The following is a 144,179-nucleotide window of genomic DNA, read 5'->3' on the forward strand; positions in this document are numbered from 1 at the left end:
ATATAGTCTCACCAATACAAATGCTAAAGCTCCTCATTTGTGATCTTGTTAGGTGCACAAATGTTGAAGTACAATGAGAAGTGATGAACAAGACTCAATTACACACATGTTAGAAGAAGTGAGGAACAAGACCATGCTAGAAGAGGTAATGAGTAGACAATAAGAGAGAACATTAACACAAGAACTTGATATGAAATGGTGGTGTGGTGAACTGAGAGAAGTGTTCCAGCCGGTGGGGCTGGTGGTGCCCCCATTCGTGTGTTTTATCCAAGGTTTGGGAGGTGAAGGGCTATAGAGGCATGGTCTTTCTTTCTTTTTTTCACCTCACAGTAGCCAAGCTTAGCTTCTTGTGTGTAAATTCTAGCACGCTCTTCAGTATATTTGTCACATGCATGCCCGTGCCATGGCTAACCCTCTGTATCATGAACAGTCTTAATCCCTGATTAAGCTTTAGTTAGGATAACATTTAGGTCACCAACATCATTAGAATTAGAATCAGAATCAGAATTAACATCAGTAGCATCAGCATCAACATCATCATCATCAACCACATCATTAACATCATCATCATCACCATAAGGGGTTTGGATGACCTATCGGCCAGCCAGCAGGAAGTGTAGACATGTGGCTAGCATTGTGAAGGGAGGAAATATAGGCAAAGCATGGATGAAGCACAATATTTATTAGAAAGCCTTACTCACACACCATTACAAACACTCAGGCCTGGATTTACTGCTGAGGATACACCACATCCTCAATCACCGCGAACCTCTCGCCTGCGTGCTGTGCCAACCACACCAGAAAGAACTCGGCCACTCTCACCTCAGAAGGCGCCCCACCAGCTAACCCTCAACTCTCTCTGCAGCCCATCACTTCTGTGTGTGTCGCCAGCAAACAGCTACCCAAACACCCCTTTCTCTCTCTCTCTCTGTGCTGATCCTTTGCCAGCCTCACTTCCTCTGCCACACAGGCAGCTTCTCTACAATGCTACCGGCCCCACCAGCCAAGCAGCAACAACTCCGTCTCCTCTCTGCTTCACTCGGCACCCGCTCACGCTGTCCACTGTCAGCTTCACCTACGCGGCCCGCACCAGCCCACGCTTTGCCAGCCTGTCACCTTGATGCCACTCTGGTCTTCTTCGCCAGCCCGTCCCGTTGCTCCAGTCAGTGTCTCCAGTCGCCCGCAGCCTCCTTCTCAACCACGTCGGCCCTCTAAGCGGCTCTCCGTCGCTACACCAGCAGAGCAACCACGCCTTCTCTCCTTGCACTGTCAGCCACCTTATGCACTTCTCTGCGCCAAACACTGCCTCTGCTATTCGCCCAGCCTCTGTTCCTCTCTATTGCAAACCACCATCACCTCGAGAGCCACCAACAGCAGCTCGACCACACTCTGGGGCCTTCTCCTCTCGCCAGCAGAGCAGCTGTAGCACCTTCGCTTCGTCCGAGAAGCCCCCAGCTCTCTACCAGGCGGCCTTCAACTCCCAACGTCGGCTCTCTCTCCGCTCCAGCACTTCTGGCTGCACCTAGCCACACACCACGACCACTTCACCTCTCCTGCACCTATGGTTGCAACTCCCGAAAAAGCCCAAAAAAAACAAGGCGGCCTTCACTCTTTTTGTTTGCAGCTGCGCATCACCCGCACTCGCCAGCTTCTCGCGATCCTCCCTTCACGTGCTGGCCAACGTTAGCTGCAAGGCAAACATCCATGTGTATTTTCTCAAATTGGCCACGTTAATTATTATTTTCTTATTTTTCCTAAGGCCTAGAAGATGGCCTCCTCAATGCTTTCACACCATATTCAATGCGACCTTGGCCCTTTAATCTTTAATTGCTCCCCACGCTTTCCACACACTTGAATATAGCTTCGAGTGCCCATTCATCTAAAGGGAAGCGTACACAACGGAGCTGCCGAACGGCGGCTGATACCACCTCCAGCGGACCACGTTCCGGACAGACCTGCACAAGCCCAAAACCAAACCGTCCACCTTGTACACCTGGCAACGCATTCAAAGCCAAACTCTTCACACATGCCACGCATCCATATGTACACAAGCCGAAAACACCTCTCAAAAAAACACCTGACAGCTGCATATATGGAAACCACAACAAGTGACTTGGAAAATGCAAGGAAGTAACTCTACACTAAAAACTTAGAGTTGTGGGTGCAGTGAACAACCTCAAGGAGAAAAGCAAGCAGAATCTGAGTTGAAAGTTGCACAAGAGGGACTTGCCATCGATCCAAATAGGGTGTCGAAGCTAGAAAATGAAGTTTCAACATGTGTAATGGCAATGAAATGGCTTCAATTCTAGGAGGATATAACCAGCTTTGAACTGAATGTTTCAACATTACAGGTGGGGGTTTACACAATAGATCATCTATTGCTCGCTCATTGAAATGTGTTTACATGTTTTTTAAACTCTCTTTTGGCTTTTTGGTAGGATAAAGTAGTAGTTAAAACAGTAGTGGTTGAGGAGATCATGAGTCAAAGGACTCCAATTGAGCACATCATTGATAGAAACGAGGGAACCTTCATTGTGCCAAAGCCACTGAAGGTGTAGACCTCTGAAATGCCTTTCATTTTTGCGGTTGCATCTGCATAGGGTGTGGTGTATGCTCTAAAGATGAGGAGCTTAACATTTCTACGCTCCCATGTAATCATCTATATCACTTGTTTTGTTATGCACAACTATGCGAGAGATCGAATGCATGCATGCACCCTAGCTGTGCTCAGAGAGTTGGATGACATGCTATGCATCCCTACTGGCACTAATTTCCAAGAGTTATTATTGTCCTTCGCAATCATGAGCAGTAACCAACACTACTAGCATGTCAAAATTGCATGAATCTAGCTCACCAAATTTGTGTGATCTCACCAAATGATCCAATTTCATCTAAACCCAAATGAGCCAAAAAAAAAAATGTGTAATTTTAAAACTTGTGCAGTAATATGTCACTCACCCAGTTCTAAAGTTCTAAAAATCTGAAATCGACATGATTTTGTTAATTTGTCATGACTATTTTTGTTCAAACTTGGATGACTAGCCCAATCTCAAAAAGTCGTGATTCTATAACATGTTATTTTCTAATAATGTCTTTAGTCACCTACCAACCAAACTAAACCTTCCACTTTAGCCATATTTATTACCAACCCCTCAAGGAGCACTTAAGCCAATTTACTCAAGAAATAAAAACTTGATGGGAACAACCCACTCTCTTGGAGAAATTCGATCGATTATAGTGCATCAAACCATATATCGTCAAACCCACCCACCCTTTTGTCCCATCAAATGATCGGCACCTAATAGAATAGAGTGTTTCCTAGATAAGAAAAGATTTTGTTGAGTCTTGGGAAGAAATGAGCCAATGAGCATAGATTCAAGAGCAAGGAGTCTTGGGAAGAAATGAGCCAAATGAGCACATACTTAAGAGCCATGAGTTTTGGGAGGAAATGAGCATAGATTCAAGAGCAATGAATCTTAGGAAGAAATGAGCCAAATGAGCACATAATTAAGATCAAGGAGTCTTGGGAGGAAATGAGCCTAATAAGCATAGACTTGGGTGGAGGATCTAGGGAGCCATTGGAGACACCAAGGTCTACTAGCCCCAAATTACCCTATAGGCAATGAATAACTGTGCTGGGCGAGAAGTCTTGGTGGGAAGAAATGAGCCAAATGAGCACATTCTCAAGAGCAAGGAGCCTTGGGAAGAAGAGAGACAAATAAGCATAGACTTGGGTGGAGGATCTAGGCCACTAGGAAATAGGAGGCATCATGATCTACCTAGCCCTGAATTCACCTGTAGGCTGAATTCACTTGTAGGCCACTAGGAAATAGGAGGCATCATGATCTACCTAGCCTTGAATTCACCTATAGGCTGAATGATAAATAGCACTGTGAACTTTGTGAAAATGGCAACTAGCTAATGGGTCCTTAGGCATTGCATGAAACCACAAGGGTAACTAGCTAATGGGTCCTTAAACATTGCATGCAACCACAAAGCTAGGCATGCGTAGGACTACTACCATTGGTAACTAGCTAATGGGTCCTTAAACATTGCATGCAACCACAAAGCTAGGCATGCATAGGACTACTACCATTGGAAACCATACATCCCAAAAATAACTCCAAAACAAAAAATAGAAGGACATGGATAACTGTTTCATTGCATTTGACTGCCGCCATGCGCACATGTAGAGAACATGTCATGATGTCACAAGGAGTAGGGGCATTGCCATGCATATTGCAGCTAGATTAGAATTGCATATTACACCTAGCTTAGGACTAAGCTAATCCACATCTCTAATGACCAAATTAATAAGAATGGAGATCCTATTCAATACTTGGAAAAGTTCAATCAAGTTTACAAAGCCATGGGAAAGATTGATGATCTCACCAACATTCACTCATTTAGACTTTCGCTTAAAGAAAGCAGCAAGCCAGGTCCAGTGGCTTAGGTCACTATATACACTTAAAATGGCCACTTATGAGGTCTTGAGACACACTTTCATAGTTAACGGCATATTCTCACCAAGTGGAGCCAGATGGAGTCCCATTGCTCAAATCTATAACCTGAAGCAAGCAGGAGGAAGGAGAATACATTTGGGACTACATAGCAAAAGAGCCAAATATCTCCATGTATGAGATGTAATCCACAAGAAAGCAGATGACACGTCGCTCATGAATTGACTCATGGTTGGCCAAATATCTCCATATGAGATCCACTCTCGAGCGACTGAATGACCGATTCATGGTCAGTCTAAAGAGTAGGAGGATATACGATCAACTTTATAGGTCTAGGCACTACATCTTTGATGAGTGCTACCACGAGGTTATTGACTTGGTAGACAATCTCTGCAAGATGGAAATGTAGAAGTCAAGCTGCTAACCGACCTCCAACTTCTAGCCAAGTACCGACTGCCAAACTCCTGTGTGCCATCAGCCAAAGAAAGAGTGTGATCTTTCTAGGCTGAAAGCTATCCCAAAGCCTCTTCGAGAAGTCTGAAAGGAAGAGCCATGATAGGTCCTGTGATGACTGCCAATGTGTTACAATTGCTGATGTGCCATCTATCTCAAGCATTTGGATCCTGCAGCCAGCCTAGCTGTGCTGTATATGCAAAGAAGGGGGCATCTAGAGTCTCCTCCCGATCTATAGGATCATGCCAAGTCTAATCTCCTAGGTCCCACTGCAGCCGCGTGAGAGGGCAACACTCTCAAATCCAAAGCCGCCATAGTCTCTCCTTGGCCACCTTGGCTGGTGCTGGATCTATGTGCCATTCTCGTGCTCGAAAACTGATCACACTCACAAGAGTTGCTTGCGTGTTTTTATGGTTGGTTTTTCTTGTTTCTCTTGGTCTTCTAGACCAGTTTGGGGGCATGTAATGTTCCTACTTCTAATAAGGGGGTTTGTGCAAGTAATGAAATGCCTAATGGTCGTTTTTTGTTGAATTTTTTGTGCTTTTTTAAAACCAAACTTCCCACACTCTAATCCACAAGATTAGAGCTTCTTACAAAGGGTTTGGGAGTGGATCTCACTCCTAGAGCCACTTAGACTAAGAAACCCCTTAATATAATGCAATGAAATCCAAATCTTTTGGGCATAAAATCATGCAAATGCCAAGAAAACTAGGGTTTTCCCTTCCAAAACCTACAAGTGAAATGTCAAAACCTAAAGTAAACAACTTTGAAAATAACCAAACAAATATAGTGGAGGCTCCAATATTGTATACCTTTTTGAGTGTGACCTCCTAATCAACACTAGGTAATATTGAGTAATCCCAATAGCTTAGAATAGACTGGTTCAAATATAATCCCTTAGGCTCAAACATGTGTCTTTGGGACTTGCCCTAGAGCCACAAAATGTAACTTCCCCTAGTTGTCGGAGTGCTAGGTTGCCATCATCTAGATCCTCACTCCATTGGCACACTAGAAAGCTCTATATAGCCATGGGCTATGGAGGAAGAGGTTAAACCACCTTGATGTAAGCAAGAAGATGTTTCATACACTATGGAACAATCTCAGAGTGGAAAAGAGGGGAAGGTCATGAGAGAACCATTCCTACCTAAGCATGCATCTATCTAGCTATATAAAGATTCAAAAGAACACAAGTAAGAGAGTAGGGAGAAGAATCAAGAGAGCTCACAAGTGCTCTATTGTAAGGGGAATGATTGTGTATTCTTATTAATGTCAAAATTGCCTTATATACAAGTGGTGGGTGGCTAGTGGAAGGCCATGGCCATTACCTTGTATACAAGTGGTGGCTAGTGGAAGGCCATGGCCATTACCTTATATACAAGTCGTTCCTAGTGGAAGGCCATGGCCATTACCCTATATACAAGTGGTGGCTAGTGGAAGGCCATGGCCATTGCCTTATATACAAGTGGTGGCTAGTGGAAGGCCATGGCCATTGCCTTATATACAAGTGGTGGCTAGTGGAAGGCCATGGCCATTGCCTTATATACAAGTGGTGGTTAGTGGAAGGCCATGGCCATTACCTTATATACAAGTGGTTCCTAGTGGAAGGCCATGGCCATTACCCTATATACAAGTGGTGGCTAGTGGAAGGCCATGGCCATTGCCTTATATACAAGTGGTGGCTAGTGGAAGGCCATGGCCATTGCCTTATATACAAGTGGTGGTTAGTGGAAGGCCATGGGTTAAAAACAGTCCATGGCAACTACGTATAGCCCTAAGCCAAGTATATACACAAAGTCATAGACTTCCCCATTTAGCATTAAGCATAGAATAAGGCCGCTTCTTATATTCTAGAACCGTTAAGATAGACTTTTGCTATTATAAAAAAGAAACATAGTACAACACCTTTATAGGACATGTAAGGCCATGTTGGTTAACAACCTCTCTACTGACAAAACCATTGCAATGCATCAAGATGTCACCATATCCTTCCACATATTCAAAGATCAAGACTATGTCATTTGCATAAAGCAAGATAAACACAATTTCATGGGCCAATCATGAGCTTGTCCCCCCAAATATGTCCCCAAATAATGAGATATCATAATCTCAAATAATGTAGGGAAGGCATGTTTAACCCTAATAGTATATCCTAAATAATTTAATAGTACATCCAAAATAATATAGGGGCATCAATGTTTAGTACATCCCAAATAATGTAATTAATGTAGGGGCATCCATGTTTAACCCCAATAGTGCATCCCAAATAATGTAGGGGCAACCCCAATATGACATCCCAAGTAATGTAGGAGTAGCCATGTTCAACCCCAATAATACTATTGATGTCCCTTGAGAGTCCTCCTTGTGCTAGGTAAAGCTTCTTATATGGCCATCACCCCCCATATCATGTTGGATGGAAACTAGAGCTCTTCTAGGCAATCTAGAAGGCACGAGTGAGGGACAAATTCAAAGGCCTTCCTAAAATCCAAAATAGTGGTATACCTTTTGCTTACGTGCCCTCGCCTCCTTAATAACAACTCAAAGAGTGAAAAAATTTGATCTAAAGTAGATGAGTTTCTCTTGAAGCCTACTTGGCCTTGTGCCCCCTTGTCTCTTTACCAAAAAAAGTTGATCTAAAGTAGATTAGTTTCTCTTGAAGCCTACTTGGCCCCGTGGCCCCTTGTCTCTTTACCAAAAAAAGGATTTAAGGCTCTCATAAATCTTGGCCTTTGTTTGTGTGGTTTATCATGATAGTCCTATAATTGTTAAGGTTGGTTGGTGGCATCTCTTGATTTATGGATGGGGACAATGGTGTGAGTGGTCCAGGAAGTGGGGAAGCCTTCGTACAAGGCCCTGTTAGCAAGCATGGGGCCTAGGTTGCTATGCATATGTGCAAAGTGTTATGCACAAAGATCATTATAGTCCTTAGGTCGCCAACCATTGTGGTCCTTAGCCTGACCATTAAAAGGTCCCTTGTGACATTGGTAGTGTTACTCCAACTCTTGGTGGTGAGATAAGACTCATAGCTTATGATGGAAAAAGTGGATTTGGGGGGGGGGTGGGCAAGGATGTGCAGGAAATGGTGAAAGCATGATTAACCTCAATAGGAGGTGGTGGTATGGTGAAGTCGTGGATGTGTCACATATGAGTATGAGATCCCTTCAATTAATCCATGTTGCTAGACCCCCTTTAATATGGGGAAGCACATAAGGTTGTCTAATGTGGGGGGCTAATAAGACATCTCTTTTAAAATCAATAACTCATGCACGACACCCATATCTAGGAAGCATCTTTTGTATGTGGTAACAAACCTTGCATCCAGAGGTGTTCATTATAACTCATGCATGACACCCATATCTAGGAAGCATCTTTTGTATGTGGTAACAAACCTTGCATCCTGAGGTGTTCATTATAGCTCATGCATGACACCCATATCTAGGAAGCATCTACTATATGTGGTAACAAACCTTACATCATGAGGTGTTCATTATAACCCCACCTCTGTACGGTCTACCTCAAAAGGGTAGACCTTATAACCCCATCTCTATAGGATCCTGGATGTTTCGCATATGAGTAGGAGATCCCATCAAGTAATCCCATTAAAAGTTTTCACTAAAACCCCATCTCTATAAGGTCCTAGATGTGTTGGCATATGAGTAGGAGATCCCATCAAGTAATCCACGTTGTTGCTAGACTGTTGCCATATATATAGGCAGTGATGTGTGTGAACACACTTAGGACCGACGGGGCACTTTTTCCCTCTTTAGGAGGTTTTTTCCCCCGGCTTGTATATACGCCCATCATTCTAGGGCTAACTAATCTTTGTACATTGACACAATCTAATACACTTTGTGTTGTGTGCATTCTTGCTTCTTCTTCTCCAAGCTTTGTGTGCTTTCTTGCAACCCTAATTCCAACAATTGGTATCAGAGCAGGCATCGGCTCCCAGGGCTACGCCGCCAGCACCCTCCGACTCACGTTCTCCGATTGAGGTGAGTTTTCACGACAGCTTCCAGGTCCCTATACTCTCAGAATTCGCATCTGAGGTCGTTTCGGGCTCCGTTTTTGCATTTCAAGTTCTGCACAGGTGTTTTCGTCATTTTCTGCAGAAATTTCGACAGTGCAGTTTTCTGCAAAACAGGCATACGTATTCTATTGTGGACCGTGCTACATAGCACGAGTTGTTTTTTGTTCAGTCTTTGCTTCATTACAGGCAGCTTTTGCATCAGTTTCAGTCAGTGGCCATGGCTGATAACAGCAATGATGTATTTCGCATGTTGTCTGCTGAAGACAAACTGGATGGAGACAGCAACTACCCACTTTGGGCATACATGATGCAGCATGTTTTGGTTGCAAAAGGAGTGTGGAACATTGTGCAGGGTACGGATGTACGTCCAGGTTCTGTGGATGTAGGATCTGTTGAGGATGTTGCAGGTTCTAGCAGCTCTACTGTTGCTGCTGTTTTACCCACTGCTGAACAAGCTCGTTGGGATGGTAAAGATGCACAGACTCATGCCTTGATTGCACTTTCTGTCAAACGTAACATCACCCCACATATTTGTTCAGCTAAAACAGCAAAACAGGCTTGGGATATTCTAGCTGGTTTGTATGCAGGTCGTAACGAGGCAAAAATCGCTTACCTGCGTAAAGAGCTAGAATTGAAGATTATGCAAGAAGATGATGACAAGAATGTTTTTCTTGCTGAGATTAAAGATCTCAAAGAACAGTTGATTTCTGCAGGTGAGACTATTCCTGATCATTCTCTTGTGCAGACTGTTCTTGATGCTTTACCTGAGACATATCAGACTTTTGCTTCCATGTGGAGACTTCTTAATGAGGACAGACCTGATCCTGTCAAGTATGATACTTTAGTCAACAAGCTCTTGCAAGAAGCACAGTCCAGGCAAAACAGGGCCAGGCAGCGTGCAGTTGATCAAGCATTTATTGCTGCCCAGCAGCAGAGAAGAAGTGGCAAGGCAGTCCCTTCCACTGTTTCTTCTCCTATTAGTAGGTCTGCAACTTCTTCTCCTTCCACAGGTAGCAACAATAAGTCTGAGAAGGCTCTTGATAAAGGCAAGAAAAAGACCAGGTGCAACTATTGTAAGGCAAATGATCATGTCATTAAGAATTGCCCTAAGCTAAAGGCTAAAGAGGCAAAGAAGAAAGAGACAAATGCAGCCACAATAGCGGATGCTTCTACAAATGCAGATTCTGCAAATGTTGTGCAGGATACAGAATGGGCGTTTAGCGTGTATTGCTAGTATGACCCATCTGTACATGATGCATGTTTGGCAGTTTCTGTTGACTCTCATGTATGGTATTTTGACAATGGTGCTATAAAGCACATTACCTCGCATCGTGATATGTTCACTTCTCTTGAGGCTGTCCCTAATGGGAATACTGTCACATGTGCCAATAATGCTTCTTACCCAGTGAAGGGCGTTGGTAAAATTATGCTTACTGCTGCAAATGGCAGTGCTTTCACACTTTCAGATGCTTTGTATGTGCCAGGGATAAAGAAGAATCTATTATCTGTCTCTGCGCTTGTTGCTAGACTTGGACTTGTAGTCAAATTTGTGGATGACAGATGTACTGTTCATGATTTGACTTCTGGTGATACGATTATTGTATCTGGCACCTTGTTTCGTGGGCTGTATAGGCTCAATTCTTATGACAAGTGTGTGGAAGATTCAGCAAATGCAGTTTCTGATGAAAAGGCAGTTTCTGATGCAAAACTATGGCATGCTCGTTTTGGTCATCTAAACTTTGCTAGTTTGCTGCGTTTGCAGAAATTTGATATGGTTGCTTCATTGCCCCCTCTTGAGGCACCATTGAAACATGTTTGTGAAGGCTGTATTTTGGGCAAAATGCAGCGTTCTACGTTTCCAAAGGATGGTTCTGTGCGGGCCACTCACAAATTGCAGCTTGTACATAGTGATGTATGTGGGCCTATGCAAACTCCGTCATTTGGTAAACACTTGTACTTCGTGACTTTCATTGATGATTACTCAAGGCATGCATGGGTATATCCACTAAAGGCAAAGTCCGAAGTGTTTTTGTGCTTCAAACAGTTTTTTCTTATGGTTGAAAATGTATCCAATTGTACTGTGGGCACCCTCCGTACTGATCGAGGGGGGGAGTACATGTCTAAAGAGTTTGATGCATTTCTGGCTAGTCGTGGGATAAAACACCAATGTACAGTGCCGTATACCCCTTAGCAAAATGGTGTTGCTGAGAGGAAGAACAGGTCACTTATGGAGATGGCACGATGGGTACTTCGTGACTTTCATTGATGATTACTCAAGGCATGCATGGGTATATCCACTAAAGGCAAAGTCCGAAGTGTTTTTGTGCTTCAAACAGTTTTTTCTTATGGTTGAAAATGTATCCAATTGTACTGTGGGCACCCTCCGTACTGATCGAGGGGGGGAGTACATGTCTAAAGAGTTTGATGCATTTCTGGCTAGTCGTGGGATAAAACACCAATGTACAGTGCCGTATACCCCTCAGCAAAATGGTGTTGCTGAGAGGAAGAACAGGTCACTTATGGAGATGGCACGATGTATGGTCAAGAGCCAAGCTTTGCCACATGCGTTTTGGCTTGAGGCTGTCATGTGTGCTGCATATGTACTCAACAGGTGTCCCACTAAGGCCTTGCAGTCTATTACTCCATACGAAGCTTGGCATGGCAGGAAGCCTTCTATTGGTCACTTGCATGTCTTTGGTTGCTTGGCCTATGCTTTAGTGCCTGTGCAACAACGCAGAAAATTGGATGATAAGGCTGTCAAATGCATTTTTGTTGGTTACAGTGCTGAGAGCAAGGGTTACAGATTATATCATCCGCAGTCAAAGCGTATCTTGATTAGTCGAGATGTTGTTTTTGTGGAAGATGCTGTGCAGCCCTTGTTATCATGTACCAAAGAGACAGGTGTAAGCTCACGGGATGTATTTGATACGTTGTTGCCTCTCTTTACAGGTGGGAATTCAAATGTAAGTCCTAATGAGGCAAATATTCAGCTTATGCAGATTTCAAACGACATCATAGATCAGCCTATTTCTGATGCAGATTTACAGGATGTAATTCATGAGGATAGGGCTGAAAATGAGCAGGCTAGAGGTATGCCTAAATGGCTGGTGCAAACCTTGCATGATAGTAAGATTGATGCACCTATGACTAGTCGTACTCGTTCAGGTTTTCAGCATGCCTCTTATGCATCAGATTGTTATGCTTTGGCTGTGTCTAGTATGTGTGAAGAGGAAGAACCTCTTTCATTTGATGAGGCACAAAATTCAGAAAATTGGTTGGTTGCAATGCAAAGTGAATATGATGCTATAATGAAGAATGGTACATGGTCTTTGTGTGATTTGCCTATTGGTAAAAAGGCCATTGGAAGTAAGTGGGTTTTTAAATTGAAACGAAAGCCAGATGGCAGTGGTGATCGCTATAAGGCTAGACTTGTTGCAAAGGGTTATGCTCAAGAAAAGGGCATTGATTTTGATGAGACCTTTGCTCCCACTTGTCATATGACTACCATTCGTAGTATTTGTGCATTGGCAGCTCATAATGGTTGGAATGTACATCAGTTGGACATAAAGACTGCGTTCTTGAATGGAGATTTGCATGAGGAGGTGTATGTATCGCAGCCTCGTGGTTTTGTTCAAAAAGGGCAGGAAAACAAAGTGTGCAGGTTGAAAAAGGCTTTATATGGTTTAAAGCAAGCTCCACGAGCTTGGTATGAAAAGATACATGCATATTTGACTGCACATGGGTTTCAAAATAGTCCAACAGAAAGCACTTTGTATGTTAAACGTGTGGATGGTGTACATCTAATCATTGCTCTCTATGTCGATGACATGCTGCTCACAGGACCAAATGAAAGTCATATTGCTGATTTTAAGGCTGATTTGAATGCCTCTTTTGAAATGTCAGATTTGGGGCATTTGCATCATTATTTGGGGATACAATTTAAGCAGTGTGATGGAGGTATTGCTTTGTGCCAGACAAAGTATATTGAGACACTGTTGCGGAGATTTGGCCTTGAAGACTGCAAGCCTATTGCTACTCCAATGGAGACAGGTTTGAAGTTAAGTCTTCATGATGCTGGAGATCACTTTGATGTCACACTCTATCAGACAGCTGTTGGTTGCCTCATTTATGTATGCATTACGAGGCCGGACATTCAGTTTGCAGTCTCACAGGTGAGCAGGTTTATGCATAGCCCAGGGTCTCAGCATTGGAAGGCAGTTAAACGCATCTTTCGCTACTTGAGTGGCACCATACATCTTGGGTTGTTTTATCCCAAGGGGGGATCGTTGCCGCCAGATTTACATGCTTTTTCGGACTCAGATTGGGCTGGTTGCTATGACACAAGAGTGTTCACAAGTGGTTTTTGTTTCATGCTCGGGAGCTCATGCATATCTTGGTTGAGCAAGAAGCAACCTACTGTGGCCACTTCTAGTTGTGAAGCTGAGTACAGGGCAGCTTTCACAGCTACGGTTGAGTGTGTGTGGCTCAGACGGCTTATGGCTGACTTGGGTGTTGGACAGGAGTCTGCCACCTCTATCTTCACTGGCAGTCAAAGCGCATTGGCAGTTGCGAGAAACCCAGTTTTTCATGCTCGCACAAAGCACATTGAGGTGCATTATCACTATGTCAGGGAGAGACTCTCAGCAGGAGAGATCAGCTTGGCCTATGTGCCAACACAGGACAACCTCGCCGATCTTTTCACAAAGGCGCTTCCTCGTGAGAAGTTCGAAGCTTTCCGCAAAGCTTTGGGCTTGCTCCCCTTTGTGGATTGATCTACTTCGGGCATGGCACTCCCCTATACATGAGTGCCAGCTCTCGTTCACACCATCACTCCCAGGGGGGATTTGTTGCCATATATATAGGCAGTGATGTGTGTGAACACACTTAGGACCGCCGGGGCACTTTTTCCCTCTTTAGGAGGTTTTTTCTCCTGGCTTGTATATACGCCCATCATTCTAGGGCTAACTAATCTTTGTACATTGACACAATCTAATACACTTTGTGTTGTGTGCATTCTTGCTTCTTCTTCTCCAAGCTTTGTGTGCTTTCCTGCAACCCTAATTCCAACATAGACCCCCCTCAATAAAATGGGAAAGCACATAAGGTTGTCTAATGTGGGCGAACAAGACATTCTGTTTTTAAAATCAATAACTCATGCATGACACCCATATCTAGGAAGCATCTACTGTGTGTGGTAATAAGCCTTGCATCCCGAGGTGTTCACTATAACTCCATCTCTGTCGCATATGAGTAGGAGATCCCATCAAGTAATCCACATTGCTAGACCTCCCTCAATATGGGAAAGCACATAAGGTTGTCTAAATGTGGGCCAACAAGACATCCCATTTAAAATCAATAACTCATGTATGACAACCATATCTAGGAAGCATCGACTATATGTGGTTATAAACCTTGCAGCTTAAGGTGTTCACTATAACCTATCTCTGTAGGGTCTACCTCAAAAATCTAGATGGAAATCATGTATACGTACTCTTCTCATAGATTGCTACTATGTACACATTCTTTGGTACCACCATATGGTTACAAACCTTGCATCTCTGTAGGGTCTACCTCAAAAGGATTATTGCAACTGGATGGAAATCATGTATGCATACTCTTCTCATAGATTGCTATTATGTACACATTCTTTGGCACCACCCTTCTTTTGATATGTCAGTATGTGCACTCTTTCTTTGGCAGCCTATGTATCCTTCTTATGTATACATATGCATCAGCTTGGATGGAAATCATACATATGCATCAGCTTAGATGCATACTGTTCTCATAGATTGGTTCTATGTACACATTATCATACAACATCGTACTAATCTATGTGTCCTAGAAAAACTGGTACACGTATCCCATAAGAAAGACTGCATATACCAACCTATCAAAGAAAGCATATGTAGGGTCTCCCATAAGAAGGATATGCCTATCCCACAAGAAAGAGCATGAATACTTGTCTATAGAAGGAAGGGTGCATATGCTGCTAAAGAAAGAGTTCGCAAGTTAACATATCAGAAGAGGGCAAGTCTATCCTAAAAGAAAGAGTAAGCATACCAACCTACCAAAATATGTGAACACCCATAAGAAATAATATGTGTATTAACCTATTTAAAGATCTTGAAAGAAAGAGTACATGTGTTGACTTATAAAAGAAAGGGTATGTAACTTTCCAGAGAAAGACTATGCTCATTAAGCTATAAAGAAAGAACATGCCTCTCCCATAAGAAAGAGTAGGCATATACTGCAATAAAGATTATGCACCAAGTACACCTTCCTAATGAGAAAAAATACACATGTCCCAAAAGATTACATCTATTTAATGAGAAAGAGTATGGATATCCCCCATAAGAAGAGACATCCTAGAAGAAGAGACATCCCATAAGAAAGAATATGCCTATTCCACAAGAAAGAGTACACATGTCCCATAAGAGTACACTTGTCCTACAAGATTACACGTCCCACAAGAAAGAGCATGCTTGTAGGTGGCACAAGTGTCCCCTTAAAACTATAATCTTAACTTTATTCAGTAGAATGACTGATGAAATTTAAGACTAGTGAAATGTTTCATAGCCATATTGCATGTGGCAGAGTACTTACACACATTGTGCAATAACTTTATAGTGTCTCCCTTGCCATTTTAAATTAGTTGATAATGACAAATATAATGAAAAAGAGAGGGATGAATTTTAAACTAAGATAAAAACTACATATATAAACAGAAAATTATATTTATTTATATATAAATTAAACTATTATAAATGTGCACCAAGTTAAAAGAGTTTGAAACCTTCTTTTCTCAGAATGCAAAGTAAACACTATCGCCTCATCATCATGTAGGAAGATTGAAGCTTTGAAGGTGACCACAATAGCGTAAAAAGCATGTAATTCATTCTAAGAAGAAAACTAGCACAAAAGTTTCTTTATCAACAAATGGATTACAATTGCATTCAATGCACCAAGCTAGTTTTACACTTAATAAAAACTTATGTAAATTGTAAGTTTGTGGCATCTTCTACTCTAGATATGTACCCATTCTTTATGCTTTTTATTTTCTTGCTTTAGAAAAGTTTAATTGTAGATTTTAACTAGAGAGATTATTGCACATAGTTATTTAGATCAAGAGAGATAGAGGGCATTGCTCTTGATTGATCTTGCATATTATCCTTAGTGTCAACTACTCGAAGGAATTATAGGCTGCACGTTTTGGAGACTTGCGCAAAGGATTAGAGGTGAGTAGAGAGTAAGAAAAATCAAGCTTTTTTTCCCATCATGAAAATAGGGGGCTAATTAGCAATGTTTAGTTTTAAAAGTGAAAAAGATATCCTCTCCAATTATGTGATGCCATGTGGATGAATGTGTCTTGCAAACATTATAAAAAATAAAAATAAAATAAGAGAGGGGGTGCTAAATTACAATGCTAGGATTCGAAACCAGCACTCGCAAGCTGGTAGGCCTCCGAGTGCTAGCTCATGTGGTTAGAATGTAGGCATTGCATCATTGTTGTGTTGCCCATATATAAAGTCTTAATCTTAGGCCCTTTACACACGAGCTCCAGAATTCCCGACTTTAGTCCCGAAAAAAGCGCGAGCTTGAGAGATGGACGGGGGGCTCCCCATCCACGAGCTTGAGGGGGGGACACTCCCTATCCACGAGCTTGGGGAGGGGCACAAGTGTGCAAAACCCTTAATGGACCAAGAAATAATGAACCCTCCCCCCAAAAAAATAAAATCTTAATGGAATATTCTTCGCAAGTAAGTAAGACTCCTTTTCACACGTGAACGTGTTGGACGGGCGTGCATCACAAGGAAGAGTAGCGCATAGCTTGCACGTGCACAAGAAATGGCGATCTTTCAATAAGAAAGAGAGAGAACACGCTGCAAGCTTCGAAATGAGGTCAAACGTCGTCTCAGAGGTGAGAGAAACCCTAACAATCGGATCATTTTGAGAGAGAGAGAGAGAGTGAGAGAGAGAGATTTCTTGATCGCACAAAAAAGAGTTAGACCCTTACTGTGCTTCAAAGGGGATCATTGGCCCTTATTTACGTTCTAAAAGAAGTGTATCAGACCCTAACAAAGGGTAACCTTGATAGGGTAATTAAACCCTTATGACCCATTATAGCAGGGCAGTTATATATCACAGAAACGTAATCTCCTTAAGAGAAGGGCAATTAGATCCTTTTTATGTATTACAGAAGGTTAACTAGACCCTTATGAAATGATTCATAAGGGTAATCAGAGCTTGATGGTGCATCTATGACGGCCATAGGACCTTGATTAAGCAGTGCATAAAGCCCGGATTATGCATAAAAGATGGGGGTTTGGTTGTAGTCGTGTGTTAGAACTCATCACATTGAGGTTTACTTTTTTTTGAGCAGAATTTTAACTTTATAAGTGGCAGACACATACATGCATGGTTTTGAATCCTTGACAATTTACAGACTTCTGTACTAAAATGTTGTAAGAAGCTTTAGAACTTACAAAAAGAAGTTGAAGCAATGATATTAAACATCTCTATACATATATTAATGAGAGAAAGGTAGAGGGATCCTACTTTTTGTGAGATTTGGCATCTCGTTCACGTCTTCAAAATCATGGGAAGGGGTCATGAGTCTAAGGCCTTCTTTACAAGAGGCAGACGGTCAGATCCTGCTGATGACCAAGTGCAGTCTCTCGTCTTCTGTGATACCTTATCTGCCAATCAAATTTGATGCTGCAGCTTTTTTCCTTGATGCTAGCTGTGTGACCATCTGCAGGCATCTGAAGCAAAGGAGCTTGTCAGGCACAGAGCTTGCAGTTCTACTTGATTGGGGTGCAAGATGCTTTTCATCTGGAGTTGGCTGTCATCATTTCATGCATGTCAGGGGAACTGGCAAAATCATGTTTGCTGCGGTGGTTGGTCTATGATGTTGAGACAAGAAAGGTGTGCAAAGTTTGCCAAACTCACAACACAGACTGTCACCAGGTGGTGAACTTTTGCAGTTGCTTTCCTTGTATTTACCTAAGTAAATACATATATTTTCTTTTTCTTTTTGTTCTTTAGTTGCTATTGATTTCTACCCTCAGATATCTCTTGGATCAAGCTTCGACATTGCATGACCAGAGAAGGTGGACCATTGGGACTTCGTGCGACCGATGGTTTACTTGAGCCTTGGGACCCTGAAATCCCAGAAGATTGGGCACTGAAGACTTGACGAACAGTGGACCAGGACAGTGTACTTGGCCACTGAGAATGGTGCAGTACAGTGTGCCTGGCCATAAATGTAGATACACATTTGTGAATGTCCATGAACTGAAAAAGTCACTGTGTCATGACCACATTACGTTTTCTGATGTGGTCACGAAAGAGAATGTTGGTCAGATGACTTGAAGGAATGCTTTGGGCATATCTCCGAAAATTTAGGGAAACTGCTATTTTTGGACAGTCATCAGATTTGAAATCTCTTCGCGTCAATCTCTCCGGAATGTTGCAAGGATTAATAATCACCAAGGGACTGATGTCAAAATGTTAGCAGATTGGGAGATTTTTAGACCGGAAGGCTGGAACGGGAAATGAGCTGCATGATTGCCATGTGGCAGCTTTTAGGCCAGTTTCTAAGTACAGGAAACTGGGCGCTTGCTTATCTTCCCCCTGGGCTCATTTTTGTGGTAAGCAGGTGGATTGTGGCAGGTTAAGAGCTATTGGAGCTTCCCCTTCCCTGTTCTCTATGCACTGAGGGTTGAGCTTGCTACCCACAGCCTGTCTTAACCTATATTCAGCTATGGAAATGCCCCTCTAGTGGGCTACTCTCATGAATTATGTACAGCTGTGTGGAGAATATGCTTTTTGGCTGAGGAAAGAGCCTCCTTTGACACCACGCAGGTGTGCAATTCAGCACTAAATCAGTGCTGTTTTTGAACTGTTCAGGGGCTGTTCCAACTTCCAAGGCCTAGTTGATGCCAGATTGCAGAGGGACCTTGCTAGGGTCTACCAGGACAATGCGGTGGTTGTACAGAGCTGAAAACAGGTCTGTACAGAAAATACAGCAAGCTGAAATTCACTGTTTTGGGCTTATTTGAGCGGCAGAAGACCAAGGAAGAGGACTAGGGACTTGGGATTTTGTTCAGGGAAGGTTTATGTACCGAAATGCTATCGAAATTTCCTTAAAACAGGGGTTTCTTGGCTGTGAATTGCTCTTGTAACTACAGATACCATACCCTTGTAATTTCCCTTGAATTAATTGATAAATAAATACCGAAAGGGGCGTCGGACTTCGGGGCCAATCTGGTGTTGAGCGAGGGAGCGAGGATTCTGTTTGTGTGTGTGTCATAAAGTCCAGGTATTTAATTGAAAGAATTACTGCGTTATGTGTCCATAACCCGGTTTCATGGTTCCATTGTCGGGATAGGGTCCTCTTTTCTGCAAGAGCCCGGACACGGATTGGATTGGGTGAACAAGAGACACACACAGAGAGGTACAGCTGATTACAGGTGAGAAAGATTACGAGATCTTTCTTTGGATACAGGATTCCTTTGAGGGCTCAGTAGACAGCATGGCAGATAAGGGAGAAGGAAAGCTCTCGGCAGAAGAGAGTTCCTCTTCTACCCGCCGACACCGTAGAGAGATGACAAGTGCCAGAGTGTCAGCATCTGAGCGGACACAGCCATTGTCACAGCCAGCCATGTCAGTAGAAGAACAGGAACAAGAGGATTTATTTCATGCGCAGCTCCTGAGCATGGTTGGTACCTTTGAACAGCTGGTGAAGAATCCCAGGATGAAGAGATATTTGCAGTCAAGGACAGGGGATTCCTAGGCTGAATCATCTCAGCATGCAGTTGAGAGGGCACAGGAACAAGTGCCAAGGATGCCACAGCATGTAGAGCAGACACCAGCAGTGGCAGCTAATCCAGTATGCTGTACAACAGTTGCGGGTGCTGTTCAAGAGTTGGCTGGCGTCAGAAGAAGGCGGAGTTGATTCGTACTGGTGGTCCTACACGTGTCGTACAACAGGGAGCCTGAGCCATGGAACTGTGCAATAGGTGGGTGTAGAGCTGGCCATACAGAATGCACATGAAAGATGTTGGGATTCGGGGTTCAGTAGGTGTGAACACCCTCTTAGGTGTGCACACCCCCTATGTGTGTGGATATGAAGTGTGTCATGTGTCATCAATTCAATGTGTGTGTGTGTGTGTGTGAGAGAGAGAGAGAGAGAGAGAGAGAGAGAGAGAGAGAGAGAGAGATTTCTAAGTCAAACAATAAGGCTTTCAAACCTACAAAAGCATGTACTTGGTGAAGGTTTAACACATCAATCAAATCATCAATGAGTTGTGCAATCAAAGCATAAACTTGGCAACGGGTGGCAATGGGCTGAACAACCGCTGTTACATGCATTGAGCTTGATCGTGATAACGCACAACAGGGCCTTCTTTATACCTTTATGTGGTGAGAATCTTTAGCATCCAATTTAGAGAGTAGAGAGTAGTCAGGTAGATCAAGCTGCCCACCATCTGACGATACATGGTTACATTCTCTATTTCAGCCCCAACATCAATCTGTAGCTTGACATTTTGCTCTAGGGGTGTATCCATAGCCTTGCATTCAGCCATACCATACTTCTGTAACATGTCATGAGCATACTGCTTCTGTAGCAACCATATGCCTTGAGGTGTCGACACTACCTCAATTCCCAGAATATATTTCAACTCACAAAGATCTTTGACTTTGAATTCAGCTTGCAAACATGATTTAATTTCAGCAATCCCGCTTTCATCATCTCCAATAATGATTAAGTCATCGACATAGACAACCAGAAATACATAGCCATGATCTGTCTTCTTCACAAACAAACTGTGATCTGCATCACCCAACTTAAACCCATGTTGTAAATAGCTGCTAATTCGAGCATTCCATGCTCTGGGTGCCTGTTTCAGCCCATATAATGCCTTTTTCAGCTTGCATACATGTGCTGGAAAATCCGGATGCACATAGCCTTTAGGCTGCTCCATATAAACCTCTTCCTGCAACTCACCATTCAGAAAGGCATTTTTCACATCCATTTGCCATAACTTCCAGCCTTTAGCTGCTGCCAATGCAATGACAATTCTGACCGTAGCCATTTTAGCTACAGGGCTGAAAGTCTCCTCATAGTCAAGACCATACTGCTGCGCATACCCTTTTGCAACCAGCTTGGCATTGTAGCGCTCTAATGACCCATCTGATTTGCACTTAACCTTGTACACCCATTTGCAGCCAATGGGGACTTTGCCATCAGGCAACTGCACTAAATCCCATGTTCCATTTTCAGCCAAAGCTGAATACTCCTCATCCATGGCAGCACACCACTTCTCATCTGCAACTGCCTCATCAAACTTAGTGGGTTCTTTAAAACTTGTCACTTTTGTCATGTAAGCATAATGACGGGCTGAATATCCAGTGTAAGTGTACCTGTCAACGGGTCTCCTGACCCTCTCAGATCTCCTCAACTGTGGCTCACTCTGAGCTTGCCTCTCATGAGGCGGCACATAACGATTCTGCCTAGCTTCTGGCGTCATGACAGACGGAATCCCCAACTCACTGTCCAAGCTATCACTGTTGGACGACTCATAACCTGCAGTGAGTGGTCCTGTTACATCTTCAAACATTTTTTCTTTTCCCTTATCCAATCTCCCCCTCACTGACATGTCCGTGTCAGTGGACGTAGGAGTGCGATTCGGCAATCTGCCAGACCAAGGACTCACTGTAGATGATACATCACCTGTTTGACCACTCATGGTTGTGGGGTATTTTCAGCATTACTTGTGCTGGCTGATCCATCAGTAGGCACAGCAACTGGATTCCCATACCAGGAAGCTAATTCGTCAAAGACAACATCTCTGCTTATCAGTGTCTCATGTGTAGACGGCACATAGCATTTATAGGCTTTTCTTTCCTGTGCATAACCCAAAAACACGCTCTTTACTGCCTTAGGATCCAATTTCTTTCTCTTTTCATTTGGTATATGCACATACGTAAGTGCCTAATGTCAGGTTTATGACCATACAATCTCTCATAAGGTGTAACATCATGAATCCCTGCTGTAGGGGTTCGATTCAGCACATAGACAGCAGTCATCACTGCTTCAGCCCAGTAAGCATTAGGCAGACATTTTTCATTCAGCATAGCTCTAGCTGACTCCATCAGTACCCTGTTTTTCCTCTCTGCAACACCGTTCTGTTGCGGTGTACAGCTGCAAGTGAGCTGCCTTCTTATCCCATACTTTGCAAGATATCTGTCAAACTCCTTAGAGACATATTCTCCGCCTCCATCTGACCTAAGACAAGATACGTAGCAGCCCAACTCATTTTCAGCATGCTGTATGAAGTCTCTGAAGGCATCAAACACGTCATCTTTATGCTTCAGTATGTACAGCCAAGTGTACGTGCTGAAATCATCAATGAAAGATACATAGTAACGAGCTCCTCCAAACGAAGCATTATGCGACGGACCCCAAACATCAGAGTGCACCAACTGTAAGGGTCTCGAGCTATTCTTTACATGCTTCATGAAGGGAAATCTCGCCTGCTTTCCAAACTGACATGCAGGACATACATGACCAAAGTCATTATACTTGAATTTGGGCAATCCACGTACCACTTCCTTCTGCTGCATAGATTTCAGCTTTTGTACATTGACATGGCCAATCCTCTTGTGCCAAATCTCAACATCCCGAATAGCACCCTCATCATGTGCAAACATGGCTGCCTTAAGTTCAGGAATGGATGCATCCAAGGTGAACATCCTGCCATCCCTTCTGCTCTAGCAATTAATTTGCAGCCATTACCGTATTCTTCAATAAAGCATCCATCTTTATTGAAACTCACCTGCAGATTTTGTTCTGCCATCTGTCCCACAGACAAAGATTCTTGGTTATTGATGGTACATGCAGTACATCATGCAGGCTTTTCTTCTTGCCATTAGGCATCATCAACGGAACAACTCCTGTGTGCTGAATATCGTGCTGGGTGTCATCCCCAGTACACACATAACCATGTGAACCTGCAACCAACTCATCGAACCACTCTCCGTGGGGTGTCATGTGATTAGAAGCCCCAGAGTCAATGTACCATCTCTCATCTCTTTTCTGTCTAGGTGCATTCTTGGACACATGCTGCATGGCAAACAATTTGTCAACCTGCTCATCATGAGCACCGCTAGAAGATGCATAGTGCCCATGCTGTTTGCCCTTTGCCTTCATATCTCTCTGCTTCTTGTAACAATCCTTTTCAATGTGCCCATATTTGCCGCAGTAATGACAGTCCTTATCCTTGTTGGATTGATCATTCGACTGCCATGATCCACCACCTCTGCCACGGGGTGATCTCCCCCTGCCTCTAAAGCCGCCAAATCCACGCTGGCCCTGTGTATCTGTGCCATGCCAATTACTCTGTTGTTGCTGTCCATAGGTGTTTCGAGTATCACCACGACCTCGAAACGAACCACGGCCACTGCCGCCTCTGCCACGCTGGCTAGAGTACAAAACAGTGTCTCTACTCTGAGACGCACTAGAACCTGTATTCAATCCAAGCTTTACCTCCTCATGCAATAGCAAAGCAACTAGCTCATCCCAGTCAGGGGGTTCAGCTCTAACAGAAATAGATGTATCGAATGCTTTGTATTCCTTGCCAAGTCCATTCAGTGTGACAGCAATCATATCATCTTCAGATACCTGTGATCCAATGGTGGCAAGCTGGTCTGCTATGGTCTTAACCTCTGTCGTATAAACCTGGATGCTTCTGCCACTTCTAGACATGTTGTTGAAGTGCTGTTTCAACTGAATCTTCCTTGCATGTGTTACATTTCCATAGTTCTTCATGAGTATGTCCCAAGCATCCTTTGGGGACTCACATCCAGTGATCTGTATTGCCATAGCATCAGATATACATAAAGAAAACCAGTGTAGCACTTTGCATGCTCTCTCTGTCCACTGCTTATAAGCTCTTTTCTGATCATGTGTCGGTCGTTCAGGCAATTCAGGTTCAGCTTCATCACCTACTTAGGTCCCAATATCCTCTGCCAACCAAAAAGTTTTTCATTCTAAATTTCCACAAGGCAACATTCTTGTTATCCAACTTCTCTCCAACGATCTGGGTAATATTGTTGGTGCCCTGTGCATTAGCCATGGTTGAGTAGACTATGTCTGTCAAATGCCTGACTTCTTGCAAGCCAACAAGTATGACTGACCAAGTGCAGTCCTTAACTGTTTATGACAGTTTTTCTGCAACAAGTTCACTGTCAAAACCAGGGTATTTCAGCCCTTCAGCAGCTCAAAACAATCCATAAATAAGTAGTCCCACCTGTAGGTATAATGGTCAATACATATGCTATGTAGTTGCTTCAGCTTTATCTCCTGCAACCTTACTGTCAGAGTACACACATGCAGTCTGTAAACTGTAAACTGTCAGTGACCAGCAGCTTATTCAGTACCAAAACTGAGTCGTATACATGTCATACATGTCCCAAACCTTCATAGACATCTGCTAGTACATGTAGCAGTCCAAACATAACCATACGGGCACAAATCAGTGCATGGATAGCAAGTACAAGTGTCAAAACTCCTGCGCACAGGTTTTCAGCTAGATCTCAAGTCCGCTGAAGCAGCCATGACAGTCAAACGTCGCAATGGTGGTCGTAACAAGCATGGACGGGGCCACACAAACCCTATTAGGTGCTCCAATTGTGGGCGATGCGTACATCAAACACTTTCCGCAAGGTATAGCCAAGCATTTGCTCACCTAGTATGCAGCCAATGTGTTGTCCTTTCCGTCAATGGAGCTTCAGCAAGATCCAGGCGCAGTCCACGTAGGTAAACAGGGTGTCACAGCAGCACATGTTGCTCCAAATGATGACGACCAAGCACTCTAATGTGCTCAATGAAGCCTTAGTATCCTCCCAGACAAGCCACAAACAAGGCTTGAGCAATGGCAAGCTCTATGATTCAATACATACCTTCCAAGACACAATGACAGTTAGCCTGCACTTCAACGATGCTTTTGTTCTTCAGTCTTCAGAGTTGTCTTCAGTGCCTCGTGCTCCAAAGAGCCCACCTAACTGCGCTCTGATACCATATTGGAAGAGAGGGAGAGACAAACATAGAATGGAGCAAAACCAAGAGCCTACAGGCTCATCTTCTACTTCTCATTATTCATCACACTGACTAGTAGAAAAGAGACTTACACTTAGGCTTTACACTAACCAATATCTAACTGGTCAAGTCAAGTCTACCGACTTATTTAGTACAACACACATGTCGAGCTGTACCTAGCTGGTGTCGGTCATGATCACACAACATAAAGACGACACACGCGGGGTGGAGCTGGAGCTTGACTTCCAACACAATGAAGTAGTCCAGGGCTAAGCTTAGCCCTTGGATAGGCCAGATGAGCCCATGGACACTCCTACTGACTCCTACATGCCTGCTAATGCCTGACCTAATGCTAGGGCTGACGTCTACATGATCTAACTGATGAATTCTCCAAGTGGGTTAAGTCGACTGACACTTGACTGACCTCTAAGGCTCAGAGATTGACCTACGTAGCTCGTGCGTGACTGTCCCTGGACCGAGGGCTCACAATGGGGTCACGGCGTACGACAAATATTCCTAAAAAAGGTGCTACTTCTTCACAAAAGCTGCATTGATGATCATGCCAGTGTGTCACCATATACCCCAATGCAGGGTGCACGTGACATTCCCTCGTGCTTAACTTGGCAGTAGGTCAAGTAGTCCGCCAACAACTGGGGGTACTTGTCACGTGCATCCCGCATTTGGATGCTACGTAGACATTTCTGTACAGAAGGTGCAGGACCTGGGATGGTGAACTGGTCCCATGTGAGCCCAATCCGGGACGAGTCAGCCAGGGATCCATCTCAGTTGTCCGAGGTCAGGTGTGCATTGTCCTGCACAGGAGTCCAAGGTCAGGTGTGCACTGTCCTGCACATGAAATAGTGCCAGTCCGCGCTGTGAGTCTCCCTGTAGAATGATGTCAGTGATTCTGTGTATGTGGTATGGTACCGGATGCCATATCACTGAGTAGTTAGTGTTTAGGACAAGGGGCCAGCCCATAGGGCTACCCCGGATCTTAGCGTGGGCATGGGAATGGTGTGGAACCACCCCCATGAGGGCCAGGAAGGTCCAGGCTGAACCCACCAGCCATGGAGGGGCTGTGGGATAGCCCTAGGGCAAGAATAAGGCAAATTCCAAGAGTTTACAGCCTTTACATGGCTGTAGGGCAGGTATGGGGTACCCCTTACAGGCTGCCCAGCCCTTGGAATGTGGGCAAAGGCTCTGCCCAGCCCTCTGGAAGCAAGCGCATGATGCCCAGTCATCTAGGGAATAATGCGCAACATTTTAGGTGATTTTTCCAGCATTTAATGCTGTTATCTCAGTCGTGGGAGACATTTAGAACTGGCCGCTTGTTTATCTACCGGCCGATTGCTGTTGGGAAGTAGTATAAATAGTGGAGGCCACAATCCCATTCAATCATCTCATTATTCACCAAGAGCTCAAGCAAATCAAGGGCTAGACAAGCCAAGGGAGTTGCCAAGCAAAGGGGTGGAGAACTGAAGGTCAAGGGCAGGGATTTTCCAGCCAAGAAAGGTCAAGAATTTTGTATTTTCTTTTCAGATTCACATCATTCTAATAAAGCAAATATCCGTGGTGGGGGCCCTACAGAGGGTAATTGGGACCCAATACTGTGTCCTCTCCATCTCTCCCTCTCTCTCTCTCTATTTTGTGCACTTCTCCTTTCAGTTTGTGCGTTAATTTCCGTCGCGAAAAGAGTGCTGAATTCTGAGTATTGAAGTTACCGATTCTTCTCCGAAGCTTCCGCATATAACAGTGGTATCAAAGCCTACTTCAAGTACAAAGATTTAGCAAAGAAACCAGAATTTTTTTTTTCTCGCTCGTGTGGTTGGTTTTTAGACGCCGGTGGGCTACCCCTTTCGGAGTGACTCCTGTCCCTTGAAGGACGGTTGGTTTTTAGCCTCTGGACGTCTCCCGCACAGATAGTGGATGGTCAGACTGCATTCCGGAAAGGAAGCGCATTTTCCTGCTATGGCGAGCTTCGACGACGAGAGAGACCAAGAACCATGGGACCAGAGTGCACCAGGCAGCCCAGCTAGAGCACCAGGCTTGAGTGTCATAGACATGTTCCAGCAGATGATGCGAGCAATCGCAGAACAGACAGCCAAGTTGGATGAGCAGAAGGTGCAGATCTTGGTTCTAGAGGAGCGCATCCGCTCTCCAGCGTCGCGTTTTCCATCTCCTCCTCCCTCTCCTTCCGTATCCCAGATACAAGATCCTCGACTCAGGAACCCTCTCATAGGGTCACAGCCGTAGCCAAGCTCTTTGCTTGAGTTGCAGATGCGTGCATTGGAGATCCGACAACGAGAAGACGAAGCCATGCGACGCGTGGAACACGAGCGTTACCTCAAAGCATTGGATGCCAGATTGACATCCGCGGCACCCTCGAATCATTTTCTCGAGAAAATGAACTTCAGTAAGTATAATGGTAAACTCGATCCCACAACTCTCTATTCATGGTTACATCAATTTGAAGCTTACTTTGTCACAGTTAGGAAAACAGATACTGACAGAGTGATCTTAGCCGGTTGGTACTTGGAAGGTGAGGCCATTCCTTGGTGGACTCAGTGGGCTCATGCCCACACCAAATTAGGTATGGCAGCTTATGTGTGGGACGAGATTGTCCGCGACCTTAAGCAGCGGTTTCTACCGCCCCACTACCTTGAGCGACTCGAAGACGAGTTCAGAGGGGAGCGCGTCAGAACGCGCAACCAGTCCTTCAGTTTGCTAATAAAATTTCGACGTTATGTCTGCAATTAGGCTTATCTGATACGGACAAGAAAGGGCAGTTTTTGTATGGCTTGGACATGCAAATCCAATGGGAGGTGCGTATGTTTAGGCCAGCCACCTTTGAGGACGCACTCTCGCTTGCGCAGAGTGCAGAAATGAAACATAATGGTGGCAAGCCCAAGACTTCCCAGCCGGCTTCTCCCAGGGCTACCGCCTCTCGGGGGGCAAAAGCCAGAACCAGACGGGGTCTTCCCCAGGATAGAGCCTGGGAGCCTCTGGCTCCAAGAACTCGAACAATGCGTCAAAGCTTACTCCAAACCAGAAAGCGGAGGCAGGCAAGACAGGTGGCAAGTTGAGTGCTGAGGAGCTTTCTCAGTACAAGAAGGAGGGTCGATGTTTCTTTTGTCATACAAAAGGACATACTTCTCGGGATTGTCCGAAGAAGCCTCCAAAGCCCGCCGCCACCGCCGCCTCCACAGCTTCCGTTGGTGAGCCCAGCTCCCACACAGACCCTAGTGGCTACCCCTAGTTCTTCAAACCCCGGTGCTTTAGTTGGAGCAATTATTAGCCAGGAGCTTGAAGATAAGCAGAAGGGCGCCCATGACCAGGAGTATGAGCGCAACGAATTGCTCAAGTCCTTTGGCTACATAGAGAGTCGTGGTCTTGTTTGACAGCGGCAGGACGGAGGATGTGGTCACGGAATAGGCCGGTAGGCGTGCCCGTTTCGATCTGACTTCGGTGGACAAACAGGTTGAGGGTTTTAGCACAGGCATGACAACGAGCGTCAAGTATGAAGCTCTAGGTGTTGGGGTAAAGGCATTATGCCCACCCTTATAGTGTGTACAAGCCCATAAGTTATAGTACATAGTACACTTAGTACTTTTAATATACTAAGTGCACTATGTGTACTAGTGCAATATACATGTGTGATAGGGGAGTCACACACTCAACTTGGTGAGTTGACTTATCCCCACAAGTCTCTCTCTCTCCCTTCTTCTCTCTGTGTATGTCTCCCACATGAATCTCTAACCCTAATTCTCTCTCCCATTCAACTGGTATCAGAGCCTTAAGCTTAACTCAGCAGTGGAGCAGTCATACTGTTATGCTGAATTCTGATCTGAGCTGAATTCTGGTCATGCTGAATTCTGATCTGAGGGTCGCCTTGCCTTTTTTGGTCGCCTTTCTCTGCCCAGCCAACAGGCGTGGGTTGCTTAACTGCTGCCCAGTAGCTGGGCATAGGCAGCCCAGCCAGCCCCAGCCAGTAGTGTGGGCTGCCCAGCAGCCACGAGGACTGCCCAGCCACTCAGGCGCAGCCAATCAAGCACAGCAACGAGCGAAGAAGGAGTGCAGCGGCGTACCCATTCGCACAGTAAGAGGCGTTGGTCCACAAGGCGTAAGGCTGTATGAGCGCTGGGCGTTAGACGGCGTAAAACCACCGAGCGTAAGCGACGTCAACAAAACATGCCTCGTCGCGTGTTGCGCTGGCTACCGGTCGGAGGCGGCGTCAACAAACTCCTACGAGGTGACAAGTGGTGCGAGCGAAGGAGTACCTGCGACTGCTGCGAGCGCTGCTGTCTTGTAGACCTTGTTATCACTCGCCACCTTCACATCGGCGTCGAAGGTGCCAAGCATGGAGTCATACTTCAGAAGGTGAGAAGCCTCCTTCACACCTCCAGTGTCGTTGATGACAACGACGTCCAAAGGGGAGTCCTTCCTCCCGTGCCAGCAGCGAATGAAGTTCCGGCCAACCCTACCGAAACCGTTGATAGCCACTTTGATCTTCGCTTAAGCTATTGCTCACCTGCACAGCAACAGCATCAATAGCAGCACCAAATTCATCAACCCTTTTTTTTCTGCAACAAAAAAAATCAGAAATTACAAGGTATTTGCCTCAATTTTTTTTTTTGGGATTTGCAATTGAGCAGGTACAATCATTAATTGAGCAGGTACAGGTGCCGAATTGCTCAATTTTGAGCAAAATTGGCAAAATTGGGTGACATTGGTCACAATCACGATCAATTTGCAGGAAATTGGATGTCGAAATTTGGGGCTTTTGATGTAATTGTGCAATTAAGCATTCATACATGCTGTATGATGTGAGAAATCGCACATTCGGGCAAAATTGCAGCAAATTGCAGTGCAAATCAAGGGGCTTTTGTGCCGATTTGGTTGATTTGCATGCAAGCACTCGCATTTGATGCTTTGGGCAACGTGTTGATGCCTGTCAAGCACTCAATGTGCCTGTAAATCAAGGGGCTTTCATGTATTAGATGTATATGTGGCCAGAGGGAAGCATCGTGAAGACTCTGGATGCCTCCATGTGCGTCAATGTACCATGTATGATCAGAAATTGATCTTAAATCAAGGGGCTTTTCAAGATTTTATGCTTGTTGAGCTTGGCAAAGCATCAGGCAAGACTTTTATGCCTTGAATCCTCAGAAATCAGCTTGCAGTCATGGGGCTTTTGCCCAATTTCTGTTCGGGACTGTTGTATGCAGTGTTCGAGACTGTAAAAGTCTGATTTTCACTCTTTTGGACAGCTAGGAGAGCATTTATTGCTACTGTACCTGCTGGTACAGATTTGGTACAGCTTTGTACAAGTTTTGGCATGGCTGCACATTGATTTGAGTGAGCAAAAGGTTCAATTTCAGTTGCTGTACTTGCCGGTACAGGTTTGGTACATCATTGGTGAGCACTTAGTACTGCTGTACAGTACTTTGGAAGGGGAACAGAGCACATTTAAGGTGCTGTCCTAAATTTGCAGCAACCAGATTTTGGTGATTTCATCACATACAGTGGGAGTAGAGTTGCATTTGTGCTTCCGCAGTGGGAGATAAACTTTGGGAGAACAACTGTGAGCACTTTGTGTGCTTTTTGTGCAGTGTTTGCACATTTTGCAGGGAGTCAGGCATTGAGAGGTTGCATATTGCTATGGCAACCACAGGTGAGAGCTCTTCATTGCTTCACATCAAGAAGCTTGAAGGCTCACATAACTATGATATTTGGCAAACCCAGTGCCAGAAGAAGCAGCACAAGCCTATCAAAGAAAGGGGTGTAATGCCCGCTTCTCTTACTGCTGAAGAGTGGGAAGATATGGATGAGCTAGCAAGATCCACCATCATGTTGTCTGTGTCAAACACTTTACTTTTCAGCATTCGTGAAGAGAAGACAGCTTGGGGAATGTGGCAGAGATTGCAGGACTTGTATTCCCAGCAAAGTGCCTCAAGCAAAGTGTATTGGTTGAAGAAACTCATAGGTCTTCAGATGAAGGGGCGTCTATGACAGCCCATCTAAATGAGTTTAATGGTATTGTCAGCCAAGTTATAAATCAAAAGTTGGCAATGGACGATGAGTTTAAAGCCACCTTTCTCTTATGCACTTTGCCAGAGAGTTGGGACACATTCAGGACAGCCACTAGCAATTCAAATGCTATGCTGTCATATGCAGATGTTGAGGGTGCTCTTCTTCAAGAAGAGATGAACAGGAAAAACAACTCTGTTGGAAAGTCCAATGCAATGAATGCACGTGGGAGATCCCAGCAAAGGGGTAAAAGCCAAGAACGGGGAAGGAGCAAGTCCCGCTCCAAAAAGGACTTGGAATGCCATTATTGTGGCAAGAAGGGACACATCAAAAAGCAATGCTACAAATGGAAAAATGATCAAAAAGAAAAGGGAAAAGGCAAAGACAAAGACAAAGATGAAGCCAAAGATGTAAAGCCAAAGGGCAAAAGTGGAGTCAAGATTGAAGAAATCAATGTGTCACATGCAGGTGACAGTGAGGATGAGGTCCTATTCACGTCTTCACTTGATGCCCATTCACTTCTTACAAGAGATGGTCATGGTATGCACTCATGGATCATTGATTCAGGTGCCTCCTTTCATGTAACAGGTTGCAAACTTGTTTGTCAGGTATACTGCTGGCAATGAAGGAGTAGTTTATTTGGGTGATAACCATGCATGCAAGATTCTTGGCAGAGGTGATGTGAGGCTTGTGTTTTCAGATGGTTCACAGCTTATGCTCCATGATGTCAGGCATGTGCCTGAGATCAAGAAGAACCTGCTTTCTACTGGACAGCTTGATGATGCTGATTATGTTACCACATTTGGTCGTGGAAAGTGGAAGATTAGTAAGGGCTCACTGGTTATTGCCAGAGGCTCTAAGGTGGACACTCTTTACTTCATGCATGCAGGTGTTTGTCACCATGCTAATGTAAATGCAACCGAGCTGCCGGAAATCTCTATGTGGCATAGCCGGTTGGGACACATGAGTGTCAAGGGAATGGAGCAATTGTCTCGCTTTGGTTACTTGCCTTCTCTAAAGTTTCAAGTTTTCAGTTTTGTGAGCATTGTATATATGGCAGGCAACTCCAGTGCCCCCACAAGAAAGCTCTTGGACAGAAAGATGCTCAGTTAGAGCTTGTGCATACAGATGTATGTGAGATGCCTCAGCTTTCTTTGGGAGGGGCAAAATATTTTGTGTCTTTTATTGATGATGCCACACGCAAGGTGTGGGTTTATCCTCTTCGTTTGAAGAGTGATACATTCTCAGTGTTTGAGAAGTTTGTTGCTCTTGTTGAGAATCAAACTGGCAAAACACTGAAGGCTTTGCGTTCCGACAATGGTGGAGAGTATATGTCCAAACAGTTTCAGGACTTTTGTGATGCTAAAGGCATCAAGAGGGAGCTCTCTACTCCTTATGATCCTCCACAAAACGGGACAGCAGAGAGGATGAACAGGACCATTCAGGAGAAGGTCTGTTCTATGTTGTCACATGCTGCATTACCTCATGGTTTTTGGGCTGAAGCTGTTATGACAGCCGTTCATCTTATAAACAGGTCACCTAACACGGCTTGGTGGGAAAGTGCCAGAGGAAGTATGGACAGGGAAGCCTCCGTCATACAAGCACTTGAGAGTGTTTGGTTGCGTTGCGTACGTGCACATACGCAGGGAAATGCGCACCAAACTTGATCCTAAGTCTCACAAATGCATATTCCTAGGATATGGTGACAAAGGTGAAATGGGGTATAGACTTTGGGATCGCGTGAATAGAAAGATTATACGCAGCAATGATGTCATTTTTGATGAAACATGCATGTATAAGGAGCCTGCAAGGCAATAGGAGCCTAGCAGAGTCATCTTTGATGATGATGGACATCATGGACAACAACAAAGGGCTGTAAATCAGCCATTACAGCAGCAAAACCAGCCCTTAAATGGTGCTGAAAATGGTCCAAATGGACAGCCAGAGATGGCAGAAGATATCCCTATGGATATACCACAGTTAGAGGAGATACCGGGCATGATTTTTCAGCCTTATGGCATGGAACAGGAGCCACCAATAGGTGATATGCAGGCTGGACAGCAACCTGCAAATGATGGTCATTGGGTACGGAGGTCCACAAGACCCTCCAGAGCCCCTGACAGGTTTGTTCCAGGGGTTGACTACTTGATGCTTACTGACTGTGGGGAGCCCTCATGTTATAAGGAGGCTTTACAGAGGGCAGACAAGGCTCTTTGGGAGCGTGCCATGAAGTCAGAGATGGATTCTCTGCACAAAAATGGAACATGGAAGTTGGTGCATTTGCTTGCAGGCAAGAAGGTTTTGCCATGCAAGTGGGTTTACAGGCTCAAAGTTGCACCTGATGCAAAGCCAAGATACAAAGCCACGTTAGTGGCTAAGGGCTTCAAGCAGGAATATGGTGTGGACTTTGATGAGATCTTCTCTCCAGTGGTCAAAATGACCACACTTAGAGCTGTGTTAGCTTTGGTTGCACATGATGATCTGGACTTGATTCAGATGGATGTGAAGACTGCTTTTCTTCACGGTGATCTCCATGAGGAGATATATATGCAACAGCCAGAGGGTTATGCAGTAAATGGAAAGGAGAAGCTTGTATGCAAGCTGAAAAAGAGTCTTTATGGGCTCAAACAGGCACCAAGGAAATGGTATCATAAATTTGATACATTCATGAAATCACAGGATTTCAGGAGAAGTGACATAGATCACTGCTTATACACCAAGAAAGCTTTGGATGGCAGTCTATTGATCCTCATCTTGTATGTTGATGATATGTTGATTGCCGGGAAATCTCGTAAAGAGATGGATGCCTTGAAGAAGAGGCTGCATCAGACCTTTGATATGAAGGATTTGGGTGATGCAAATCACATTTTGGGTATGCGGATACTTCGGGACAGAAATCAGCCTGTGTTGTATTTGTCTCAGAAGGAATACATTGGCAAAGTTTTGCAGAGGTTCAATATGGACGGGGGGAAGAAGACTAGTACTCCTTTGCCTCCATATATCTAGATGAATCCAACAACATGCCCAAATTCACCTTTTAGGAACATGTATGTTATATACTCATGGAAGGAACCCACACAAGACTATATAACTATCAACTCCATTATGCATAGTATGGACTAGATACTACTATGTCTCCTTCTCTGCAAGAAGCACTTAGAATGCTCAACTTGGTTCTTTGTACAGCCCACAGTCAGATAGTGGCAGGGCTGATATGGCCAAGATTCCGTATGCTTCAGCTTGTGGCAGTCTCATGTATGCCATGGTTGCTACTAGGCCGGACATTGCATTTGCAGTGGGAGTGGTTTCTAGATACATGGCCAACCTTGGCAAGAAGCATTGGGAAGCAGTGAAAGGTGTCATGAGATACCTGAAGGGCACACAGGATATGTGCATTTGCTTTGGCAAACAGGATGCATTAGTGCATGGTTACACGGATTCGGATTATGCCGGTCATCCAGATAACCGGAAGTCTACTACTGGTTATGTGTTTACATTCACAGGAGGTGCTGTGTCATGGATATTCAGGATGTAGAAGTGCACAGCCTTATCTACTACAGAGGCCGAGTATATTGCAGCCACAGAGGCTTGCAAGGAGGCATTATGGCTATCTCGGTTAGTGGTTGATTTGGGTTATACAGGGGATATTCCATTGTTGCATTGTGACAGTCAGAGTGCCATCCAGTTGGCAAAGAACCCTTTCTTTCATGCAAAGACGAAGCATGTGGATGTGAAGTATCACTTCATCAGAGAGGTGATAGAGAACAAGCAAATTCAGCTTGTTAAGATTCATACGGATGACAACCCGGCTGATCTGTTGACAAAGAGTTTGCCTCCGGAGCGGTTTGCTCATTGCAGACACTTGATGGGCATTGGATGAGGCCAGTTTCAGCCTTGATATGGCCTTGTATATTATCATGTACATGCTGATTTTTTTTTCTTTTCCTTTGCTTAAGGGCACTTTGCCTTAAAGTGGGAGGTTGTTGGGGTAAAGGCATTATGCCCACCATTATAGTGTGTACAAGCCCATAAGTTATAGTACATAGTACACTTAGTACTTTTAATGTACTAAGTGCACTATGTGTACTAGTGCAATATACATGTGTGATAGGGGAGTCACACACTCAACTTGGTGAGTTGACTTATCCCCACAACTCTCTCTCTCTCCCTTCTTCTCTCTGTGTATGTCTCCCACATGAATCTCTAATCCTAATTCTCTCTCCCATTCACTAGGTGCTAAGTTAGTGATTCAGGGCATAGAGTTTGTGCGTGATTTTATGGTTGCTCCTTTTGTAGGAGCAGACATAATTTTGGGTATTCAGTGGTTTCACAAGTTTCTTCCTGATGTCAAGTGGGACAAGCACACGTTCCAGATCAATCGGAATGTGTCAAATGCCCAAGTTACGTGTGAGCTAGGAATTCCGAACTTTCCGCTCATAAGCCACTTGTAGGCTAAGCGAGCAGTCAGGAAAGACGCACAGTGTGCGATGATTTACATCGAGACAGCCCAGGCGGTGGCCAATGTTGGCTCCATGAAAAGTTCCAGAAGATTTTTCTTGGGGACAGCCCCCCTCCCCAGCTCCCCCCGTCCAAACCGGAGGACCACAGGGTTGACCTCTGTCAGAATATGCAGCGGAAATGATATCCAAACTTGGGTAGACAAGAGCAAGTAGACTGCAGAAAATAATCAGCACAAGAAACACTGAGAGATGTGTGTAAACTCTTCTCTATACACAAGATCCCGAAGAAAACTGAATGAGAAAGTGGAGGAGGATGGGGGGGAATATATACAAGCCCATGAGGGCAGTCGGCCAGCTCTGGAAGAGGCCCACGACTCATGAAATGTCCACGACTGCTGAAAAACAGCAGTCGGCCAGCATCTGGTCCCCACGTCTGCTCAGATCAGGTCGGCCAGCACACAAATAGCCCACGACTGCTCCAGATGCAGTCGGCCAGCCTCAGTGTGGTCCTGGCATCACCTGGCAGCCCTCCAGCCACTAGGAAAAAAAATGGGAAAAATAGGGAAAAAATACGGGGAGTGTGGAAAAATGATATACGGGCGGGCACACCCACAACAGAGGCCCTGGTGTATACAAATAGACAGGAGATGACTTCTAACACCCCCTCTCAGCTCCTGGCTGTGTAACCAACCCCAGGGAGCTGGAGTGCCGCCTGAGCGTAGCCTGAGGTAGAGACTTCGTGAAGAGGTCCGCCGCATTGTCCTCCGTCGAACAATAAAGTAGCAAGATGTCACCAGCCAAGATCTTCTCACGAACAAAGTGATACTGTATCTCTATATGCTTGGTCCGGGCATGGAAAACCGGGTTCCGAGCAATAGCTATACAACTCTGGTTATCACACTGGATGACTGTGGGCTCCCTCTGTGGAAACCCCATCTCGCCAAGCAGCCTCCGCAGCCATACAACCTCACAAGCAGCACCACAAGCAGCTCGATACTCTGCCTCTGTCGAAGAAAGGGCAATAGTCGGCTGCTTCTTGCTGCTCCAAGAAACCGCTCCTGAGCCGAGGGTAAAAGTGTATCCTGAAGTAGATCTCCTCGTGTCTGGATCTCCTCCCCAATCTGAGTCACTCCAACCTTGGAGCTTGACTCCATTCCCTCCTGTGTAAAAGAGTCCCAGATCCTTCGTACTCTGCAGATACCGCAAGATCCGCAATCCTGCGTCCCAATGAGTCTTCAATGGCGTCTGCATAAAAGAGCTCAACAGCCCCACGGAGAAGCTCAAGTCCAATCTGGTGTTCAGCAACCAGATCAATGAACCAACCAGCTTCCGGTACTGCGAGGCATCAACTGGCTCACAAGGATCTGTAACGGTTAACTTTGTGTTCGGGTCCATCGGCGAAGTAATAGGCTTGCAGTTCTCCATCCCAAAGGCCTCAAGCAACTCATGAACATACCGCTGCTGAGAGACGAAAAACCCCCTCTGGGTCTGCCAGATCTCCAATCCCAAGAAGAAGTGGAGTAAGCCTAAGTCGGTCATCTCAAACTCCTTTGACAAGGCAGCCTTCGTCACGCCGATGTGCTCCACATGACCGCCGGTGAGAATGAGATCATCCACATAAAGGATGATGAGTGTGACCATGCCGCGTTCCCGAAAGAGATACAGGTTCGGATCTGCAACCGATCTCTGGAATCCAGTCCGAATAAAGAAGGAATCAATCTTCTGATTCCAAGCCCGCGGAGCCTGCTTAAGACCATACAAGGCCTTACGTAGCCTGTAAACCATCCCTTCCGATCCTGGAACAATGAAGCCTGGAGGCTGCTCAACGTACACCTCCTCCTGCAGGTCACCATTAAGGAACGCCGATTTTACATCCATCTGGTACACGGGCCACCTCTGAGAAGAAGCAAGGGCAAGAACGGTCCGAATCGTGGTCATCCGCGCTGTCGGTGCAAAGGTATCCTCGTAGTCGATGCCTGGCCGCTGAGCATAACCCTTAGCCACGAGCCTGGCTTTGTGTTTGTCCACCGACCCATCAGCCGCGTACTTGGTCTTAAAGACCCATTTGACACCAATGACTGACCGCTTCGACGGCCTCGGTACCAACTCCCAAGTGTTGTTCTTCTCGATGGCGTCAAGTTCCACCTGCATGGCTTCCCTCCAAGTATCCTGTGAAAGGGCTTCCTTTACGGAAGTGGGCTCTTTATCCCGCATGATACGAGACATAAGAGCATAGTTCACCTGAAGAAGCTCCGCCGTGTTGCTTTTATCTCGAACTCGATGTGATCTTCGAGGGCCGTCCTCTGTGGTCCACTCGGAGGGTACCTCCGTGACACCCGACTCCCGAAGGGTGTCCATCAACCACCTAGGTACTCGAACAGATCGTGGAGCCTCCTGTGGTCGCGGGGGCTCAACTCCAGCTTCAGGCTCAACCTCCTGTGATGACTAAGGTGGATCAACTGGAGTGATAGACTGGGAATCATCATCAGACTCTGGATCTCCAAGAAGTGGCGGCTCCTCGACAGTGGATGCTGGAACATGCTCGTCAAAGACCACATCCCGGCTGACAACAATCTCGTTCCTGTCTGGATCATACAACCTGTATCCCTTGGAAAGAGAGTTATACCCCACAAATACCAGCTTGCGGGACTTGGAGTCAAGCTTCCCCCTCTGCTTCTTCGGAATATGTACATACGCGTCACTCCCAAAGACACGGAAGTGCGAGACATCGGGTTTCCTGCCAAAATATGCCTCAAATGGAGTCATATGGGGTACAGAAGTCGTCGGAGAGCGGTTAATGGTATGGACAGCTGTCCCCACAGCCTCACCCCACAGTGGACGAGGAAGATCTCGATGCTCCAGCATGGTCCTCGCCATCTCCACCACAGTCTTGTTCTTACGTTCAACAACTCCATTCTCCGAAGGCGATCCGGTATTGGCCAATTCCCTCTTGATGCCATGATCTGCACAAAACCGAAAGAATACAGTCGAGGAGAATTCCCCTCCTTTGTCAGCCCTGAGAGTCTTGACCTGAAATCCAGACTCTTTCTCCACCATCACGTGCCAATCCTTGAACCGAGCAAAAGCCTGGTCCTTCTGTGAAAGAAAGTAGACCCACGTGAATCTGGTACAATCATCAACAAGCAGCATGAAGTAGAGAGATCCTCCCAAGGATGGTATCTGCTGTGGTCCACACAAATCAGTGTGAATCAACTCCAAAGGTTTCGAAGCCCGCCTGGAAGCCTGCTTCGGAAAGGATTCCCTGTGCTGCTTACCACGTATGCAAGAACTGCAGCGTCCTTGCCTACTACCAACATCTGGCAAGCCAACCACCATCTGGTCCCGGAAGGCGCGCCGCAAAGCATCCACATTTAAGTGGCCAAAACGAAAGTGCCACAAGTCTCCGACCTGAGAGCCTGTCAGTGAGGAGTGTGCAGAGAGTTTGTAGATACCGTTCTCCACACCGCCTTCCCAAACAACTTTGCCTGTCTCACGGTCCCTTAGAGCAACTGAATGCTCCTCAAATTCCACCCGAAAGCCAGTCTTGCCTCATGCACTGACAAAAGATGAAAGCCCAGAGCAGGGACATAAAGAACACGGGAAGCATGCTTGCCCCCCTTGCCGTCGGGAATGATCTCCATCCGGCCCTCACTATGAATCGGAATAGTGGAGTTATCACCAATAAAGATACGACCTGACTGCCGCTTCAGATCCAGGAAGAAGTCACGGGATGGAGTCATGTGCCTGGAAGCACCACTGTCGAGAATCCATTCCCGAGTATCCTTTGCGGTGAAGCCAACTGCCTCCTCGCTCGAAGACGATGAATCATCGGAGTCCACCATCTCCAAGTGCACAAATGCCGGAGTCTTCGCAGCTGAGGCTGAGGACTCAGCACTCTTCCCTGTCCGCTTAGGGCACTTCCTCCAGTAGTGGCCTTTCTCGCCACAATCATTGCAAGATCTTTCGGCCTTCAGCTTCTCTCGTTCTGGATCAGGCTTCTTCTCGGAAGACTTATCTGATGAAGCCTTCCCTTTGCCCTTGTTGGTATTACGGCCTTTCGACCGTTGGCCAGTTAAGGCCTCCGAACCTCCGCCGTGAGGAGGGTTCGTAAAACGTTCCTCCTGGTCCAAGACCATTGGCACAAGCTCCTCCCAAGTAATGGTGCTGAGCCTGCCACTAGTGATCAACGAGGAATAGAAAGCGGAATACTGACCAGGCAAGTGAGAAAGTAACGTGATGGCCATATCTTCGGACGATATCTCTTTCCCAGCTTTAAGGACTTCCTACTGAAGGGCCTGCAGCTTGTTAATGTGTTCCCGCATCGTCGAAGACTTTGCAGGGTTCATAACCCGCATCTGCACTTCCAAGGATATCCGCTTCATGGGTGATACCCTGTTGTACAAAGAAGCCAAGTGCTCCCATATGCCTCTCGCCAGCGTCATGTGCTTCACATGGTTGATCACCTGTGGTGTGCAATTGAGGAATATAAATGACCGGACCCTGGCGTTGACACGGTCCCACATTTGTGCCTGTGCCTCTCGGTCCTTCCTCGCGGATAAAACCTCCCCTTCCTCAGCTTCCGGCCTTGGCACCCCTTTGATAATAAAATCAGCAAGATCATATGACTCCAGTACTGACTCCATCATGACCTTCCAGATGCCATAATTTGACCCGTCCAACTGCCGATCCACTGGGAACGTGGGAAGAGTCGGAATCTTCACGTGCTTCTCTGCCATCTCGAGTAAATCCGCCATCTCGGAGAGTAACTTGAAAGGGTGGGTGGGTGGGAAAAATCTGAAAATCAGAAAATATGCAAGTGGCTGTCCAGCCCCTCTGCCCGCCTTCCTCTTGCACCTTCACTTCCCGTTCAGCCCAAAACAGTCCACCGATCAGCAACCTGTTGCTCCCCCTCTTGCTCAGAAAAACGCCCAAGATCTGCTAGAGCCTATGGCTCTGATACCATGTCAGAATATGCAGCGGAAATGATATCCAAACTTGGGTAGACAAGAGCAAGTAGACTGCAGAAAATAATCAGCACAAGAAACACTGAGAGATGTGTGTAAACTCTTCTCTATACACAAGATCCCGAAGAAAACTGAATGAGAAAGTGGAGGAGGATGGGGGGGAATATATACAAGCCCATGAGGGCAGTCGGCCAGCTCTGGAAGAGGCCCACGACTCATGAAATGTCCACGACTGCTGAAAAACAGCAGTCGGCCAGCATCTGGTCCCCACGTCTGCTCAGATCAGGTCGGCCAGCACACAAATAGCCCACGACTGCTCCAGATGCAGTCGGCCAGCCTCAGTGTGGTCCTGGCATCACCTGGCAGCCCTCCAGCCACTAGGAAAAAAAATGGGAAAAATAGGGAAAAAATACGGGGAGTGTGGAAAAATGATATACGGGCGGGCACACCCACAACAGAGGCCCTGGTGTATACAAATAGACAGGAGATGACTTCTAACAACCTCCTCCCAGGCTCGGAACCCCCGAGCAAGTTTTCGTATCGCCTTTCCAAGGCAATGGAATCGGAGTTGGACCGCCAACTCCAAGAATTGTTGCAATTTGGCTTCATCCGCCCCAGCGTGTCGCCATTTGCAGCACCGATCTTATTTGTCAAGAAGAAAGATGGGTCTTCCCGTTTGTGTGTCGATTATCGTGCACTCAACAAGCTGACTATCAAGAGCAGATTCCCAATGCCTTGAATTGACTATATTCTCGAGAGGCTGAATGGAGCAAAGGTGTTCTCAAAACTGGATTTAAAGAGTGGACAGATTGTGGAGGGGGACATCCCCAAGACAGCCTTCTGTACGGAATGGGCCCACTATGAATTTGTGGTCATGCCATTTGGCTTGACGAGCGCCCCAGCTACATTTAACCGCATGATGATGCGTGTTTTCCGGGATTTGATTGGAAAGTGTGTGTTCATATTTTTGGACGACATACTTGTATTTTCAGCTACGGTTGAGCAGCATGACGTTGATGTGGAGAAAGTCCTTAAGTTGCTGGAAAGCAACGAGCTCTATGTCAATGAAAAGAAGTCAGAATTTTATCTGTTCCAGGTGCATTACTTGGGATATATAATTAGTGCTGAAGGCATTCGACTTGATCCGGCTAAAGTGGCCGAGATTGTCAACTGGGAAGTACCTCAGACAGCCTATGACATCAAATCATTTGTGGGTATATGCCAGGCATATTCCACTCACATCGACAAGTTTTCTGACCTCTCGGCAGATCTCACCAATCTGCTAAAGGGAGTGAAAACAAGAAGGCAAAAGATTCGAATGACTCCACGAGCGTTGGAGGCACACCTCAAGGTGGCTTTATCAGAAGCACCTTGTTTAGCTCTTGCCTTGTGGGACGACCCATTTCAGGTGATCACCGATGTGAGTAACATCGCAATTGGAGGTGTATTGCAACAGAATGGTCATCCAGTAGCTTACATGTCTCGTAAGTTACTGCCCGCCGAGAAGAACTACTCAGTCTATGATCGTGAACTCCTAGCAGTTATAGAGGCCTTGAAACATTGGAAACATTTTCTATATGGCCGTGACTTCGAGGTTCGCACTGACCATCAGGCATTACGCTGGATTCAGACGATGCCAAGTGCACAGTGGAGTGATCGACAACACTGCTGGAGTCAGATATTCCAGCAATTCGGTGGTATAATTGAGTACCTTTGAGGAAAGGCCACTCTAGTGGCCGATGCTTTGAGCAGGAAGGGACAAGTGTCTACGATTCAGACCACTAGACTTGATCTTGTTGGTACAGGACTAGAGGACATGAAGCACACGTACGCGGATTCCGAGGAATTCGGTACACAGTGGAAACATGCATTGGATGCCACAGGACCATGCCACTTTGTGATACGCGATGGTTGGCTTTTCTACAAAGGCCGACTATGTGTCATGAAGTCGTTCAGGGCAGCTCTTCTCCATGATGCCCATGACGCCATTATAGGTGGTCATAGGGCATGAATTCGACTATGGAGAAATTAGAACGGCAATACTATTGGCCAAAGATGAGGCGTGATGTGTTTACATATGTACAACGCTGTGACATTTGTCAAAAGGTGAAAGCGCCTCGTGGAAAGAAGATAGGGTTGTTACAGCCCTTGCCAATTCTTGAGGGTCCTTTCCAGGACATTTCGATAGACTTTGTCACAAATCTGCCTCCCAGTCCGAGTAAGCGTAATACGCAGTGCTTAACTATTGTTGATAGGTTTAGCAAATTTGTTATGCTTAGTCCTTGCAGGGCCAATGTGACCGCCGAGGATGTTGCCCAGTTGTTCATTCGGCATTGGTACCCGATTGGCGGGATTCCTAGGACCATAGTGTCAGACCGAGATGCCGAGTTTACCGGTCATTTTTGGAGGGCATTGTTTGATAATTTTGGTACTAAGTTGAATCTTTCCAGTGCATTCCACCCACAGACGGATGGCCAGACAGAGATATACAACCAGTTGGCCTTTGATGTGCCGAAGTGTTTTTTTTTTTTTCCGAGAAAAGATCCTTTCATTAGTTATATAAAAACGCTCGTAAGGCTACAAAAGATCCTCTCCTGCTCATAAGAAAACAAAGCAGAGATCCAAGCAAGGCAGCTAGGGAGACTCTCCCTAGGTGCAGAAAAATACAAATATCAGTACAAAGACTGAGGGTCGCCTCATCCGAGTCACCCCGGATGCGGTCATACTGTCCTCGCAGAGTGTGGATCAACTCCTGCCAAATCCTCCGAACAGTCTCTGCTGGTGGCTCCAGTCTCCCCTCAAAGGCCCTGAAACACCGGGCTCTCCAGGTGAACCATATGGTGAGGCTGCTGAGGAGCTCCCATCGTAGATCCCTCTCCTGTGTCCAGCCAGCGGACGAGAAATCCGGTGAAGGAACCAGGCGAGGCTGGCCCCTAATGAATCTGATGGCCTGGCTGTCCTGCTCCGTCTCATAGCCCATGGCAGGCCTTGACGAAGTCGACCAAGCAGCTGCACCCCACGTATACAAACCCTCTGGAGAGAGGGAGGCCGAATGCGCATCCGCAGCCAAATCTGCTGCGCATGAGGACAGTCCCATAGGCAATGTCTCTGTGTCTCCATAGGGTGGCCGCATCGGCCGGCAGGCCGCCGGAAGACCGCTGTAGACAAGCCAGGTGCCAACTGCAGAGCCCTTGTGGGCGACCAGCCACTGGAAAGTTGAGATCGTGCGGGCCTGTCCACTAGCCCAGAGCCTGGTCCAAAAATCCTCCAGGAACTCCTGTGAGAGTCCCTATAGCCGCCAATGCTCCGATGCAGCTGGAGAGACCAATCTCCTCGCCGTCAAAATATGTCGCCCCAACCGAACAGTATACTGGAAAAAGGTGATCTCTGTGGCCTCGGGGGATGCATAAGGATCATGCCACTCGTACTCGCCAGGGTCCCACTAGAGCCGGGCCAAGGGGCACGCTGCATAAGCCCATATGCGCCAATCAGAGTCCACATCTGCAGGGTCTGGGTCAATATGCCACTTCCGAGAAACGGCGGCCACTACCTGTATCCTCTGAAAAATGCACTCTGCAACCAAAGGCGACTCCACCTCCACTCTCTGAAGTCTGCCCTCATCCTGGATCTCATAGTAGAGGCATCTACCATCCTCAGTGCAAGCTCTGACAGCAATCAGTATCTCCAACTGTGTAAAGGCTCCCATCCACCATGGGGCCACTGGCTCGAGAGGCGTGAACCACTCCTCTGTGAGTGCCTCCTGAATGTCATCCCTCATAATCAGCCCCCCTCTGAAGTGACTCAGCCTCTCCACCTGGATCTCCTCTGGGAGATTGCAGAAGGCCTGCCAGTCTCCAAAACTACGTGCTGGGCCTGCCGCCAATGGTCCCCAGGCTAGACGAGGCCGAGAACCCAGCATATGACCCTGCTCTGTGCGAACCGCTGGGCTCCAGATGAGCGGCTGTCTGGCCTGCTCCTCATCACAAGAAGGAGGTCTCTAAGAGAGTCCCGGTCTCAGCAACTCCCAAGCTCGCAGGATGCTCAAGGCAAATCTGTCCTCCCATCCTCTACTGAGGCCTGTCCTCCTCATCTCTATGAAGATCCATCGTATCTCCGGTGCCCAAGTGCCCCCTGCTGGAGGAGCCCGAGCCTGCAGCCGCTGCAAAAGCAGCTCTTTCCAAGGCTCAGCGCTTGGAAGCAGCCCCCGAACGATAAGCTTCCCCAATAAGGCTCTACTCTGATCAACTGGATCTATAATGCCCAAGCCTCCCTGGGCCAGCGGAAGTGTAATAACTGCCCAAGCGACCTTAGCCCGGGCTGACTGACCGTCCCGCCCAGACCAAAGAAAGTTCCTAATCAGCCTCTGTACCTGGCTGATGCAAGAGCTCGAGAAGATCCAGCAAGACGTGATGTACCACATGGTCGCTAAAAGCACCTGATTCGCCACCACCACCCTCCCCGTCTGAAGGATAGCCGAGCTGTACTCCAATACAAAAGCTTCCTCCGAATGCTCAGAAGAAGCGGGGCAATCTGCTGCTCAGGTGACAAATCTAGTCCAATCTGGCATCCCAAATACCGCACTGCTGTGCCAGGAAGAATCCATCGAAAACCCGGGTCTGGGCTCCATGCCGGAGTGGAAGCGCTATTGATCCAAAAGGCCACTGTCTTGCGCCAATTGATCAATGCTCCCGAAGTTGCACTAAAAACCTGAAGCGACTGCTCTGCCCTCTGAAGATTGGCCTCCTGGCCATGCAAAAATAAACCCGTGTCATCAGCAAACTCAGCATCGAGTAGGTCCTCCCCCCGGACTGGGAGCTAGAGTCCTCTCAAACCAACCTCCTCTGCCGTCAGATACATGCTCATAGCCTCAGCAACGAAGAGAAAAATAAACGGGGCGAGAGGACACCCCTGACGGACTGATCTGGTCAACTCAAAACTCGGCCCCCGTCCTCTTGCCATCAGCACCTGGCTACGAGCTGTGGAATATAGAGCCGCCACTCCTCGAATCCAAACTGGCTCAAAGCCCATATGAAGCATCGTGCCCTCTAAGAAACTCCAATCGACTCGATCGTATGCCTTCTCAAAATCGAGAAGCATCACGACCAGGTCCTCACCGAGAAATCTAGCTCGGGCCGTCGCCTCCCAGAAGGTGAAAATGTTGTCAAGGATACTACGCTCCTTGACGAATCCTGTCTGGGTAGCGAATCAACTCCCCCAGGAAGGGCTGAATCCTCAAACTCAAGGCCTTTGCTAAGACCTTGTAGACAGTATTGAGGATCGTAATAGGTCTCCAATGCCGAATATCATCTGATACTCCCTCCTCCTTGGGGATAAGAAAGATCAAGCCCTCTGAAAAGCTCTGTGGCATCACCCCAGTGTCCAAAACATACTGAAAGCCCCTGCGGAGGCCTGGCCCCAGAAGGTCCCAATATCGCATAAAAAAGGCAGGCGTCAATCCGTCCTCCCCAGGGCAACTGTGGCGCGGAAGGACTCTCAAGGCCTCAGCAAGCTCAACCTCTGAAAGAGGCTCACCCAGAACTGTACGCATACGATCTGTGACCCTCCTCTGCACATGGGCCCACACAGTCTGTCTGCAAGCATCCTGAGCCTCAGTGGCTGGCTCCGCTGAAAGCAGGTCTCTATAGAACTTAGTGGCAATGGCTCTGATCTCCCCGGGCTCAGTGGCTACCGATCCGTCCTGCCTCCTAAGCTGGCGGACTCCTGCTCGAGCATGGCGAGGTCCAGTAATCTCAAAAAACTCCCCAGTCACTCTATCACCAAGCTGCGTCCACTGAGAGGCCTGGCGACGATAGTAAAACTCACGTCTCTGCTCCTCTGCTTCTCTAACCTCCTGGCGTGCGTGGCTCAGCTGGGACGCCACCCACTCACATGTAGGCTGCTGCTCCTGAAGGCGCTGAAGCAAAGCAAGGCTACGTCTCAACCGCCGCTCCCGCTCGCGTGTCTCTCCCAGCCGTGTCAAGGCTACAGCGTGCAAAAAAGAGCTGAGCTCGATGAGTCCCTGGGCACACTGGCCTGCTGCATCCTAGTCAGAGCTCTGGCTATCATGCCATATCCTCTCAATGTCCTCAGCGAGACTAGGATCTGTAAGTATCCTCTCTGGGATCCTCAATTGCAAGCTGGTCTCCCGTGTCCTCTCCTCAAGTGTCAAAATAACTGGCGCATGGTCTGAAAAAGATGTGCTAGCGAGAATGCCAACGGAGCCCCCCCGCTCCCCTAACCTGTCGCCCACATAGAAGCGATCAATCCATGATAGATTAGTCCCTCCTTGCCGGCGATCCGACCGAGAGAAACTAAGACTGTCCTGAGAGCGGGAGAAAGCCTCATGCTGCCATGCATGAGTGTTCCTCAGTGTCATGCAAAATCGCTCCCAAGTTGCAAGCTCCGTGCCGTGCACTGTGACATGACTGCCTCCCACCCTATCGGCCGGGTCCTCAAGCATGTTGAAGTCTCCCCAGACACACCAATGTGCGGCCTCTGGCAATGCATCCGTAACCTGGGTCCAGAACTCTGCTCTGGCACTAGCATGGTTGGGCGCATAGACATTGAGCACGCCAAAGAGCTCATCATGCATCCTCAGAATGACATACTGTGCTCTACCAGGCACAATGATCCCGCGATCCACAATGGCCTGCCGCCATACATCCGCAATGACCATACATACTCCTCCCTGCCCACCCAAGGGGCCAAACCCTGCAGACCAAAAGGTGTCCCATCTACCAGGCATCACCGAACCGTATCTCCGGATCCTGCTCTCACCCAAATGGTGCTCCTGCATCATCAAAATATCAATACTGCTCCCAACCAGGCATCTCTGAAGCTCCTGCCTCAAGCAACCACGGTAACGTATATAGTGTGCGCCGCCAAGGCCCTGTACATTTCATGAGATGATCCTCATGGATGACCTGCTGAGGTGGATGCTGTCTCAGCCGTACGGCGGGCCTTCGCGAGCGGCTTGGATGGAGAATAGTCCCCATCCGAGCGGCTACGAATCTGCCCACCCGGTGTGCTGCAAGAATCTCGGATCAAGCGCCAGTGGTGGCTGTGTCCCATGGCGACTGCCTCCCGCTCAGACAGAGCAACCTCGTGTATGCATACATATCCAGGGTCGCGTGCTAAGTCTGCCACTATGCGAACCACCAAATGTCGAATCCCGGAGGCATCCACACTCCCGGGATCAAGGAAAAAATGAGCCAACTCCCATAGTCGGCCATCACATCTGTCACCTCCAGATCGCTCACATGGTGAGAAAACTCAACTGCCTGAGTCTTCAAAGTGCTAAGAGCGAGATCCATCGTCCACTCCCGGTCGCTAGGGCCACAGAGAGGGAATGAGAAGGCCACCGCTGAATCAAGTGCCTCCTCCCCTCGGGCCGGAGGTATCACTACATGAACTCGGATGGGTGCTCGCTCATGGGGGCCCTCAGCTCCAAAAAGCCGTGTGAAGGAATAATCAAAAGCCTCCGAGCGTTGTCTAGTGTCGAGGCGACTCAGCCGACTACGGATAGAGGATATCCGTGAAGCCTGAATCGGCATGGTAAGTCTCCTCTACAGTGCTCGAGCAAGGTCGGTGCTCAGTGTCCGCCGGACTGCAGGTGAGCGCCAGGGAACGGCCAGGGCCTCCCGGGGAGCTGAGGCGAGGGGGGGGGGGGGGGGGAGAAGGGGGTGGAGAAGGAGCCGCTGCCAAAACCAGAGCGGGGATGGGAGGAGGCAAAGGTGGAAGCGAGGCGGGAGAGGGGGACAGGGGAGGGGGGGGTGGGGGCGAAGGAGGGGGTGCTGGCATCTCCTGGTCCTCAGTCGGCGCTGGGGTCTCCTCCTGTAGGGGAGCAAAGTTGTTCCTCACGGGAACCCAGTGATGCTGAGACTGTGGCTGCTACTGCATCGGTCTCTGGGCGTGCTGCTGGGGCTGTCTCCCTCGACGGCGCCCCTGTCCAGGCTGCCACTCCGAGGTCTCTGTGGGCTGAGCAGGTGTCCCGGAGGCTGCCTGCTGAGCCGCATCTGTGGGCGGGCCATCGGGGGCCTGCTATACTGCGGTGAAGGTCGGGGTCTCCTGGGAGGGCAGGCCTTGGCCAGGTGGCCGACCTGCCTGCAAATAAAGCACTGATTCGGGAGCCCCGAAAACTCCACTCTCTGATCAATCCATCCCCCCCCTATCCTAGGTAGCTGAATGACCTTCGGAAGGGAGGAGATGTCCGGAACCAAAACTCTGACCGAAGGTAGTCCAGCTGCTCTGGCCACCATTGAAGCTGCTGTGGGGCCAGCCTCAAGCACCGAACCCACCAATGCTCCTAGCCTAGAAAGGAGCGGAAGGTACTCACGGCGGAGCCCAGGGAAGCAAACTGTAACATGGAAAAGGCGCTCTCCCTGCTCGGCCGCTGCTGGGTCAAAGCCATGCTGCCAAGGTCTGAAGAATGCCCGAGTGCCCCTGATGTCAAGGGGACTCATGGCTAGGACCTTGGCCACGCTCTGGGCTGTCTCGAACTCGATCTGGTAGTGTCCACGGCCCAGTAGAGCTGAACGTCCAGGATCTTGCCCACATCTGGAAGAAGGCGGGCCTGGAGAAGATCCTGGATCTCCCCTCTGCTGGGGCGAGTGCTGACTATACGGCAGATGGTGGAATGTGCCTGGAGGCGTTCCACCTCTACGGCGAGGCTCGCTTCATTTGTTGGCGAAAGAGAAAGCTTGATGGGGGTATTCTCAGGGGCGGGGGAGGGGGCTGCAAGGAGTCCCTCTGAGGTGGGGCGGGAGGAGCCTCCATCAGAGTCTGAAGCTATGTCGAAGGCGGAGCGAATGCGGAAAGTCTTGCAAGAACCGAGCTGCACACAAGGGCGGAGGGGGAAGGCGGAAGGCAAAAAAACCTGAGGGGACGAAAAACAGAAAGAAGGGGAGGGGGGGATAAGGCGGCGAAGACAAAAAAAACCCCGGGGGGGGGGGGGGGGGGGGGGCAGCGTGAAAAAGGGGGGGGAGGGGGGGGGGAGAGAGGGCGACGGCTGGGGGGGCGGGGCGCTGATGAAGGGAGGGGAGGCGTGAAGGAGAGGAGCAGGGGGCGGGTGCGCTTGGGCGCGCAAGAAAGCCAGGCGGAGGAGGGGGGGGAAGCTTGCGTGAGGGCAAGCAGGAGGGGGAGCAGACGCGTGGGCGGGAAGAGGGGGAGGGCGCGCAGGCAGCAGCGCGAGCAGGGGGGGAGCGTGAGCTTCAGCAAGCAATCAATTTCTGTCCATTTTACTGCTTGGGCGCCAAATTGCGATGTGCTGAAGTGTTATGTCCACGATCAGCAAGGTAAGTGGGAATCGTATTTGCCTTTAGTTCAAGCTGTTTTGAATGATTTCTTTTTCTTCAGCTATTGGCAGGACTCCATATGAGGCAGCGTTTGGAAGACCTTTCCAGTTGTTGACTACCAGGACTTCGTCTACAGTACCGGAGGCGAACAGAGTGACGGAGTTTTACCAGGAGATTTTAGAGTCAGTAAAAGACAGATTGGCTAAAGCGCAAGAGGCCTACACTCGACAGGTCAATAAAGGACCAAAGGGATATGAAGTTTTCGGAAGGGGATTGGGTTTATCTTCAGATTATGAAGCAAAGATTGAAACAGCTGGGCAAGCGATGCCCAAAGTTGTCCTTCAAGAGCTTCGGACCTTTTCCCGTCAGGAAAAAGATTAATGAGGTGTCTATGCAGTTAAAGCTACCTCCGAGTTGGACTATGCACGATGTATTTCATGTCAGTTGGTTAAAGCCATATGGAGGTCCACCCCTTCAGAGGTCAAAGATGAAACGGAACCAGACATTGTTGATGAAGCAGAAGTTATGGTTCTAGAACAGATCCTTCTGCACCGTTTCAAGCATGGCTCAGGCCGAAGACTACGACAGTTCCTCACAAAGTTTCAAGACCGAGGAACCCATGAAGCGGTTGTAATATGCGGAAGCTTCGGAGAAGGATCGGTACTTCAAAACTCAGAAATCAGCACTCTTTTCGCGACGGAATTAACGCACAAACTGAAAGACGATGTGCAGAAAATAGAGAGAGAAGGGGGAGATGGAGAGGACACAGTATTGGGTCCCAATTACCCTCTGTAGGGCCCCCACCACGGATGGTGTATTTGCTTTATTAGAATGATGTAAATCTGAAACAAATACAAAGTACTTGACCTTTTCTTGGCTGGAAAACCTGCCCTTGACCTTCAGTCCTTCACCCCTTTGCTTTAGCAATGTTCTTGGCTGTCCTGGCCCTTGTTTGCTTGGAGCACTTGGTGAATTATGAGATGAGATCATTGAGATCTTGGCTGGGCTTTTATACCCCACATAGCATCCAGTCGGCCTGTTTCATGAAGCCCCACGACTAGATATTTTCCAATAAAATGCTTGCACACTAATAATAAATGCTTTCACACTATGCCACCCTGCTGTCCAGCCTGCGCATGCTTCTGGGGCAGCATCCTGGCTGCTGGGCAATCAACGCATGGGTGTGGGACTGCTCCCTACACCTGGCCGACTAGCTGGGTAGGGTATTAGACCCAGTCGGCTGCCTGTCCAGCAGCAGTACAGCTGGCCGACAGCCCCTCCAGCCTATGCCCTGGCTGGTGGGCACAATGTGGGCCCTCCTGGCCACTTGGGGGTGGTTCTACACCTCCCCCATGCCCACACTAAGAGTGCAAATGCAAATCCTCGCACTGGGGTAGCCCTATGGGCTGGCCCCATCTCTACATGCAAACCTACATGCCTACAGAGGTCTGGCATCCAGTTGCAAACCAGATACTCAGCACGTCTGACATCATTCCAGAGGGAGACTCACAGCGCGGATTGGCACTGCTTCATGTGCAGGACAGTGCACACCTGACCTTGGACTCATGTGCGGGACAATGCACACTTGACCTCGGACAACTGAGATGGATCCCTGGCTGACTCGTCCCGGACTGGGCTCACATGGGACCAGTTCACCATCCCAGGTCCTGCACCTTCTGTACAGAAATGTCTACGTGGCATCCAAGTGCGGGATGCACGTGACATCCCCTTCTGCTTAACTTGACGGAAGCTGCATAGCCTCCAAATAATCCGTCAATAATGCCGGATAGTCTTCGAAAAATTCTTTGTCGAGCCATACCGCTTCATGAGTTCCTCGGTTCTGAAACTTCGTGAGGAACTGTCGTAGTCTTCGGCCTGAGCCATGCTTGAAACGGTGCAGAAGGATCTGTTCTGGAACCATTACTTCTGCTTCATCAATGATGTCTGGTTCCGCTTCGTCTTTGACCTCTGAAGGGGGTGGACCTGCATATGGCTTTAACCAACTGACATGAAATACATCGTGCATAGTCCAACTCGGAGGTAGCTTTAACTGCATAGACACCTCATTAATCTTTTTCCGGATGGGGAATGGTCCGAAGCTCCTGAAAGACAACTTTGGGCATCGCTTTCCCACCTGCTTCAATCTTTGCTTCATAATCCGAAGATACACCCAATCTCCTTCCGAAAACTTCATGTCCCTTCGGTCTTTATTGGCCTGTCGAGTGTAGGCCTCTTGCGCTTTAGCCAATCTGTCTTTAACGGACTCTAGGATCTCCTGGTAAGACTCCGTCACTCTGTTCGCCTCCGGTACGGAAGACGAAGTCCTGGTTAACAATGACTGGAAAGGCCTTCCAAACGCTGCCTCATATGGAGTCCTGCCAATAGCTGAAGAAAAAGAGTCATTCAAAACAGCTTGAACTAAAGGCAAATACGATTCCCACTTACCTTGCTGATCGTGGACATAACACTTCAGCACATCAAAGGCCAACTGGTTGTATATCTCTGTCTGGCCATCTGTCTGTGGGTGGAATGCACTGGAAAAATTCAACTTAGTACCAAAATTATCAAACAATGCCCTCCAAAAATGACTGGTAAACTTGGCATCTCGGTCTGACACTATGGTCCTAGGAATCCCACCAATCGGGTACCAATGCCGAATGAATAGCTGGGCAACATCCTCGGCGGTCACATTGGCCCTGCAAGGAATAAGCATAATAAATTTGCTGAACCTGTCAACAATAGTTAAACACTGTGTATTACGCTTACTCGGACTGGGAGGCAGATTTGTGACAAAGTCCATTGAAATGTCTTGGAAAGGACCCTCAGGAATTGGCAAAGGCTGTAACAACCTTATCTTCTTTCCACGAGGAGCTTTCACCTTTTGACAAATGTCACAGTGTTGTACATATGTAAACACATCACGCCTCATCTTTGGCCAATAATATTGCCGTTCTAATTTCTCCAGAGTCGAATTCATGCCCCTATGACCACCTGTAATGGCGTCATGGGCATCATGGAGAAGAGTTGCCCGGAATGATTTCATGACACATAGTCGGCCTTTGTAGAAAAGCCAACCATCGCGTATCAGAAAATGGCATGGTCCTGTGGCATCCAATGCCTGTTCCCACTGCGTACCGAATTCCTCGGAATCCGCGTACGTGTGCTTCATGTCTTCTAGTCCTGTACCAACAAGGTCAAGTCTAGTGGTCTGAATCGCAGATACTTGTCCCTTCCTGCTCAAAGCATCGGCCACTGGATTGGCCTTTCCTGGAAGGTACTCAATCATACCACCGAACTGCTGGAATATCTGACTCCAGCGGTGTTGTCGATCACTCCACTGTGCACTTGGCATCGTCTGAATCCAGCGCAATGCCTGATGGTCAGTGCGAACCTCGAAGTCACGGCCATACAGGAAATGTTTCCAATGTTTCAAGGCCTGTATAGCTGCTAGGAGTTCACGATCATAAACTGAGTAGTTCTTTTCGGCGGGCAGTAACTTACGAGACATGTAAGCTACTGGATGACCATTCTGTTGCAATACACCTCCAATTGCGATGTTACTCGCATCGGTGATCACTTGAAATGGTTCGTCCCACGAGGCAAGGGCTAAACAAGGCGCTTCTGACAAAGCCACCTTGAGGTTCTGGAATGCCTCCAACGCTCGTGGAGTCATTCGAATCTTTTGCCTCCTTGTTTTCACTCCCTTTAGCAGATCGGTGAGGTCTGTCGAGAGATCTGAAAACTTGTCAATGTGGGTGGAATATGCCTGGCATATACCCACAAATGATTTAATGTCATAAGCAGTCTGAGGTACTTCCCAGTTAACAATCTCGGCCACTTTAGCCGGATCAAGTCGAATGCCTTCGGCACTGATTATATATCCCAAGTAATGTACTTGGAACAGATAAAATTCTGACTTCTTTTCATTGACGTAGAGCTCGTTGCTTTCCAGCAACTTAAGGACTTTCTCCACATCAATGTCATGCTGCTCAACTGTAGCTGAAAATATGAGTATGTCGTCCAGAAATATGAACACACACACTCCAATCAACTCCCGGAAAATACGCATCATCATGCGGTTAAATGTAGCTGGGGCGTTCGTCAATCCAAATGGCATAACCACAAATTCATAGTGGGCCCGTTCTGTACGGAAAGCTGTCTTGGGGATGTCCCCCTCAACAATCCGAACCTGGTGGTACCCACTCTTTAAATCCAGTTTGGAGAACACCTTAGCTCCATTCAGCCTCACGAGAATATAGTCAATTCGAGGCATCGGGAATCTGCTCTTGATAGTCAGCTTGTTGAGTGCACGATAATCGACACACAACCGAGAAGACCCATCTTTCTTCTTGACAAATAAGATCGGTGCTGCAAATGGCGACACGCTGGGGCAGATGAAGCCAGCTTGCAACAATTCTTGGAGTTGGCGGTCCAACTCCGATTCCATTGCCTTAGAAAGGCGATACGGAAACTTGCTCGGGGGTTCCGAGCCTGGGAGGAGGTCAATCTTGTGATCCTCCGGTCTGGACGGGGGAAGCTGGGGAGGGAGACTGTCCCGAAGAAAAATCTTCTGGAACTTTTCATGGAGAACCGAGTACTTCTCGGAAGCACTGGCCACCGTCTGGGCTGTCTGGATGTAAATCATCGCACACTGTGCGCCTTTCCTGACTGCTCGCTTAGCCTGCAAGTGGCTTATGAGCGGAAAGTTTGGAATACCTGGCTCACACTTAATGGTCACCGGGGTGTTTGACACATTCCGATCAATCTGGAACGTGTGCTTGTCCCACTTGACATCGGGGAGAAACTTGTGAAACCACTGGATACCCAAAATTATGTCTGCTCCTACAAGAGGGGCAACCATAAAGTCACGCACAAACTCTATGCCCTGAATCGCTAATTTAGCACCTAGAGCTTCATACTTGACGCTCGTTGTCATACCTGTGCTAAAACCCTCAACTTGTTTGTCCACCGGAGTTAGCTCGAACCGGGCACGCCTAGCGGCCTCTTCTGTGATCACATCCTCCGTGCGGCCGCTGTCAAACAAGACAACGACTCTCTAGCCACCTATGTAGCCAAAGGACTTGAGCAATTCGTTGCGCTCATACTCCTGGTCATGGGCGCCCTTCTGCTTATCTTCGAGCTCCCGGCTAATAATTGCTCCAACTGAAGCACCGGAGTTTGAAGAACTAGGGGTAGCCGCTGGGGTCTGTGTGGGAGCTGTGCTCACCACGGAAGCTGTGGAGGCGGCGGCGGCCTTTGGAGGCTTCTTCGGACAATCCCGAGAAGTATGTCCTTTTGTGTGACAAAAGTAACATCTACCCTCCTTCCTGTACTGAGAAAGCTCCTCAGCACTCAACTTGCCACCTGTCTTGCCTGCCTCCGCTTTCTGGTCTGGAGTAAGCTTAGACGCATTGTTCGAGTTCTTGGAGCCAGAGGCTCCCGGGCTCTGTCCTGGGGAAGACCCTGTCTGGTTCGGGCTTTTGCCCCCCGAGGCGTTAGCCTGAGGAGAAGCCGGCTGGGAAGTCTTGGGCTTGCCACCATTGTGTTTCATTTCTGCACTCTGCGCAAGCGAGAGTGCGTCCTCAAAGGTGGCTGGCCGAAACATACGCACCTCCCATTGGATTTGCGTGTCCAGGCCATACAAAAACTGCCCTTTCTTGTCCGAATCAGATAAGCCTAATTGCAGACACAAGGTCGAAATTTTATTGGCAAACTGAAGGACTGGTTGCGCGTTCTGACGCGCTCCCCTGAACTCGTCTTCGAGTCGCTCAAGGTAGTGGGGCGGTAAAAACCGCTGCTTAAGGTCACGGACGAACTCGTCCCACACATAAGCTGCCATGCCTGCTCTGGTGTGGGCATGAGCCCACTGAGTCCACCAAGGAATGGCCTCACCTTCCAAGTACCAACTAGCTAAGATCACTTTGTCAATATCTGTTTTCCTAACTGCGGCAAAGTAAGCTTCAAACTGATGTAACCATGAATAAAGAGTAGTGGGATCGAGTTTACCATTATACTTACTGAAATTCATTTTCTCGGGAAAATGATTCGAGGGCGCCGCCGGTGTCAATCTGGCATCCAAAGCTCTGAGGTAACGCTCGTGTTCCACTCGTCGCATGGCGTCGTCTTCTCGTTGTCGAATCTCCAATGCACGCATCTGCATCTCAAGCAAGGAGCTTGGCTGCGGCTGTGACCCCGCGAGAGGGTCCCTGTTTGACGAGGATCTGGTATCTAGGATACGGAAGGAGAGGGAGGAGGAGATGGAAAACGCGACGCTGGAGAGCGAGAACGCTCCTCCAAAGCCAAAATCTGCGCCTTCTGCTCATCCAACTTGGTTGTCTGGTCTGCGATTGCTCGCATCATCTGCTGGAACATGTCTGTGACACTCAAGCCGGGTGCCCTAGCTGGGCTGCCTGGTGCACTCTGGTCCCATGGTTCTGGTTCTCTCTCGTCGCCAAAGCTCGCCATAGCGGGAAAATGCAATTCCTTTCCGGAACGCAATCTAACCATCCACTATCTGTGTGGGAGACTTCCGGAGGCTTCCGGAGGCTAAAAACCAACCGTCCTTCGAGGGACAGGAGTCACTCCGAAAGGGGTAGTCCACCGGCGTCTAAAAACCAACCACACGAGCGAAAAAATTTTCTGGTTTTCTTTGCTGAATCTTTGTCCTTGAAGTGAGCTCTGATACCACTGTAATATGCGGAAGCTTCGGAGAAGGATCGGTACTTCAAAACTCAGAAATCAGCACTCTTTTCGCGACGGAATTAACGCACAAACTGAAAGACGATGTGCAGAAAATAGAGAGAGAAGGGGGAGATGGAGAGGACATAGTATTGGGTCCCAATTACCCTCTGTAGGGCCCCCACCACGGATGGTGTATTTGCTTTATTAGAATGATGTAAATCTGAAACAAATACAAAGTACTTGACCTTTTCTTGGCTGGAAAACCTGCCCTTGACCTTCAGTCCTTCACCCCTTTGCTTTAGCAATGTTCTTGGCTGTCCTGGCCCTTGTTTGCTTGGAGCACTTGGTGAATTATGAGATGAGATCATTGAGATCTTGGCTGGGCTTTTATACCCCACATAGCATCCAGTCGGCCTGTTTCATGAAGCCCCACGACTAGATATTTTCCAATAAAATGCTTGCACACTAATAATAAATGCTTTCACACTATGCCACCCTGCTGTCCAGCCTGCGCATGCTTCTGGGGCAGCATCCTGGCTGCTGGGCAATCAACGCATGGGTGTGGGACTGCTCCCTACACCTGGCTGACTAGCTGGGTAGGGTATTAGACCCAGTCGGCTGCCTGTCCAGCAGCAGTACAGCTGGCCGACAGCCCCTCCAGCCTATGCCCTGGCTGGTGGGCACAATGTGAGCCCTCCTGGCCACTTGGGGGTGGTTCTACACCTCCCCCATGCCCACACTAAGAGTGCAAATGCAAATCCTCGCACTGGGGTAGCCCTATGGGCTGGCCCCATCTCTACATGCAAACCTACATGCCTACAGAGGTCTGGCATCCAGTTGCAAACCAGATACTCAGCACATCTGACATCATTCCAGAGGGAGACTCACAGCGCGGACTGGCACTGCTTCATGTGCAGGACAGTGCACACTTGACCTTGGACTCATGTGCAGGACAATGCACACCTGACCTCGGACAACTGAGATGGATCCCTGGCTGACTCGTCCCGGACTGGGCTCACATGGGACCAGTTCACCATCCCAGGTCCTGCACCTTCTGTACAGAAATGTCTACGTGGCATCCAAGTGCGGGATGCACGTGACAGCAGTATGGCTCGACAAAGAGTTTTTCGAAGACTATCCAGCGTTATTGACGGATTATTTGGAGGCTATGCAGCTTCCGTCAAGTTAAGCAGAAGGGGATGTCACGTGCATCCCGCACTTGGATGCCACGTAGACATTTCTGTACAGAAGGTGCAGGACCTGGGATGGTGAACTGGTCCCATGTGAGCCCAGTCCGGGACGAGTCAGCCAAGGATCCATCTCAGTTGTTCGAGGTCAGGTGTGCATTGTCCTGCACAGGAATCCAAGGTCAGGTGTGCACTGTCCTGCACATGAAACAGTGCCAGTCCGCGCTGTGAGTCTCCCTGTAGAATGATGTCAGTGATTTTGTGTATCTGGCATGGTATACCGAATGCCAGATCACTGAGTAGTTAGTGTTTAGGACAAGGGGCCAGCCCATAGGGCTACCCTGGATCTTAGCGTGGGCATGGGAATGGTGTGGAACCACCCCCATGAGGGCCAGGAAGGACCAGGCTGAACCCACCAGCCATGGAGGGGCTGTGGGATAGCCCTAGGGCAAGAATAAGGCAAATTCCAGGAGTTTACAGCCTTTACATGGCTGTAGGGCAGGTATGGGGCAGCCCATACAGGCTGCCCAGCCCTTGGAATGTGGGCAAAGGCTGCCCAGCCCTCTGGAAGCAAGCGCATGATGCCCAGTCATCTAGGGAATAATGCGCAGCATTTTAGGTGATTTTTCCAGCATTTAATGCTGTTATCTCAGTCGTGGGAGACATTTAGAACTGGCCGCGTGTTTATCTACTGGCCAACTGCTGTTGGGAAGTAGTATAAATAGTGGAGACCACAATCCCATTCAATCATCTTATTATTCACCAAGAGCTCAAGCAAATCAAGGGCTAGACAAGCCAAGGGAGTTGCCAAGCAAAGGGGTGGAGAACTGAAGGTCAAGGGCAGGGATTTTCCAACCAAGAAAGGTCAAGAATTCTGTATTTTCTTTTCAAATTCACATCATTCTAGTAAAGCAAATACACCATCCGTGGTGGGAGCCCTACAGAGGGTAATTGGGACCCAATACTGTGTCCTCTCCATCTCTCCCTCTCTCTCTCTATTTTGTGCACTTCTCCTTTCAGTTTGTGCGTTAATTTCCGTCGCGAAAAGAGTGCTGAATTCTGAATATTGAAGTTACCGATTCTTCTCCAAAGGTTCCGCATATTACAGTACTCCTGAAAGAACTCTTCATTCAACCAAACTGCTTCATGGGTTCCGCGGTCTTTAAACTTCGTGTAAAACTGTCGTATTCTTCGATCGAATCCATACTTCCATCTGTGCAGGAGAATTTGCTTTGGCTCTATGATCAGCTTCGTCGATCATATCTGGTTGTTGCTCTTATGATATATCCTGCAATGCTGAATCTACATATGGCTTCAACCAAGAAACATGAAAGACATTGTGCATAGTCCAACTTTCCGGCAATTTTTAACTTTAAAGAGACATCACTTAACTTTTGAATGACTGGAAATGGGCCGAAACTTAGGAATTTTAGTTTGGGACAACGCTTGCCCACTTGCTTTAGCTGTTGTTTCATGATGGGGAGATATACCCAATCCCCTTTCTTAAAGTTGACATCTCGCTTGGATTTGTTGGCTTGCTGGGTATATGCTTCCTGAGCTTTGGCAAGGCACTCCTTAATTGACTCCATGATTTTCGAGAATGTCTCGGTGGTTTTATTGGCCTCAAGAGATGGTGACACCTGTTTCGTCAAAAGAGATGAGAACTGGCGACCAAATGCTGCCTCATATGGTGTCCGGCCAATACTCGATGAGTGAGTATCGTTCAGGATTGCCTAGACCAAAGGAAGATATTGTTCCCATTTCGATTGCTGGTCATGGCAGTATGATTTGAGAACATCAAAGGCCAATTGATTGTATATTTCTGTTTGGCCATTTGTTTGAGGATGGAATGCACTGGATAATTGCAATTTAGTCCCTAAATTGTCAAACAATGCTCTCAAAAAATGGGACGTAAAATTTGGATCTCTATCTGATGTGATAGTCCGTGGCAAACCACCAATGGGGTACCAAAACCAAATGAACAAGCGAGCTATGTCCTCGGTTGTGGCTGTTTGCTTGCATGGAATGAGCATGCAAAACTTATTGAATCTATCAACAATTGTCATACACTGTGTGTTTCTAGATCCAGTTGAGGCGGGAAGAGGGCCTACGAAGTCCATATTGATGTCGTGAAAGGGTCCCTCATGAATAGGCAAAGGCTGAAGTAACCTGGCTTGTTTGGTACGAGGAACTTTCACTTTTTGACATATCTGGCATGATTGGACATGTTGGTAGACATCCCGTCGCATCTTGGGCCAATAGAATGAACTCTCTAACTTCTCCAAGGTATTGTTGATACCCCTATGACCGCCAACAAGAGAATCATGAGCATCGTGGAGAAGGACTTGGCACTTTTCTTTGAGTACATACAGACGGTTCTTGAAAAACAACCAACCATCTTGTATACTGTAGGGCCTGGTTTTGTATGGAGGGCCAACTGATATTGAGTCTCGAACTCTTTTGAATCCAGATATTGTGCCTTTATAGTGTCCAAGTCTTTGCCTTGAATTTCTAACACAATGGACTCCTGCAATGTTTGAATAGTGTCCTTTCGACTAAGAGCATCGGCAATGAGGTCATTTTTTTCCCGGGACATATTCAATCATTCCCCCAAATTGTTGGAACAATTGACTCCACTTGGATAGTCTGTCACTCCATTTGGCACTGGACATGATTTGCAACCATTTAAGTGCCTGGTGATCTGTTTTAACTGTGAAGTCCCTCCCGTAAACGAAGTGCTTCCAATGCTTAAGGATGGTCATCACCCCCAAGAGCTCTGTCATACATCGAATAATTCTTTTCGGTGTTATCAATTTGCGGCTATAATAAGCCACAGGCCTTCCATCTTACTGTAAAACAGCGCCAATGGCAAGGTTACTGGTATCGGTAATTACCTCGAAAGGATCATCTGATGAAGCCAACTTCAGAACTGGTGACTCAGAGACAACTTTCTTCATTGACTTGAATGCCTCTAGAGCCTTGCCTATAATGGACACTTTTTGACGATGAGTCTTCACGCCCTTGGGCAAGTTAGTGAGAGGTGTTGCAAGGTCAGAAAACTTGTCCGTGCCTAGCGGATTCCCTGGGCTGTAGTGGGAACATCCCAACTGAGAATGGCTTGTACCTTTTCAGGGTCGAGGCTAATACCTGATGAACTGATGATGTATCCCAGGTAATGGATTTCTTCTACTCCAAACTCACTCTTCTTGGCATTGATAAACAACTCATTGTCTTGCAAGAGTTGCAAAACCTACGCCACATCTTGCTCATGCTGCTCTACAATCCCTAAGAAGATAAGAATGTCATGTAAGAAGAGGAAGACACATTTGCCAATGAGATCTCGAAAAACACGAGACATCATTTTGTTGAACATCGTTGGTGCCTTGGTGTGAGGCCAAAGGGCATCACCACAAATTCGCAGTGGCCGCGCTCGGTCTTGAAGGTGGTTTTTGGAATGATGGCCTCAAAGATCCGAACTTTATGGTTCAATAGTGGAAGCTGGAACATGCTCATCAAAGACAACATCCCTGCTGACAACAACCTCATTCTGCTCTGGGTCATGCAACTTGTAGCCTTTGGAAAGAGAGTTATATTCCGCAAATACTAGCTTCGGGGACTTCGAGTCAAGCTTCCCCCTATGCTTCTTTGGAATGTGAACATAGGCATCACTCCCAAAAACACGGAAATGGGAGACATCTGGTTTCCTGCCAAAATAAGCCTCATATGGAGTCATCTTAGGTATTGAAGTCGTCGGAGATTGGTTGAGGGTATGGACAACCGTAGCCATAGCCTCTCCCCAAAGTGCATGAGGAAGATCACGATGCTCCAGCATCGTCCTCGCCATCTCCACCACAGTCCGGTTCTTACGCTCAAAACTACTCCATTCTCTGAAGGCGATCTTGTATTGGCCAGCTCCCACTTGATGCCATGTTCCGCACAAAACCGCACGAAAGCATTAGAAGAAAACTCCCCTCCTTTGTCAGCCCGAAGAGTGTTCACCTGCAATCCAGACTCCTTTTCCACCATAACATGCCACTCCTTGAACTGAGCAAAGGCTTGGTTCTTCTGGGAAAGAAAATAAACCCATGTAAACCGGCTACAATCATCCACAAGTAACATGAAGTACAAGGAACCTCCCAAAGATGGGGTTTGCATAGGTCCACACAAGTTAGTGTGTACCAACTCCAAAGGTTTCGAAGTCCGCCTAGTAGCCTGCTTTGGAAAAGACTCCCTGTGCTGCTTACCACGATGGGAAGAACTACAATGTCCCTGCCTGCTGCCAACATCTGGCAAGTCATCCACCATCTGGTCCTGGAAAGCCCGCTGCAGCGCATTCGGAAATGCCACAAATCACCGAGCTGAGTACCTGTCAGCGAAGAGAGTGCTGAGAGTTTGTAGATCCCATTCTCCACTCCGCCTTCCCAAACAACCTGGCCCGTTGCTTTGTCCCACAGAGCAACAAAATGCTCATCAAACTCCACTCGTATGCCAGCCTTGCAAACCTCATTCACTGACAAAAGATGAAAACCAAGGGATGGGACATAAAGAACCCGGGAGGAATGCTTCCCCCCTTTGCCATCGGGAATAATCTCCAACGTGCCCTCACTGTGAATCGAGATAGTGGATTTGTCACCAATGAAGATGTGACCTGTCTGCCGTCGAAGATCCTGTAATAACTCCGGGGAAGGAGTCATGTGCGTGGAAGCACCACTATCAAGAATTCACCCCCGAGTATCCTTGGCGGGCAGTGAGACCAATTGCCTCCCTGATCGAAGAAGATGAAGCATCTGTGTCCATAATCTCCAAGTGCCCAAAAGCTGGAGTCTTTGCAGCTGCAGCTAAAGAATCTGCACTTTTCTTGGTACTCCACTGAGGACACTTCCTCCAATAGTGACCCTTTTGGCCACAATGGTTACAGGTCCGCTTGGCCTTCAAAGCGTCACACTCTGAATCGGTCTTCTTCTTAGAAGACTTCGCCGGTGAGGACTTCCCTTTGCCCTTGTTGTTGGTGTTGCGGCCTTTCGACCGCCAGCGAGTTAGAGCCTTAGAACCTCCGCCTTGTGGAGGGTTCATAAACCGCTCTTCTTGATCCAAAACCATCGGCACAAGCTCCTCCCATGTGATGGTGTTGAGCCTCCCACTAGTGATCAAAGAAGAATAGAAAGTTGAATATTGAGGGGTGAGATGAGACAATAAGGTGATGGCCATATTCTCTGAAGATATCTCCTTCCCAGCCTAAAGAACCTCTTGTTGCTGAAGAGCCTGGAGTTTGTTGATGTGCTCCCGGATCGTTGAAGACTTTGTAAGATTCATCACTCGCATCTGCACTTCCAAGGAAATCCGCTTCATGGATGATACCCTGTTATACAAAGAAGCCAAGTGTTGCCAAATCCACTTCATGGGTGATACCCTGTTATACAAAGAAGCCATGGCCAGCGTCATGTGTTTGATGTGATTAATCACTTGGGGTGTGCAATTATGGAAGATGAAAGAACGCACACGGGCATTGACACGATCCCACAATTGTGCTTGAGCCTCCTGCTCTTTCCTAGTAGAAGGTAAAAGCTCACCCTCCTCCAACTCTGGCCGTGGAACTCCAACCACAATGAAATCAGCCAAATCATAAGACTCTAGGACAAACTCCATCATTACCTGCCATATGCCATAATTGGTCCTGTCCAACTGTTGGTCCACGGGGAATGTCGGGAGGGTGGGGATCTTCACATGCTTCTCAGCCATCTCAAGGGTTCACAAGGTCATGTGAAGGGAGGGTGGGTGGGAAAAAAAATGAAGAAGAGGCTGCAAACACTATGCAAGGTGGCTGTCCAGCAATTATGGCCGCCTTCTACCTATTTCTCCAAGTCCCGAACAGCCCAGAAATTCTCCAATCAGCACCAAAAAACAGCAAACCCTCAAGCTCTCACTGTCTCCAAGCTTCAAGCCACCTGGGGCTCTGATACCATGTCGGAATGCACAGCGGAAATGAGACAAACTGCTGTGAGAGAGAAAACGCAGAAGTGGAGAGAGAGAGAAGCTGTATAAACTCTGCTATATACACTAGATCCGGTACAATACTGATACAACAACGTGTGTGTGTGTGTGTGTTGGGGGGGGGGGACCACTTTATATATGGGTTGGGGCTGCAGTCGGCCCTGTCTAAAACAGGCCAATAGTCCCATGAGAGCCCACGATTGAATCACATCCAGTCGGCCTTTAGAAGGATGAGTCAGCCAGTACATGATAGGTCGGCCAGCTCATCCAGTCCCCCCCACGACTAGCAAAACTGGGAAAACAACATGGAAAATGAGGAAAAATGGAGACTACTCCTAACTAGGCGGGCACACCCACAAGAGAGGCCCTCACTCCGTACTGAGTAATATGGTACAGACAAGAGATGATTGCTAAAATCATCCCCTAGTCATTTTCCTTTTGATAGAGCTTGGAATGCATGTCTCAACTCATCCTTCAAGTAGGAGGCATCCAATGAGAAACACGTCATCTGTGATAAGCCTGGACAAGCACTCCCAAACTTTATGCTATGCAAGATCTCTTTGCGGAGAGGGGGCCTCTGCAGAAAGCAATAGTTGATAAAAATCTGATGGAATACTCCTCACCTTATCTATCTGGCTCAATGTGAATCTCTCCCTGTGAGTCGTACATGTATCTCACACACTCCCTACTATGGCTACGTAGGCCCATATGCTGGGAGGAAGTGTTTGTTGCATCGGCCACCCATCTGTGCTCAAATGGCCTTGTTAGCATGAAACGAAAACTCCCCTCGCCTATCCATGGCCATCTGCAGCTCTGCTCCAACTGCAGACAATAGGTCTCGGATCCAAGGAGACTATGGATGCTTCTTGTTTTCCCTCTGAAGCACAATTTTCCCTCTGAAGCACAACAATGTTACACTTGATAGCCCTCTCTTTGTTCAGGGCTGTAAATGTGGAAGCTTATAGATGAGGATTGTACTTTGATAAACAGTTTTCAGCACCTTTGTTCACTATGAAGGGCCTCCACCATGTATGGTGTATTTGCTTCATTGAATGAGTAGAATGATTGACTGCTGGCTGTAAATAGCCAGGACAGAACCGACTAAGATCTTCACTTGGCTGAGATAACTCTCAGCCTCTACATCATTTGACGTGTGGAACATACACTGACTTCATGTGTGGAACATGCACACCTAACGATGACCATGTGCGGGACTTGTGCACCTGGCCTTGACGCTCTACTGTGGATCCCTGGTGACTCGTCCCAGACAAGGGCTCACAAAGGGCCAATTACCATGCTTAAGTCTTGCACCTGCTATACATATATCTCACACACTCCCTACTATGGCTACGTAGGCCCATATGCTGGGAGGAAGTGTTTGTTGCATCGGCCACCCATCTGTGCTCAAATGGCCTTGTTAGCATGAAACGAAAACTCCCCTCGCCTATCCATGGCCATCTGCAGCTCTGCTCCAACTGCAGACAATAGGTCTCGGATCCAAGGAGACTATGGATGCTTCTTGTTTTCCCTCTGAAGCACAATTTTCCCTCTGAAGCACAACAATGTTACACTTGATAGCCCTCTCTTTGTTCAGGGCTGTAAATGTGGAAGCTTATAGATGAGGATTGTACTTTGATAAACAGTTTTCAGCACCTTTGTTCACTATGAAGGGCCTCCACCATGTATGGTGTATTTGCTTCATTGAATGAGTAGAATGATTGACTGCTGGCTGTAAATAGCCAGGACAGAACCGACTAAGATCTTCACTTGGCTGAGATAACTCTCAGCCTCTACATCATTTGACGTGTGGAACATACACTGACTTCATGTGTGGAACATGCACACCTAACGATGACCATGTGCGGGACTTGTGCACCTGGCCTTGACGCTCTACTGTGGATCCCTGGTGACTCGTCCCAGACAAGGGCTCACAAAGGGCCAATTACCATGCTTAAGTCTTGCACCTGCTATACATATATGTCCATGTGATATCCAAGTGCCGGATGCATGTGACATCCTCCTGCTGAACTTGACGGAAGCTGCACAGCCTCCAAATTGTCTATCAATAATGCTGGATAGTCTTCAAAGGAGTTCTTGTCAAGCCAAACCACTTCATGTGTCCCTCTGTGCTGAAACTTCGTGGGGAACTTACGCTGTCTTTGGCCGGAGTCATGCTTGAATTGACTGGATTTTCCTTTCCAACTTGAGTGAATCCAGAAATTCAGCACTGTGATTTATGTGAATTTTGTAATGGATCACATATGAAAGTTTGCCTGCTGAAGATAATTTGGCACACAGGATGAAGTTTCTGGTGTGGAACTTTGTAAATCCCGCACACCACACCCCCTGCATGCGGTTCCCCTCCTTAAGTTGTATGCTTTGGAATCTGTAATCACGAGATTAGTGACTGATTCCTTTGTTATTTCAGGCAAGCTTTAGCACAAGATTATCACAATGGTGGACAGCTGTGCCTTTTGTCACTTCCACAATTGTCATTGCGTGCGGAGCAATATACACAATCTGCCTATTGATAGGTTACGATTCTTTTGAGCAAGTGTGCTTCCTCCCAGCTGCTGTCATCACAAATTATGAAGGTAAACCAGGTCATTTGAGCATATCTACACCTAATTGTTATGATTGGGTTCCTTTTCATTCATATCGTTTGATAAAGTGGTAGATGGTTGGGGCCCTTCTAATTTGATGAAGTTGTGAATGGTAGTGTATAGGATTTACACATCAACACTATTCCACGTGTCGATCTTGCATTTGGTGTTCAACATGCTGGCGCTAGTACCAATTGGCAGTGGACTCGAGCGCATCTTGGGTTCAGTCAGATATTCTCACGTCCTCTTCATCATTGCAACATGCAATGGGCTATTGCACATGGTCATTACACTAGTAGCTGCACACAATCCAATCCATGCATATACCTTCTTCATGAGAGAATGCAGTATCGGTTTCTCTGGTATGATATTTGCAATGATTGTCATGGAGACGAGTTTAAGTGGGGCGCAGAGCCGCAGGTAGGTCCTTGAAATCGAAACATATAGGCCCACATCTCTGCATGCAAGTTTCAGTTCTTCTTGCTTTCAACTGTTTTTTCTTAGTTGATTTTGTGTGATTGTGTGCAGCATTTTTGGTCTCTTCAATGTCCCAGCAAAGTGGTGAGTCGCCAGATTTTACGCAATCATAATTACACGAACACTCTCAAAGCAGGGGATTGAATGTGTTTGTGACCTTCCTTGATTATCCATCATATTTTGGAGGATTTATTTTCATGCGTTTTGCAGGTATGCTTGGATTTTACTCATATTGTTCCAGCTTTTGATGCCCAATGTGTCTTTGCTGGGGCATCTATGCGGCATTTTGTCAGGGTTTGCATGTCAGTTGATCTCTCATGCATTCTGCTCCTGTGGGATTTCATGTAACATGTGTATAGAAAGAAAGGGACACTCCCTCAAAAAGAAAGAAAGAAAGGGTTTCTACATTTTGCAAGTGAATAACAAGAGTGATTGAAAGAAAGAAAGGGTTTCTACATTTTGCAAGTGAATAACATGAGTGATTGTTGGCATAGTTCATAGACAAGCTAGCTTGTGTATGGCAAACATAGGTGCTGGTTAGGCTTGAAATGATTTTAGATTTAATCTTTCTACTTACTGCTACCATCTGTTTGATCATTTTATTGGCATGTTGCTGTAGATACTCATGGCCTGTTCAATCCATTGCTTTTCGGATCATCTACTTACTCTACTGTAGAGAGCTTTTGGCTGATGGTTAGTCAATGCATTTCAATACTCTCGATTTGTTCATACTTGCGTCGCGTGCTCATGCATATGCACATGCATGCACAACAGTGATAGACACACAGTTACACATGTGCAAACCATTCCACACAAAAAGACAAATCCGTCCAAGCACAAGCACTCTTGATTGATTACGCACACAAAATTGCCAACATCATTTGATACCATGACAAGCCACCACATACAAAACAACACCAGAAAAAGAAGTGACACTGCCAGAGACAGGCCTTCAGTGTTTCCTGCATTTGTCTCTTTGTTGGAAGCTTCATCAAGAGAGAATAAGCATACTTCTTGAATTAGGTTCAACTTATTAGTGCTTGTGGAGCATCTTCTCTAACTCGTCCTGTTGATGGTTTCAGGCCAGCTGTGTGAGAAGACCTGGATTTATTGTGGGGGGTGGCATGCCAACTGCATCTCTTCCGACAGTTGCCCCTGTAAGCAGGTAATACTGAGAGTGGGAGTCACTGATCATATATGTAGTATGATCAATCTCTCTTAACTTAGCATTTCTAGTGATGGAGTTTGCTAACTTTGCAATTTTTCTCTGAGCAGTAGCACTAGCCTTGGTAATCTATGGAGAGGCCTGAGATCTTGGGTGCCGCAGAGGGAGACTCCAGTGGATGAGGTAAGCTTGTCAGAAAGAAAAACAGGAAAAGGTTTAAATCGTGTGCTCATTCACAGCTTCTCAGCTGATTGTGTTTGGCCGCAGAGGTTTCCAGGAAGGGGAAGAACTCTTGCTACTGGTGTAACAACTACAATGAGAACACCATCAGGAAGTGACTCTGGCTTGCAAGCCAGACTATTGGATAGAGAGATTGCTAATGGGGCAGACACAGAGCTGCTTCATGCAAGAGGAGAAGCTCCTGCAGCACCAGACTCCAGGTATGCAAGGTTTTGTTCATGGTTTCAGAGCGATATCTGCAATTTCAAATGCTATTGGGAAATAAAATCTTCTAATCAAAAGATAAGGAACATAACCAACAGGTAAACAGATTTTTTTGAAATAGATAATACATTTTCCATGGCAGATCAGGTTTCTACCCAACTTTTCATATGCCAGAACAGCAGCAGAAACCTGATTACAGGCAATACAGCACGGACAGACTTGCACTACTAGATCAGGACAGCCCTAGCAGTGGGTGCATGTGTCTGTCACAGGTGCCAAAGCAGGTTATGGACTGCGTTTATTGGCCTTACATGTGTGGAGGTTGGCTGCTCACTTGGCACACACCTGCACAGGATATATAAGCTGGGACCAGTTTTGGGACCCAATTGGTGTGTCGAACTGCTGTGGGGCAAGGTATGTCATAATGCAAGCCTGATTTTCTCTTTCTCCGACAAGGGATGTGAGTTTTTTTTTCCCAACTGGCCTTAGGTCCAAGATCCTCCCGTAGTTACTGATTTTTCACCGCCCATAGGCGCTTAATTATCCGCCCGTAGACATTGGGAACTATCTGCCGCTCGCTGAAGCTCGCGCTCCCCCCCCCCCTGCTCGCGCTACTGCACACTTCCCCCCTCTTCCGCCTTCGCGTTTGCTCTCCCCTCCCTCCCCCCCGCCTGCTTTCGCATTCGCCCCCCCTCCCCCGCCTGGCTGTCCTGCGCGCCCCAGCGCTGCAGCGCCCGCCGCCCCCTGCTCCTTCTCCTCTCCTTCGCGCCCTCCCATCTTCCTTCAGCACCCTGCCCCCCCATTCGCCGCCGGTGCCATATCTTTCCCCCCGCCCCCTGTTTCGCGTTGCTTCCGCCTCCCCCCTAGGGCCCCCCCTTTTGTTGTCGTCGCCACCTTACCTTTCCCCCCTTTTTTTCTGATTTTTCCGTCCCCTAGGTTTTTTCCCCCCCTTTTTTTTCGTTTGTGCCTTCCTCCCTCCCCCTCCGCCCTTGTGTGCAGCTCGGCTCCTACAGGACTCTCCGCTTCGCTCCGCCTTCAACCTAGCTTCAGACTCTGATGGAGGCTCCTCCCGCCCCACCTCAGAGGGACTCTCCCGCAGCCCCCTCGCCCGCCCCTGAGGATACCCCCATCAGGCTTTCTCTTTCGCCAGAAGAGGAAGCGAGCCTCACCGTAGAGGTGGAACGCCTCCAGGCACATTCCACCATCTTCCGTATAGTCGGCACTCGCCCCAGCAGAGGGGAGATCCGGGATCTTCTCCAGGCCCGCCTTCTTGCAGATGTGGGCAAGATCCTGGACGTTCAGCTACTGGGCCGTGGTCACTACCAGATCGAGTTCGAGACTGCCCAGAGCGTGGCCAAGGTCCTAGCCATGAGTCCCCTAGACATCACGGGTACTCGGGCATTCTTCAGACCTTGGCAGCATGGCTTTGACCCAGCATCGGCCGAGCAGGGAGAGCGCCTCTTCCATGTTACAGTTTGCTTCCCTGGACTCCGCCGTGAGTACTTGCCGCTCCTTTCTAGGCTGGGAGCATTGGTGGGTTCGGTGCTAGAGACTGACCCCACAGCAGCTTCAGTGGTGGCCAGAGCAGTTGGGCTACCTTCCGTCAGAGTTTTGGTTCCGGACATCTCCTCCCTTCCGAAGGTCATTCAGCTACCGAGGATGGGGGGGGGATGGATTGATCAGAGAGTGGAGTTCTCGGGGCTCCCGAACCAGTGCTTTATTTGCAGGCAGGTCGGCCATCTGGCCAAGGCCTGTCCTCGCAGGAGACCCCGACCCTCACCACAGTAGCAGGCCCCTGATGGCCCGCCCACAGTTGCGGCTCGGCAGGCAGCCTCCGGGACACCTACTCAGGCCACAGAGACCTTGGAGTGGCAGCCTAAACAGAGGCGCCATCGAGGGAGACAGCCACAACAGCACGCCCAGAGACCAATGCAGCCGCAGCCTCAGTCTCAGCACCACTGGGTTCCCGTGAGGAACAGCTTTGCTCCCCTACAGGAGGAGACCCCTGCGACGACTGAGGACCAGGAGATGCCAACACCCCCTCCTTCACCCCCCCACCCCCATCCCCCCCTACCGCCTCGCTTCCACCTTCACCGCCTCCCGCCCCCGCTCCGGTTTCGGCAGCGGCTCCTTCTCCACCCCCCTCGGCCCCCCCCCCCCCCCCCCCCCCCCCGCCTCAGCTCCCCGGGAGGCCCTGGCAGTCCCCTGGCGTTCACCTGCAGTCCGGAGGGCTCTGAGCTCCGATCTTGATCGAGCACCGCAGAGGAGACTTACCATGCCGATTCGGGCTTCACGGATATCATCTATCCGCAGTCGGCTGAGTCGCCTCGGCGCTAGATAGCGCTCGGAGGCTTTTGATTACTCCTTCACACGGCTTTTTGGAGCGGAGGGCCCCCATGAGCCAGCACCCATCTGAGTTCATGTAGTGATACCTCCGGCCCGCGGAGAGGAGGCACTTGACTCAGCGGTGGCCTTCTTGTTTCCTCTCTGTGGCCCATGCGACCGGGAGTGGACTCTGGAGCTCGCTCTTAGCACTTTGAAGACTCAAGCAGTTGAGTTTTCCCACCATGTGAGCGATCTGGAGGTGACAGATGTGATAGGCCGACTCTGGGAGTTGGCTCATTTTTTCTTGGATCCCGGGAGTGTGGATGCCTCAGGGATTCGCCATTTGGTCGTTCGCATAGTGGCAGACTTAGCACGCGACCCTGGATATGTATGCATACACGAGGTTGCTCTGACTGAGCGAGAGGCAGTCGCCATGGGACACAGCCCACTGGCACCTGATCCGTGATTCTTGCAGCACACCGGGTGGGCAGATTCGTAGCCGCTCGGATGGGGACTATTCTCCATCCAAGCCGCTTGCGAAAACCGGAGATATGGTTCGGTGATGCCTGGTAGATGGGACACCTTTTGGTCTGCAGGGTTCGGCTCTTTGGGTGGACAGGGAGGAGTATGCATGGTCATTGCAGATGTATGGCAGCAGGCCATTGTGGATCGAGGGATCATTGTGCCTGGTAGAGCACAGTATGTCATTCTGAGGATGCATGATGAGCTCTTGGGCGTGCTTAACGTCTATGCGCCCAACCATGCTAGTGCCAGAGCAGAGTTCTGGACCCAGGTTACGGATGCATTGCCAGAGGCCGCACATTGGTGTGTTGGGGGAGACTTCAACATGCTTGAGGACCCGGCCGATAGGGTGGGAGGCAGTCATGTTACAGTGCACGGCACGGAGCTTGCAGCTTGGGAGCGATTTTGCATGTCACTGAGGATCACTGATGCATGGCAGCATGGGGCCTTCTCCCGCTCTCAGGACAGTCTTAGTTTCTCTCGGTCGGATCGCCGGCAGGGAGGGACTAATCTATCACGGATTGATCGCTTTTATGTGGGCGACTAGTTAGTGGAGCGAGGGGGCTCCGTTGGCATTCTCGCTGGCACCTCATTTTCAGAGCATGCGCCAGTTATTTTGACACTTGAGGAGAGGACACGGGAGCCCAGCCTGCAGTTGAGAATCCGAGAGAGGGTACTTATAGATCTTAGTCTCGCTGAGGACATTGAGAGGATCTGGCATGATAGTCAGTGCTCTGACCAGGATGCAGCAGGCCAGTGTGCCCAGGGACTCATCGAGCTTAGCTCTTTTCTACACGTGGCAGCTTTGACACGGCTGAGAGAGACTCGCGAGCGGGAGCATCGGCTGAGACGCAGCCTTGCTTCGCTCCAGCGCCTTCAGGAGCAGCAGCCTGCATGTGAGTGGGTGGCGTCCCAGCTGAGCCAAGCACGCCAGGAGGTTAGAGAGGCAGAGGAGCAGAGACGTGAGTTTTACTATCACTGCCAGGCCTCTCAGTGGACGCAGCTTGGTGATAGAGTGACTGGGGAGTTTTTTGAGATCACTGGACTCCGCCATGCTCGAGCAGGAGTCCGTCAGCTTGGGAGGCCGGACGGATCGGTAGCTACTGAGCCCGGGGAGATCAGAGCCATTGCCACAGTGTTCTATAGAGACCTACTTTCAGCGGAGCCAGCCACTGAGGCTCGGGATGCTTGCAGACAGACTGTGTGGGCCCATGTGCAGAGGAGGGTCACAGATCGTATGCGTACAGTTCTGGGTGAGCCTCTTTCAGAGGTTGAGCTTGCTGAGGCCTTGAGGGTCCTGCCACGCCATAGTTGCCCAGGGGAGGACGGATTGACACCTGTCTTTTTTATGCGCTATTGGGACCTTTTGGGGCCAGGCCTCCGCAGGGGCTTTCAGTATGTTTTGGACACTAGGGTGATGCCACAGAGCTTTTCAGAGGGCTTGATCTTTCTTATCCCCATTGGAGACCTATTACGATCCTCAATACTGTCTACAAGGTCTTAGCAAAGGCCTTGAGTTTGAGGATCCAGCCCTTCCTGGGGGAGTTGATTCATGCTACCCAGACAGAATTCGTCAAGGAGCGTAGTATCCTTGACAACATTTTCACCTTTTGGGAGGCGACGGCCCGAGCTAGATTTCTTGGCGAGGACTTGGTCGTGATGCTTCTCGATTTTGAGAAGGCATACGATAGAGTCGATTGGGGTTTCTTAGAGGGCACTATGCTTCACTTGGGCTTTGAGCCAGGTTGGATTAGAGGGGTGGCGGCTCTGTATTCCACAGCTCGTAGCCACGTGTTGATTGCAGGAGGACGGGGGCCGAGTTTTGAGCTGACCAGATCAGTCCGACAGGGATGTCCTCTCGCCCCGTTTCTATTTCTCTTCTTTGCTGAGGCTATGAGCATGTATTTGACGGCAGAGGAGGTTGGTTTGAGAGGACTCCAGCTCCCAGTCCGGGGGGAGGACCTGCTCGATGCTGAGTTTGCTGACGACACGGGCTTATTTTTGCATGGCCATGAGGCCAATCTTCTTCGGGCAGAGCAGTCGCTCCAGGTTTTTAGTGCAGCTTCAGGAGCATTGATCAATTGGCGCAAGACAGTGGCCTTTTGGATCAGTAGCGCTCCCACTCCGGCATGGAGCCCAGACCCCGGTTTTAGATGGATTCCTCCTGGCACAGCAGTGCGATATTTGGGATGCCAGATTGGAGTTGATTTGTCACCTGAGCAGCAGATTGCCCCGCTTCTTCTGAGCATTCGGAAGAAGCTTTTGTATTGGAGTACAGCTCGGCTATCCTTGGCTGGGAGGGTGGTGGTGGCAAATCGGGTGCTTTTAGCGACCATGTGGTACATTACGTCTTGCTGGATCTTCTCGAGTTCTTGCATCAGCCAGGTACAGAGGTTGATCAGGAACTTTCTTTGGTCCGGACGGGACGGTCAGCCAGCTCGGGCAAAGGTTGCTTGGGTAGTTATTACACTTCCGATGGCCCAAGGAGGCTTGGGCATTATAGATCCAGTCGATCAGAGTAGAGCCTTATTGGGAAAGCTTATTGTTCGGGGGCTGCTTCCAGGCGCTGAGCCTTGGAAAGAGCTTCTCTTGCAGCGGCTGCAGGCTCGGGCTCCTCCAGCAGGGGGCACTTGGGCACCAGAGATTCGATGGATCTTCATAGAGATGAGGAGGACAGGCCTCAGTAGAGGATGGGAGGACAGATTTGCTCTGAGCATCCTGAGAGCTTGGGAGCTGCTGAGACCGGGGCTCTCTCAGTGACCTCCTCCTTGTGTTGAGGAGCGGGCCAGACAGCCGCTCATCTGGATCCCAGCGGTTCGCACAGAGCAGGGTCATATGCTGGGTTCTCGGCCTCGTCTAGCCTAGGGACCTTTGGCTGCAGGCCTAGCACGTAGCTTTGGAGACTGGCAGGCCTTTTGTAGTCTCCCAAAGGAGATACAGGTGGAGAGGCTGAGTCACTTCAGAGGGGGGTTGATTATGAGGGATGACATTCAGGAGGCACTCACAGAGGAGTGGTTTACGCCTCTCGAGCTAGCAGCCCCAAGGTGGATGGGAGCTTTTACACAGTTGGAGATCCTGATTGTTGTCAGAGCTTGCACTAAGGATGGCAGTTGCCTCTACTATGAGATTCAGGATGAGGGCAGACTTCAGAGAGTGGAGGTGGAGTCGCCTCTGGTTGCAGAGTGCACCTTTCAGATGATTCGGGTAGTGGCCGCCGCTTCTCGGAAGTGGCATATTGACCCAGACCCTGCAGATGTGCTCCCGGATTGGCGCATATGGGCATATGTAGCGCGCCCCTTGGCCCGGCTACAGTGGGACCCTGGTGAGTACGAGTGGCATGATCCTTATGCAGCCCTCAAGGCCACAGAGATCACCTTTTTCCAGTATACTGTTCGGCTGGGGCGGCATATTTTGACGGCGAGGAGGATGGTCTCTCCAGCTGCAGCGGGGCATTGGCGGCTACAAGGACTTTCACAGGAGTTCCTGGAGGATTTTTGGGCCCGGCTCTGGGCTAGTCGACAGGCCCGCAGGATCTCGACTTTCCAGTGGTGGCTGGTCGCCCACAGGGGATCAGCAGTTGGCACTTGGCTTGTCTAGAGCGGTCTTCCAGCGGCCTGCGTCCGATGCGGCCTGCGTCCGATGCGGCCACCCTATGGAGACACAGAGACATTGCCTTTGGGATTGCCCTCAGGCGTGCAGCAGATTTGGCTGCGGATGCTGCGTATTCTGGCTCCCCTCTCTCCAGAGGGTTTGTATACGTGGGGTGCCGCTGCTTGGTTGACTTCGTCAGGGCCTGCTATGGGCTATGAGACGGAGTAGGACAGCCAGGCCATCAGATTCATTAGGGGCCAGCCTCGCCTTGTTCCTTCACCGGATTTCTCGTCCGCCAGAGCTGGACACAGGAGAGGGATCTACGATGGGAGCTCCTCAGTAGCCTCACCATCTGGTTCACCTGGAGGGCCCGATGTTTCAGGGCCTTTGAGGGGAGATTGGAGCCACCAGCAGAGACTGTTCGGGGGATTTGGCAAGAGTTGATCCACACCCTGCGAGGATAGTATGACCGCATCCGGGGTGACTCGGATGAGGCGATCTTACGGCGCCAGGCCTTCCACACCACCTGGCGCAGCGGCCCCTTCTATACCCTACACGCGGGGTCCCCCAGTTGGCATTACAGGCCACCTGTTTGGCTTTTCCCCCCTCCTATTGTATGATTTAGCCCCTCAGTTCTTTGTATTGATGCTTGTACTTTTCAGTACCTAGGGAGAGTCTCCCGGGCTGCCTTGCTTTGTCCACTGCTCTGTTTTTCTTGCGAGCAGGAGAGGATCTTTTGTAGCCCTATGGGCGTCTTTATGTAACTAATGAAAGGATCTTTTCACGGAAAAAAAAAAATTATCCGCCCGTAGGCGATGCCGCCGAGGAAGCACCAAGGGGGGTTTTGGACCCAGGACCTCTTGGTCCTAGGCAAACACCTTCACCACTTGAGCTATCACCTCATTGGCGGGATGTGAGTTTTAAAACGGTCGATCCCTCCTCTTTAATCATGGTTTCTACCTGCTGTATGATATGTGGCCATGAGGCCTGATTACAGGCAATACAGCGTGGACAGACTTGCACTAGTAGATCAGTAAAGCCCTAGCAGCGGGTACACATGTCTGTCACAGGTGCCAAGGCAGGTTATGGACTGCGTTTATAGGCCTTACATGTGTGGAGGTTGGCTGCTCACGTGCACACACCTGCACAGGACATATAAGCTGGGACGAGTTTTGGGACCCAATTGGTGCGTTGAACTGCTATGGGGCAAGGTGTGTCATAATGCAAGCCTGATTTTCTCTTTCTCCGACGACAAGGGATGTGAGTTTTTAAATGGTCGAACCCTCCTCTTTAATCACAGTTTCTACCTGCTGTATGATATGTGGCCATGGGGGTTCTTCATTCTTTTCGCCACATACAAGGCTTATGGAATCAGCCTTATGTGTCAGCACATGAGTGTGAGCAGTGTGCAGTGTAAGCATCAAGATTTCACCATTCTCTCATGTATGGGCTGCACACGCGAGTGTCCCTACTGAAAGAAGCCTGTGCTTCACTATTCTCTCATATGCCAGTGTCCAAGAACTCGTTCTCAGTGAAGTTCCTCATCCTAGTGCCCTGCCAGAAACAGTAATCTTCCATTGAGCAGGTACCAAGTCAAAGGATCAGCCACTAAGAATCCGTTTTTCCACCCCCCAGTATTAGGTACATACTACAGTAATCCTGGGTCAAGCTTGCACTCAATGCTAAGAACCAGCCATGTAGACTCTGTTCTCTTCCCCTTATATGCTCTTGTCGTTCGAGGCTCTCTCTCAAAACAGTTACCATGTTGTTCTTTGGAAGATCCAGTTGGTAATAGTCTCATCAGTGCCTGGTTCAAATCTATGCGAGCACCCCATCAGCAGTCATGTTAGTCTCCTAGGCTAAACCTCGTCCAATACCATAGTAGCTCCAAGAATTAACCCATAAAAAAGATGGTATAAGATGGTTCATAACCAAACGAGCCAACCATATTCCAGAATCCATATCCAAGTTCTATATATAAAGATATTCATGTCTAAAGAATCACATCCACTCATTTATAAATCCATTATAAAAAAATATTAATTACCGAAAAGTATATGCATGCTCAGAATAATCATCCAGCATGGAGAAACAGAGGCTTGTCATCTCCTGACCCAGAGCATCCTGGTGCATCTTCCCTTTGGCCATCAGCTGGGCATGCACTCCCATGTTTTCTGGGGATCTCAGGATTCAGGCCCAGCAGAGTCTTATGGAGCAGTGTGTTAGAAATCCGAGGCAATGACTCGAACGGGGATCCGACTCATGTGCTCCATTTGGACCGTGGAGGTGGAAAATGCCATTGCACCTGTGGTGACTTTTGGAGGGCATGAAAAAATCTCATCTCATGCTGTCGTCTTCGTGGGTCCAAAAAGAGGCTCTCACACAGTATCAAAATTCAACCCGCTATTTCTTGATTGCTTTCAGGGAAGTGCGGGCGGCCTCCATCCTGGCACCTATCCAGAAGTGCTGTGGTAGAGACTTCGCTCCAGCTCCATGAAGGCCTAAAGCCTTTCTTCAGCCACTAACAGAAGTGCTGTGGTAGAGACTTTGCTCCAGCTCCAGCTCCATGAAGGCCTAAAGCCTTTCTTCAGCCACTAACTGAGAGAAAAGGGCTGATCTCTGCAAGGACCTTACCAAGCCTAGAGGCATCAGAGCTAGGGGAAAGGGAGAAAGTCTCCCAGATCTCCATGGGTTGGCATATATCAGGATCATGTTTAAGGCAATTGAGGAGTCCGGTTATTTGTTGTCTGTCCTGCTGCCATGGTCCCTGAGGTGGAGAAACACAGGAACATGATTGGAGAATGTGGGGCATGCTATAATGCCAAGTGAGTCTCTCCTAGATCACAAGCACATTCGTCAACGTTGAAGTGGTCCAGCTTAGCAAGGCTGGTATCCACACTGTGGCAGTCAAATCTATAGAGAATAGGAGGTTGTCACCATTTGGTCCATCTCCATTTCTGGAGCCACTTCTATGGGACTGTCACTCCATAGAGCGGCCAGATTTGTGCCATGTTCACATGGGGCCAGGCCAGTGTCCCATGTGAAAGGGCTAGTCTTTTGGTGTCACATGGACGGGAGCCAGATTCGTGCCACCCGTGTGTGACCAGTGTTGCGTCACATGGACGGGGACCTGCCATCCGTGTGTGACTTGCTCCGTGCTGTATGGACGGGAGCCTATTGGTGCCACCCGTGTATGACCAGGATGGCGTCTTACCTATGGGACTGTCACTCCATAGGAAGACGAGGACATATCTTTTTATTTCTGTTGTGCCAGTTTTGTGCCCGACAGGAACCTCTTGTACAAGTTTCATGAAAGGGAGATTTCGTCCATTATTTGTGCACATGCATTTATGCCTGCATGTATAAATTTGTTTTTGCATGACTTGTTTGCGTGTGTCTGCCTGTTATGCCGTGCCAGTACACTGGACGGGGATGCCCCCAGTGTACCGTGGAGTGCTGTTTGTTGACTCGGTGGTGTGGCGTGTGAACACGTGGTAATAAGTATTTTCATTTTGGCCTTTTTAAAAGGTAAAATCCATAAACTAGAGTAAACCTTAATATTTATAAGGTATTGTGCTCACACCCATTTTAAATAGGGGCTGGATATTTGCTTATGAGGGGGGCCCAAAGTAATAAGTTGATTAAAGGTTTTATAACCTTTAAAAAAAAGGCCTTGCATGGAACCCTTTTGGAAAAATACCCACGTGTGGGGTTGGTGGCTCTTCTTGCCTCCTTCACGCCTGGCCGTACCCGCCTCCTTCACGCCTGGCTGTACCTCCCTACCATACTTGGTGTACCTGCTGTCCAGTTGTACCTGGCTCTATCCACTTGTAGTACTTGATGTACCTACTGCCCTTGTTGTACCCGCCTACAGTACTTGGTGTACCTGTTGCCCAGCTGCACCCGCATGTAGTACTTGATGTACCTGTTGCCCTTGCTGTACCTACCTGCTGAACCCATTGTACCAGCTGTAGAAACAGTACCTGCTGTACTTGGACATGTGAAGCATTTAATGTACTGGTGTATCTGCTTGCAAAGTACAGAACCCGAGTATTAATTGACTGGCTGTACCTGCACACATGAGAAGTTCTTGATGTGCTTAATTGTACCTGCTACAAATTGTACCGGTTGTATCTGGATTGTACTCACCGTACCAGGTGCTCTCATATTTTTCTCATTTGTGTAAATCTTAAATTTGTTAATTTAAATTCAGAGAATGTTTTAAGTTGTGTAGTGCATGAGCATAGCATGTATATGTTGACCATGTTCAAGAAATTCTTCTTGGTGTGGCTAGTATATTTCCGTGTGTGGTGTTGTTAACCGCGCTCTCAGAGCTTCTGAGAGCCAATGAAGGTTTGACTCACCAGGGAATTTGGGAGCAAAGTATCATTGGGGAGAACCAGGCCACGTTCCCTCCACGGTGTACTCCTTGGTCTGCGTTAGTACGGGTGTGCCCGTTGGTACACGGTCCCGGAAGACCAGTGAAAGGCAGGTGTCCACCCAGTGAAGGTGGGAATGAGCCTGTGATTTGAGGCTACTCCGACCAACACCTCTCTTTTTTTTCGAGAAAAGATCCTTTCATTAGTTATATAAAAACGCCTGTAGGGCTACAAAAGATCTCTCCTGCTCATAAGAGAAACAGGGCAGTGAATACAGCATGGCAGCCCGGGAGACTCTCCCTAGGTGCTGCAAAATACAAGCATCAGTACAAAGGACTGAGAGGCTAAATCATACAATAGGGGGGGGGAAGAGCCAAACAGGTGGCCTGTAGTGCCAACGGGGGGATCCCGTGTGTAAGGTGTAGAAGGGGCCACAACGCCAAGTGGTGTGAAAGGTCTGGCGCCGCAAGATTGCCTCATCCATGCGGTCGTACTGTCCTCGCAGGGTGTGGATCAACTCCTGCCAAATCCCCCGTACAGTCTCTGCTGGTGGCTCCAATCTTCCCTCAAAGGCCGTAAAGCACCGGGCCCTCCAGGTGAACCAGATGGTGAGGCTGCCGAGGAGCTCCCATCGTAAATCCCGCTCCTGTGTCCAGCTGGCGGACGAGAAATCCGATGCCGGAACCAGGCGAGGCTGGCCCCTAATAAATCTGATGGCCTGATTGCCCTGCTCCATCTCATAGCCCATAGCAGGCCCTGACGAAGTCGACCAAGCAGCGGCATCCCACGTAAACATACCCTCTGGAGAGAGGGGAGCCAGAATACGCAGCATCCGCAGCCAAATCTGTTGCACCTGAGGGCAATCCCAAAGGCAGTGTCTCTGTGTCTCCATAGGGTGGCCGCATCGGACGCAGGCCGCCGGGAGACCGCTGTAAACAAGCCAAGTGCCAACTGCTGAGCCCCTGTGGGCGACCAGCCACTGAAAAGTCGAGATCCTGCGGGCCTGCCGACTAGCCCAGAGCCAAGCCCAAAAATCCTCCAGGAACTCTTGTGAGAGTCCCTGTAGCCACCAATGCCCCGCTGCCGCTGGAGAGACCGTCCTCCTCGCCGTCAAAATATGCCGCCCCAGCCGAACAGTATACTGGAAAAAGGTAATCTCTGTGGCCTCAAGGGATGCATAAGGATCATGCCACTCGTACTCCCCGGGGTCCCACTGTAGCCGGGCCAAGGGGCGCGCTGCATATGCCCATATGCGCCAATCCGGGAGCACCTCAGCAGGATCGGGGTCTATATGCCACTTCCGAGAAGCGGCGGCCACTACCCGAATCCTCAGAAAGGTGCACTCTGCAACCAAAGGCGACTCCACCTCCACTCGCTGGAGTCTGCCCTCATCCTGAATCTCATAGTAGAGGCAACTGCCATCCTCAGTGCAAGCTGTGACAGCAATCAGGATCTCCAACTGTGTAAAGGCTCCCATCCACCGTGGGGTCACTGGCTCGAGAGGCGTGAACCACTCCTCTGTGAGTGCCTCCTGAATATCATCTCTCATAATCAACCCCCCTCTGAAGTGACTCAGCCTCTCCACCTGGATCTCCTCTGGGAGACTGCAGAAGGCCTGCCAGTCTCCAAAACTACGAGCTGGGCCTGCCGCTAAAGGCCCCCAGGCTAAACGAGGCCGAGAACCCAGCATATGACCCTGCTCTGTGCGAACCGCTGGGCTCCAGATGAGCGGCTGTCTGGCCCGCTCCTCAACACAAGGAGGAGGTCGTTGAGAGAGCCTCGGTCTCAACAGCTCCCAAGCTCTCAGGATACTCAAAGCAAATCTGTCCTCCCTCCTCTACTGAGGCCTGTCCTCCTCATCTCTATGAAGATCCAGCGAATCTCTGGTGCCCAAGTGCCCCCTGCTGGGGGCGCTCGAGCCTGCAGCCGCTGCAAGAGGAGCTCTTTCCAAGGCTCAGCGCGCCTGGAAGCAACCCCCGAACAATAAGCTTCCCCAATAAGGCTCTGCTCTGATCGACTGGATCTATAATGCCCAAACCTCCCTGAGCCAGCGGAAGTGTAATAACTACCCATGCAACCTTTGCCCGAGCTGGCTGACCATCCCGCCCAGACCACAGAAAGTTCCTGATCAGCCTCTGTACCTGGCTGATGCAAGAGCTCGAGAAGATCCAGCAAGACGTAATGTACCACATGGTCGCTAACAGCACCTGATTTGCCACCACCACCCTCCCAGCCAAGGATAGTCGAGCTGTACTCCAATACAAAAGCTTCTTCCAAATGCTCAGAAGAAGCGGGGCAATCTGCTGCTCAGGTGACAAATCTAGGCCAATCTGGCATCCCAAATACCGCACTGTTGTGCCTGGAGGAATTCATCTAAAACCGGGGTCCGGGCTCCATGCCGGAGTGGGAGCACTACTGATCCAAAAGGCCACTCTCTTGCGCCAATTGATCAATGCTCCCGAAGCTGCACTGAAAACCTGGAGCGACTGCTCTGCCCGAAGAAGATTGGCCTCTTGGCCATGCAAAAATAAGCCCGTGTCGTCTGCAAACTCCGCATCAAGCAAGTCCTCCCCCCGGACTGGGAGCTGAAGTCCTCTCAAACCAACCTCCTCTGCCGTCAAATACATGCTCATAGCCTCCGCAAAGAAGAGAAAAAGAAAGGGGGCGAGGGGACACCCCTGACGGAGATCTGGTCAGCTCAAAACTCGGCCCCCGTCCTCCTGCAATCGACACCTGGCTGCGAGCTGTGGAATACAGAGCCGCCGCCCCTCTGATCCATCCTGGCTCAAAACCCAAGCGAAGCATAGTGCCCTCTAAGAAACCCCAATCAACTCTATCGTATGCCTTCTCAAAATCGAGAAGCATCACGACCAAGTCCTCGCCAAGAAATCTAGCTCTGGCCCTCGCCTCCCAAAAAGTAAAGATGTTGTCAAGGATACTGCGCTCCTTGACAAATCTTGTCTGAGTAGCATGAATCAACTCCCCCAAGAAGGGCTGAATCCTCAAACTCAAGGCCTTTGCTAAGACCTTGTAGACAGTATTGAGGATCGTAATAGGCCTCCAATGCCGAATATCATCTGATACTCCCTCCCCCTTGGGGATAAGATAGATCAAGCCCTCTGAAAAGCTCTGCGGCATCACCCCAGTGTCCAAAACATGCTGAAAGCCCCTGCGGAGGCCTGGCCCCAAAAGGTCCCAATAGCGCATAAAAAAGGCCGGCGTCAGTCCGTCCTCCCCTGGGCAACTATGTCGCGGCAGGACCCTCAAGGCCTCGGCAAGCTCAATCTCTGAAAGAGGCGCACCAAGAACTGAACGCATACGATCTGTGACCCTCCTCTGCACATGGGCCCACACAGTCTGTCTGTAAGCATCTCTGTCCTCAGTGGCTGGCTCCGCTGAAAGCAGGTCTCTATAAAATGCAATGGCAATGGCTCTGATCTCCCCGGGCTCAGTAGCTACCGAACCATCCGGTCTACCAAGCTGACGGACTGCTGCCCGAGCATGGCGGGGTCCAGTGATCTCAAAAAACTCACCAGTCACTCTATCACCAAGCTGCGTCCTCTCAGAGGCCTGACGACGATAGTAAAACTCATGTCTCTGCTCCTCTGCCTCTCTAACCTCCTGGCGTGCCTGGCTCAGCTAGGACGCCAACCACTCACATGCCGGCTGCTGCTCCTGGAGACGCTGTAACGAGGCAAGGCTGCGTCTTAGCCGATGCTCCCTCTCGCGAATCTCTCCCAGCCGTGTCAAAGCTGCAGCGTGCAGAAAAGAGCTAAGCTCGATGAGTCCCTGGGCACACTGGCCTGCTGCATCCTGGTCAGAGCACTGACTATCATGCCAGATCCTCTCAATGTCCTCAGCGAGACTGGGATCTGTAAGTACCCTCTCTGGGATCCTCAACTGCAAGCTGGGCTCCCGTGTCCTCTCCTCCCATGTCAGGATAACTGGCGCATGATCTGAAAATGAGGTGCCAGCGAGAATGCCGACGGAGCCCCCTCGCTCCTCTAACCAGTCGCCCACATAAAAGCGATCAATCCGTGATAGATTAGTCCCTCCCTGTCGGCGATCCGACCGAGAGAAACTAAGACTGTCTTGAGAACGGGAGAAGGCCCCATGCTGCCATGCATCAGTGATCCTCAGTGTCATGCAAAACCGGTCCCAAGCTGCAAGCTCCGTGCCGTGCACTGTAACATGACTGCCTCCCACCCTATCGGCCGGGTCCTCAAGCATGTTGAAGTCTCCCCCGACACACCAATGTGCGGCCTCTGGCAATGCATCCGTAACCTGGGTCTAGAACTCTGCTTTGGCACTAGCATGATTAGGCGCATAGACGTTGAGCACGCCCAATAGCTCATCATGCATCCTCAGAATGACATACTGTGCTCTACCAGGCACAATGATCCCTCGATCCACAATGGCCTGCCGCCATACATCTGCAATGACCATGCAAACTCCTCCCTGTCCACCCAAAGAACCAAACCCTGCAGACCAAAAGGTATCCCATCTACCAGGCATCACGAAACCATATCTCCGGATCAAAAGGTATCCCATCTACCAGGCATCACCAAACCATATCTCCGGATCCTGCTCTCACCCAAGTGGTGCTCCTGCATCATCAAAATATCAATGCTGCCACCAACCAGGCATCTCTGAAGCTCCTGCCTCAAGCAACCTCGATAGCGTATAAAATGTGCTCCGCCTAGGCCCTGTACATTCCATGAGATGATCCTCATGGATGACCTGCTGAGGTAGATGCTGTCTCAGCCGTGCAGCGGGCCTTCGCAAGCGGCTTGGATGGAGAGTAGTCCCCATCCAAGCGGCTGCGAATCTGCCCACCCGGTGTACTGCAAGAATCCTGGATCAGGCGCCAGTGGCTGTGGCCCATGGCGACTGCCTCCCGCTCTGACAGAGCAACCTCGTGTATACATACATATCCAGGGTCGCGTGCTAAGTCTGCCACTATACGCACGACCAAATGACGAATCCCCGAGGCATCCACACTCCCGGGATCCAAGAAAAAATGAGCCAACTCCCAGAGCCGGCCTATCCCATCTGTCACCTCCAGGTCGCTCACATGATGAGAAAACTCAACTGCCTGAGTCTTCAAAGTGCTAAGAGCGAGCTCTAGAGTCCACTCCCGGTCGCACGGGCCACAGAGAGGGAACGAGAAGGCCACTGCTGAATCAAGTGCCTCCTCCCCGCGGGCCGGAGGTATCACTACATGAACTCGGATGGGTGCTGGCTCATGGGGGCCCTCTGCTCCAAAAAGCCGAGTGAAGGCGTAACCGAAAGCCTCCGATCGCTGTCTAACACCGAGGCGACTCAGCCGACTGCGGATAGATGATATCCGTGAAGCCCGGATCGGCATGGTAGGTCTCCTCTGTGGTGCTCGAGCGAGGTCGGTGCTCAGCGCCCTCCGGACTGCGAGCGAGCGCCAGGGGACTGCCAAGGTCTCCCGGGAAGGCGAGGCGGGTGGGGGGGGAGGAGGGGGGGGCGAGGGGGGCGGAGAGGGAGCCGCTACCGAGACCAGAGCGGGGGCGAGAGGAGGCGAAGGTGGAAGCGAGGCAATGGGAGGGGATGGGGGTGGGTGGGGGGGGTGCTGGCATCTCCTGGTCCTCAATCGCTGCAGGGGTCTCCTCCTGGAGGGGAGCAAAGCTGTTCCTCACGGGAACCCAGTGAGGCTGAAACTGTGGCTGCTGCTGCAGCGGTCTCTGTGCGTGCTGCTGTGACTGTCTCCCTCGGCGGCGCCCCTGTCCAGGCTGCCACTCCGAGGTCTCTGTGGCCTGAGCAGGTGTCCCGGAGAGGCAGCTTGCCGTGCCGCATCTGTGGGCGGGCCATCAAGGGCCTGCTGCTGTGGTGAGGGTCGAGGTCTCCTACGAGGGCAGGCCTTGGCCTGATGGCCGACCTACCTACATATGAAGCACTAGTTCGGGAGCCCCGAGAACTCCACTCTCTGATCAATCCATCCCCCCCTATCCTAGGTAGTTGAATGACCTTAGGAAGGGAGGAGATGTCAGACACCAAAACTCTGACGGAGGGTAGCCCAGCTGCTCTGGCCACCACTGAAGCTGCTGTGGGGCCAGTCTCGAGTACCGAGCCCACCAATGCTCCTAGCCGAGAGAGAAGCGGAAGATACTCCCAGCGGAGTCCAGGGAAGCAAACTGTAACATGAAAAAGGCGCTCTCCCTGCTCAGCCGCTGCTGGATCAAAGCCATGCTGCCAAGGTCTGAAGAAAGCCCGAGCACCCCTGATGTCAAGGGGACTCATGGCAAGGACCTTGGCCACACTCTGGGCGGTCTCGAACTCGATCTGATAATGTCCCCGGCCCAGAAGCTGTACGTCCAGGATCTTGCCCACATCTGCAAGAAGGCGGGCCTGGAGAAGATCCCGGATCTCCCCTCTGCTGGGGCGAGTGCCGACTATACGGCAGATGGTGGAATGGGCCTGAAGGCGTTCCACCTCTGCGGTGAGGCTTGCTTCCTCTTCCGGCGAAAGAGAAAGCCTGATGGGGGTGTCCTCGGGGGCGGGCAGGCGGATGAGTCCCTCTGAGGCGAGGCGGGAGGAGTCTCCATCAGAGTCTGAAGCTCAGGCGAAGGCGAGGCGAAAGCGGAAATCCTGCAAGAAACGGGCTGCACACAGAGAGGCGGAAGACCGGAGGAAAAAAGAAAAGCAAAACCCCCTGGGGGCCGGAAGTCAGCACGAAAAGGGAGGGGGGGGTAAAAATGGCGAAGGAGAAGCCCCGGGTGGGGGGGGGGGGCGGCAGCTGCGCGAATGAGGGGCGGGGAGGAGAATGCTGGCGGAGGGGGGGTCGGGGCGCTGCAGAGGTGAGATGGGCGCGGCGAAGGGGATGGGGTGAGAAGGCGAGGGGGCGAGGGGGCGAGAGGAGGGAGGGGGCGAGAGGGCGAGGAGGGTGCGAAGAAGGGGATGGGGTGAGAAGGCGAGGAGGCGAGGAGGGAGGGGGCGAGAGGGCGAGGAGGGTGCGCAGCAGAGCGAGGGAGGGGGGGCACAGCAGCGAAGCAGGCGAAGGGGGGGAAGAAAGAAGGGCGGCGGGCAGAGCAACGAGGGAGGGGGGCGTAGGAACTACAGCAGGCGGGGGGGGGGCAAGAGCAAGCGCAATGGCGGGGGGCGCTGGTGTGCAGGTCGCGCAAGCAGGGACGCAGGAGGAAGTTTATGTGTCTCAGCCTCCTCTCCGACCAACACCTCTTCATCGACTTGAACCAGTTTTATTTGGTTGTTTTCAGTCACTTGTGGAGAAATCTGGCCAATCAGGCCCGTGACACTTGTACAAATATAAATACTCCAAGAAATACAAAAAGTATTGAGGGGGGGGGTAGCCCTTTCCGGCCCCAGTGCTGGTGTCATTTGTATTTTTTAGTATTTCCAGTATTTGTGTTGTTAATGTTGTCTCCATTGATTAATATCTTTTAGATTGAGTGTTCTAAATATGTGTGTATTGTCTTCCAATCTGTAGGTCTCCTGTAGGGAGCGGTCAAAAGGTTGTGGGGGGGTTCAGCCAATCTTTGGAAGATGCTGTGTGTCTTGTGCCCTAATAGAGAAGATCATCTCCTCCCAACCAGCCATGAGATGTTGGACATGCCGTGATGCTTTGGGGACTCTCTAGCATGTTAAAATTGTCTCCCATACACCAAGCCTTTGTGTGGGAAAGCCTTCAAAAACGTGTTCGTTCATCTGTCCCGTTGAAAATGTAATTGTTGAGGCCGCCGATCTGGCACTCCCCTATCCGAACTATCACCCACTGTACTTGGCCAAGGACGAGGATGCCTAAGTCGACCACGTGGGGTAAAAGTTCTACCGACTGAAATGGAGACCTCTCTCTGGTTTCAAAGGGAAGCATAGCATCTCCAGATACCTTCACCGCCAGGAGGATCACTTGGATGCAGCAGGGAACAAGGCCAGGGCCCATTGATCATAATTGTTTAAATGCATCCACTCCCACCGTGAATGCCTTTGCGTACACGACCACTATTCATCATCAAAACACTTGCGAAATCCTCTTGTTCCCAGGGACTTGAGTAGAGCCCAAAATGGCTTCCCCTAGTCATATGAATTACCTCTTAGAATGTGCTTGGACTAGGTGGGGAACGCAGCCCCACAACTGCAGGATGATTGTTCGGGAGGAGCTTCAGTGAGCACTGGTTGTTGGTAAATAAAATACAGGAGCATCACCTTACTGAAGGCTACATTTGGTACTGCGGTAAGATCCTACCCAGGTGCAGCCACAACTCCTTGTCCCCAGCTACAAACCAGCGACGAATCCAATGTGTAAGAAGATGAAGAAGTGCTTCTCGATCACCTTGGCTACAGAGGAGCCGTCAGTCTCTCTATATAGCTGGACATATTGATCCTTGAGATAGGGCAGGCCCGACTGATCAAGTTTGTGATGCAAATGTCCATGAGGAACTCCAAGAAGAAGATGGCTGTGACGTGAGATGGACCGTTAACTTGGTTAGAGCAGAATTCAGCATTCCAAATTCAGATTTGCAGATATGAGAGAGAGACAGAGAGTACACGGATTCGGGTCTTAATTAACCCTCTGAAGGGCCCCCACCGTGAAGGCGTATTTGCTTCGTTGCTGAATGTGTATGGACTGATCCCAAAGGATGACCAAAATAAGTCATTTGGATAGGTAGCAAATCAGGCCGCCTTTCTGCTGGCTTCTGGACAGCACCTGGAGCACCTGTGTTTTCCTCCTGGAGACCTACGTGCAGCAATTTGCAATCACTGCTGGTCGCCTGGCTTCTTGACCACTTCTCCTAGTGTTTCTTGCTTGTGGGCAGCCTTGGCATGCTTCACTGACTGGGAGTTCTTGCAAAGATGAGAGATGGACAAAAGGACTCTTGGGGCACCTATATCTAGTGGGTCAGAGGCATGGGCTATCGGCCAACTGCTGTAGGACCAGGCCGACTGGAAGAGGACAAGCATAATAATCATTTATGCGATGTTTTCACATGTGCCCTTCCAGACTTGGTGTGAGGAACTTACCCCCTATATAACCTTACAGTTTGATGGAAGCGGAATTTATAGTTTGGGTAGAGCAACTCACATGGGGCCTCTCTGTAACATGCGGAAGCTTCGGAGAAGAATCGGTAACTTCAATACTCAAAAATCAGCACTCTTTTTGCGACGGAATTAACGCACAAACTGAATGAAGATGTGCAGAACAATAGAGAGAGGGAGAGAGATGGAGAGGACACAGTATTGGGTCCCAAATACCCTCTGTAGGGCCCCCACCACGGATGGTGTATTTGCTTTATTAGAATGATGTAAATCTGAAAGAAAATACAGAAATCCTTGACCTTTCTTGGCTGGAAATTCCTTGCCCTTGACCTGCAGTCCTTCACCCCTTTGCTTAGCACCTTCTTGGCTTGTCTAGCCTCTTTATGCTTGAGCTCTTGGTGAGAAATGAGATGAGATAATGGGATTGTGGGCTCACCCTTTTATACTACTCCTACTAGAGCAGTCGGCCAGCATAAAATATTCCCACGACTGAATTTCCAGCATTTAATGCTGAAAATAATCACATAAAATGCTGCGTTTTATTCCCTAACTGGCTGGGCATCATGCGCTTGCTTCTGTATGGCTGGACAATGGTTTTGCAAACCTCTTGAGGGCTGGGCAGCCTGTATGGGCTGCCCCATACCTGCCCTACAGCCACACAAAGGCTGCATCTCCTGAAATCTGCCTTTAGCTTGCCCCTAGGGCTGTCCTACAGCCCCTCCATGGCTGGTGGGTTCAGCCGGGGCCTTCCTGGCCCTCATGGGGGTGGTTCCACACGGGGTATCCCTATGGGCTGGCCCCTTGTGCTAAACGCAAACCCTAACTAACTACTCAGTGATCTGGCATCCGGTACCATACCACATACACAGAATCACTGACATCATTCCAGAGGGAGACTCGCAGCACGGACTGGCACTGTTTCATGTGCAGGACAGTGCACACCTGACCTTAGACTCCTGTGCAGGGGACAATGCACACCTGACCTCGGACAACTGAGATGGATCCCTGGCTGACTTGTCCCGGACTGGGCTCACATGGGACCAATTCACCATCCCAAGTCTTGCACCTTCTGTACAGATATGTCACGTGGCATCCAAGTGCGGGATGCACGTGACATCCCCTTCTGCTTAACTTGAAGGAAGTTGCATAGCCTGCAAATAATCCGCCGTCAATAACGCCGGATAGTCTTCGAAAAACTCTTTGTCGAGCCATACCGCTTCATGGGTCCCTCGGTCCTGAAACTTCGTGAGGAACTGTCGTAGTCTTCGGCCTGAGCCATGCTTGAAACAGTGCAGAAGGATCTGTTCTGGAACCATAACTTGTGCTTCATCAACAATATCTGGTTCCGCTTCGTCTTTGACCTCTGAAGGGATAGGACCTGCATATGGCTTTAACCAACTGACGTGAAACACATCATGCATAGCCCAACTCGGAGGTAGCTTTAATTGCATAGACACCTCATTAATCTTTTTCCTGATGGAAAAAGGTCCGAAGCTCCTGAAAGACAACTTTGGGCATCACTTGCCCACTTGTTTCAATCTTTGCTTCGTAATCCGAAGATAAACCCAATCTCCTTCCGAAAACTTCATATCCCTTTGGTCTTTATTGGCCTGTTGAGTGTAGGCCTCTTGCGCTTTAGCCAATCTATCTTTTTACTGACTCTAAAATCTCCTTGTAAGACTCCGTCGCTCTGTTCGCTTCAGGTACTAAAGACAAGGTCCTGGTCAACAATGACTGGAAAGGTCTTCCAAATGCTGCCTCATATGGAGTCCTGCCAATCGCTGAAGAAAAAGAATCATTCAAAACAGCTTGAACTAAAGGCAAATATGATTCCCACTTACCTTGCTGATCGTGGACATAACACTTCAGCACATCAAAGGCCAACTGGTTGTATATCTCTGTCTGGCCGTCCGTCTGTGGGTGGAATGCACTGGAAAAATTCAACTTAGTACCAAAGTTATCAAACAATGCCTTCCAAAAATGACTGGTAAACTTGGCATCTCCTTCTTACACTATGGTCCTAGGAATCCCGCCAATCGGGTACCAATGCCGAATGAACAACTGGGCAACATCCTCGGCGGTCACATTGGCCCTGCAAGGAATAAGCATAACAAATTTGCTAAATCTATCAACAATAGTTAAGCACTGCGTATTACGCTTACTCGGACTGGGAGGCAGATTCGTGACAAAGTCCATGGAAATGTCTTGGAAAGGACCCTCAGGAATTGGCAAGGGCTGTAACAACCCTATCTCCTTTCCACGAGGAGCTTTCACCTTTCGACAAATATCACAGCGTTGTACATATGTAAACACATCACGCCTCATCTTTGGCCAATAGTATTGCCGTTCCAATTTCTCTAGAGTCGAATTCATGCCCCTATGACCACCTGTAATGGCGTCATAGGCATCATGGAGAAGAGCTGCCCTGAACGACTTCATGACACACAGTCGGCCTTTGCACTGTGTACCGAATTCCTCGGAATCCACGTACGTGTGCTTCATGTCATCTAGTCCTATACCAACAAGATCAAGTCTAGTGGTCTGAATCGTAGTCACCTGTCCCTTCCTGCTCAAAGCATCGGCCACTAGATTGGCCTTTCTGGAAGGTACTCAATCATACCACCGAATTGCTGGAATATCCGATTCCAGCGGTGTTGTCGATCACTCCACTGTGCGCTTGGCATTGTCTGAATCCAGTGTAATGCCTGATGGTCAGTGCGAACCTCAAAGTCATGGCCATACAGAAAATGTTTCCAATGTTTCAAGGCCTGTATAACTGCTAGGAGTTCACGATCATAGACTGAGTAGTTTCTCTCTGCAGGCAGTAACTTACGAGACATGTAAGCTACTGGATGACCATTCTGTTGCAATACACCTCCAATTGCGATGTTACTCATATCGGTGAATGGTTCGTCCCACGAGGCAAGTGCTAAACAAGGCGCTTCTGATAAAGCCACCTTGAGGTTCTTGAATGCCTCCAATGCTCGTGGAGTCATTCGAATCTTTTGCCTTTTTGTCTTCACTCCCTTTAGTAGATCGGTGAGATCTGCCGAGAGGTCAGAAAACTTGTCAATGTGGGTGGAATATGCCTGGCATATACCCACAAATGATCTGATGTCATAGGCTGTCTGAGGTACTTCCCAGTTGACAATCTCGGCCACTTTAACCGGATCAAGTTGAATGCCTTCAGCACTAATTATATATCCCAAGTAATGCACCTGGAACAGATAAAATTCCGACTTCTTTTCATTGACGTAGAGCTCATTGCTTTCCAGCAACTTAAGAACTTTCTCCACATCAATGTCATGCTGTTCAACCGTAGCTGAAAATACCAGTATGTCGTCCAGAAATATGAACACACACTTTCCAATCAAATCCCGGAAAACACGCATCATCATGTGGTTAAAGGTAGCTGGGGCGTTCGTCAAGCCAAATGGCATGACCACAAATCTATAGTGGGCCCGTTCCGTACGGAAGGCTGTCTTGGGAATGTCCCCCTCCACAATCTGCACCTGGTGGTACCCACTCTTTAAATCAAGTTTCGAGAACACCTTTGCTCCATTCAGCCTCTCGAGAATATAGTCAATTCGAGGCATCGGGATCTGCTCTTGATAGTAAGCTTGTTGAGTGCACGATAATCGACACACAAACGGGAACACCCATCTTTCTTCTTGACAAATAAGATCGGTGCTGCAAATGGCGAGACGCTGGGGCGGATGAAGCCAGATTGCAACAATTCTTGGAGTTGGCGGTGCAACTCCGATTCCATTGCCTTGGAAAGGCGATACGAAAACTTGCTCGGGGGTTCCGAGCCTGGGAGGAGGTCAATCTTGTGGTCCTCCGGTCTGGATGGGGGGAGCTGGGGAGGGAGGTTGTCCCGAAGAAAATCTTCTGGAACTTTTCATGGAGAACTGAGTACTTCTCGGAAGCACTGGCCACCGTGTGGGTTGTCTGGATGTAAATCTTCGCACACTGTGCGCCTTTCCTGATTGCTCGCTTAGCCTGCAAGTGGCTTATGAGTGGAAAGTTCGGAATTCGTGGCTCACACTTAATGGTCACTGGGGCGTTTTGACACATTCCGATTGATCTGGAACGTGTGCTTGTCCCACTTGACATCTAGAAGAAACTTGTGAAACCACTAAATACCCAAAATTATATTTGCTTCTACAAGAGGGGCAACCATAAAATCACGCACAAATTTGATGCCCTGAATAACTAACTTAGCACCTAGAGCTTCATACTTGACGCTCGTTGTCGTGCCTGTGCTAAAACCCTCAACATGTTTGTCCACCGAAGTCAGATCGAACCGGGCATGCCTAGCGGCCTGTTCCGTGACCACATCCTCCGTGTTGCCGCTGTCAAACAAGACAACAACTCTCTGGCCACCTATGTAGCCAAAGGACTTGAGCATTTCGTTGCGCTCATACTCCTGGTCATGGGCGCCCTTCTGCTTATCTTCGAGCTCCCGGCGGCTAATAACTCCTCCAACTGAAGAACCAGGGTTTGAAGAACTAGGGGTAGCCGCTGGGGTCTGTGTGGGAGCTAAGCTCACCACGGAAGCTGTGGAGGCGGCGGCGGGCTTTGGAGGCTTCTTCGGACAATCCCGAGAAGTATGTCCTTTTGTATGACAAAAGAAACATCTACCCTCCTTCTTGTACTGAGAAAGCTCCTCTCAGCACTCAACTTGCCACCTATCTTGCCTGCCTCCGCTTTCTGGTCTGGAGTAAGCTTAGATTGTTCGAGTTCTTGGAGCCAGAGGCTCCCGGGCTCTGTCCTGGGAAAGACCCCATCTGGTTCTGGCCTTTGCCCCCCGCGGCGGTAGCCCTGGGAGAAGCCGGCTGGGAAGTCTTGGGCTTCCATCATTATGTTTCATTTCTGCACTCTGCGCAAGCGAGAGTGCGTCTTCAAAGGTGGCTGGCCGAAACATACGCACCTCCCATTGGATTTGCGTTTCAAGGCCATACAAAAACTGCCCTTTCTTGTCCGTATCAGATAAGCCTAATTGCAAACATAAGGTCGAAATGCTATTGGCAAACTGAAGGACTGGTTCTGGCCTTTGCCCCCCGAGGCGGTAGCCCTGGGAGAAGCCGGCTGGGAAGTCTTGGGCTTCCACCATTATGTTTCATTTTTGCACTCTGTGCAAGCGAGAGTGCGTCTTCAAAGGTGGCTGGCCGAAACATACGCACCTCCCATTGGATTTGCGTGTCAAGGCCATACAAAAATTGCCCTTTCTTGTCCGTATCAGATAAGCCTAATTGCAAACATAAGGTCGAAATTCTATTGGCAAACTGAAGGACTAGTTGCGTGTTCTGACGCGCTCCCCTGAACTCGTCTTCGAGTCGCCCAAGGTAGTGGGGCGGTAGAAACCGCTGCTTAAGGTCGCGGACAAACTCGTCCCACACATAAGCTGCCATACCTACTCTGGTGTGGGCATGAGCCCACTAAGTCCACCAAGGAATGGCCTCACCTTCCAAGTACCAACTGGCTAAGATCACTCTGTCATTATCTGCTTTTCTAACTACGGCAAAGTAAGCTTCAAACTGATGCAACCATGAATAGAGAGTCGTGGGATCGAGTTTACCATGATACTTACTGAAGTTCATTTTCTCGGAAAAATGATTCGAGGGCGCCGCCGGTGTCAATCTGGCGTCCAATGCTTTGAGGTAACGCTCGTGTTCCATGCGTCGCATGGCTTCGTCTTCTCATTGTCAGATATCCAATGCACGCATCTACAACTCAAGCAAAGAGCTCAGCTGCGGTTGTGACCCCGCAAAAGGGTCCCTGTGTCGAGGATACGGAAGGAGAGGGAGGAGATGGAAAACGCAACGCTGGAGAATAGGTACGCTCTTCCAGAGCCAAGATTTGTGCCTTCTGCTCATCCAACTTGGTTGTCTGTTCTGCGATTGCTCGCATCATCTGCTGGAACATGTCTGTAACACTCAAGCCTGGTGTCCTAGCTGGGCTGCCTGGTGCACTCTGGTCCCATGGTTCTTGGTCTCTCTCGTCGTCAAAGCTCGCCATAGCAGGAAAATGCACTCCTGGTCATGGGCGCCCTTCTGCTTATCTTCAAGCTCCCGGCTAATAATTGCTCCAACTGAAGCACCGGGGTTTGAAGAACTAGGGGTAGCCGCTGGGGTCTGTGTGGGAGCTGAGCTCACCACGGAAGCTGTTGAGGCAGCGATCGCGGGCTTTGGAGGCTTCTTCAGACAATCCCGAGAAGTATGTCCTTTTGTATGACAAAAGAAACATCGACCCTCCTCCTTGTACTGAGAAAGCTCCTCAGCACTCAACTTGCCACCTGTGTTGCCTGCCTCCGCTTTCTGGTCTGGAGTAAGCTTTGACGCATTGTTCGAGTTCTTGGAGCCAAAGGCTCCTGGGCTCTGTCCTGGGGAAGGCACCATTTGGTTCTGGCTTTTGCCCCCCGAGGCGGTAGCCCTGGGAGAAGCCGGTTGGGAAGTCTTGGGCTTGCCGCCATTATGTTTCATTTCTGCACTCTGCACAAGCGAGAGTGCGTCCTCAAAGGTGGCTGGCCTAAACACACGCACCTCCCATTGGATTTGCGTGTCCAAGCCATACAAAAACTGCCTTTTCTTGTCCGTATCAGATAAGCCTAATTGCAGACATAACGTCGAAATTTTATTGGCAAACTAAAGGACTGGGGGCGCGTTTTGACGCGCTCCCCCCTGAACTCGTCTTCGAGTCGCTCAAGGTAGTGGGGCGGTAGAAACCGCTGCTTAAGGTCGCGGACAAACTCGTCCCACACATAAGCTGCCATACCTAATCTGGTGTGGGCATGAGCCCACTGAGTCCACCAAGGAATGGCCTCACCTTCCAAGTTCCAACTAGCTAAGATCACTCTGTCAGTATCTGTTTTCCTAACTGTGGCAAAGTAAGCTTCAAATTGATGTAACCATGAATAGAGAGTTGTGGGATCGAGTTTACCATTATACTTACTGAAGTTCATTTTCTCGGGAAAATGATTCGAGGGCGCTGCCGGTGTCAATCTGGCGTCCAATGCTTTGAGGTAACGCTCGTGTTCCACGCACCGCATGGCTTCGTCTTCTCGTTGTCAGATCTCCAATGCACGCATCTGCAACTCAAGCAAACAGCTTGGCTACGGCTGTGACCCTGTGAGAGGGTTCCTGAGTCGAGGATCTGGTATCTGGGATACGGAAGGAGAGGGAGGAGGAGATGGAAAACGCGACGCTAGAGAGCGGGTACGCTCCTCCAGAGCCAAGATCTGCGCCTTCTGCTCATCCAACTTGGGTGTCTGTTCCTGGAGAGCGGGTACGCTCCTCCAGAGCCAAGATCTGCGCCTTCTGCTCATCCAACTTGGGTGTCTGTTCTGCGATTGCTCGCATCATCTGTTGGAACATGTCTGTGACACTCAAGCCTGGTGCCCTAGCTGGGCTGCCTGGTGCACTCTGGTCCCATGGTTCTTGGTCTCTCTCGTCGTGGAAGCTCGCCATAGCAGGAAAATGCACTTCCTTTCCGGAACGCAATCTGACCATCCACTCTCTGTGTGGGATACGTCCGGAGGCTTCCGGAGGCTGAAAACCAACCGTCCTTCGATGGACAGGAGTCACTCCGAAAGGGGTAGTCCACTTGCGTCTGAAAACCAATCACACGAGCAAGAAAAAATTCTGGTTTCTTTGCTGAATCTTTGCACTTGAAGTAGGCTCTGATACCACTGTAACATGCGGAAGCTTCGGAGAAGAATCGGTAACTTCAATACTTAGAAATCAGCACTCTTTTTGCGACAGAATTAAGGCACAAACTGAATGAAGATGTGCAGAAAAATAGAGAGAGAGCGAGAGAGATGGAGAGGACACAGTATTGGGTCCCAAATACCCTCTGTAGGGCCCCCACCACGGATGGTGTATTTGCTTTATTAGAATGATGTAAATCTGAAAGAAAATACAGAAATCCTTGACCTTTCTTGGCTGGAAATTCCTTGCCCTTGACCTGCAGTCCTTCACGCCTTTGCTTAGCACCTTCTTGGCTTGTCTAGCCTCTTTATGCTTGAGCTCTTGGTGAGAAATGAGATGAGATAATGGGATTGTGGGCTCACCCTTTTATACTACTCCTACTAGAGCAGTCGGCCAGTTCTAACTCAGGCAGCCAGCATAAAATATTCCCACGACTGAATTTCCAGCATTTAATGCTGAAAATAATCACATAAAATGCTGCGTTTTATTCCCTAACTGGCTGGGCATCATGCGCCTACCTCTGTATGGCTGGACAATGGTTTTTCAAACCTCTTGAGGGCTGGGCAGCTTGTATGGGCTGCCCCATACCTGCCCTACAGCCACACAAAGGCTGCATCTCCTGAAATCTGCCTTTAGCTTGCCCCTAGGGCTGTCCTACAGCCCCTCCATGGCTGGTGGGTTCAGCCACCAGGGCCTTCCTGGCCCTCATGGGGGTGGTTCCACACTATCCCCATGCCCACACAAATACCCGGGATAGCCCTATGGGCTAGCCCCTTGTTCTAAACGCAAACCCTAACTAACTACTCAGTGATTTGGCATCTGGTACCATACGAGATACACAGAATCATTGACATCATTCCAAAGGGAGACTCACAGCGCGGACTGGCACTGTTTCATGTGCAAGACAGTGCACACCTGACCTTAGACTCCTGTGCAGGACAATGCACACCTGACCTCGGACAACTGAGATGGATCCCTGGCTGACTCGTCCCGGACTGGGCTCACATGGGACCAGTTCACCATCCCAGGTCCTGCACCTTCTGTACAGATATGTCTACGTGGCATCCAAGTGTGGGATGCACGTGACACTCTCCCAACAGTATCTTAGACATCGGCTATCCTAGCAGCTCCGCGTGCTGTCTGGAAGATTCCTTTGTCTAAGAAAAGAGGGTGATTCCTCCGGAATCTGGATTATCACTTAACCTGGGATCTTTCTCTACAACCCTCATGAAGAGCAGCTACTTGGTGCCCCCCTGAGGCTCAACAAACAAGTAGCTCCCAACGCAAAGGCAGTAGACACACTCTAGGACTACTAAATATCTGAGGTCTGGTCTCTACTTTGCCATTTTAAGTTTAATCTAATCTCTCCCAGTTAAACTTCTTACGATCACTCAACCAATACATCATTTGGCCATGCCTAACTCCATCCGATCCAATGGGTTAGCCACCGTCCAACCACATAGTTGAAAGATCCGAATCAATTTTTGGGTGGGTTGTGCCCAGGTACAAGGGGTATTTCACCCGGGCCCCGTAGCCGGCACTTCTTCATGCAAGGAAAACCAGTCACACCATACAATATTGAACCCTTTACTCACACTCTCTTTCACTTTATAAGAAACAATGTTTGCATAAATTTAAAACAATGTATCCAATAAAATCAATTATTCAACAAAATAACAGTCTTTCTCTTATTTTGATCCCTCGGTTACCGAGACTGTCCCGTCATGGTCTCATCTCTTCGACCCTAGGTTACCATCGTCAGCCCGCCATGGATTTGATCCTCGGTTACCACCAGCGGCCCGCCATGATCAAATCTTCCTTGTCGTATGACCTAGGTTCATTGGTACCCGGGAGCCCGTCATCTCTGAGGTCTGTCGTGAGTGAAGGGTTGGCCGTGATCATACCACTCCCTTGCCTATGGCCGGATCAAACTGCTACCAAGACACCATGGAGTAGATTCCCCGCGACACTCCCCCTTGAGGGTGTGTATGATGTTTGTCCATATGCTTTGAATGGGCTCTACGGGTGTGGCATGGTAGTGCCCTCTATGACCTTGTTGTAGCGAGCATGCCAAATGTTCCATGTTGCTGATGATCTCCCACCTCTGATAGGGGCCTGTGGGCCTCCTCCCTACTACTGGGGCTATCAAGATACTTTGGTGAGAGAGAACTTAGAAGGGCGAGGTCGTGTCCCGTCTCCTCGTATGCTAGGGCTGGTGCTGTCTTGGAGGCCCACGCTACTATCCCCTAGGTGATGGTGTGGGTAGATGCCTCGTCCATGATGAAGATATTGAGGATCCACTGTCATGACCCTGTGAAATTGGTGCAGCATAAATGTGAGCATGGTGGTCGGTGAGCAAGTTATATATTTATAGGTTCATACTTGGGTGGCCGGACAAAAAGGAAACATGTGTGGACAATCCCATGTGTGAAGGGGACAAAGAGAATTAAAGATTAAAAGGTTCTATAACCTTTAGTGGCCAAGAATTAAAGTTTTAAAGGTTCTATAACCTTTGGTGGCCCCTAGGCTAACTTTGGAGGCTTCAACACTTTTGGAGGGTGGACACGTCTGTTTCTATCTCTTGCTTTTGTAGAAAAGACTGCTGACAGGCAGCGCTAATCTTTGGCCTGGGAAAACAGCTACAGGGGGTCTGCGCTGCTGGTTATAGGTTGCTTTTTGGAAGGATTGCAGGCGGGCTGTGCTACTGAGGCTACAGGTGCAGCTGAATAGCAATTCATGCATGCTTTTTGAAGAGTAAAAGGGCTGAGGGCCCATATGGCAGACATGCTAACCTATAAAGAGGTTCAGGTTAAACCCAAGCCCATTAAGGATATTGAAAAGCAAGTTGTTCGTGATCATAGGATGCATGAAGAATTGTTGGATATAGATGGGACTTTATTTTTGGATGGGGCTTTTAAAAGGAGTTTTGGTAAAGGGGGCGTTGGGTTTGTTTTTGTAAGCAAACAAGGTCAAGAGCTATGGTTTGGCAGCCAGGAAATACAACTTAAAAGCAACAATGAGGTTGAGTATTATAGCCTCAGTTTGGGTCTTGAGGAGTGTAGACAAAGGAAGGTGAAAAGACTGGTTATAAAGGGTGATTCTTTGCTTGTTATAAGGCAGGTACAAGGTACTTGGAAAGATGAGATGAAAACTTGGTTTTTAAGGGTGAGGAAGCTTCTTAATTTTTTCCAGGCCTTTTAGATCTGGCATGTATCTAGGGAGGACAACATGAAAGCACACAGCAGAGCCGGTTTTCTCCAAGGATGTACATGCTGTGCCAATCCAAGACCATTGTATCAGGGCAGAGAATCCCTTTATGAGGAAGAGTAGGTCCTTCTGACAAGTTTTTCAAGAAGAGGATTGGATGCTTCAAAAAGGAGGGCAATTATCAGAAGAGCTATGAGGTATGTATTGGTTGATGACATATTGTATCATAAAGGAATAGATGATGTTTTGAGAAGGATTTTATGTCAGGATGACAAGATTGTTTGAAAACTTGCCTTGAAGAAGGATGTGGAGGCCACTATGGGGTTGACATTACAAAAAGAAAGGTATTAACATCAAAGCTTATGTGGCCAAGTATGAACAAAGACATCCATCACTAGTGCAGAAGTTGCCATGAGTGTCAAGATTTTCAGAAGAAGGTGCTAGTTCCTTAACCCATGCATCACATTATGAGCTATGGGGCCTTTGAAGAGCGGGGAATAGATGTTAGAGGGCCTCTTCAGGAACTAGAAGTAGAAAATATTATATCATCATTGTAGTGGACTACCTGACAAGGTGGCCAAAAGTTAGAGCAACCAGCAATGCCACAGTATAGCAGGTTTGCAAGTTTGTTTATGAGATGATTTGCTATAGATTTGGTGTTCCTTTGGAGCTGACAAGTGACCAAGGAAGGGAGTTCAAAGCTGATTTGGTCAAAAATCTGACCAAGAAATTGGGTATTAAACATAGGTTTACCACACCATATGGTCCCCAATGCAATGGGCTGGTTGAAAGCTTTAATGAGATTTTGCAGAAATTGTTGTTCAAACTAGTAGAAGACCATCCCAATGATTGGGACATGTACTTGGATAGAGCTATATGGGCTTTCAAAGTGTTTGAGAAGAATGCAACAGGGTTTACCCCATATCATTTGGTGTATGGAGAAGAATGTACATTGCCAGTGAATGTAATGCTTCCCTCACTTTTGATTTTTTGTTGCAACATAATATGACCCAGGAGGAACAAGAAGGAAAGAGATTGACCAGTTTATATTCTTTATTGTTGGATAGAGAGGAAGCCATCAGATGGTATGAAAAGATTAGTCAAAAGAGGATTGAGACATTTAATGATAAGTTGGGAAGCAAGGATCCAAAGAAGGGAATGTTGGTTCTAAGGTACAATAATGCTCTTGATAAGACATTTCAGACCAAATTCAAAGTCAGATGGGAAGGACCTTTTATTGTACATGAAACTTAACAGTTGCAAGACCTGGGAGGTTAGATGCATGCCAACAGAGTTAATGGCCTGAGGTTGAGGCAATATCATATCCGAATCATGTGAAGCAAGAAACACACAGTGAAACACTTGAAAGTGTTTCACTAAGAGGTTGGGGCAATATGTGAGAGGACTCTAGAACTGAAATCAGACATGGTGTATGGGAACATGTAATGTATGTAGAGTGGTGTGAAATGAATCCTAGGTGGTAGAGACAGCATGGCGACCAAAGTGGATAAGCGCAGGTGCAAAAAAACGAAAATAGAGTCCCAACTGAGTTAGTGTAGTGGTCAAGCTTGTGACTTGTAACCTCTAGGTTATGAGTTCAAGTCCCACTAGGCTCTCTCATGTTATAAAGGGACACCTATGCTCGCTTGATGTGTTTGGTTGCTTGGGCTCTTGCCCCTTGAACACTCGAGTGACTCCTCCTCCTCGGGTGGTGGATCACCCGAGATAGGAGGATCCATACGAGACCCCTCCGCTGTTCCAGCGCTCAACTCATCGCGGTGGTCATGGGGGATGCCTAATTCGTGGCTCTTGCCCGATGGTACGTGGCCCTTGCCCGACCATGATAATTGGCTAATTGTTGGAAGGGGAAATCGGCTCCACCCACTTGAGTGGGCCCCGGGTGTGTACGGGGAAAAAAAAAAAAACAAAAACAAAAATAGAAGGTGTATGGGAGAACAAGGGAATCGGGCAACACAACATTCTAGAAGGTGGCAAGGCGGTGATGGGCCTAAGAAGGGGAATTGTGAAGATTTCCGGGAGACAGAAGAAAGAAGAAGAGAAGGGAGAAGCAAGAGAGTGAAGAGTGAGTGAAGAGAGTGTGTGAAGTGACTACAATGAAGAGACTACTTGCAGATAGAAGGTCTTACAATTTTCAAAGGTTGCAAATGTGAAATTCAGTGCAACAGAGGGGAAATTGGCTAAGCTAGAGTAGAGAATGCATTGTGGACCAGGGAATCAGATAGGAAGTAGTTTCCCTATGATTTCTATGTGGTGACTCGGTTAGAGACATGACTTGGTCCAATTATTGTTCAATTGTAGCTGTTGTCAGTCAGTTGAGTGTTGATTTGCGTCTGTTTGGGAAGACCTACGGTTTGTGGTTGTTAATTCATTGCAGTGTGAATTCGTGGGTGAAGTTGATGCTTTGGGAGAGTAGTTGCTAGGGTCTGCCTGTGAAGGATCCTCAAGTTTTTAGTGTGCTCTGATAAATTTGAACCCATGTCTCAGGGGTGTTGAGACAGAGTCTTGTCTTTGTTTTCGTGAAGAAGGCTGAGAGTCGAAAGTTTGGATTTGTGTTGGGTTTGATGAGATTTTATGATATGGAGCTTTGTTTGTGTTATTTTGATTGATTTTGTTGAGATAGAATAACTATGAATGTATGTCTGATGTTCTGGGAGTCAGAGCTGGCTTACAGCTGAATCAATTATCTTCAGTTGAGAGGATTCGGAGTCAGATAGAGTCAAATAGGAGTCAGCTACAGTCAGCTCTGCATCTAGGGGGATCAGCTGGTGAGATAGAAGGGTTGTTATAATTTTTTTGGATTCAAGGGAAGTGTTTTTGAGTTAAGTCTGACAGTCTGGAGACTGATAGAAGTCAGTAGTCAAACGATTGGGTTTGTAGGCTGATTGGTCATTCAGAGTCAGCTGCGAGTTGATTGTAATCAGCTGAATGTCCTTAGGGCTGAATTCTTGTGTGGTTTGAGTGATTAGAAGGTATAGGGGGGTTAGAAGACACAGAGCTAAGGAAGTCTGATCCAGCTGAGTCAGCTGTCAGAAATGAGTTCAGTCAGGCCAGTCAGCTGCGGACAACAAAGAGTTTTTGGTGTCATATCTCTATGAAATTAGAGTAGCCTAAGGGTTAGGGAGAGTCGGCACACAAGTAAGTGAAATTTCCTGAGGCATGTAGCCACCTGCCAGAGCTTCTCGATTCAAACAAACTCTATAGTGGGTCTATCTCTGTCAACTGAATCAGTATCCATCAAGATCAGTCAGATTGGTGTCAACTAAAGGTCCGCAGAACATAGGGAAGGTGTTCAATGTGGTTATCGGGTTGAGAGATTGAGGTTAGCTGGACCTGGAAGAGAATAAGAGAGCTAAGAGGACTCATTTCGGATCGGAGCCAGTGTTAGTCTTCCGAAGCAGTTTACAGACAGCTAGGTCAGACTAGTGTCAGCAGGGAGTCAGCCAAGGAGAGCTTATAGGTTCTGTGAAGTTCCGAGGCAAGTATTTGAAGTTTGATGACGTTGGAAGACATTCTGGGAGTCAAGCGGACACGTTTCTCATGGCATCGGATTCAGCTAGGAAGGATTCAGGTCAGCTACTTATCAGAGGAAGTCGGCTGAGTCGGCAGCCATCATGAGGACCTAAACATGAAGGTGCCGGTCTATAGGCTGCAGGCAGTCAGTCGGCACATGGGCAAAGCATTATAGTCAGCACAGCATTTACAGCACAATTTCATGAATATTCCATGTCCAGACCTGTTGGCCAGCCTAGAACCTGTTGGCTAGCAGCAAGAGCAACAAGTTCTCACACGTGTGAAAAGTGATGCGAGATGGGTTCTATAGGAGTTTGTCTCATGGACAGCCATGGAAGGCTTGTCCAAGAGCCACCAGGTCAATCGAAGGCATGAGGCCAGCCTTTAGCACATGGGACAGCCCTATGAAGCACCAAGAAGCCTTGTCGGCCAGCAGCAAGAGCATAAATTATGCTATTCTCTCTGCAAGTGCTGAAGTCCAAGGGCTAGAACAAGCCAAGAAGGGGTCCAAGCAAGGTGGAAAGTGTAGATCAAGGGAGTTCTATCTCAGCTAAGGGAAGGTATCCAAGTCAATTCAGTCCTGGTTATTTAAGTCTGTCAGTCGCTCATTTCAATAAATCAAATACACCATACATGGCGGGGGCCCTTCAGAGGGTATTTGGAACCCAATACTTTGTATCTGTCTCTTCTCTATCTGCACTCTTATCTTCTATACATTGTTCTATTCATCGTCAAGAACAAAGGGCTGAAAGTATTTATCGAAGTATATCCCATCAATATAGCCATGGATAGTCCTGGAAGAAATCTTTGTCAAGACAAACCGCTTTGTGCGTCTCTTGATTCTACAATTTCGTGAGGTATTGATGCTCCTTATGGCCTGAACCCATGCTTGAAACGGTGGAGTACAATCTCCGAATGTAGGCGTTGCCGAGGAACTGACCTTGCTCACCAATTACCGCGGCTTCCAAGAGATTGAACCTGTCCTCGGCAGGTCTGCTACTGGAAAATATACTGATGAGGGCGGTGGTTTTTAAAAGGCAATTGATGACACGAGAGCTGGAGGTCGCTTTTGAAAGGGGGCAGTTAAGGGTTGCCTCAGTCAGGGAAGATGGAGCAGCCACTATGGAGTCCTTTGAGAGTGGGACCAAGGGTGGCACTCAAAAAGCTCTAAGCTCAAGCACTCATCCATGTCATGGTGGTTATTACTTTCTCATCTTTTGTTTTTCTTCTGAACATTCATAATGAACTTGATCTTCCTGCAGGTCCATCCAGGCGGGGTTCCCTTCTCAAGTGCACTCCACATTTATAAACCAGGTTCTTACCTCTTAGACACTTTGGGTTTTTTATTAAGTTTCTGACAGACTGTATGCAGATAGATTCAGAACGCGAATGGTAACCTATTGTTCAGATAGTTCTCAGGCTTGATGTGTGTGTGTGTGTGTGTGTGTGTGTGTGTGTGTGTGTGTGCATGTAGGATTCCCAGCATGATAGCGAGTCTGTGTCAAGCTTAGTTGCTATGGGATTTGAACAGGTACGCTTCATTTTCAGGTTATATAATCATAGGAACAGCTGTTTCCTAGTAAAAAAATGCAAAAATGTTGTTCTACCTCGGTTTCCATACATGTTTCCTGTTTCCTATCTCATCCAATTTCTTCACTATCTCCTCCAATTCTAATCTACCCCAGGTTTATCCTCTCTTATTTTTCTAATTTATTTTTCGTGAACTATATTTTCTTCTTCTTCTTGAATTTTACCTCTAGTATGACGGCCTTTTATTTACAACCTGTGCTGGTGGGCAGGCCAGGTTGTCTGGAGTGCAACTTCTGTTTTTGTTGAGCGGGTGTTTGAATGATACTCTTTTTGCAGAAAAAAGCAGAAGTTGCCCTTGATGCTGCGAATGGGGATCTCACTATGGCAGTGGAGATTCTCAGTAGTCAGGTATATTAATGAAGAAATGACATTGATCAAACAGTACATTGGATGCTCAATCAAGATAACCTTTCACATGAGATTATCCATTTATGACCAATTATTTTGCAGATATCATGAAAATGCCTTTGTGTCAGGACTTTGTAAGTGAAAGAGATGCCTTGAGACAAGGTTCTTTCAAGTCTTTGCCTGATTTATGCTGTCACCTCTGAATTCAATGCAATTGCTCACTCGAGTTGATGTAACCTTCTAGGGAAGAAGGTAGTGGATGAGACGTACATGTTTTACAACTTTGAAAAATTGCATGTCTAAACACCAAAGCTGTAGCTGTAGTATTTTAGTGCAGAGCTTGGGTATGCTTGTGTGTGGCTTTATCTGGTAACAGCAGGTAGAGGGAGGAGCAGGCAGCCCTGTGGACCATCTTACTAAGCCATATAACTATAGGAATCCAACCTGCTTTATGCATTGACTTCGAATGGGTCCTTTGATTTGGGCATTTTAATGCAATTGTTATTTTTTCTCTTTATAAAAGCAATTGCTAATGTCAATGTACGGAGTCCTACAAAAAGTTTTAGTAATTGTTGGTCTCTTAACTCCCAATTCTTTGACCTTCAGACTAGGAGAGGGTTTAAGGCCTGCCTTTTAATTGACGTCCACCATTACTCAATTATTAATTTAAAAGGATCTAGCCTTATCTTATTGGAATAATGTTTTCATTTGAGATTATTCAACACTATCCTTATGAAACAAAGTTATTGTTGTATTATGTCTATCCGTCACTAGATTTTATCTTGTGGCCTTAGTGGGAATGCAAAGGATTTTCTTTTGTTACAAACCAAATTGGTTTACTTTTTTTTAATGTTACATCATTGTTCCTCTTTGTTGAAGCATGATTGTTGCATGACGAAAGCAGTGGTCAAAGGATAGCTTTCTTTTTGCAAACTTGTCGATAACTTTCTTGTCCTATATGCAACTATTATACTTCTCCATCGGCTTGTAACACCTCCTGATGGTAGTTGACCAGCCTATATTGTGGCTAGCTATTTGCTTGACCATCAATGTTAACCACTCCATTGGTTAGCATAGTGTCTTGCTCGACCTACCGTAAGGCACCTTGTCAACTTACTCCACTTAACTTTCGTAAGACGGTTCTTGAAGATCTAAAGCAACCTTACTATGTGCTTAAGTGTCAAATAGGGAAAGTCAACGGACTTGTTAACTTGAGAAAGTTAACATAAAGATATTACATAGAAAAAACCATAGCCATGATCATGTTCATTCTATTGCTTGAATAATCACAGGAAATTACATTGCTTTGTTTTTCTTACACATAGAAGATGAAGGAGATACAAGGGATTGCAAATAAAAGGGTGCGTATGTAAGGGTGACGATCCCCTAAGGTCTAAGCATCATATAATAATGTAATTGTTGATACTAATTTCCAATCTAATCTTTGAGTAATGTGTCCACTAACATTTAGCACGCAGTGGGTCAAATGCAAATTTAAAGACGAACCCATAAACATCATGGTGTCATGCCAAGGTTGTGCACATAACATGTACATATGATACCATGCTATATTATACAATATGAATATGTGAAACCATGCATTAATGAGAAGATCCATACTCTAAAGACATGAAGCGAAACATGAAAATTTGCATAAAGCACTAACATTAGCATCATAGGTTGAAAATAGCCTAATACCAAAAAGATATGCCGGTGTAGATCCTCCAACAATTGGTACATATATCAATGTCAAACCTCCACTAGCAACAAAGCTGGAACATGTGTCCAAGATGGCACAACACCAAGAAAATATGTCGATCGTAGTTGTCATGTACGATACCGTACGGTTCGTACGATACGATACCATATAGGAAAATATGATAGGATATATTTTTTTTTTCTTTATCGTACAATAAAATACGGTGTTACTTATACACTTAGGTATTTTCAAGTCTAGATATGCAATATTTTAGAAAGGAGGAGTACAAGGGAAACTCAAACAGCCATAGATAAGTGCCAAAAAAAAAAAGAATATTACCTCCAAAAAAATTATTTTTTTTGGAAAAAAGTGATTTTATTTTTCTTGAAAAATCTGTACGAGTACGTATGGTATCGTACTGTACGGTATTCCATACGATAAGCCGTCGTACGTCGTGCGAAAATAACCTTGATGTCGATGAAGCACATCGTGAAAAATCATCACCATAAAAACATGACAAATAGAATCTCAACAACTGCATCAAGAAAGCATGGATGGTCAGATTATCCACCAAAGAGAACACCATCAAATCAGAATAATCCACCATAGGTACTAGATCAAGAGTATGCTCCTCCACTAGAATATCATCTAGAGTATAATAATACTGTAATACAGACATAGCATCATAAGAGATATCATCATCAAAAGGATGATCGTCATGATCATCATGACTATGATTCACATAAACAACATCATGAAGAACATGTCATTAATCAAGGTGATAAAATAAATATGCTCCTTCCTCCCTATTTGTTGCGTAGCACAAGGAATATATCTCCCTTATTAGCATAAAAGAATATAAACATATAAACCATAAATGTATAATATCCACATGCTAATAGCATAGAAAAATCCATACTCTCCTACTGCAACATATAATCCATAAGCATATAGTTGAACATCCATCATATAAAAGAGCATATGAAAATTTTCATAAAGATCTGCATGTCTTGTTACTTACCCATCACAGGCAACAAGCTGAATATATCTCCTATGAATAGATGTAAAGCCACTTCTGCATGGATAGGCAAATCAGTCCCATTATACCTCACAAAGTAATGGAATAAACCTTACATCACACAAAAAATCCATCAACATGGATCCCATCATGCATAAAAGCATCATGGATCACCATAGCATTATCAAAAATAATATCATGAGAAAAATCATCATGGGTAACATCATTACCATGATGACAAGAGAAAGCAAAAATTGCATAATCATCGTGATAAAAAGAATCATCACAAGTAAACACATCATCCATGCACACAGTACATGATCCATAAAAACACCATCAACATGATTAGCATGAAGATCAATATCATGAGAACCTGGAGAACTATCAAATAAGATCACATCAATGTGGTCCTCACCATCATGCATAATAGGCTCAATAAATGGAACCTCCAAATCTGGATCACGAACATCATGTGCAGTAGACTCAATGTGAGTCTCCACAACTACGTGAAGAAATGGATCACCATAAATAGAGTCAAAGATACTTTCATATCTGCATCAATACTAGCCAAAGCTAGCTCTTTTGGATCATCAAGAATATGGATGGGATCATCATCCACCATATCACCATGTACCCACAAAATCTATGTGAGGTTGTCTCATCACGAGACAACATCAAGAATCACATCGGCAAGTCCATGCCCAAAACAGCATACCATCATGGTAATCCTGACCATTTGCTAAATCCTGGGATTCATTTAATGCAAAGCTAGGTACATTTGAGAACTCCTCTTGGCACTTCCAACCTTCTTGGTTTTTCCATGCACTCTCAACTCCCACCATATCCATCCCATCATCATGGCTATCATTGTCAACATCATCATCACTACTTGACTCTGACCCACTCTCATAGATCTCCTTTAACTCGTCTATGGTTGATTGCAAGATATCTATCCTCCTCAAACTTGAACAAGACTTGCGTCTACCCCTCTCATGATAATCATAAACATCATCCAATGTGTCAGAAAACTCTGAGAATTTATCTCTAGCTTTCTCTAATTTTTTTCGAGGAAGATGCTTTGCAGAAAAAATAATTATCCCATATAACTTCTTTGCTAAATCAACCATGCACCAATATTTTCATTTATCCCCCTTTCTACACTGTTCATTCAAATATGAGCATTTTGATGTGCTATGATCCTTCTTTAAACAAATATCACACTTCTTTTTTCTTCTTCCTCTTCCCCACCATCAATCAATAAAAAATTAGAAATATAAACTCTTACCCCCACTATGGCTTAAAGCATGTTTCAGTAATGTTTATTGTGTTCATATATGCTTTAGAAATATATATTGTGATAAAAACCTCAACTACATGTCTACCTATGAGAGGATGTCTAGTGACTTGCTACTAGATCCAAAATATGGTACAAATGCCAAATGCCAGATTTGGGAGCTGCCAAGTGGATCATCAGATCTAGATGCTTGAAGGGTAGAATGGAACCATTGCCATTCTCCCTAGCACCGACCATCAACCACAAATTGAGGCTGCTACTTGTCTTTAGAGAGCACCCAAAATCATCACCATCGAACCGCCCCCATGATCACCACCAGATTCGGATAACAAATACTAGGATTCTTCTAGCTCTAGAAAAATCTGCCAATCTTGCCAGTCACACCTAGCTACCCCCACATCACGTTAAGAGAAGAAGCCAATGCCATGCCTCCCCACCTTAATGCGGTCCTGCAGAAACTTTTCGAAGGAGGTGATGTCCATTGGATTTCTTCTTGCTCTTGGGCCTACTTCACTCTTGTTGCCATCGCCCACAAAAAGTACACACCTATCTGGTTTGGCGGTGTTGCCTAATAGGAAAGATTGGTGGGCATTGCCTAACAGGCAAGATGGCCCGTGTGATTGATGCGAGAGAACCATCGTCTCTTCGCCGCGAAGGAACATCTCTTCTTGCTTCCATCTAGGCATTGAGAGCTCTTCCTTCACCCTTTTAGTGAGGAGCATTTCGGTGTGACAACAGAGTGAGGACAAGGACGGTGGGACGAGCTAGTGAACCGGGAAGTTGCATTTGCAGTTCAAAGGTGACCCAACGACACATGTTTTGGCAAGGCTAAGGTAAGCTCTTGACTTGGATATATTTGGCAACGCTGTTGAGGACTAGCCTAAGGCTTAGGTTCGTTTTTTTGTCCATTCAAAGCTATTGGAATCACCCAACATTGTCTAGTGTTGATTAGGAGGTCACACTCTAAAAAACATACAGTTTTGGAGCATTGGATGTGTTTGTTTGTTGTGTTTTATTTTGATTTGGGGGTTATTTTGTATATTAGGGCATTCTACTTTCATCTATTGGTAGGGCAAAATCTTGGTTTTTGGTGATTTATAGGAAACTAGAGCCCAAGAAACTTAGATTTCATTACTTAGATCCAATGATTAGCTCAAAAATTGTGATTAGGACTGGATTCCACTCCGAAAACATGAGCATTAAGTTCCATTAGGTTGAATTAAAATGGGATTGTCAATTTTTGTTCGTGTATTTCATAATTTGATCATGCTGCATTACTTGGAATTGGTAGATTCGAAGAATGCTAAATCATCAAAAAATAATAGAAAAATACTCAATTAGTTGTATAACACTAATTATCTAAGATTAAGATCATTAATCACACTCCATCAAGTCTAAAAAATCACAAAAATGATTTAAAAAAATCACATCGAATCGACTCTTGGCTAGGGAATGTGAGCCCACAGTCCCGTCCAAAAAGACATGAGCCTGGACATGTGAGCGTGTAGATGTGAGTCTCGACATGAGAGTCATGAGCAAAGACACATGAACTTATAGATGAGTCTCGACACACGAGTCATGAGCACATAGACACATGAACCTCTATAGACATGAGTTTGAAGGTAGGTATACTTAATATAGTACGGATCAATTATTATTGTCATAAAGACTCGTACTAACACACCTACCCATGTCCTTGAAAGATTTTCTCATCATATAATCTGTACTACAAATTCCAAGGAAAATTCTTATCCTTTGCAAGAATTATTGGAGAATTAAGTACTTAATAATTGTACACCATCCATGTCATAGGTCCAGCTCCTAGATTTTCGTGTGCTACTAGGTAGACTCATTTCATACAAGGGAAGTACATGAGCCAAGTTCATACAAAAACAACATGAGCTTGCAGTCGTGAACCTACATACATGGAAACGTGAGTCTAGAGGCGTGAACCTAGAGACGTGAGCCCAGGCACGTGAACTTGAACATAAGACCCTGGAGACATGAGTCTAGAGGCATGAGCCTAAACTTGTAGACATGAGCCTAGACACGTGAACATGCAGACGTGATCTTAGAGGCATGAAGAACCTGCATAGTTTCAATAAAAAAGAAAAAAAATACCTTTCGATACCTAGAAAATAAAAACCATAAAAAAAAGCTTTAAAAAACATTTCTCAAACCATTTTGCAAAGTTGCACATTAGAAACACCAAGGACCTTTGGTGCGAATCTGATTTGGACTAATTGTTGTAAACGATAATATAATTAGAAACACCAAGGAACACGGGCAAGGGTAAGGAGCTAGTATCTAGGACTACCTCGTCACAAAGGGATTCACAAGGGCATTCATTGAACATGTCCTCCATCAATGAGCCTACAACCTCAAAGCCAGACTGATAGAGAATAGGTGCCATTAAAAACTACATAGCCCAACCCAATAGGCCAAGAGATTCCATACCTTGAAATAGAGGGTGTCGCATAACCATCTCCTTACATTCCACTTCCAGGTGAATATACAAAAGACATGCTGAGGATAGTGTTCAAAATGGAAAGGGGTGTTGTGACTAATGTAGCACCTAGAGGCTTAAGAGTTGGGCAAAACCAAGCCAATCCACATCCCAAGGATGATGATCAAATTTGATAGAACTAAAGATCCCATTCAGTATCTAGAAAAGTTTGATATAATTTGTGAGGCCGTGGTATGGATTGATGATTCCACCAAGATCTACTCATTCAAACTTTGCCTTGAAGGCAAAGCAGGCCATCGGTTTAGGTCTCTAAACCCACTTGAAAAGGCCAGCTACAAGGTCGTGAGACACTCATGGTGAGATTCTCACCTCATGGAGCTAGAAGGAGCCCCATTGCACATATATATAACCTCAAGTAGAAGGAAGGGGAGACCATGCAAGATTACATTACTAGAACTAAGTATCTCCACATGATATGCAGCACCCGCAAGAGTGACTTATTGCATCCATCGATTTATGATCAGCAAGACACTTCATGACTATGTCTACAGGTCTAGGCACTACATCTTCGATGAGTGTTGCCATCGCAAGGTAATAGATCTAGTGGATAACTTGCAAGGACATAGAAGTCATCCATCCGAAAACCAAGAGATAGGGGACACATCATCCAAAGCCTCATCGTTAGCTAAGGGTGCCCACCTAGAGTCCTAGTTAAGGACATGAGCATGGACGAGTTAGCAAAGAATCTACTCAACCGTTTAGGCCAGCAGTGGTGTAGGGCTAGCCCCATGGGCAACCTCAAGGCCAATCCTAACTTTGGCACATTAAGCAGGACACCCAAATCTATTCCCACGAAGAGATTTGGTTTGGTGTGCATGTAGCAAAGTGTTCTTAGGATGCACATGCACATGGGATGGGCTTAGGGTCATTTACATATGGGATTAGGGCACACGGGGCCTTTGGACTATAAAAGCCTTGTACTCTAGGAATATTGTACCTTTTGATAAACCTTTTGACACCTATTGACCTTTTGATATACCTCTTGACACTCATTACAATTACTTTCCATATTCCTTATTGCTAATCTCTCTAGCTTTTCCTAATCCAAGCTAATTAGACTAAGCCAAGGCTAATCTAGAAGTTTCTTTATTTCATAATCTAAATGCTCCTTTCTTTCATTGGTATCAAAGCTCTAGGCTTAGATCTTAATGCTTTAATTATGAGATCAATCATTTTTAAATTATCGTTAACTCAATTTTTTGAAACGTATTTTCTTGATCAAGATTAGTGTTAATCATTTTGAGAATTGATTTTTACATAATTTTTTAAATTTAGTAATTTTTTATTTTAACAAGATTAGTAATGAAACTTGTGTTAATCATTTTCGAATTTGTATTAATCATTATTTTCAGAACCCTAATCCACTTTACTATTTGATTTTTTAAACTTCTTGATCTTCTTGGTCTTGATTTCTTGAAATTTTCTTGATTTTTTAAATTAGGGTTTGCACAGATTTTAGTAACCAATATTGAGTGATTTTCTTCCACTATCTTGCTTAGAGAGCCTACAGTTTCAAATATCAATCTTTCAAGCCTAAATTCTTCAAGATCAAACCCTAGATTTTTAGATCTTAAGTTCTTGGAGAAGCATTGCAAGAAGAAGATTGTGGTTTAGAAAATCAAAATTGATGTGCAGAGTTTCAAATTACTATGTAGAATATTTAGATTGCTATGTAGAATATTTAGATTGCTGTGTAGAGTTTTTAGATTACTGTGCAAAATATTCAGATTGATGTGCAGAGTTTTCAGATTACTGTGCAAAATATTCAGATTGCTATGCAGAGTCCTTAGATTTCTATTACAGAGTTGCAAAGTGCTGTGTTGAGTGTCGATTTATAACAGTTTTGAGAACAGATTTCAGTGCAGATTTTAGTGCAGTTCAAGATTAATAAAGTTTTCAATAAATCTTGGAGTAAGTGCACAAACTTTAACTTTATTTCATATTTCTTGAATATTGTGCAACTAAGGCTTGCTCAACAAGTAACAAATTGAAAGACAATTGTGCTTGGTGAAAGATTAAGTGAAACGTCACAACTTTTGATAAAGATTGCATAACAATTGCAAAGAAATTGTGAAAGCTTCAAGAGCAGTGAATTACATAGAAGAGCAATGAAATGATGCAGTTCTTAAGCAAGAAAGTATATAAGCTATTAAATCTTTTCAAATTTGTGCAATAGTAAGGTCTTATGATAGATTAGTGCTAATCTTTCAAAGATTAATGCTAAATACACTTTTATAACAAAGACTGATGAATGTATGACCTATGAGGTGGATTCTTGCTGTAGCTGTTTGTTGTTAATCAAGAAAGCCTCACTGGGAGGAGTCAAACCCAAACCATTAGCACTAGCCAATATGCTATGTACACCATAAGGCTTGAATTGTGTTAGCTGTTGGGAGAGACTACCAACCATTGATTGGCAGCCTTCAAGAATTTACAGCAAAAGCTGAGCAGCATATGGGTCTTTTAACCTAGCTGGCCAAGGGAGCATCAAAGGGTCTTGCCAATAGTAGCAAGCTCACACAATCTCTTCATTGAGCTATAGCAGCTCTCAGACAATGGTTTGCAACACCATTGGAATGCAAAAGGACAAAACATCATAGCCTTGTGGGGCTCAACAAAAGCAGAAATGCACAATGCTTGTGCATTAAACTGATGAAGAACGGAATGGAGAAGAGCTATTTCAACCCTTCATCACAAAGAGGTCAAACAAGCTATAGGGACTTCAAGCATAACAAGGTAAGATTGTGCACCATCATTAGAATTTCAAGGCAAAATTGATGACATGCAAAACACAAACTATCTTAGCAGACGATGACTTCAAAGCAATAAAAGACAGCTAACATCGCACATACAGCCAAATGTCATCACTGAGATATTAACAAGCTCTCAGAATTTATACAAACCGCTTTCTAACAAAGGGTTCCTGCTCTTGCCGACCTCATTGCCTTGTCCTTGCAAGGCTTAGCCAACCGGGGGACCTAACCAATGCTCTGTTTTTGGATCATCAACACACTCAGAGTATCTAGCAGTAAGCATTCGTTTGCAGACAAAAAAAGAGCAAGGGATGCCATCGCTATTCTATGTGAGAGAGAGTGTGCGTGAAGAGAGAGAGAGAGTGTGTGTGCACGAGAGAGAGAGAGAGAGAGAGAGAGAGAGAGAGAGAGAGAGTTTCTATGTAGGAGATAGTTTGTGTGGGAGGAGAGAGTGTGCATTTGCATTAGTGTATATGCGGTGTGCACGTGTGTGTGTGTGTGTGTGTGTGAGAGAGAGAGAGAGAGAGAGAGAGAGCGAGAGAGAGGCAGAGAATTTGCATTTGCACATTAGTGTATATGTGCGGTGTGTACATGTGTGTGTGTGTGTGTGTGTGTGTGTGTGTGTGTGTGTGTGTGTGTGTGAGAGAGAGAGAGAGAGAGAGAGAGAGTATATGCATGCATGTGCGTACATCTACATCTATGTGTAGAATGTGCTTGAGAGAGAGTGAGATGGGGCAGACCTGGAGAGAGAGAGAGAGAGAGAGAGAGAGAGAGAGAGAGAGAGAACGAGAGAGGGTGAAAAGAGAGCGATAGATAGAGAATAAAAAGAAGCTTTTAACAAAATATAAATTAAATAGAATACATATATTTATATGTGTGTATACAAGTGTGTGTGTTTTTATTTACATTTATACATACATACATACATACACACATGTATGTATGTATGTATATGTATATACATACATATATGTGTGTGTGTGTGTGTGTGTGTGTGTGCGTGTTTCGATGTGTGTATGATATATCTATCTATATATTTAAAAGTGACCACAGCTTATCACCCATCTCTGCACATTAAAATTTAATTAAATTATGTCGATGTTTGTATTTATATTTTTAAATACATGTATATATGTCTATGTATAGGTATATGTATCTAAAACATAATATTGTATATACTATATATTTACATGTGTATGTGTGCGTGAGAGAGAGAAAGAGAGAGAGAGAGAGAGAGAGAGAGAGTGTGTGTGTGTGTATGTGTGTGTGTGTGTGTGTGTGTGTGTGTGTGTGTGTGTGAGAGAGAGAGAGAGAGAGAGAGCTTCTATGTGTGGGAGAGTGTAAGAAGAGAGAGGGAGAGTGTGTGTATGTGACAGAGAGAGGGAGAGGGAGAGGGTCATGTGCATGTGCATGTGTGTGTGTGTGTGTGTGTGTGTGTGTGTGAGAGAGAGAGAGAGAGAGAGATGGTTGTAGAGAGAGAGAGAGAGAGAGAGAGAGAGAGAGAGAGATGGTTGTAGAGAGGGAATAGCTCTTTTCTGGAACCTTGGTCGGCCCCGTAGCAATGCGCGGGTGCAATACTAGTATATATAAGCTGTAGCGCAAAGCAAAAGGCTCAGACACAGCCAAAAAATTAAAAAACAACAAAAAAATGGATACTTCATCGCCCCCATGCGCAGGCTTTGGTGTGGAAACAAAGCCTGCAAACATCATTACCTATAAAAGAGGTCTCCGCTCGTTTGCAAGTGGGAGCTCAGCAATCTGGCTGAGTAGTGTGAAGGACATAGGAGGAAGACAAAAATCTGGCCCGCCAGCACAGTGAACGTTTTGCTTTTATTTTTTCCCTTTTAGATTCAACTTAGGCTTTTCTATCTTTCTTTTCACACTTTCCCATCTTTCACACCATTTTCACTTTATCCAACCCATTCCTTTGGACCATACTCCAATTGTCCACGATTTCTTTTGGCCCATCCACACACCTTCCCATTATTTTCTTTACCTTCCCACATTCTCTTGAGGAATTTGGGCCATGAGCTTGCTCGTGCATTGGTGTATTGTGGGCCTTATTCGCACACAAGCCTTTGTTCACATGCTTTTACGTATTGTGAGCCCTGTTCACACACAAGCACATTTGTGTGAGGTGTTCACATGCTTAGGGCTTTTATGGGGTGTGTTCAAAGCGCATTAGCACATTGTAGGCTTTATTCGCATGTTTGGGTGCATAGTTTCTTTTCATGCACATTGGAACTTAGTTTGGGCACATTCACATATGGTATGAGTTTATTGTGCATTGAAGCCCTTGTTCAGATGCTTTGAGCATTGGGTGGTGTTCACACGAAGCCATGGTTTATTGCCATAGCCATTCAAGTAGTCTGGAGTGATCGATGATGCTGAGGCCTAGACATCAACAATTTTGTGCTCATTTGGGAACCATGACACATCTCAAGTATGGAGTGTTTGATGCTGAGGCCTAGACATCAACAATTTTGTGCTCATTTGGGAACCATGACACATCTCATTGTTAGTACAAGGGAAACCCGACACCACAACCTATGCTCTCGGCACCAAGGCAACCACTAGCCCTACTGCCCATAATAAATACATCTCAACCGGTGTATAATCAGACGTCGAATTCATCAAAACCCTTATTGAGAGCTATGTATAGACTACCACCAATGCCATATCCACCTGTGGTATTATCACCCCAACTGGTTCCTCTTAGAACCACACCACTACAATAGTACTTGGTTGGCAGCAGATTTAGAGCATCTAGAACATGAGACCTATGAGTCATATGAGTAATACGACTTATATGGATATCTAGAACAACCTCCAGCCATTGACTATAGCTCTCTGTTTGAAGCCATGGTGCAATAAAGAGCGAGAGATCGCAACAATATAGCAAATAGCAAGAGATCGCAACAATATAGCAAGCAACACACGACTACAATGTTTCCATTGTAAGAGGCCACACCATGTTGCCAAGTGTCCTCATAGAACCATCACACCTAATGCCCCAACTCCATGCCCAAATCCAATATCAAAACCCCAAAGTCATTCCATACAGAGGCACATGTTAGAAGTGTGGATTCGAACATGGATTGTTCCAATAGAGTGATAATCACTTTGATGGCTAGAGCATCAGCCACTTCAATGAGCCTTAACTTGTTAACTGTACAAGGTGGACTTATTCATATACAGTCCCCCCTAATGCCATTACAAGGCTCCAAACCAAGTCGAGTTGCCAAGAAAACATCCAAGGCAGCAAAGAAGCAGAAAGCTTAAGCTTTGTTGACCTCGAAGCCTGGAGCCCAAGAGCTAGAGGCACAAGCCCGAAAGGCTGCTTCAGCCCCCAAAAAGGCTAATGAACCAAAACCAAAGGTCCAGAAGAAGAAGACTTTGAAGAGCACGCAGAAACGCAACGCACAATTAGTTGTCAACAAAAAGGGCAATGACATCAGCGATGGGCGAGGGCGGAGAATCATTTTCCCATCCATGATGAAAGCTTGGATGCCCATCGTAGTTGGCTTGGCTGGTGCACTTGTCTAACTTTGGTCTTCCAATGTGATGTTGTGGAGAGGTGCATAGGGATGTCATGGGACCATGGGGATACCTCTAGAACTAGGGTGCAACTATGGGGTATAGTGGAACACAAGGCACTCTAGGTGATAGGTGAGTCAATAGAATTCAGAATAGTTCGGATGCAACCACCATAGCGCACATGCTTGGTGACACAACCAAGGATTCTTCCACTAGCTTCACTGAGACATGCCTAGCATGCACATCAAGGGTGCTCCCACTACTCTCCATTCTTGCTAAGACTTCATGGGTGGTGTAAGACCTTCAGTCTCCACACCCTCTTGGAATTGACATTTGAGGGTGCATGTATGGGCATCTGAGACACGGTTTCCTTCGTAGAATCCTTGTGCTTCTAGTAGCAGTTTGCTAGGAGGTATGGGGAAGCCCACCACTCATAAGCACAAGCCTTGTTGGTCAAGGTTGCCAATGGGAACACAACTAAACCTTTGGATGTCTTGCAAGATGCAAAGATTAAGAGCTTTGCGTCTCATGTAAGGCCTTCCACCGAGGATCATGGTGTGTGATCCTCTCTAATCCATCACCACGAATGTGGTAGAAGATCAGCCCAAAGGTCTTAGTCTTTGCATCCTGCAAGACGTCTTAATCATGTAAGGCCTTCAAAGGATCATGGTTTATGACCCTCTTCTCTAATAATCCATCAAGGTTGGTTCTCATGATTGGGAAACCAATCACATTTACATACGCAAAGGTAACCAATCTTTGAAAATAAACTTAGAAATCGGGAGTACTCATCCCATGGGTCGAGGCATTCTCGCCAATGAGTCTGACACAACTGCTCGGATCGCTTATTCAATATTTGGAGAGCATGCAATGTAGAAGCTCACACCACGTCAATTAATATATGTAGAGCTTGTAATAAGATGTTGGGGATGGTGAAGATGAGGACCAAGAATATGAGCCTCTCCTAGAGCTTTCCGACTCTAAGGATTAAATTTATGTTCTTGCACCCATGCATTTTCACACCACACACTCTCATGTTCACACATGTGCACCTACACTCTTACACATTCACCTCCATTAACCGTGCACGTGCACACACCCTGGACTCTTACATTACAGATGCACTCCACCCTTTCCCCTTGTGCACCCACACCTACACACATATGTGTGCGCACATTTGCATTCATGCATTCACACGTGCACCCCACCTTCACATATTCACATGTGTTTACCCTCCCCACACTTTCACACATGCGCAACCATACACTTGCACATGCATGCATACACACATAGACACGCATGTGTACACACACATTCATCCCTTCGCATTTAACATACATGCACCTTTGCACATTCGCCTGTGCACGCACATGCACATGCACATGCACCTCCTCACACTTACATTCACGTATTTGCATGTACACACACATTCATTTGCACATGTACACATTCACCGCCACATGCTTACACACCCTGCTCGTATGTTATATTTGCACACTTACACCCACACGCGTGCCCACACATTCTCTTTTGCCCATGCACACTTGCCGCATGCATGTGTGCATTCACACATCCTAGCACGCTTACACACGCTTGTGTACGTGCACCATACCCCACACCCCTTCGTGTACACCTCCTCTTGCACCCGGACCACCACACTCCTATTCGTATGACCTCGTGCGTCAGTGCACACACATGCATCCCACGCACATGATGGATCTCTGCATGCACAATGTCCCCCCTTTTTTTTTTAAAAAGCCCCCCTTGTTTTAATATTTTCCCATTAAAACATATATATATATATACACACATAAACAAAAAATAACAAGAACAAACAAAAAAAACCTTTTTCTTTTTTTTTCAAAGAAAAAATAAAAGAAGAAAAATAATGCGGCCCAACGGCCCCATCTTATAAAAAATCCCCCTCTCTTTTCCCAATTTTTTTTCTTCTTTTCTTGTTCTTTCCTTCTTCTTTTTTTTCCTCTTCTTTATTTCTTTATGTATGCATAAATAAAACGGAACCCTATTTTTTATTTTTTATTTTTTTATTTATCAATATTTAAAAACAAAAAAATCCTTTTTTGCCTTATTTTTTACTTTTTATAAATATAGTAAGAAATCTTCCTTTATTTATTTTTTCCTTTTTTCCATTAATGAAAAAACAAACAAAAAACTTAAAAAATAAACGAACAAAAGCACAAAATAAAAACCACTCTTTTTCTTTATTATTATTATATATTTCTCCTTTTTATTTTTTGTTTTTTCAATTTATAAGTTTAAAACTTAAAAAAATAATCTATATATCTCTATAAGTTATTTACATAACTTATAGAGATATATAAAGCCTTATATCAGATGCACCATACCCCACACCCCTTCGTGTACACCTCCTCTTGCACCCGGACCACCACACTCCTATTCGTATGACCTCGTGCGTCAATGCACACACATGCATCCCACGCACATGATGGATCTCTGCATGCACAATGTCCCCCCTTTTTTTTAAAAAAGCCCCCCTTGTTTTAATATTTTCCCATTAAAACATATATATATATATACACACACACACACACACACACACACACACACACACACACACACATAAACAAAAAATAACAAGAACAAACAAAAAAAACCTTTTTCTTTTTTTTTCAAAGAAAAAATAAAAGAAGAAAAATAATGCGGCCCAACGGCCCCATCTTATAAAAATCCCCCTCTCTTTTCCCAATTTTTTTTTCTTCTTTTCTTGTTCTTTCCTTCTTCTTTTTTTTCCTCTTCTTTATTTCTTTATGTATGCATAAATAAAACGGAACCCTATTTTTTATTTTTTATTTTTTTATTTATCAATATTTAAAAACAAAAAAATCCTTTTTTGCCTTATTTTTTACTTTTTATAAATATAGTAAGAAATCTTCCTTTATTTATTTTTTCCTTTTTTCCATTAATGAAAAAACAAACAAAAAACTTAAAAAATAAACGAACAAAAGCACAAAATAAAAACCACTCTTTTTCTTTATTATTATTATATATTTCTCCTTTTTATTTTTTGTTTTTTCAATTTATAAGTTTAAAACTTAAAAAAATAATCTATATATCTCTATAAGTTATTTACATAACTTATAGAGATATATAAAGCCTTATATCATATGCACCTCGACCCTTGCGCCCCCTACCCCACAAGCCCCACTCTCTTATTGCCTAAGTCTTCTCACCCACCCATCCCCTCTAGCTGCTCCCATAAGTAAGGGGTCTTTTTTATGACCCGTGGGAAATAGTCCTTCCCCGTTTTTTAAAATTATATTTTATAATTTAAAAAAAAGAGAGTGTTGGTGCTTCTCGACCCTCCTGCGCCCCCTCCTGGCCATGGGACCTGTGGCGATTCCGCTCTCGCTCCTTCTTCAGCTCCTCCACAGCGCTCCTGCTCCTGGGCTTCGTGTTCTGCACGCATCAGCTGATCTGGGTAAGGAGACACTCTCTGATGGGGCTACTCGCCATCGACGCTGACGACCCCGACTGCTGATCATGGTCTGTTTTGCAAGAGCAAACAGGGTTTCGCTATGCATGTGGCTATGGCGTCTCAGCAGATTCAAGGAAGCTCAGGTTTGTCGCCATGGCTAGGGCCATATGGTGTGTTAAAAAAACAAAGGGCTTGGCTATGGGTATAAGTGTCCTCCCCGACATGCACACCTTAACTTCACCCCCCGTTACTAAGCCCTAGATTTCTGCACTATTCTGTATGGGTTTCTTGGGCTAAAGAATGCATACACGGAGGTGGGATGGGTTTCTTGCCCAATCTCATGTACTCGGAAGTGCCGGCACTAGCTATTCTTTTTACAGCCTCCTTGGATATCCCATACCTCCACTTTTTGCATCTATGTAGAGATGGTTGATCGCTTAGTGTTGACGTTGATCTTGGTTGAACAAAAATGCCTAAGAGGATGTTTAATTACAATCAAATGGTAAGATCTAACAAAAAGATTCATTTGCCAAGCATTTCCTTCACTGCCCGCATATGGAAGCATCTTCACTCTGGACTCCAACTTTAGCACAATCAGAAGAAGCAATAAGGAGCATATTTATTAATCCAAAATGGGATTAATATCCCCCCTGCTTGATGTAGATTCTGTCCTCAGAACATTGTCTTTGAATGAAGCGAGGAATGCCAAGAAGCATACGATAAGTTGAAGAAAGCACTGGCCAGTACACCTATCCTGAGATCACCTAACTGGGATCTTATATTCCACGTGCACATTGATGCATAAAACTTTGCAATAGGTTATGTATTGGCATAGCCTAGGGAATTCAAATTGGATTACCCAGTTTGCTTTGCCAGTCGTCAACTAAACGATGCAAAGATAAATTACACCACCACAGAGTGTGAAAGGTTGGCCATGGTTTATGCTGTAAAGAAATGTCAACATTACTTACTGGCTAACAAATTCGTATTCTTTGTGGACCATAATGCCCTATTATACTTGGTGAACAAGACTTGCACCATAGGGAGAATCACACACTTGTTACTTTTACTCTTGGAATTTAACTTTACGGTCACAATAAGAAAAGGGACACAACATGTTTTGGCAGACCACATGTCTAGAATTCTGAATGGAGAACTCGTATACTGGTATTTCTAGATTCTTGTCTGCCTGAGTAGAGTGAGGAAATATCTGATTATCTAGCTTAGGGTTTTTCGCAAGAACGACCATTTAACAAGGATAAAATGTGTCGACTTATTAAGCTGGCCACACCTTATCAATTGATTGCTGGAGAATTATATAAGCTAGGCAAGGATGATATCCTAAGAAGATGTGTGCGAGAAGATGAATTTGTCACAATACTAGAGAAAGCACACTCAGGAATGCCAGAGGGAGGACACTTCACTGGAGAAGTTACAACTCGCAAAGTATTGCAAGCGGGACGGTGGTGGCCTATGTTATTCGGGGACGCCATAGAGTTTGTGAAAATATGCGAGAGGAGTGTCAAAGATTTTCTATTCCACAACAAAGAGATAGGATATCGCTCACCCCTGTGATTGTAAGACAACCCTTTGCGAAGTGGGGAATTGACTTTGTTGGACCCATTAGTCCAGCAGTACATCCGTCTCGCAAGCCTGATATGTAATCATGGCTACATATTATTTCACAAAGTGGGTAGAGACAAGAGCCTCTAAGCAAGCTGATGCACAAACTATGGCCAAGTTCTTATATGAACAAATTATTTCTAGATTTGGTTGCCCGCTTGAATTAGTCAGTGAGACCAGGGTTCGCATTTCATTAATGAGGTGATTGAACACTTACTGACCGGATTCCTTGTAGTCCATCAAAAGTCATCACCTTATTATCTACAAGCAAATGGTCAAGAAGAGAGCACAAACAACATTTTATGTGCCATCTTGACTGAAACATTAGAAGCCAATCACACGGATTAGGAACATAAGCTGATTGTAGCTCTATGGGCGTGTTGTACATTGTATAAGGTGGGGAAACGGATTAGGAACATAAGCTGATTGTAGCTCTATGGGTGTATTGTACATTGTATAAGGTGGGGATGAGATATACTCCCTTCCATCTGGCTTATGGCCTTGATGCGGTAATGCCTATGGAGTACTTAGTTCCAAGCCTGCGAATTGCAGTACAGGAGAGGCTTACCGAAAATGCATTGGCTGAGAGATTTATTGATTTAGAAAAACTTGATGAAACCTGGATAATTGCATCACATGGGCTTCTGGTCGAGAAATTGCGGAGAAAGCATTGGTTTGACCATAACTTGAAACAAAAGGAACTGTAAATGAGGGACCTCATCCTCATGTATGGTGTCGGAAGCACCAAGAAAAAGAAACTCAAATACAGAGGGTTAGGACCTTTTAGAGTGTCCAAAATCACTCGGTCTGAATTGAAACCATTGAGAGAGTACAAATGGAAGGATACATCAATGGGAGTAAACTTAAGAAGTCTTACGAACCACTGACCCAGGAGATGCTCACACAAGAACATCTAGTGAAACAAAAGAAAGAGCTAGCCAAAGAAAAAAACAAACAAGCATAAGAAGAAGCCAGGGCAAGGGAAGCCAAGGCCAAACAGAGACTCCAAGGGAAAATGTTGCATGTGAACACGGCTTCACTCACCCTTCTTGATGAGGATGACCTGGACATTGAGCCGACACATCTCAGTGTATAAAAGTCTCTATGAAAGAGAGTCACGTCAAGAGAATTACATTAATTGATACGGGATCAAGTCATAACTTGATCTCTTATGAAACATGGGTAGCTCTAGACAAACCTCACCTCGAAGCCATAAATGCACAAGTCCAAAGTGTGCATTTATCAACTACAAAAGCTGTGGGATTTTTAATTGTTAATATTTCTATTAGAAATAATCGCTTGGGGGGGAAGGTGTTTGTCATGCCTGCAGGATCCATGGAAGAAGAAGAGATGGTTCTTGGACAATCCTGGATTTGCACCAGTAGTTGTCATATCCAATGGAAAGAAAGAGCAGCATAATTATGGAGCCCCAAGAAAGGAAAACAAGCAATGACATGAGGTGACATGGAACCACCAATGCCACAGAAAGAAGTGGTCATACCAGAGAAGGAATCCACGTCACAATCTCACCCAATACGAGAAAACCATAGAAATAGCAGTAAAAGTATCCAGTACGTGAACAGTGGGTTCCCAAAGCCCAACTTAAAGCACAAGGATACTATGATACAAACAAGGTCTCATGGGGATTAAAGCAAAAAAAGTTAGACTATAGGCATGGGACCAAGAAAGCTAACCAAAGAGAGAAAGTAGTATTCCAATCAAAACCTCCATCCTCAAAGTATTCAAAAGCAATGGTTTTGCAAGGATTTACTAGCTACACAAGGTTATTATCAAGGCAATACAATAGTATGGGTACCTAATTCAACCTAAGAACCAATATTGCATGTCCCTTTAGGAGAACCGAAAAGGACCATAAACAAAACCAAGACCAATATCCATGTAAATCAAGTGATAGGATGGTACAAAATTTGGTCTGGAGAAAGAAGCTTGTTTAATCAAGGAAACAGAAAAGTGCGACATTGCCAATGTCATCCACCAAGGAGAAAAAGCTGACCAAAGTGTTGGATAAGGGAATGGAAGACTTGCACCACAGGAAACAAAATGAATTCCACAGGATTTGGTGGATGCACTCTTCAATTGGATGGAGGGAAAAAATTAGAAGCTCCCACTCTAAGCTGAAGACCAATTGAAACAACAAATTCCCACAAGTTCCAAAGTACTACATTGGTTCCTATGGCAATAAACAGAGAAGAATAACAAGAGGTATCCATTTCCCAGAAGTTGGGTATAAGGTAAAAAGTGTGATTTTCATGCCATGAAACATTTTCATTCATTTCACATGTATTCAATCCTTCTCTGAATGCATAACTTGTGGCTTTGGGTATTTGATCATATAGGCAACCACAAGGTATCGAAACTTTCACGCATTAAGGATGAAACAGTTTCACGTTGTGAACCAGTCCAGGAAACTTCACGCTGTGAAACATGCAAAGACGGTTCGTGTTGTAAACAATCTTAGCGCTTCACGCCGTGAAACATTTCAAAATGGTTCACGTCGTCAACCACCTTACCGCTTCACGCCATCATGAAACGGTCACAAACGTGCAAAGACGATTCACGTTGTGAATAATCTTGGTGCTTCACGCCGTGAAACATTTCAAAGTGGTTCACGTCGTGAACTGCCTTACCGCTTCATGCCATGAAACAGTCACAAACCTTGGACCAACCATGTGCTGACATGTGGGTTGCGCATTTAAGTTAGTTGTCGGGACCAGCGAAACATAAAAGGTTCTTTTTTTCCTTTTTGTGCATTTCTCCTCGTCGTACTCGCTTGCCTTTGATTCTTCATCGCTTTGGATTCGTGTTTGTCACCTGCCCATTGCCGATGGTATTGCGCTCAGAGGTCCGCTATGTATCATTTCTTGCGATCTTTGCTCCTAGGTAGGAGCTTGTCCCCTAACCTCGATTGTTTATTTTCTTTTGAATTAAAGAATGATGAACATGGAAACAATTGAATGCATTATTATTCCACTAGTCTGCATATGATCATCATTCTATTTTTGAGTTGCCATGACTTGTATATATTCTACTTGCATGCTATGTGTATCATCACCCTTAATCGCCTCACAAGGGCAAGGGTTTCCTGAACCCGTGAAATAGTAGTCTGCTATTTCACAGAATTTATAACAACCCTTGGTAGGACTGAACATTACACTTTATCGCACTCGAAAGTTTGGGACATGCTATAGATACACATTCACACTTCTTTTCACTCAAAAACACCACACATTAAACTCTGTTATTTCATGGATTTATCACCTAAACTTTCATGGCTTAAGAAGCTTCACGGCTTAAGCCCTGCACCTAAACTTTCACGCGTTAAGGCTTTCACGGGCTAAGCCTCGCACATGAACTTTCATGGCTTAAGACGTTTCACGGCTTAAGCCCTGCACCTAAACTTTCACGCGTTAAGGCTTTCACGGGCTAAGCCTCGCACATGAACTTTCACGACTTAAGCCTCGCAGCACTTGAACTTTCACGGCTTAAGACTCGCACATGAACTTTCACGGCTTAAGAACTTTCACGGGTTAAGCCTTTCATGGCTTAAGCCCCGCACCTGAACTTTCACGCATTAAGCCTTTCACGTATTAAGCCTTTCATGCGTCAAGACTTTCACGCGTTCAGACTTTCATGGGCTAAGCCTCACACTTGAACTTTCACAGCTGAAGACTCGCACTTGAACTTTCACACGGCTTAGGAACCTTCACAGGTTAAGCCTTTCAACGGCTTAAGCCCCACACTTGAACTTTCATGCATTAAGCCTTTCACGAGTTAAGCCCTTTGCACCTGAACTTTCATGACTTAAGCTCTCACGTCTATAACTTCACGCTTTATTGTTTCTTGACCAACACTCATACATCTTTTATTGCTCACCCCACTAACATTCTTTTCATCAAACACTCACACACATACACACCCAAAAAAAGAAAAGAAAGGGAGCTCCATGAGCTCCTACCAATCATTATGACTGATGCTCTTTCCAATGTTACATATGGCTTCCTCTGTTACACCAGAACTTGAAGTCGAAGAGACTCTAGCTGTGACCCAAACCAATACCACAGGGTCACCCACGGAATGAAGGAAGAGAGGACCTTGTGGCACCAAGCTTAGTTATCTTGGGCCATATGCACAGAGTTTCCAAGGATGTGTGATTAGCAAAGACATCCAGACACTACACAGAAAAATCACGCTCTAGTACCACAGCCCCAAATGTTTACAAATATTGGAAGATATAGAGGTCAAGGGTAAGTGTCATGAGAATATATTTTAAGTCCTCTTTAAGAATATTATTTTCCCCTCTTGAGTAATTTGGGGACGCCTAGGTTACTCTTGCATCATGTCAGCTAGGTTAATATCATGGGTGACACCACTATAAATATTAATACGTGCGGTATATGATGTATGCTTGGGGCCGTCTATGATTATTTCAGTTAGGTTTGTATGGCAGGGTGATTCCTGGGGTACTTACGCCTGGTAGTCATGAGTTGGTGATGGTTTATGCCTGTTTAATATTTGTGAGATTAATTTAATTATTAATTAGGCTTATATTTTCAAGTGATGAAGATTACAAGGATTGATATAATGTCGAGGAGAATGTCTCTTATGCGCATCATATTTATTTTTACAAGCATAGCTTGTAACCTTAGTAGTTGATTTTTCCATTTTGATATATTGGAAAAAATACATTTATAATGTTGAATTTATTAAAGCCTAAAGGCTTTACCCAATTCCAAAGAATTGCAATTTTCAGATTTTTGGGTGCAGAAATTTGATTTTTCAAGACTCAAAGAGGCTTAAAAAGGCCAAATAAATACCAGAAAATTTTAAAATAATTTTTGAAAATTTCTAAAAATTCGCAGAAATTATTACAGAGGTTTGGTCAAGTTTTCAGAATTGTTTGAGCAGTGTTCAAGGTGCAAAAAATTATTTCTTCAGCATTTCGACTAGCCCAAGTCTCCTAAATCACTCGAAATTGCTCGGGACAAACAAAGGGAATTCAACCCAACCATTGAACCAAAGTCTTTGTTCAGTTTCAACACAAATCAAATTGCGAGATAATTGAGATAAGTACAATCATTTGCTTTATTTACATACATCAAATAATATCAATTTTACTTATTTACATTGTTTGCATGAGCACTATGGTAATTTTTCCTATTTTACCTTCAATTCAAGAGCAACTCCAATCTCTACAACAACAAATTGTAGAAGAGAGAGAGATGCGAATTGAATTGGAGCGACAGCTCACGAGTCGAAGGCGTAAGCGTGACTCTTTGCCATCTTATGATGACGAAGACGACATCATCCAAAGAGCTGTCAATGCTACACTTCAAGCACAAAATTCACGAAAAGATTCTAAAATCAGTCGTAAAGCTTTTTCATTTCAGAATTATGATAGCAAGAAAGATGCTCGAGTCCTTTTGGCATGGCCTAGTCAATTGGATGACTACTTTTCGGGGGAGAAATTTTTCGAGAAGGACAAGATAAAATGTGCAGCTAATCACATGGTGGATAGCGCAGCTTTATGGTGGAGCGTCATCAAGCAAGGACGTGACAAACCGGATTCATGGAAAAGGTTTCAAAGGCTAGTGAAAAAGCATTTCTTACCTTCACAATTTAAATCTAAAGTTAGACATCAATGGGATACATTGCATCAACTTGAAAAAGAAAGCATGTCTCAGTATGTGGAGAAGTTTTGGAATACATTACTACAGGTACAGGTTGTGGAGAAAGTCAATGAGAAGGACCAAAAGAGGAAATTCATTTCGGGTCTTAAGTCTACAATTAGGGCCGATGTGAATATGTTTAGACCTCATTCACTTTCTACAGCTATATCTTTGGCAACAAATTCCGAACACAAAAATGGTTTTCTTAGAGAGGCCAAGTCATTTGAGAGTAACCATTCTAAACCTTTTTATGCTTCAAGAAATTTTCATAAGCCAGGGTTTGACAAAGGCAAGGAGATGGTCAAAGGCAAATCAAATTCAAAGAAAGTCAACGGTGGCAAGCCCAAAGGTCCTCCAATCAAATGTTTTCGATGTCATAAAGAAGGACATATAGCACCAAATTGCCCAGAACGTGCAAAGAATCCAACACCTACGGCACGAGTCAATATGCTTGAAGGGGGCGACAATGAAGATGAATCGCTCAAGCAAGAGGGTAACTCTGACCCTAACTATTCAGAAGCAGAAGGTAAGCCTCAAGCTTATTCGCTACTCAAAACAAAAGAAAAAATTAATGAGCATGAAGTTATTGTTTTGCATGACGATGGTAGCACTCATGACTTTATTTCTGAAAAGGTAATTAGAGCTTTAAACATTCAACCTTCACCTACACATTATAGAGTTAAAGCTGCATTTACTGGAACCAAGTATAATTGCATGCAAGAGGTGAAAGGTTTAACTTTAAGCATCAATTCCTTAACAGAAAAAAGGGATTTCTTAGTTGCACCTTTACAAGGCGTAGATGTAATATTGGGTATGCCTTGGAGACATATGTACAACCCTATTATAGACTATGATACACATAGCATTTGTGTAAGGAAGGACAATGAAAATATTTTCCTCCAATGTCTAGTCAAAGGAGAGACGAAGCCCTTTATTGAGTCATACTCAAGCAAAGTGAGCTCTTAGGAAAAGGGAGAAGACTTATATGGTTTGGGTTAACCAGCTTAGCGCTGAGTTTAACACATCCAAAAGTCCAAAACTTGATCCTTATATCTCCAAATTCAGGGATTGTTTTATAGAAGATTTACCTCCAGGATTACCTAAGTCTAGGCCTGAAGACCATAGTATTGACTTATTGCAAGGCAACTCTCCACCTTGTAAAGCTCCTTATAGAGTCAACAATTTAGAGAAAAAAGAAATCCAAAAACAAATCGAGGATTTGTTAGAAAGAGGCCTTATTAGACCTAGTAGTTCACCCTTTGGAGCTCCAGTCCTTCTTGTTAAGAAGAAGAATGGAACTTTCCGAATGTGTGTTGACTACCGAGCATTGAACAAAATCACTGTCAAGAACAGATATCCTATCCCTAGAGTAGATGACTTACTTGATAAGCTTAGAGGTTCAAAGGTCTTTAGCAAGATTGACTTAAAGTCTGGTTATCATCAAGTACGCATGACTGAGTCAGACATATTCAAGACTGCATTTAGAACCCAGATTGGCCATTATGAGTTTTTGGTTATGCCATTTGGTTTGACCAATGCTCCAGCTACATTCAGCTGTATGATGAATCGCATTTTCCTAAAGTTTCAAAGCTTTGTTGTGGTGTTCTTTGATGATATTCTTGTTTTCAGGGAGAATCGTCAAGAGCATGAGCAACACTTAGTGTTTAACCTTTTGAGAGAAAATGAATTGTATGTCAATCCTGAAAAGAGTTCTTTTTTTCAAAAAGAGATTGAATACTTAGGCCATATAGTATCAGTTGAAGGAATCCGTGTGGATCCTAAGAAGATTGAGTGTATAGCCTCTTGGCCTACACCTCGAGACATTCATGACCTTAGATCTTTTCTAGGTCTATGTAGTTACTATAGGAAGTTTGTCAAGAATTTCGCTTATATTGCACATCCTTTGAGACGGAACTTCTCAAGAAAACTACATTTTTCAATTGGACCGAAAGTCAAGATAAATCTTTTCTAGTACTCAAGGATGCATTAACTCATGCACCAGTTCTTACAGTACCTGACTTTCAAAGACCATTCTTTGTGGTAGTAACTGATGCTAGTGGCAAAGGTTTTGGTGCTGTGCTTATGCAACACAACCATCCTATTGCTTATGAAAGTCGAAAGCTAAAACTTGCTGAAACAAATTATAGTACATATGACAAGGAACTAGCAGCAGTTGTGCATGCCTTGAAGATTTGGAAGCATTACCTAATGGGTTCAGAATTTCTTATCAAGACTGATCAACAAAGCATTAGGCATTTGCTTTCGCAACCCCTTATTTCAAATAGGCACATCAAATGGGCATCTTTCATACAAAGTTTCCAACCCATGATTCAATACCAACCTTGAAAGGAAAATGTTGTTGCCGATGCTTTAAGTAGAAGACCATATATCAACAACATTTTCGCTATTGAAAGTGAACCATTTGTACTTATGAAAGAAACTTATGAAGTAGATCCAGATTTTTCTGAGATATGGATCAAATTGCGTGAAAACAATTGGACTCCTCAAGGAAATTATTCTCATAATGATGGCTATCTTTTCTTTGAGAAAAGATTATGTGTTACTCAACTCTATAGACAACTTGTCTTGGAAGAGATGCACCAACCACCATTCATGGGACATAAAGGAGTTTCCACAACACTTCAAGTAGTTTCTTGAGAATTCTTTTGGCCTCATTTGAAAAATGATGTAGCAAAATTTGTAGCTAAGTGTAATATTTGTCAAGCAATTAAAAGCTACAAAGGCAAAGCTTTGGGATTGCTTATGCCTTTACCCATTCCAGACTGACCATGGGAACAAGTGTCTATGGACTTCATTACAGGCTTTCCTACTACTTCCAGTCATCATGACATGATTTGGACAAGCAAGCCTATTTCATTCCATGTAAAAAGACACTGACTTCTCAGCAAGCTACGACCATATTTGTCAAGCAAATCTTTGTTCATCATGGTCTACCCAAAGTGATAGTTTCTGATAGAGATTCCAAATTTTGTAGTCACTTTTGGATTGCTCTTTTCTCAAACTTAGGCACTAAGTTAGATTTTTCTACGGCTTTTCATCCTGAATCAAATGGACAGATCGAAGTCACGAATAGCACTATCTTGGATATGCTTAGAGCCTATGTTTCCCAGCAACCTAGTTCATGGGATAAGAACATACATCTACTCCAATTTGCTTATAATAATACTCCTCATTCTGCTACTGGTCGAGCACCATTGAGATTATCTATGGTAGAGCTTTGCCTATTCCGGCTACTAGACTCTCCAATAAGATTGAAGCTACTGACCAATATACTCGAGACTTTGATCGCATTTTATCTGAAGTGCGTGATTGTATTGCAAGAGCTCAAGAGAAATATACATTTCAAGCAATAGGAAGCGTAAAGATTTTTCATTCCAAGAAGGTGATTATGTACTTTTGAGAATTGAGAAGAGACGATTGAAGAGTGTGGAAAAATTCCCTGCAGTTAAACTTGCACCTAGATACTATGGACCATTTAAAATTATTGAAAAGATTAACGATGTGGCCTATAGAATAGAGTTGCCATCTAATTGGAATATCCACGACTCTTTCCATATTCATCTCTTGAAACCCTTTCGAGGAACACTTCCTTCTCACCCAATTTATGAGGAACCACCTCTTGTTGAAGGAGAGGAAGAAGTCTTAGTTCCTGATGCTATTATTGATCAAGAGACGACAACAATAAGAATTGGGAACCAATACATCAAATATCTTTTGACATTCAAAAACCATCCTCAAGAAGATGCAAAATGGATGCCCGAGAAATTTTTCCGAGCTTATCTTGAGATCCTTCGTTCTTTTCAAACCCAGCAAACCTGCAATTGAGGGCAATTGCAAACTCAAGCAAGAGGAATGTCATGAGAATATATTTTAAGTCCTCTTTTAAGAATATTATTTTTCCCTCTTGAGTAATTTGGGGACGCTTAGGTTACTCTTGCGTCATGCCGGCTAGGTTAATATCGTGGATGACACCACTATAAATATTAATATGTGTGGTATATGACGTATGCTTGGGGCCGTCTATGATTATTTCAGTTAGGTTTGTATGGCAGGGTGATTCCTGGGTACTTACGCCTGGTAGTCATGAGTTGGTGATGGTTGCCTGTTTAATATTTGTGGGATTGATTTAATTATTAATTGGGCTTATATTTTTAGGTGATGAAAATTGCGAGGATTGATGAATAATGTCAAGGAGAATGTCTCTTATGCGCATCATATTTATTTTTACAAACGTAGCTTGTAACCTTAGTAGTTGATTTTTCCATTTTGATACATTGGGAAAAATACATTTATAATGTTGAATTTATTAAAGCCTAAAGGCTTTACCCTAGCCCCAATTTTTGGGACACTCTATTTTTGTTATGGAAGAGTGTCGTGCTCTCTAAAAGCACACTTTGTATATTTTTGGGAGCTATGGCCTATTTTTGGTGGAAAGCTAATAAAAATACTCTTGTGTGGGGAAGGCCACACACAAGGGGGGGGGGAAGATTGCACCCAGCGTGTTTGTCTTGGAGCTAAGTATTATGTTTGCTATGCTTTTGTTCAATTTATTTGATTTTGTTGAAACCTGCAAAGCATGTGTTTTCATGGTTGAATTTATGTGTTGAATTTCTCAAGTGTTCCACAAGCTATCCTAGAGAACGATTCCGTTTTCAGTAATAAGTAAGCTGGATAAAGTATGTCTGGGGGACAGAATGGCTGAAATCCTTCCCCGCACCATCAATATATAGATTTATGTGCAGAGTACCTCAAATCATCTGACAAAGCCACCAAGAAGGGTACAATCACAAAGGCAAATGGCACCACCGAATAGGTCCTTCTCTTAGAAGAACTCATACGTGAGGTCCGCAGTTTTGCCGCCGCCAATTCAAACACATATCCACAATATTGAGAAGCTGTCCATGGAAGATATGCTCAAAAGGGTTTCCTACAATTTAATGGGGCAGAGTATGACAATATCCATGATGAAGTAACTGAAAAGGCTTGTAGAGCAATGTCTATGATGATCCAGGTGAAGCCAGTTGACATGTATAACTGAGTAACTAAACCATATAGCCAAGGTACATGAAGAAAAAGAGGAAGACTGGGCTTGGTATATCCATAGAGAGATGGTGGAGAACTACCTAAAGTCACACCAATCAAAGGTGTGAAATCCCTATTTATTTACCAAAGTTCTCAGTCATGCAACTAATCTTCCAATTCCCAAAATCATGCCAGAATCATAGGTACAACAAGCTGTAATGCCTCTAGAGTTTCCAACCATCACTCCTGAAGAGCTACATGAAGAACATGCCCTCTTAAAGGAAACAAAGGAGTTAATGCAGGAGCTGAAGAAGGGGAAGTGGAAAAAGAAGGGCAAAATGATGAGAGACATAATACCAGTAGTTGCTGAGGAATCCCAGCGCTTGGAAGTAGAACTAACCAAAGACATTGCATCATATTAGCAGGTGTTGGAGCAATAAGAGGCAAGGGGAATAATCCTTTCTGATATACAAGTAAGCACAGCTTCGAAATTGCCTCTTCAAACACCCTCTCCAAGCTTGGCACATATGGCATTCAAAAACCTCTCCCCACTCCGTGATTCTATTCTCTCAGATCCACCAACTTCAATGGAAATTGGTGTAGGGAAGATCCCATAAGAAGTTGTGCCATAGAAAGCTATTAATAAAAGGAATGAAGAAGCTACATCTGTACAGGCTATAGAGGAAGGCCAAGAAACTGAGAAAAGAAAGAGAGCAGAAGAACCTGCAAGCCCAAACAAGCGACAAATGACTGGAAGATGAAGGCCCAATTGGTAACACTTCCTTCTTGCATAACTTAGAGCTAGATCGCTTCTTTTGCAAGAGACAATGGAGGGCCTAGATAGCTTGCTGCAGTTACCATTCCGCGAAACAGAAGGTGCGGCCTCCACAAGTGCTTCTATCTAGGAACAATAGCAAAGGGATTGGCACTATCAACTACTTACTACACACATGCTCTATGAGACAGGAATACCACTCTATGGAAGCAAGTGTAGGAAGCTTCAAACCAAGTACAAATGCTCAAGGAACAAATGATTGCAGCTGACGCTACACATAGATACGTCATCCTCAAAAGTTTGAAGGCCGCATAAGAACAAGAGGTGAGATACCAGGTGTTGGAAGGAAACAAGCAAATGCTTAGCAAAACCGTAGTGCAAAGAATCAAAGAAAACACATTGCTGAAAGCACAAGTTAAACAAGCTAAAGAGTAGGCTAAAAAGGAGGTGGAAAATGCTTGAGAGAAAGAAGAACAACATACACAACAACTCATGCAATGTTCCAAGTCAAAGAAGAAGGGTTAACAAGGCAAATCCCTGCCCTCACTGAATCCATCACTGTAGCAGAACAGAAAGTGGTTAATCTTCAAGCTGAAAGGGAACATTTAAACAAAGCCCATGCCAAGAAGATTAAAGCTTTGAATGAGGTAATCATTGCCAAATATTTGGAAATAGATCAGATGCTGGCTAGCCCACAAACAAGTGCTTGATCATGTCAATCATTAGCTAAGAAGGAGCCAGTTATTAGCCAAAGACAAACTAACGAGGATTTAAGATGCTAATGCATTGGAAGTGTCGGCAAGAAGGACGCAAGAAGCGGCTACACGAAGATATGAAGAATTGGATACTGCATGAATGGTATGTGAGGCTTCCATATCTGACCTTCTGTCAACAAAAGACTCAAGGATACAAGAATTAGAGCGCCAGTTGGAAATAAGGCAAAGGACTGACAGAACGGAGCCTATAGATGAATTGAGACTACTCACATTACTTAACCTCTGTAGTTGGTGTCGAGTATTACAACAATATGACATCTTGGAAACCAGTGTGTCGACAAACTCGACCTGTTTATGCCAGATGATATACCCACAACACCGGCCAACTAGGAGGTGGTTGCACGTAGTTATCAGTGGATCATTAGTCACACAGGTGGTTACAGGTTTATAATACACACCAACATTTAAACCTCTCAGAGTCCACCCTTTATCATCTGTTTGGAATTATAAAACTTTGCCGCAATATACATAAACATATGGAGGCATGATGACTAATGTGGTATATAGCTTTGATAAAGTACATATAGAATATCCTAATATTACCACAGAAGATCTCACAGAACTCCAAGAGTTCATGAAACTTCACAAGCCCACCTACCCACCCCCTAGTTCAGGTGAGGGCCAAGAAGAAACACAAGACACATCCATTTCTACCTATCTAGTGTTTTCTTCTATGGCAAATAAATTACTACACCCCTTTCCAAGTGTTACTCCTACTAACAAAATTGAGGCCGACTGTATTTTCTCTCGAATACCTTTTATACCTTTACATTCTCCCAGGAGATGCCGACAACCAACCCGTCTCCACCAAGGCCATTTCAAGAGGTACGCCCCATTCAACCAAGAGATGACATCGAGCCTTTTACTGATAGAAATATTCTTGAGTCGTTGTCATATGCAGAATATGAAGGGTTTATCAGGGCAGGCAACCCCTTACTGAAGTCAAAGCTAATGTTCAAGAAGTTGATGCATATCAAACCGTTTAAACCCAACCGGAGAATCCTACCCCGATGCCTATTCTACAGTATCATGTACACGGAAACTTTATGTGCCCTATCCTCTCCGAGCACCAATGCCTAAATTGGAGGAGTTATTACTAGGTGCAGGAGAAAGTACATTATGAGAAAATGTGGCGAAGCATACAAAGCTGGCCAACCCCCACTTAGCGGACCTGCTCAAGATCAGAATTGTTACATTCATGATTAGTTACTATTTCTGCAGAGCAGGTGGTGCAAGAAGGCAAATCATGTTCACACAAGAGGGGGTTATACTACCAGCATAAGAGATGATACCAATCTCCGCATTGAGGATTTGGGTATACAGCCAAAGTGGCATCAGGAGTACTTGACAATTCCTGAGTATAGTCACAGTAGTACCAGTGCTCACCACCAACCCAAAGGGTTGATCCACCGTACATGCCTATTAAGCGGAGGCTCACCCAAAGGGTTGATCCACCGTACATGCCTATTAAGCGGAGGCTCACCCTATTGTAGTTCCATGATTTTCGAATAGCCCTAATATTCTCTGTTTTAGGATTTATGTGACACTGTTGAAAATAGGAATTAGGCCATAAAGTACTCAAAAGTCATCAAATTTAGATGACTTTTGGTGTGTGGGCTTGTGATGCCAGGTACTAACTACGCCTAAGAGGGTTTGACCGAAGTCAAAGTGCACATATCCTCTGTTTTTACTTTTTGGTCAAAAGTTAGCCATATAGGTTTGACCCCTCAAACGACATCGGATTCGGGTGTACTATGGATTGTTGGAAAGCCCTAATGATGTACATCCATCCTATGATGTCATTTGTCCCAAATAGCTCGCTGTTTCTGACTGGGCACAAGTTTGACCTCTAATGAAAAATGGCAAGTTAGAGATCCAAATGATGTCGGAACGGAGAGGTTTAAGGCTTGTTGGGAAGGTGTAAGGGAGTATTAAGAGCCTATATAATTACCCAAACCCAGTCCTAATGTAATTTTATTGAATTAGGGTTTTGTGAATCTGCAGATTTTTCTCATGAGCTCCTTTCCGCATGTTCCACATGTACCACCCCTTGCTTCCAAGCATCTTCCAAGCATCTTTGGCATCCAAAAGCACCTTATATATGTCCACAATTTCCCTCAATCCCAACCATGCATGTAAATTTTGAATTTTTTTGCATGGTCTCCTTTGTATTAGTGACCAAATCTCGAATTTCTTATGTTCTCAAACCACAACCAATGTTCTCTTGGCAATTGGCATAATGTCAAGGCATATCCACATTGCATAATACATTGGTCAATGGCATATTACATGTGATTCTTGTGCCGATGAAGATTAATTGTCGATAAAGAGCTTTGTTTGTTGATGGAGAGCTTTGCTTGTTGCTAATCTCCTAGCCAAGTCTTGACACCCTCGTACCTAGTCTGAATCTAGGCACAAGTTGGGGCCATGTCTTCACATCCAAGTGCCTAATCCCCCTCCTTGCCGCTTTTCCAAGAGCACTTACGAGACAAGGAGAGTTCAAGCCATACTCTCCCTTGGCCTCTCCACCACCAATGCCAAGGGTACCCTCTCAACATTCTATATTCTAGTGCTTGTTTGGAATGAACTTATACATTTTGATTGAGAATCTAGCAATGTAAAGAGAGTAGAGTGTTTGAGGGCTTACAATTCAAAGCATGTACTCGTGCTCATGTACATTATAACTAGCATGTAATCATGCTTGCATTATGCTCCTTGTACACTTCCTTCACAAAATCTTTTGCTTCAAGGCTTGCAATAGTCATCCAACTAAAGAGAAACAACAATGCCCTCACTAAGGCATAGCAAATGCAAGAAACATCCAATGCAAGCTATGTGGTGCAAGGGAGTGATGGGAATCCCATGACAAGCAAGAATTAACCCTAAACCCTGTTTTTCCCCAAAACCCTAATACCCTTGGCCAATTTGATAAAACAATGCATGATTGTGTAGAGAAGATCAAGGGAAAAGGATTGTGGACTGAAAATTCAAGAAATCCCACCATAAACCCTAGTTTTGAAGGCAATTCCCAAAATCCTATTTTTCTTAAGAAACCCTAAAATTGTGATCGTTATAGCAAATCAATGATATGAGAGGGTAAAAGAGAGATAGGAGAAGAGAATTAACACCTTGGATCTCAAAATTTCTAATTAGAAACCCTACTTTTCAAGAAAACCCCAAATCATCAAAGAGAGCCAAGAAATGAAGAAGTTGGAATCTTGCTAAGGCAATGGAAGAGCATTACCTTCATTTTGGCAACCAATTCATAGCAAAGAAGCAAGATCTTCATTTTGGCGCCAAACGCCAATTAATGCTAATCTCTACAGAAACAGGTTGTAGGAAAAAAACATGAAGTTGGACAAGGAAATGATGGGGATATGGAGGCTTCTTTAGATCAAATTGAAGAGAATGATTAGAGCTATCAAAACCCTAAGATTAGGAAGGCATCCAACTACTGTAGCATGGGCTATGGCTATGGAAATCTTGGGAGAAGAAGGAGAAAATTCAAAAACATGATTAATAGGTGATTAGTGCTATTTTTTTCTCAAAAACTGGTTCGACTGTCCCAAAATCTGGACTAGGGTCCAGAATTTGAACCTAATAGATCAAAATGAACCATAATCCCAGATCTTAATCAAAGCTCACTAATCCTTGTAGATTAAGCATTCTTGAGCAAGATTAGGATAAACAAAATCAAGAAAGTCCAAGAAAATCAAGAAAATTATTATTTTTCTTTAAAAAATTGGATCAAAGACATGGGATCAATTCAAAGCTCTGATACCAATGTAAGAAACTAGGGTTGGCCACTTAAGGCATGGAGTGACAACATGGGTGTAGGTCACCATCCTAACATTTCATAAGGGAGAAGTCCACCATGAAATATTGGGCATGAGAGCTCCAAGAAAGGTAATAGTCAAATGATCAATAATGTCTGTAAAATGCCCATGAACCCTATGTATTATATAGCCCAAGGCTCCCAAAGGCACACAAGTAAATGACCCTAAGCCCAAGTGCCTAGGCCCCATCCCCCACGTGCATGTGACACCAAGTCTACTTCGTTAACAGGGAAGGGGGATAGGAGGGAGGCAAGACACACACATTTCCACTACGTGAGGGATAAGAGAGTGGGGCGAAAGGGGGGGGGGAAGGACACACACACTCACACTACCCCGCGAGGGGGAAGATAGTTGGGTGGGTGATAGGGGACCTCAAGGAGGAGGGGGCTCCAAAAATGACACACACTTTTTTTTGGGTTAGAATTAGCTAATATTGCACACGCGTACACACACACAGACAACCCTAGGGGCAGGGGGACAAGAGGGACACATGCACATAAATACGCACACGTACATACACATGCACACACATTACCCTAGGGGGGAGAGAGAGGGGTTTTGTGGTTGGGGGGTGGGGGGGGATCCAGGAGGGAGGGAAGCACAAGGTTGGGAAGAGAGTGGGGAAGGGGGGGGCACACACAATATATACATACATACATATAACACACACACACACACACACACACACACACACACACACACACACATGTATGCAATATACATATATATATATGTGTGTGTAATTTATATATATATATACATACATACATACATATATGCAACTCGGAATATATAATTGGCTCACAAATTTATAGTTTTAGAGAGAGAGAGAGAGAGAGAGAGAGAGAGAGAGAGAGAGAGAGAGCATAAGCATATAGATACACACTTATGTATACACACACACATACATTCCCTATATAGTATTTATATACTCTCTCTCTCTCTCTCTCTCTCTCCCACACACACACACACACACATACACACACACACACACAAATACACATAAATGTATACCCTACTCAAAAGGGTGCACACATATAAACACACGCAAATGTAGATGCATTTGATATAAAGATTTATATGTGGGTGCATGTATGTGTGAAAGTAGTATGATGTGAAAGATGTATTGTTGCACATGCATGTGTGTGTGTGTGAGAGGTGGATCATATTTATGAACTTTAGATATAGATATTGTGTGTGTGTGTGTGTGTGTGTGTATATGGCCACCACCCCCTTGGCGCCTCGTGTATCTCTGCCACCACCCCCTTAGCACCCACCCCGTTGGCAGCCATCTCCGCTCCCAACCCTTGGACTTTTGTCGTGCCACCAGCCCCTTGGGCTCTTGCAGTAGGTGTTGGGGAAACGACCATCATCACCTTGAAAAAAATGACCAGCGTATGGAGAGCCAGTAGTCCAGAAGTGGAGCAACCAGTGGTGGCGGTGGGAGGTGATATATTGTTTGCATGTTCACACACAGTTGACTGGTTTAAGTTTTAAATTAGTTGTTAAAATGTGGTGAGTGATTTCTAGATTCTTAGAGGACTTAGTAGAAGGTATTTCTATTTGAAGACGGTGTAGGATATATACCAACGGAGTATGCCAAGTTCTTATGCTCTCGAAGTATATTAGTTATCCCTAGTGGTAGCTACCTCTAAGGTCCCGACACTCGACCCTTCCTTCGACTCGCTCATGCAGCAGACTTAGCAGGTCCTCGACCAGAGCATGACCTGCCCATGTTGCGAAACACAATCCCCCACCTCCGCCTTAGCAGCAAGTTCCAACTCAGGAAGGCTCGTTTGATGGAGGGTTTGATGCTGGATTTGATTTATCTAGAAATGCACAGAGAACGAAAACAAAATCAAATCTTCCTAATTATAGCTGCCACATATACCTTACAAAAAAAAACATTTTTCTATGGTTCACAAGCCCAAAAAGTAATTGGGTGCTTATTAGTAAGTTTTATGGCAAAGCCACGGTTTAAAATGGCTGGGAGTGGCGGGAGTTGAGAAACAGCGATTTGGCAAGCTACGAGAGACACTAAGAAGGCTACGGTTTGCATACCAGGGAAGTTAAAGGTTGGGTTTTGCCACACAGGAAGCTACCGAAATGGGTTGGCAACACAGGAAGAATTAGGGTTTTTGCAACAGAGCATGGTTATAGATTAGGTTTTTGCGACAGAGGCAACGGAGATGGATATGGCGGTGACTGTGGCAGACCCGACCATGAGGGCAACGCCGGAGGCTTCGTTATCAGGAGGGACAGAACTATGGAGGATCCCGCAGGGCCGTTATGTGGATGCTGTGCGCTGGATGCCCCCTGCAACGGCATGGCAACAGTCGCTGGCCATCGCCCTTTGGGACCCCGACACAGGCATATCCACCCTTGAGCTCTCCTCTCTGCCGCCCGATGAAGCGCCGACGCTCCAGATTCAAGCTTCCTGGCCCCAGCCCGCCCGCATATCAGCCCTCAAGACCTCACCCCTCTTGTCGCAGCAGGCTCTTCTGGCTGCCGCTAGCTTCTCCGGCACCATTTCCTTCATAGTCACCAAGCTTCTCCGGCCCTTGCTGCAGCCGACTGCGGCTGCCCACCCCCCCCTTGCTTCCCCAACTCTGCACAAGGGAGCTGTTTCCGGCATGGATCTTCAGTCCGACACCCATGACTGTGTCTCTGTTGGTGAAGATGGGAGAATTAACCTCACCAAGCTTGCTGAATCGCAGCTCCGGCATACATGTCTTGTGGACAACCATGGCCTGACCTCGTTCACAGCTGCCCACTGGGCTTCCCCTGCTGAATTTGTGACTGCAGGCCTTGGCTTTTCTTTGCAGTGGTGGGACCATCGACGACCAGGCGGGGCTGTGCAGATCACCAACAAATGGTGAGGCCTGATGCATCAAACACATGCTTTTTCAAATCAAACGATTTATTAAACAGATGCTTTGTGTTCTTTTCAGTGCCAGTATGATTACATAGAAAGTTATGGCATCCAAGCAATATACTAAAAGTTTTGGGCATCTATCATGCCTACAACCTTGATCATACATGAAAACTTCGGGTTCATATCATGCCTCAGTGACTGAGTACAACCCATTTGATGCCAATACAAACACATGTTTTCCTTCTTGTAATGGCTACAAGAGTGGCTTATGTAGCTTGAATATCAAATGTTACCAGGATGATTGTCCACTTACAGGTTAGAGGTGCATAATTCACAATACCAACTGGAATGCCTTTCATCCTAAAAATCCCTTTTTGAGGATGCAATCCATTTATGAAGCATGGCCATGTCTTCAATCTGATCCATGCTGTGTAAGTCAATCCATGTAAGGGCTTTGGATCTGATGCTGCACTTAATAGCTCAAGGGTCCAAGAAACTAGGCATCCAATGGGTTGTGTCGATGTTGAGAGGGGCAGGCTTTTATGACTACGTTTCCCTTCCTTCAAATGCATGGTTGCTCTCTTTATCTAGCTTTTAATGTAAATTTTGGTGTGTTTCTTGGCCTAGTGTAGACACACAAATGTACGTGTGCTCTTCAATGTGCCATCTTTGCTTGCACACTCTACACTCAATCTTGCTGGTTGCTGTCATGTGCACAGTGTGTATCTACCGTGTGCTACACGCACACAAGACTAGCTTTGAGGTTTGTGGAAGCTTGGAGCTAGGCAGGTTGATTGACGAGCTGAGTTAGGGATAGACTAACGGGCGGGCATCCAAGTATGGACGGGCGAGCGCCCAAGTGTGGACGCCCGATGACCGGCCAAGAGCCTATAAAAGGGTGGCCAAGGTTAGTCATTAATCATATAGAGTCTCGCGTGACTTTGTGAGAGCTTTATGGTCAGGAGTGTGGATCTAGTGCAGACGTGCACCTTTGCTTCATGCAGCCGAGGCCGGCAGCAGTCTCGAGGTCCACGAGGGTAGCTTCGTGGCGGTATGAGATGTCACGAGGTAGAGATTGGTCGGTACGTCCATCTAGTTAGCTCAGCTCGTGGCTTGATGGGGACAACCAAGTCTTGTGGGCTTGCCCACGGTTGTCGAGGTTGGGAGGTGAGTTAGGCCTGCACCCCTGTCTTGTTTGTTTGGTTTATTTGCAGGTTTCGAGTCTTGTACCAGGAGCGTTCCACAAGGAGATCCTATGGGATTTGACAGTGGTATCAGAGCATGCCTCGTGAACGAGCAAGTCGGTAGGTAGAGAAAAGAGGTCGAAGAAAAGGTATGAGTTTGAGAAGCTTGCTGTTTTTTCTGTGCATACTGTTGTCTTTCAGATTAAGTATGTTGCTTTTTCATCGTAGGAGTCCGTGATGGTAGAGATTGTGGTCTAGTTGGGTTGTTTGTTTACAAAGAAGAAGACTGGATGCGTTATGCAACTGTGTGAACTTTTATGAAAGAGAGAAAAAGCAAAAGTCTGTCGGCTCTTTGTAAGAGAGAGAGAGAGAGAGAGAGAGAGAGAGAGAGAGAGAGAGAGAGAGAGAGAGAGAGGTCACCGGCTGTTGTGGTGTAACGCTTGTATGCGTAGCTAGGTAAGGGTGCCCATCTGCAGTCGTAGGCGGGCCAGATATGTGTGCAGGTGCAGGTAAGGGTGTCCATGTGCAGTCGCAGGCGGGCCAGATACGTGTGCAAGCGCAGGTAGTGTTGGTGCGCAGATTGGCTCAAGCGTCCCTATGTTGTGCAGGTGGCCAAGTATGCGCACAAGCGCACGTAGGCAATCAGGCCAGGCAGGGGGTGTAGGCTCCTCCACTGAAATATCCATATCAGTCATGAGACGACGCAGCTAGACACACTCAACGGTAGTAGTGTAGGCTGCTCTGTACTCTGCCTCACAAGACGAAGTGGCCACTGTGGTCTGTTTCTTGCTTAGCCAAGAAATACATGAAGAGCCAAGAAAGAAACAATTTCCACTAGTGGAATGTCTGGTATCAAAATCACGAGCCTAATCTGAATCGCTGTAAGCATATAACTGCATGTCACCCCCTTAGGATAAAGCAATCCAAGAGACAAGGTACCCTGCAAATACCGAAATACACGCTTCACAGCTTGCCAATGTGACAATCGCGGGCTGTGCATGAATCTGCTCAACTGAGATACGGCATACTGAATATCTGGCTGTGTAGTATACAAGTAAATAAGGCACCCAAGAGCCTGAGCATATGTAGTGGCATCAAATAAAATATTGTCATCTTGTAGTGACAGTTTCATCCCAGGCTCCATAGGAGTGCTAATAGGCTTGCAATCCTGAAATTTAAACTTCTCCAGAAGTTTAGCAACATACCGAGATTGCAACAACCCAATGCCTCTGTTATCCTGCACAAACTGTATACCCAAATAGTAGTGTACGAGCCCCAAATCAGACATGTCAAATGTCTGTTGCAGGATCTCTTTAAAAGCTGCAATTTTGTCATCATTTGATTCCATGAGCAAAAGATCATCTACATATAGATTGATGACCAGCAGATCTTTCTCTTCTTTCTTTACATACAAAGTGGCTTGTGATGGACTGTTCACAAAGCCTTGAGTGAGCAGGAAAGCATCTATCTTTGCATACCAAGCTCGTGGAGCTTGTTTCAAACCATACAAGGTCTTTTTCAGCTTGCATACTTTCCCTTCATGA

General features: G+C 46.3%; 2 protein-coding genes across 2 annotated transcripts in view; both read left to right on the forward strand.

Moving 5' to 3' along the window:
* The first annotated feature begins 16,698 nt into the window (after positions 1-16,698).
* Positions 16,699-105,073, forward strand: RBL15 (RHOMBOID-like protein 15). Its single transcript, XM_086781676.1, has 13 exons — positions 16,699-16,855; positions 66,071-66,236; positions 66,362-66,665; positions 66,774-66,806; positions 66,933-67,024; positions 67,342-67,415; positions 67,805-67,887; positions 67,998-68,070; positions 68,155-68,327; positions 103,876-103,927; positions 104,088-104,144; positions 104,480-104,551; positions 104,654-105,073. Exons 1-13 carry the CDS (start codon positions 16,832-16,834, stop codon positions 104,660-104,662), a joined length of 1,212 nt encoding a protein of 403 aa, XP_086637802.1. The 5' UTR covers positions 16,699-16,831; the 3' UTR covers positions 104,663-105,073.
* A 35,476-nt stretch (positions 105,074-140,549) lies between these two features.
* Positions 140,550-144,179, forward strand: part of LOC147613699 (Transducin/WD40 repeat-like superfamily protein) — a 12,305-nt gene continuing 8,675 nt past the window's right edge. Inside the window, exon 1 of the mRNA XM_086781677.1 lies at positions 140,550-141,451. Coding sequence (XP_086637803.1) covers positions 140,766-141,451 — 686 coding nt within the window. The 5' untranslated portion in view covers positions 140,550-140,765. The remainder of the gene's footprint in view (positions 141,452-144,179) is intronic.

This window comes from Cibotium barometz, chromosome 43 (assembly GCF_041138505.1).
Source record: "Cibotium barometz isolate CiBa-2024 chromosome 43, ASM4113850v1, whole genome shotgun sequence".
In the NCBI taxonomy this organism is placed as follows: Eukaryota; Viridiplantae; Streptophyta; class Polypodiopsida; order Cyatheales; family Cibotiaceae; genus Cibotium; species Cibotium barometz.

Coding starts and splice junctions, on each gene's coding strand:
- RBL15 (XM_086781676.1), top strand. CDS start 16,832: ATGAGGTCAAACGTCGTCTCAGAG. Junction 66,666..66,773: donor AGTGGGGCGCAGAGCCGCAG/GTAGGTCCTTGA, acceptor GATTGTGTGCAG/CATTTTTGGTCTCTTCAATG. Junction 68,071..68,154: donor GGGAGACTCCAGTGGATGAG/GTAAGCTTGTCA, acceptor GTTTGGCCGCAG/AGGTTTCCAGGAAGGGGAAG.